The following is a 126,379-nucleotide window of genomic DNA, read 5'->3' on the forward strand; positions in this document are numbered from 1 at the left end:
GCACCGTACCTTCAGGCTGAAGGACACTGTTATCAGGCTCTTGAGCAGATGTCAGGGAATAATGTACTTGTACCTCAAGGTCTCTCTGTTCAGGTAACACCCTCTAAGGTCCTGTCGTGATCCATTTGAGTAAGATGCATCAAACGAGTTAACCCAATTAAATTCCTTCTACCATTCCTTGGCCACTTTTCCAGTTCACTTAGATTCTGTCGTAATCTTTCTTCATTGCCCAATTTTGCTGTCATCCACAAAGTTAACATCAGCATATAGTGATTTGGATGACTTTACATGGCTGGGATGGTGTGATGATTGCAGTTGTGGATTGAAGTCAAGGACACATACATCAAAGCCAAAATCTTGGTTGAAGAGATTTTTGAAGTGCTTTCTCTTGTGGCATTGACTGTCATCCTGTCTTTGATAAGCTCTCCACCGTTCTCTGTTCCCAGAAGGATGTGTCCTTGGTTACCTGGGTTGTAGGTGATCTTCTCAGAACTGAAGAATTTACTCACGCCATAGTTGTGGCAGCACGGTAGCCTAACACCATTGCAGCGCCAGTGACCCTGGTCTGTGAGGAGTTTGTACATTCTCTCCATGAGCGCGTCGGCTTCCTCTTCGGTCACAGATATTTTGTTGGGCCTTGACTTTCAGATGTTTGTGAATCTGTTGGTTTCCCTTTGGGTATGAGTTTCTGAAATCCCAGAGCTGTGCCGTCTAGAGCTTTACCACCTGGAGCTTAGCTCCTGGTAGGGTCACCCTTGGTGAGAAGGTCAATGAGGAGTTTCCAGACTAAAAGCGATCCAACCAGCACCTCAACGGTGGAGATGACGGAAGATGCTGAACTTCACAGCGGCAGTGAAGATGGAGGGAGACTGCAACAATGAAGTCGTCTTGCATTCCACGTCACTGGAGCCTGACCCTGACCTGATGCCTCCCCACGTTAAACAAAGTCACACACTTGTATTCTCCATTAAGGGAATCCACCCAAAACGGGTTATGTGGATCTTGGATCAGCCTCTACAGCCACCTGAGGGCTCAACAATAGACAGCCTTAGGAGAACATCGTACTCAACTCAAATGATCACCCAATTACTACCTTTATATATACAGTATCTTTAGTTTGTCTGTTTGTCTATCTTTATGTATAGATTTTCATAAATCCTTCTGCATTTCTTTATTTTCCTCTAAATCCCCACAAAAAGTAAATCTCAAGGTAGTGTTTAGTGACCTTGATAATGAATTTACTTTGACTTATATAGTCACTTAGTGTGATGCAGCCCTAAACCCATCAGGTCTGCATCCACCGATGGAAAATCCTTTAAAAAGTAATGGATGCAGCCCAGTCCTTCATGGGTAAAGCCCTCCCCACCTTTGAGTATATCCACATGGAGCACTATCGCAGGAAAGCAGCATCCATCATTATGGACCCCCACCACCCAGGCCTTGCTGCTGCCATCAGGAAGAAGGTACACGAGCCTCAGGACTCATACCACCAGGTTCAGGAACCGTTATTACCTCCCCAACATCAGGCTCTTGAACCAAAGGGGATAATTTCACTCGATTTCACTCACTCCAACACTGAACTGTTCCCACAACCCATGGTCTCACTTCCAGGGACTCTCCTCATCTTCTCAATATGTATTGCTTATTTATTATTATTATTTCTTTTCTTTCGTATTTGCAGTTTGTTGCCTTTTTCACATTGGTTGTTTGTCCATCCTATTGGATGCGGTCTTCCACTGATTCTATTGTGTTTCTTGGATTTCCTAAGTATGCCTGCAAATAAATGAATCTCAGGGCTGTATAGGGTGGCATACACGTACTTTGATAATAAATTACTTTGAACTTTAAAGCATTAGTCATACATTTATACGAATCCTGTACTAATCTGATCTTAATGTGCAAGTATTCCCAATAATTCCCACTAGGTTCTAACCCACACCCACACATTAGAAGCCGTTGATAGTGGCAGATTTATCTACCAACCCCCTGCACATCTTTAGACACGGGAGTAACCCTCTCTGTGTAAGAGTTACCATACAGATTCGTAGAGTCCTACACCATGGAAACAGACACTTCGGACCAACTTGCCCACACCAAACAATATGCTCATCCAAGCTAGTAACTTTCTAAACATTTCCTATTGGCCAGTAACCTTATAAACATTTCCTACAAAATGCTAGAGCTCAGCAGGTCAGGCAGCATCTGTGGGGAAGAATAAACAGTGTTTCGGGTCAAGACCCTGCTGAGTTCCTCCAGCATTTTGTGTGTGTTGCTCTGGATTTCCAGCATCTGCAGAATCTCTTGTGTTTATACACTTCCTATCCATGTTCTTGTCCAAGTGTCTTTTAAAAGCTGTTAATGTTCCTGACTCACCCACTTCCTCTGGCAGTTCAATCTACATATACCCAGTGGCCACTTTATTCAGTGTACCTATACATCCACCTACACATTAATGCTAATGTTGAATCAGCGAATCAGGTTGGAGCAACTCAATGCACAAAAGCACGCAGACATGGTCAAGAGGTTTAGTTGTTGTTCAGACCAAACATCAGAATGGAGGACACGAGGAATTCTGCAGATGTTGGAAATTCAAGCAACACACATCAAAGTTGCTGGTGAACACAGGAGGCCAGGCTGCATCTCTAGGAAGAGGTACAGTGAAATGTGATCTAAGTGACTTTGACTGTGGAATGATTGTTGTTGCCAGACGGGGCGATTTGAGTATCTCCTGGGATTTTCATGCACAACAGACTCTAGAGTTTACAGAGGATGGTGCAAAAAACAAAAAAAAACCTAGTGAAAGGCATTTCTGTGGGCAAAAACGCCTTGTTAATGAGAGAGGTCAGGGGAGAGTGGCCAGACTGGTTCAAGCTGACAGGAAGGCAACAGTATCTCAAATAGCCATGTGTTACAACAGTAGTTTACAGTAGTTTCTCTGAATGCACAAGACTTTGAACCTTGAAGTGGATGGCCCGCAGCAGCAGAAGATCATGAACATTCACTCAGTGGCCACTTCATTAGGTCCAGGAAGTAAATGACAACGTGCCCACTGAGTGTAGTTCATGTTACGATGGAGAGCAGTGCAGTGTTACAACCACAGAGCCTTTGGCTTGTAGCTCCAGGCGCCAGGTTCAATCCCGACCTCTAGTGCTGACTATGTGGAGTTTGCACATACTCCCTATGGCCATGTGGGGTTGGTGGATTGATTTCAGCGTGTGGGTGGCTGGTAGGATCTGTTAGGGGCAGGAGAGGTGTAAAAAGAGGCCAGCTGGCAGAGAGGCAAGCAGGCCAGTCGTTTTCATCAAAGAGAGGGCCATGCCAGTCGTATCAAAGAGGCCTAAATCCACTCTCCTGCAAACTGCCCAATCACGGGAGATGAGGGTTGGTGTGGAGAGGAAGCTGTAGTTTCCAGAGGTGGTGCAAACCACACTCGGACCAGACGCTGTACTGTGCTCCACCGAAGACAGCGCTCACCAGAGGAAGGCCCTGAAGTGCCAGTCCTTAGTCCGGGAGTGCAGGGGCAAAGGACGGCAGACGTGACTGCTCCCCGTGGAGATCGACTTTTGTGGGTTCCCGGCAAGGTCGGTATGGAGGTTGCTGTCTGCGCTGGGCCTTGATAAAAAGAGCAAGAGCCAAACAGCTCGCAGGATGGGGGAGGGAGCAGAAAGAGCCTCTTGCTGGGTATGGAGCAGGTGAGAGGAGCTGAGCTGGAGGTCAGGAGCGGACGGGCCGCAACTTGGCCACCAGGTGGAGAATGTAGAGGTTAAAGGTCAAAACACTCCATGAAGGTTGGGCACTACCTGACAGCATCTGCCCCTGGCCAAAGGATACAGTTACCTCGTCAGATAACCGTAGAATGCACCCCAGTGTATGATGCAAGCAAATAGTGGAGGGGCGGAGTTGATAAGGATGCGGAAGAGTAAAGTGGGATTTATGTCAGATCAATTTAATTGGTTCATTGATGATTACTGGTGACCTGTTTTACTGCTGTGTGACTATCCCTCTGGAGAGAGGAGGGTGAGGGAACATTCGAGCATTTATACAGCATTGCACAAATGATCTTTGGCTACAGAATTTATGAATGTATCTCTGAATCAGGTGGACAGTGTAACAAATATTACGGGAAACAAAGTTTATTTACTCATTTCTCCCAGTGAAAGAGTGTAAGACAGGACAGCTGAATTAGGCCATTCAGCCCATCGAATCTCCACCAGTCATTCATGGGTGATTTATTATCCCCCTCAGTGCCATTCTCCTGCTTGCTCCCCGTAACCTTTGACGCTTTGACTAAACAAGAACATTGGAACATACAGTAGGATGTGTCGCCTGCATTAAAAATCCAATGTACCCAAAGGTGGGTTGGGGGCCTCCAGAGAACTCATGGCTTCACAGACAATGGGGCCTGGCTTCCCCAGCAGACCCGCAGAGATTCACAGACTCACTTGTCCCTGACTTCCCCCAGCAGACCCGCAGAGATTCACAGACACTAGGACCTGATTTCCCCAGCAGACCCGCAGAGATTCACAGACACTAGGACCTGATTTCCCCAGCAGACCCGCAGAGATTCACAGACACTAGGACCTGACTTCCCCAACTGACCCACCGAGATTCACAGACTCACTGGCCCCCGACTTCTCTAACAGACCTGCAGAGATTCACAGAGTTGGGTCTGCGGCCATCAGGTCCTGATGTCTGATCAATCTTCGGGCAAGCACAAGCCGAAGTAGAAAGGCACCTTGGTGGTGCCCAAATCGACTGTTGGAGGCTCTGAGAGTCTGGATTACAGTAAGCACACCGCACAGAAGCAGGAACTGCACCAACATTCCCATGGCACGCTTTGACTCCATATGAGCCTTCATTTTAGTGTGTCTCTGAATTCCCCAGTGCAGTAAACATTCTCAAACACACATTGAAAGTCCTTGCAACAGTGCCAATAATTATATAACGTGAATGTAATCAATGCATCACTGAGTTTATACCCTTACTGCCCACATTCTTAACCCTGGGGTAGCTGAAGTGACGGCTTTGTGTCGCTGCACCTATTACATTCACATCGCCCCATGAGACCATGAAGTGCTGCAAAATGCAAAACATATACAGCAGCTTTCCAATTAAAGCTCTCACACTGCGAGATATTTTCCCAGACTGTTTGTCAGAATGATAAATAGGGCAATTTAAAAATGAGCGCACAATTGTCACCATGTCGTACTGAGTTACTGAAAGCAAAGAGTACTGCAGATAATGTGATCCATCCTTCAAGAAGATCACAACCTTCTCACAGGGTTTGGAGGCTTGTGTGCCTCAATGACCAGGAGAGCTACGTTGACTGGAGTCAGGGCTTTATGCTTTGGCTCTTGGCAATGAAGTATCTTTCTACATCTGGGTGCAACGGTATTCCTGAGCCTCCACCCTGGACTTGCATGACTGACAGTTTTGAAAACCGAGAGGAAGCTAATGACATGGCGAAGGAAGCCAAGAACACTGCTACAGAGGAACCCATAGCCCCCTCAACACGCATATCCTGAGAGTGTATAAGCCTCCAAGTGGACCACAACCTTGTCATTGGGTTTGGAAGGTTGCATGCTTCAATGACCCGGAGAGCGATGTTGGCTGAAGCCAGGCTTTATGCTTTGGCTCTTGGTAGGGTCTCCCATGCCAAACAGGTCAAAGGGTAGAGGCCAGATTAGGAGTGGTCCACCAATCCTCCGGGTTTGGGGGTTCAGCTCAGGGCTAACAACCCTGACTGGTCAAACAAAACTGTTACAGAAACAGCAACGAAGAATTCTTCTACATCTTAGTGGGATGGGATTTCTGAGGACCCGGAACCACAGCTGGGGCAGACAGAGATAGAGGACCTTCATTGCTGCCCTAAACAACAGTGGCACAACGGGCAGTTAGGAAAAAACGATGGCCCCTGAAACAGAAAATGGTGGAAATTTGGACCAAGGTTAACCCTGCATGTGTGAAAACCTTTAATACTTCTCATTGCCGTCTCATGAGCCGTCTCTATTTCCTGAGGAGACTGAGGTCCTTTAACATCTGCCGGACGATGCTGAGGATGTTCTACGAGTCCGTGGTGGCCAGTGTTATCATGTTTGCTGTTGTGTGCTGGGGCAGCAGGCTGAGGGTAGCAGACACCAACAGAATCAACAAACTCATTCGTAAGGCCAGTGATGTTGTGGGGATGGAACTGGACTCTCTGACGGTGGTGTCTGAAAAGAGGATGCTGTCCAAGTTGCATGCCATCTTGGACAATGTCTCCCATCCACTACATAATGTTCCTGACAAAGGGTCTCGGCCTGAAACGTCGACTGTACCTCTTCCTAGAGATGCTGCCTGGCCTGCTGCGTTCACCAGCAACTTTGATGTGTGTCACTACATAATGTACTGGTTGGGCACAGGAGTACATTCAGCCAGAGATTCATTCCGTCGAGATGCAGCACAGAGCATCATAGGAAGTCATTCCTGCCTGTGGCCATCAAACTTCACAGCTCCTCCCTTGGAGGGTCAGACACCCTGAGCCGATAGGCTGGTCCTGGACTTATTTCATAATTTCCTGGCATAAATTACATATTACTATTTAACTATTTATGGTTTTATTACTATTTAATTATTTATGGTGCAACTGTAACGAAAACCAGTTTCCCCCGGGATCAATAAAGTATGACTATGACTATGGGTAGTGGAAGGTTCAGATATCTGCATTATTGTTTAAATCGCCCGTTATCATGGGGGTGGGGGCACCTGGTCCCAGAACTAGCGACAACCACAATGATTGGAATTGCACACGGTTGCCAGCGAGCTGAGTTCCTGCACTGAAGAAGCGGTGATGTTTTTGTTTGCATAGGAGGGGAAATCATTTTCAGCTCGGGCTGTCTTGCACCCGCCCTGTAAAGCAGCAGATTGAATAAACGAGGCAGATTCGAGCGGCTCCTTTGTCTGGGTGGACGCGGACTCTAGGGTAGGGTAGGGTAGGGTGGGGTGGGGTCGATCCGGTGTGAGGGTGGGGTCTGAATCCAGAGAGCAGTGTCAGTCAAAGGCTGCCACTGAATTGACTGCATTGAGTCTGGCTCCGGATTAGGAATTGTGGGAGTTACTCTGCAGCCTCTCGCTCGCCGAGGCTTCTTCACACTGATTCATCCGGAGACACAATAAAAGGCAGAGGCGGTGAACAGAGTTCGGATTTACGCTTCTTCATCCAGGCACCGAGAGGAATTCACGGTCAGTCATGATGTTTCAAATGCCTGTTACTTTACTATATGTCCGTAATAATGTCCGTAATACTTAAGGGAGTGCAAATTTTGCCTGGACTGGCAGAAATGCAAACAACGCGAATGTTGTTTTTCAGAGAAGAACAAATAATATTGATAAGCACGGTTCAGTGACAGGCGCCGCCGTCTCGGGGATGCTTTGTATACGGAGAGGGGGATTCTGTTGCACGGTGGTGGGGAAGGCGTTGACACTGACTTGGTGGCGGGATGATGTGGGGTGCCCCGGGAGAGTTGGGATGCCACACACCCAACGCCATCTGGAGCGGGGTTTGCACTCACCGAGCGCCCGTGTCCTCCCCGAGGTTCCGAGCACCCGGTGTCCGGTCGTTGAAAGGCCGGCTCGGAAAGTTCGGTGCGCGGCTCGCCCGATATTGGTTTGCGCTGTAGATTGTGAATTACGGCGAAATTGCAACGGTTGCGTTAAAAATACTAAATGGTCACAAGCTCACAACTTCAGCGGCGTGTCCGGGTTCACAGCGGAGACCCTGGCTGCGGTTACCACGAAACACTCGGAAATTTCAAAGAGCATTCTAACTGGTTGCATCACCGTCTCGTATGGGGGGGGCGGGGGGTGACTTCTGCACAAAATGGAGAAAGTTCCAAACTCAGCCAGTTCCATCATGGGCACCAGCCTCCCCAGAATCGTGGACATCTTCGAAAGGTGAAGCCTCAGGAAGACGGCATCCGTCATTAAGGAGCCCCACCACCCAGGACATGCCCTCTTCTCATCGCTACCATCCGGGAGGAGGTACAGGGGCCTGAAGACTCGCTCAATGATTCAGGAACAGCTTCTTCCCCTCTGCCGTCAGATTTCTGAATGGACATTGAACCCGTGAACACCACCTCACTACTTCCCCCTGTCCTTATTTATATTGTAGTTTGTATTATGATGTATTGCATTGTACTCCTCCCGCATACAAATTTCACGACATATGCCGGTGATATTAAACCAGACTCTGATTAATTCTGGGGTGCCGGGTCTGGTAATTACTCAATTGACGCGATTGAGCTGGTCCGTCTGCCGCTGTTGAGTTGTGAGGCGGTGACGGACCCTCCCTCACTCACGAGCGACCCCGAGGTCTGGTTCTCACCGGGATTACAGTGGGATCGGGTTTTAAAATCTTGTTTAGCGCTTGGAGTGAAAATCGGGCGGGGGTGCCCGGGTGTGTCCAGGGGAAAGGGCGAGGAACCCACCCGGGACATCCGCTTGGAGGTCAGTGGCAGGGGAGCTTCTCCATAATCCTCCCGGTCGGTGTCTACACCGCGTCACAGCGGGTCTCGCCGTGGGCGGCACAGTGACTCAACAGGTAGAGCAATTGCTTCCCACCTGGAGGTACGAGTTCGATGCTCACCTCCGGCGCTAACTGTAACCGTGTGTTCCTCCCACAACGAGTGGGCCGGTGAGTTCCTGCGGTGTGGGTGAGCGCTACAACCTAGATCAGTGCTTAAGAAGGAGTGAAAATGACATACCGTTAATGTAAATGAGTTACCATTTGCCTCCGGGTCGATGTGGTCTTGTTAGACGGTATTGAATCACTCTCTATCATATGTAAAAAAAGACACTGTACTACCTAATCTCCGCCTCCCCCACCAATTTCTTCTCCCGTTCTTTCCAGTCCCGCTCTCCCCTCAGCCTCCCTTCCTTTACAGACCCAAACTCAGACTGCACGTTCTCACTGTAGTCCACACCCCCATTCCTGTTTCCACCCACATCCTAAAGATGGCCTAATCGGTGGGTTAATTGCACCTAGTTGTCTCAGTGAATGGTAGACTCTGGTGTTGGGGGTGGAATTGATAGGAATGTGGGAAGAATTGAAGTATAGGATGAATATAGGGTTTGTGTAAAAGGGTTAGCATAGACTCGTTGGGCCAAACGGCCAGTTTCTGTGCTCCTAGGCCTGGGTGACTCCAGGCTTGGTTTGATATCAGATTAGTATATATTTCGAGATGTAACGTGGTATTGGATCCAAGGAGCCCTCACTGCCCAAATACAACCACACGAGGAGTAAGTGTAACTTATCAACCTGTGGGTCTTTGGAATGTGGGAGGAAACTCACATGGTCAAGGGCAGAACATACAAACACCTGGCAGACAACTGTAGAATTGACCCCGGGTCTCAGGCTTTGTATTAGTGTTAGGCAAGCTGCTATGTTACTGTGCACTCTTGGTTTGAATGCACTGATCGATCTATATAGAGCGTTATTGAGCCTTTTGGGCAGGTGTGGGGCTCTTCACGTGGGCCTTGGATGGCAGCCCGCCTAGGAGAAGGAAAACTGATTTTACAGCTCCGCTGCTTTGCGGCCATACCCACCCGTGGGAAAGACCTCGGGAGTAAACCCCGAGGAAGAAATCTGGAGTTGGGGTCCCCAATGCAGTTTGGCAACCTCTGCCACAACACTGGTGCCGAGCTGTATTGGTGCTTGCCCTTCCCTTGGACTACATTAGTGACATGGAGAGGGGGAACATGCAGCATGGGCCACAGCACATGACCGTACACTTCCTGACACTATTCCATCTGCAATTTCTTTGCTCATATTCCTCATCTGTCTTTCTGTAGCCTCACTACTTTCTCAAAACTACCTTGCTGTCCACTGATCTTTGTATAGTCTGCAAACTTTACAACAAAGCCATTGATTCCAGCATCCAAATCATTGACATATAATGTAGAAAGAAGTGGTCCCAATACAAACCCCTCTGGAACACCACTAGTCACCGGCAGCCAACCAGAAAAGGCTCCCTTTATTCCCACTCTTTGCCTCCTGGCAAAGAGCCACTGCTTGTTCCATGCTAAAACCTTTCCTGTAATAATGTAGTAATTTTTTGTATTAGAGGACTGTGTCTGTGTGTGTGAGTGTGCGTGTGTCTGTGTGTGTTTGTTTGAGAGAGGGAGGAGCAGAGTTTTGTTGTTTACTGTGTTCACTGTTGTTCTGCTGAACATTGTCGGGGGGTGTATTCTACGTTGGTGCTGGAATGTGTGGTGACACAGCGATCTGCCTTCGGCACACTCAGTTGTATTAACACAAAGGATAAATTTCACTGCATGTTTCAATGTACATGTGATAAGTAAAACTTGACTCTTGCATCTCAAAACTGATTCCACTCTGCACCTGAGAGGGATAGTAAATCAGCCATGATTGAATGGCGGAGAACCTCGATGGGCTGAATGGCCTGATTCTGCTCCTATATTTAACCATGTTGCCGCAGGTTTTATTGTGTCCTTCGTTTGATGACATGATGCTGCATGCTTCACTACACAGCTATGTGTTTCGGTGCTACTGGCTACATGATTAATCCCACACGACAACAGTTCTTGCCCTTCAAAACCAAATGATTGGAGGCTAAGTGCTTTGGAAGCATCTTGGGCTGTGAAGATCCTACTTAGAGGTGCTACTTCTAAACACTAAATGAAATACAGCTACTTAAAGCTGAAATCACTCGAGCTCTGTGCTGGCTAATCAAAGGTTGATTGACTCAGGAAAACATATTGTAATGCCAGATTGCTAAAAACAAATTCCATTGTAAGACACAGGAGCAGAATTAGGCCAGTCTTCTCCACCATTTACTATCCCCTCAACACGATTCTCCTGCCTTCTCCCTGTGACCTTTGACACCCTGACTAATCAGAGTGAGTCAACATTGTGGGCCAAAGAGCCTGTAATGTGCTGTAGATTACGCAAACACGAGGAATTCTGCAGATGCTGGAAATTCAAGCAACACACATCAAAGTTGCTGGTGAACGCAGCAGACCAGGCAGCATCTCTAGGAAGAGGTACAGTCGACGTTTCAGGGTGAGACCCTTCGTCAGGACTAACTGAAGGAAGAGTTGGTAAGAGATATGAAAGAGATGTGCTGTAGATTTCTGTGTTCTAATCAGGAACCTATCAACCTCCACTTTAAGTATACCCAACGACTTGGCCCCCCATAGCTGTCTGTGACAATGAATCCCACCAGATTCACCACCCACTGGCAAAGAAATTCCTCCTCTTCTCTGTTCTAAAGGGACACTCTTCTATTCTGAGGCTGTGTCCTCTGGTTTTAAACTCCCCCACAACAGGAAACTTTGTCTCTGCTTCCACTCTATCGAGCCCTTTCAATATTCGATAGGTTCCAATGAGATGCCCCCTCATTCTTCTGAACTCCAGTGAGTTCAGGTCTGGAACCATCAAACACTTCATACATTAACCCTTTCCTTTCCAGAATAATTCTCGAGAACCGCCTCTGGACTCTCGCCAATGCCAGCACATCCTTCATAGGTAGGCGCCCAAAACTGCTCACAATATTCCAAGTGCGGTCAGACCAATGCCTTATAAAGACTCATCAATATATCCTTGCTTCTATATTCCAGTCCTCTCGAAATGAGTCTAACATTGCATTTGCCATCCTTACCCCTGACTCCCTCTTGACATGGCTACCGCTCAGCTAATAGTTTTCTTTTCTGACAATATTGCCAGTGAGTGATATTTTGACGCATTTCTGCAGAGATGGTTGCTAGACATGCTAGGAAGGTGGCAATGAAGGTAAAGAAGCTCAGTAGTGAGTCACTCGATGCCATTTGGCCCATTGACTCTATGCCAGGCCTTTGTAGGGCAGATAAATCAGCTCGTTAACCCCACAGATTGTTTTTCTTGAATGTGGTCAGGCCGGATGTATGAACACAGGATTAGAAGCTTGGGGCTGGCACTGAATAATGAGTAGGGCTGAGATTGGGATGCCAGGGATAAAGATGAAAGACTTTTTTTGTCACATGACAATCGAAACATTCGGTGAAATGCATCATTTGCGTCAATAACCAACACGGTCTGAGGTAGCACTAGGGAGAGCGTGCAAGTATCACCACGCTTCTGGCACCAGCATAACATGCCCACTGCTTACTAACCGGACATCTTTGGAATGTAAGAGGGAACTGGAGCGTCTGGAGGAAACTGACATGGTCATGGGGGTCGTGGGGATGGGAGGTGGAAGAGATTGGCATTTGAATCTGAAGGATATTCTTGGGCAACGGGGAGGTTACTGAGTTAGGAGAGAACTGGTGGTGAAATCAGGAGCTGTATTGGTGGTAAGGGCAGGGTTAATAAATCAAGAGGAAGTCAATAGCTGGGAGCAGTGACTGCCTCTGTCTGTAGATATTGGTCACAACAGTTAGTGCCACCACCCCATGGCTTCAGTGACCTGATTCCATCCTGATCTCCGTGCTGTCCGTGTGGAGTTTGCAAGTTCTCCCAGTGACTGTGTGGGTTTCTCTGAGTGCTCCTGTTTCCTCCCACATCTGAAAGATGTGCAGGCTGGTGGGTTAATTCATCATTATGTGCCATGTTGTATGACATCATCATTATGTGCCATATCATATGACGTGGGCGATCACGATCTTTCCATGACCATGATTGTTCTTGGCAAATTTTTCTACAGAAGTGGTTTGCGATTGCCTTCTTCTGGCAGTGTCTTTGCAAGACGGGTGACTCATCTGTCCGAGATTGTCTGCCTGGTTGTCAGTGATCACATAACCAGGACTTGTGATATGCACCAGCTGCTCGTACGACCATCCACCACCTGCTCCCATAGCTTCACGTGACCTTCATCGGGGGGGCTCAGCAGGTGCTACACCTTGCCCAAGGGTGACCTGCAGGCTAGTGGAGGGAAGGAGTACTTTACACCTCCTGTGGTAGAGACATATCCCCACCCTGCCACCCAGGGTAGGTTAACTGGCCGCTGTAAATTGCCCCAAGCGTGTTGGTGTGGGGATGGGGTGAGAATAAAATGTGAGCGTGGAATTGATGGGCCAAAGGGCCTGTTTCCCCTGCTGTATGACTATTTGACTGTGTCGTTAGATTTCTGAACGGACAATGAATCCACGAATGATACCTCACTTTATTGCCCTCTCTTTTGCACTACTTATTGAAATTTCTATATATACCTATTATAATTTATAGTGTATGATTATGTATTACACTGTACTGCCGAAAGACAACAAATTTCAGGACATGCACCAGTGATACTAAACCTGATTCTGACTCTTGTCTGTCCAGGGAAATCTTACACCAGCACCTATTAAGAATTGGCTCACTTCCGTTTTGAGAATATTCGAAGATTCTGCTTTGACTACCCTTTGAGGTAGAGACTTCTAAAGACTGGTGTACATCCAAGAGAAAATAAAAAATCTTCTTCATTTGTATCATATGTGGGCTTCCCTGGGTTGTTAAACAATGACCCATTCCGTCTTGCATTCTGTGTTCTGTTCTGCAGCAAGAATATAGAGTCTTCACCTGGAGACGGTCTTCTTCAGAATCAGAGTCAGGTTTAATATAGAAACATAGAAACATAGAAAATAGGTGCAGGAGTAGGCCATTCGGCCCTTCGAGCCTGCACCGCCATTTATTATGATCATGGCTGATCATCCAACTCAGAACCCCGCCCCAGTCTTCCCTCCATACCCCCTGATCCCCGTAGCCACAAGGGGCCATATCTAACTCCCTCTTAAATATAGCCAATGTACTGGCCTCAACTGCTTCCTGTGGCAGAGAATTCCACAGATTCACCACTCTCTGAGTGAAGAAGTTTTTCCTAATCTCGGTCCTAAAAGGCTTCCCCTTTATCCTCAAACTGTGATCCCTTGTTCTGGACTTCCCCAACGTCGGGAACAATCTTCCTGCATCTAGCCTGTCCAATCCCTTTAGGATTTTATACGTTTCAATCAGATCCCCCCTCAATCTTCTAAATTCCAACGAGTACAAGCCCAGTTCATCCAGTCTTTCTTCATATGAAAGTCCTGCCATCCAGGAATCAATCTGGTGAACCTTCTTTGTACTCCCTCTATGGCAAGGATGTCTTTCCTCAGATTAGGGGACCAAAACTGCACACAATATTCCAGGTGTGGTCTCACCAAGGCCTTGTACGACTGCAGTAGTACCTCCCTGCTCCTGTACTCAAATCCTCTCGCTATAAATGCCAGCATACCATTCGCCTTTTTCACCGCCTGCTGTACCTGCATGCCCACTTTCAATGACTGGTGTATAATGACACCCAGGTCTCGTTGCACCTCCCCTTTTCCTAATCGGCCACCATTCAGATAATAATCTGTTTTCTATTTTTGCTACCAAAGTGGATAACTTCACATTTATCCACATTAAATTGCATCTGCCATGAATTTGCCCACTCACCAACCTATCCAAGTCACTCTGCATCCTCCTCACAGCTAACACTGCCACCCAGCTTCGTGTCATCCGCAAACTTGGAGATGCTGCATTTAATTCCCTCATCCAAGTCATTAATATATATTGTAAACAACTGGGGTCCCAGCACTGAGCCTTGCGGTACCCCATTGGCATTATCATTGGCATATGTGGTGAAATTTGTTGGTTTTGCAGCTGCAGTACAATGCTAATAGAGAGAAAAAACTGAATTACAGTAAGTATATACAGTATATGTTTAATAGTTAAACAAGCAGTGCAAAAAAAAGTAGTGAGGTATTGTTCATGGATTCATTGTTCATTCAGAAATCGATAGCAGAGGGGAAGAAGCTGTCCTTGAATTGCTGAGTGTGAGTCTTCAGGCTCCTGTGCCTCCTTCCTGATTGTAACAATGAGAAGAGGGCATGTTCTGGGTGATGATGGTTCTTACTGATGGACGCTGCCTTTTTGAGGCATCGCTTCCTGTAGTTGTCCTGGATACTACGGAGGCTGGTGCCCATGATGGAGCTGCCTGAGTTTACAACTCTCTGCAAGTTAACACCACCCTGTGCAGTAACTCCCCCCCCACACCTCCTCCTCAATACCAGACGGTGATGCAGCCAGTTAGAATGTTCTCCACGGTATCCATGGAGAAGTTTACAAGTGCCTTTGACATACCAAATCTCCTCAAACTCCTAATTAACGGTATTGATATGTTGGGTCCAGGACAGATCCTCAGAGATATTGACATCCAGGAATTTGAAATTGCTCACTGTCTCTCCACCAGATCCCTCAATGAGAACTGGTGTGTGTTCCCTCGTCATACCCTTTCTGAAGTCCACAATCAGTTCTTTGGTCTTGCTGACATTGTTGTAGCGACACCACTCAACTAGCTGATATATCTCACTCCTGTATGCCCTCTCATCACCATCTGACATCCTGGCAACAATAGTTGTTTTGTCGCCAGCGGTTCATCATCTGCATATATATATATATATTATATATATATATATATATATATATCTCTCTCTCTCTCTCTCTCTCTCTCTCTCTCTCTCTCTCTCTCTCTCTCTCTCTCTCTCTCTCTCTCTCTCTCTCTCTCTCTCTCTCTCTCTCTCTCTCTCTCTCTCTCTCTCTCTCCTCTCTCTCTCTCTCTCTCTCTCTCTCTCTCTCTCTCTCTCTCTCTCTCTCTCTCTCCTCTCTCTCTCTCTCTCTCTCTCTCTCTCTCTCTCTCTCTCTCTCTCTCTCTCTCTCTCTCTCTCTCTCTTCATAACTTGATTTCTGTTTGCCTCTTCTTGAACCCATGAACGCCATCTTGTTTTTGCACTCTTTTGTAATTTATAGTAATTATATGCCTTCAAACTATTCTGCTGCAGGAGGACAACAAATTTCGCATCCTACGTTCGTGATAATAAACCTGGATCTGATTTTCCTTCACTCACCTCATCCCAGGGGCCAAGGTCCAAGAAAAACTTCCAATAACAGTAAAGCCAATAGTCTATTTTCTGAAAGTTCCTTTGCCTTTACAGTCCTGATGAAAGGTTTTGGTCCAAAATGTCAACTGTTTTAACTCATTTACATAGACACTACCTGACTTGCTGAGTTTCTCTTGCATTTTGTGTGTGTTGCTCTTGATTTCCAGCATCTGCAGAATCTCTTGTGTTTATAGTTTGGCACTTGGCTCAACGGGTGAGATTTCAAAGATTCAAAGTACATTTATTATCAAAGTATTTAATGTAGTATACAAGCCTGAGATTCGTCTTCTCACAGACAGCCACGAAACAAAGGAAAACCACAGAACCCGTTTGAAGAAAACATCAGACACCGAACACACACAATAAAGAATAAATCATGCAAATAGCAAAAAAAAAAAGACCATAAAACATCTAGTCATTGAAACAAATGTTCAGTTTAGATCAGTTCAGATCAATTTAGCGCTGCCTCTTTCGTTGACTGCGGAGCGGTCTGCCCCGATCAAAATCGCAAAAAATAGCAATAAAGAAAAGAGAAACCAGAAACCAGGGGTGCAGTGCTGCCGGAGCTCACCAGAGCACCGCTCCGGTACCTCTGTTTAAAAAAAAAAACAAGCTGGGAATTTAACAGCGGCTGCATATTAAATAGAGGGAATTTTACGGAAGTGGAGGTTGGGGAGACTGGGTGGTGGCTGGTGGGGAAAATACCACTAATAACATTAGGATATTTGATCAAATTTTTGGTGAAATCCTGGAGCTGTGATTGTTTTTTATTTAGGTATTTGTGAAATTCCTCCTCACTCGACCCGTTGTCCCAGAATACCCTGCTGTAGCCTCCCGCCATTTCACAGATCCTCAGTGTCACTCCAGCACTCGTTGTTTGAGCATTGTTCCTGAAACAATACAGTATAACTACTATTTACACAGTACTTACATTGTATTAGGTATTATAAGTAATCGTGAGATGACTGAAAGTATACGGGAGGATGTGCGTAGGTTATATGCAAATACTATGCCATTTTATCTATAAGAGACCTGAGCATCCGCGGATTTTGGTATCCACGAGAGGTCCTGGAACCAATCCCCTGCAGATACTGAGGGACGACTGTACGCAACTGTCAGCAATTTTCCGCTCTTTCCAATGGGTGTCATTGGATTCCAGGTAGGAGTTACATTAAGCAAGGAATGAACGTCGAAACCTAAGGTTAAGAGTCAAAACTAATGAAAGAAAAATTCACTGCTCGCTTATCTTCGGCCTGATTTTGATGAAATATTCAAGGTAATCATCCTTTGTCATATTATCAAATTAAGTATTATATGTTTTATTGTACCAGTTATATACTGAAATGTAGTGATAGGCTATAATCTTATTAATGTCTTAACTATCACTATATTTCTGTGGAGCTCTGGAATTCGTACATTTCTTTCATCTTGGTTTAGTGCTTGACATTATAAGAAGCCCTATTCACACACATATATATGTCACACCCAATTTGTGTACCTGCTGATTATATGAATGGGGCAAGGAAGTTGCCCAGTACATGAAATGAGCAGGTACACAAATTGGGTGTGACATATATATAGAGAAGATATAGGAAATGGCAGGCATTTCCATGTGCAGCTCCAGCACATTAAAAAAATTAGCACTGCACCCCTGCCAGAAACACGTATAACATGAACTGCAGAGTTCAATCCACAGACTGCATTCATTAACCCTTGCCCAAAACCCATGGCCCCCACACCCTCCTCCAGCAGCACTGAGCGAGGGAGACAGAGAAGGGTCAAATGCAGACACCTTCCTATGGTAAACAGCAGGCTCCCATTCCCCCCTTAAAGCAGGTTCACTAGGAAACTTGTTATACTACTGCGTAATGTCCACAAGAAATTAAATTAAATGTATTGAGGTATTAAGAGAGATGATATTCAATAGTCCGGAAAATTGGCCAGTCCAACATCAGCAGGATCCCAGATGTGCCAGATTGTAGGAGGTTTACAGATGCTGCATAATCTCGAGGCATTTTATGGGCAATTAAGGATGTTTAAAGTGCAGTCACCATTGCAAATTGCTTTGTGGAATATCTGCACCAGTGTCCTGTTGTGTCGGGAAAGGCAGCAGCTAAAGTCGTGCCAGCAGTAAAAACCATTGAGGAAGAGAGTGAAGCACTCCCACTACTCTCTACAGACAGTGCTCTGTACTGACTAGAAAGGAGGGTTTTGGTTGTGTGTAACGGGCATTAATAAAGGTATGTTCAATAAATGACAGGAGAAATGCGAATTGGAACAAGGACAAGATATCAATGCAAAACAACCCTACGTCCCAGTTAATCTTGCCCTGACTCACATCCACCTTCTAAGCCGCCATACCTGGTGTCTTTTTACACTCTTTGTCGTGGCAAGCCTAAAAATTCAATAATGTGGTGAGTGTCTCCCTGAGAACAGACGGGAAGGTATTTGGCATTCTAGCTCCTGTTTGGCACAGGGAATTACTCTACTCAACTGCGTCCAATTCAATTATTGAAACAAAGTCTATTCACCGGTTTTTCGCAAAGTTTCTTCTTCCCCTCCAAAAGGAGGGGTCTCTCTGGAGGCTGGGGAAAGTGGTTGCTGGCTTCGGGGCTACAGTGCCTCACTATCGAGCTTTACGTGGTCATACTTCATCTGTGAGCTTCCTCAGTGAGAAGCAGGAGTTGTGTGTAACAGGGGCATTAATAAACGCACATGACCGTGCAGAAATGTGAATCGGAACGTGAACAAGGTATCTACGGAAGGCAATCTCCTAGATCCCAATTAATCTTCCCGTCTCAGGCGATGGCACATCCAATCATTTCTCAGCCTTCTAAGCAGCCATTCCTTATTATTCTCTTTGCCGCGGTGTGCAAAAAAAAAAGAACAAATCATGCAAACAGCAAAAAAACCTTTGTCTCCCCCTCACTCGATGGTGCCAGAGTCGTGGTTCTTGGGCAAGGTTTAATCGATGCGGTTTGTAAATTGGACTCTGTAGTTCACGTTATGATGTGTTTCTGGCTTCAGGTTGTATCTTTTTTTTTGTTGCTATTTGGTATGATTTTGAACTGAACTGAATATGCCCTGCAACACACATCAAAGTTGCTGAACGAAGGGTCTCGGCCCGAAACGTCAACTGTACCTCTTCCTAGAGATGCTGCCTGGCCTGCTGCGTTCACCAGCAACTTTGATATGTGTTGCTTGAATTTCCAGCGTCTGTAGAATTCCTTGTGTTTACATGAATATGTCCTGACTCTTTTTCAATGCCTTTGTGAATTGGTGTTTTGTATTCTGTGTTTTTCTCTCTTTTTTTGCACATTGGAGGTTTGACATTTTTCTTCAAACGGGCTGCATGATGTTTCTTTGTTTCACGGCTAACTGAGAAGATGAATCTCAGGGTTGTATACTTTGATAATAAATGTACTTTGAATCTTTGAAGACCATGAAAACATACAGTGAAATGCTCTGTTTGTGTCAGTACGAGGATCGTGCAGGGGGCATCCCACGTGCTTCTGGCATCGACATAGTCTGCCCACAGCTCATCTACCTTAACCCGTATGTCTGGAACGTGGGTGGAAATTGGAGCAGCCGGAGAAAATCCATGTGGTCATTGGGAGAACGTACAAACTACTTATTGACTGCAGTGGGAATGGACCCTGGATCGCCAACACTGTAAAGTGTGCTGAATTCCACGCGATCAGGCCATCCCACCGCACCACCATACTGGACAGGGAAAGTCACTGTCAGGATCCTGAACAAATACCTTCACACCATGGTCCCAAATCAACTCCTCAAATCACAATACGAATTCTGCCAATGGACTTGATCTTCACTGTGTGACAGCTCCAGAGAACAGCACCAATCGCCATCCATGGTCTCCCGTGAGCCTTTGGTTCATTCCAATTAAGAGGAACTGTATTACATCTTTCTCTCTAAGGAATGTCTCTGTTGTACATCTGTGTGTGAGTAATGTTCTTTACAAAGTTCACAGCAGATCTGTTATTAAAGCAGTGCGGTGTCAAGCAAAACTGGGCCACTGTTCTTGATGAAGGGTCTAGGCCCGAAATGTCAACTCTTTATTCCTCTCCATAGATGCTGCCCGACCTGCTGAGTGTGCGTTGCTCTGGATTTCCAGCGTCTGTAGAATCTCCTGTGTTTATATTCAACATTCTATTATCATTTTCCCTTGTACTACCTCAGTGCCGAGGTGTGAGTGAAATAATTCTTAAGGATGGCGTGTAAAACAGTTTTTACTGTACATTGTCACATCTGACAATAATAGTGATTTCCCCGGCTCTGCTTCAGTAGCAGCAGATCACTGGGACTGACATCTGCTTTGTGTGACTGACATGGAAAGATTAAAGATTTTTATTTTAAAGATTAGCTTAATTTGTCACACATACATGGAAACATAGACTGAATTGCATTGTTTGCATCAAAGACCTGAGTCTGAGATGTGCTGGAGGCAGCCGGCACCAGCATTGAACGCCCACAACTTAATAACCCTAACCCATACGTCTTTGGACTGTGGGAGGACATCCATGTGCTCACAGGGAGAACATGCAAACTCCTGACAGTCAGTGATGGGAATCAAAACCTGATCTTACAGCTGGCGCTACAAAGTGTTACTCTAATTGCTATGTTATCGTGCTCCTAGTCAAATCAAGAAGCAAAAGATTATTTCCCTATAATTTCACTTTTGGCTTATCCCACTTCTTCCAAACTCAGTGTAACCATGGGCACCTGCGTGGGCCCCTGTTATGCCTGCCTTTTCTGTTAAAAGGCCTCAATAGAGTGGACATGGAGAGGATGTTTCCTGTGGTGGGGTAGTCGAGGAACAGAGGGCACAGCCTCAGAATAGAGGGACGTCCATTTAGAATGGAGATGAGGGGGAATTTCTTTAGCCAGAGGGTGGGGAATCTGTGGAATTTGTTGCCACAGGTGGCAGTGGAGGCCAATTCATTTGGGTATATTTAAGACAGAGATTAATAGGTGGTTAATTAGTCAGGATGTAAAGGCTTATGGGGAGAAGGCAGGAGATTGGGGTTGAGAGGGAAAATGGATCGGCCATGATGATATGGCAGAGTAGACTCGATGGGCCGAATGGTTTAATTCTGCTTGTATACCTAACACTATCCACTGCTATCTCAACTGTACCGCTTCCCACCCTGTCTCCTGTAAAAATGCTATTCCCTTTTCATACGACATGGCAGACAACGAACAAATGTTTACAAGGCATCTGGTTGAATTCCTAAGGTGAAGCAGACTAGGTTAACCTCCCACAAAATGCTGGTGGAACGCAGCAGGCCAGACAGCATCCACAGGAAAAAGCACAGTCGGCGTTTCGGGCTGAGACCCTTCATCAGGATGGGTCTCCGAAGGGTGTCGGCCGGAAACGTCGACTGTGCTTCTTCCTAGAGATGCTGCCTGGCCTGCTGCGTTCCACCAGCATTTTGTGTGTGTTGCTTGAATTTCCACCATCTGCAGATTTCCTCGTGTTTAGGTTAACCTTACCCTTTGAATTTAAAGAGAGTTGATTAAATGTGCGGAAAAGAGCTGTCCATGAGGCTATGAGAATAGAATAGGGGAGTGGGAGTGCTTCGATGTTTCTGTTGAAATCCTAGCGTGGGGACATGGGCCGAATGGTCTTCTGTGACCCATAATGTTATCATTGAAGGCATGAAATAATGCTCAGGCTTGCTCACCCACTAAGTTTTTTTTTAGTTTACGAAGTTCAGGAAGAGCTATTTTCAGAGAGGTGGTTGGAACTGGAACGCTGAGATTCATTAGTATCAGCAGCGTGGGATTTCTGTAAATTGAGAGGAAGAGGGATTTAAACCTTATCGTTAGGTGTGAACTGGGACATTGCTTGGCCTCGTTAAGATTAAATTCTCATCTCTGGCTGCCTGAAGTGAGAATGGTGTGAGGGAAACGTGACGCATCTTGACGCCATCTCCTGGTGGAGCTGTGACTCAGGCTGTTGCTGGCTGCCTTGAAATGGATTGTTGCAATTCTCCAGGGGGACCTGAAGAGGCAGTGGTTTCTGGCCAGAGTAACAGGGGCAACACTTATCAATGAAGTTACTTCCCCGCAGTATTTGGGGGTTCAGAGTTCAAAGTAAATTTATTATCAATGTGCATGTGTGTCACCATATACAGTACTGTGCAAAAGTATTAAAGCACACATTAAAGCCTAAGACTTTTGCACAGTACTGTAATAATTTTATGTATTGCACTGTATTGCTGCCACAAAAACAAATTTCATGACATTTATGTGAGTGATGATAAACCTGATTCTGATCTGGGTCTCTATTGTGGACTGAGAGTGGGAAGGGAGCAGGGAGAGGGGAATCATGGTTGGGAAAAGGAGAAGGGAGGGAGCGGGAAGCACCAGAGAGAAATTCTGTAATGATCAATAAACCAATTGTTAGGGATCGAATGACCTTGCCTGGTGTCTCAGGGCTGGCACTCTTTCTCTGCCACCTGTCTCACACTCTTCCTGCAGCTCTCCACCCTCGCCATTCCCGACATCCTTTGCTCCCGTCAGATTTACAGACACGCTGTCTGCTCCACGTTGACAAATACAATACCCTGCAAAAGTCTTGGGCACCCTCGCGAGATAGATACTCATTGGGTTGATGGAGCTCGTCAGCCTGGGAAGGCAGTCCATCTGAGAGAGGGAAAACCCTGATTTCAAACCTCAGCTGCCTTGCGGCCATACCCACTGATGGGAAAGGCTTCGGGAGTAAACCCTGAGGACAAATCCAGAGCTGGAATCCCTAAGGCAATCCGACACTGCCTTCAACCTCGTTCTGGCAACTCCTGCGATGACACTGGTGCCAAGCTGTATCGGCCCTTGCCCCTCCCTTGGACAACATCAGTGGAGAGGGGAGACTTGCAGCATGGGCAACTGCTGGTCTTCCATACAACCTTGCCCAGGCTTGTGCCTTGGAGAGACTGAAGCAAGACATTCCAGGCGCAGATCCATGGTCTTGCGGGACTAACGGATGCCATCCATGTACAACTATATATGTACAGTACTGAACAACCCTGAGAAACATCATCAGAATCAGGTTTATTATCACTGCCATGTGCCTTGAAATTTGTTAACTTAACAGCATCAGTTAAATACAATACAAAATAGAGAAGAAAGAATAAATAATAAGTAAATCAATTATAGTATATGAATATTGAATAGATTAAAATCATGCAAGAACAGAAATAATATATATTTAAAAAGTGAGATAGTGTTCATGGGTTCAATGTCCATTTAGGAATCGGATGGCAGAGGGGAAGAAGCTGTTCCTGAATCACTGAGTGTGAGCCTTCAGGCTTCTGTACCTCCTCCTTGATGGTAACAGTGAGAAAAGGGCATGTCCTGGATGATGGAGGTCTTTAATAATGGACGCTGTCTTTCTGAGACACCGCTTCTTGAAGATGTTCTGGGTACTTTGTAGGCTAGTGCCCAAGATGGAGCCGACTGATTTATGATTATGAAGACACGCAGTCCTCTTTTATTATCATTTAGTAATGCATGCATTAAGAAATGATACATTATTTCCTCCGGTGTGATATCACAAAACACAGGACAAACCTGAAAAAACTGACAAAACCACATAATTATACATATAGTTACAACAGTGCACAATACCATAACTTGATGAAGAAAGCCCGTGAGCACAGTAAAGTTCAGTTTCTCAAAAGTCCCACATCTCATGCAGACGGGAGAAGGAAGAAAAACTCTCCCTGCCATGCCGACCACAATCTGACTCTGAGTCATCTGAAAACTTCGAGCTCTGATCAGCTCTCTGGCACCGAGTACTGGGCGCCATCTCTGTCCGAACAATTCGACGACCTTCTCGGTTGCCAAAAGCAGGCAAGGCTGGGGATTTTGGGGCCTACCCTCTGAAAGATTCACGACCGCACAGTAATGACAGCAGCGAACGGGCATTTCAGAAATTTCTTCAGATGTTCCTCTGTGCTTTCACATCCATTCTCCATCAAAATCAGAATTGTCCTCGGCCCCTATTTAACGGATACGATATCATTTTTTACCGAAGAGCTGCGCATGCGTGGCGTGCTGCCATCTTCTCCTCCCGCCTTTGTTTTTGACCCTTTGCAGCTTCTTCCAGTCCTGTGCAGTAGCCCTCCATGCCAGACAGTGATGCAGCCTGTCAGAATGCTCTCCACGGTACAACTATAGAAGTTTTTGAGTGTTTTTGTTGACATGCCAAATCTCTTCAAACTCCTAATGTGTAGTTGCTGTCTCGCCGCCTTATCTTGCATGCTCAATAAATGTAATTCCGATGATGGAATCAGTGAAAGACTGTACCAAAAAGGCGGTCAGCCAGTGTGGAAAGACAACAAACTCTGCAAGTACAAAAAGAAGGTAATAATAAACAATAGACATCAAGAACGAGATGATGAGTCCTTGAAAGTGAGTCCTTTTGTTGCAAGTGAAGTTGATTGAAGTTGACCCCTCTAGTTCAAGAGCCTGATGGTTGAGGGATAATAACTGTTTCTGACCCTGGTGGTGTGAGTCCTGAGGCTCCTGCACCTTCCTGATGGCAGCAATGGGAAGAGACCATGCCCTGGGTGGTGGGTGTCCCTGGTGATGGATGCTGCTTTCCTGCAGCATGTTTCATATAGGTGTGCGCAGTGCTGGGGAGTGCTTTACCCGTGATGGGCTGTAGCTACTACCTTTTTGTAGGATCATCCTTTCAAGGGTATTGGTGTTTCCATAACTAGGCTATGATGCAGCCAGTCAATCACACATCTACAGAAGTTTGTCAAAGGTTTAGATGTTATTTAAATGTTGCTTCAACAACTTCCTCTAGCAGTTCATTCTATATACTGATCACCCTCTGGGTGGTAAAATTGCCCCTCAGTTTCCTAGTAATTCTGTCCCCTCTGGTAGTTCTTAATTCTCCAACCCCAGGATAAAGACTATTCACTCTATCAATGTGCCTTCTGATTTTATACACCCCTGTAAAATCATTCCTCATTCTCTGACACTCCTGTGAAAACATTCCCAACCTGCTCAACCTATCCCCATAACTCAGTCCCTCAAGTACAAATAACATCCCTGTAAATCTCACCTGCACACGTTGCAGCCTAATGGCATCTTTCCAATAGCAGGGTGACTGAAACTGAACGAACGCACACAGGCACACACGCAGACACACAGACACACACACGCACACCTGGAGGAACTCAGCAGGTCAGGCAGCATCCAGATGGATCTCAGCCCGAAATGTCGACTGTTTCTCCATAGATGCTGCCTGAGCTGCTGAGTTCCCCCAGCATTTTGTGTGTGTTACTCTGGACTTCCAGCATCTGCAGAATCTCTTGTGTTTACAACACTCCAAATGTGATCTACCCCAGGCCTCTGCACCTCTGCTATGCCAGATCCCCTTTGCCCTCAGTCCAAGAAAAAGAAAACCCCTCTGACAAAAAGCTATCCCCTCAGTGGGACCTTAGACTCGGCCTTTTCTTCCTGGCTACGTGGCTCTGGAGATTATACTTTTCTAGAGTCTCACAAAACAACCTTACAACAGATTTGACAGCTTGGAGTATCTAGAATGATATTCCTTGACTGAGCAGGTAGTTGGTTGGGCTGGGTAACGCGTACTACACTAAGGTTGGCAGAGCCTGAGGTAGGCCAAGGCTAATTAGGCACACCAGGAACTTTGTGGGCATGGTGAATGAGGTCAGATGCACAGAGGCTCCAGTCTTTTTTAAACTGCATGAATTGCCCTCTGACAAGACAATCAAACTTCTGGTCAAACGGTTCAGATCAGGGAATTTTCTCTGCCCCTCCCCCTCACCCGACTCGTCACTCACCTATTTCACCCCCCCCCCTACAAAATTGTACTAGGTCTGAAAAAAGGCCTACAGGAAGTAGAGGATGCAATCCAGTCCATCACAGGAAAAACCCTCCCCACTATTGAACACATCAACAGGAGCACTGGCTCAGGTATCCAGTATAAAGGACCCCCACCATCCAGGCCTCATACTCTCCTCGCTGTTGCCACCGGGAAGGTGGTACCACCACCAGCTTCAGGAACCTGGTAACCGAGGTAATAACTATTATCCTTCAACCATCAAGCTCTTGAACTGGAATGGACAACTTCACTTACCACAGCACTGAACTGATTCCACAACCTATGGACTCATTTTCAAGGACTCTACATCTCATGTTCTCAGTCTAAAAAGAAATCTATCTGTTGTTCTATCTATCTATTTCTGTCTGTCTATTTATTTTATATGCAGTTTGTCTTTTGCACATTGGTTGTTTGTCAGTCTTTGTGTGTAGTTTTTCATCGGTTCTATTGTCTTTCATTGTTCTACTGAGAATGCCTGTAAGGAAATGAATCTCGGGGTAGTATATGGTGACATATACGTAGTTTGAGAATAAATGTAGTTTGAACTTTGGATTACAGGCAGCTGCCCCGCTTACACAGGGGTTCTGTTCCTGACAGTGGTTCAAACGTAGGAGTTGAACGACAGAGTGAGGACGAGGCGGGTCATAGAAGCAAGGTTGATGAGAGAGTGAACAGGCGCAGGGAGAGCGGCCGCCAGCCATCCGCACTGACTCAGTGAGTGAGACTAGTCAGGGCTGCCCGCTCTGCGGAGCTCCCCGTAATCCCCGAGTGTTGCAGCTCGGGGAGGAAGGACGGTGGGGGAAGATGGCCTTGGAAATGCCCCGTTCCCATCCGGCAGAAGACGGCTGCAGCACTGCAGCGGCTGGTAAATGGCTCCACATCCATCCCACTGGTCTCCGAAACGCTCGCTTGTATGTACGGAGTATTCATGGAAAGATTAGTTGTATTTGTCACATGTGCAGCGAAATATACTATGAAATATGTTGCTTTCCGTTAATGAGCGACGCAGTCTGAAATGTGCTGGGTAGCCCCCAAGTGTCGCCATGCTTCCTGCATCAACACAACACGCTCACAACTTACCGACCCTAACCGTACGTGTCTGGAATTTGGGAGGAATCCAGGGCACGCAGTGGTTACCCACTTGTCACAGGGAGAACGTACAAACTCCTTTCAGACAGCGGCAGGAACTGAACTGTGATCTTACAGCTGGAGTTGTAAAGGGTCATGCTAAATGTTACACTACAGTGCAGGCATTTGTAACTCGTGGGGCCTGAAGAAGTTTAAATTTTCCCTTCGATGGGAGTTTAGTGAAACCATCTCTCACTGCCACCTTCCAACCCTTCTCACCTCGTGGTTCTTCCTCTCCTCCAAGCTTTCTTACTGTGACTTCTCATCTTTTTTTTCCAGTCCTGATGAAGGGTCTTGGTCCAAAATGTTGACTATACTCTTTCCCATAGATGCTGCCTAACCTGCTGAGTTCCTCCAGTATTCTGTGTGTGTTGCCTGGATTTCCAACACCTGCAGATTTTCTTTTGTTTGTGAGCACTTGTGTTGTCTGTTTCTTGTGCCTCCTCAAGAGGGAGATAATAAGTCCAAAAGATATAGGGCAGAATTAGACCATTCAGCCCATCAAATCTGCTCCTTCATCCCATCATGGTGGATTTATTTTTCTCTCTCAACCATATTCTTATGCCTTCTGCACATACCTTTGTTGCCTTATTAATCAAGAACCTATCAACCTTTAAATACCCAATGACGGCCTCCACAGCTGTCTGTAGCAATCAGTTCTACAGATTTGTCACCCATTGGCTAAAGAAATTCCTCCTTTTCTCTGTTCTAAAGGGACACCTTTATACTCTGAGGCTATGCCCTCTGGTCCTAGACTCTTCCAATACAGGAAACATCAACTCCATTTCCATCCTATCCAGGTCTTTCAATATTTGATAGGTTTCAATGAGATTCCACACCCCCCCACCCCATTCTTCTAAACTCCAGTGAGTTCAGGCATTTTCCTCAGTATTTCGTGTGTTGCTCGAGATTTCTAGCATCTGCAGAACCTCTTGTGTCTATGTGCAAGGTGGAAAAGAGTTGCATTTTGGAAAGCCAATCAGGCTAGAACTTTCTCTGAGACCAGAATGGTAGTCATGCGTTACAGGCGGGTGCAGTGCATGCTTACGCTAACATGCAGGTAGCTGGAATGTGTTGGACAGGCCGTGAAGGTGCATCATAGAACTGTTACTGAATGAAGTAAGGCCATCGTCCCTGTGCCATGACTGGTAGATCTTCTGCCTCACAACTCCAATGACCTGGGTTCAGTTTTGACCTTTGGTGCTGTCTGTGTGGAGTTTGCAGGTTCTCCTTGTGACCGGGTGGGTTTTTCCAGGTGCTCTGGTTCCCTCCCACACCCCAAAGATGTGCAATGGATAGCCTAAGTGGTCACTAGTGTGCAGATGAGTGTAGAGGACATTGGGAGTGTGGGGAGTATTGAACTAGATTAATTACAGAGTCCAGAGGAGGTTTATAGGAAACATCCTGGGAATGAAAGTGTTAAAGCATGAGAAGAATGGGGTGGAGTGGGGGTGAAATAGGAAAGATGTCAATAAAATTGAGAGAGTACAGAGGAGATTTACTAAAATGTTACCTGGGTTTCATCTCCTAAGTTACAGAGAAAGGTTGAACAAGTTGGGTCTTTATTCTTTGGAGTGTAGAAGGTTGAGGGGGGACTTGATAGAGGTATTTAAAATTATGAGGGGGATAGATAGAGTTGACATGGATAGGCTTTTTCCATTGAGAGTGGGGGAGATTCAAACAAGAGGACATGAGTTGAGAGTTAAAGGGCAAAAGTTTAGGGGTAACATGAGGGGGAACTTCTTTACTCAGAGTGGTAGCTGTGTGGAACGAGCTTCCAGCAGAAGTGGTTGAGGCAGGTTCGATGTTGTCATTTAAAGTTAAATTGGATAGATATATGGACAGGAAAGGAATGGAGGGTTATGGGCTTAGTGCAGGTCGGTGGGACTAGGTGAGAGTAAGAGTTCGGCATGGACTAGAAGGGCTGAGATAGCCTGTTTCCGTCCTGTAATTATTATATGGTTATATGGAAATCTCATTGAAACCTACTGATTATTGAAAGGCCGAGAAAGAATGAACATTGGGAAGAATAGTGGGGGGGACTCTAGTACCAGAATCAGAACTGAGGTAAGGAGGAATTTCTTTAGCCAGAGGAATTTACAGTGAATCTGTGGCAAGTCAAAGTTCAAAGTACATTTATTATCAAAGTATGTATTCATTATACAAGCTTGAGATTTGTCTGCTTACAGGCAGCCACAAAACAAGAAACCTGAAAGAGCCCAATTAAAAACAAAATGAACACCCAATGCGCAGAGAGAGGGGAAAATACACAAGTCATTTAAACAATAAAAGCAAGCAGCAGCGTTCGGAACCAGATTGAGTCCATAGCCCTGAAGCCTGGAGCAGCCGGGGCAGAACATAGCAGGATAAGTCATTGGGTACATTTAAAATGGAGGTTGATAGGTTCTTGATTAAGTGTGTCAAAGGTTATGGGGAGAATGTGGTTGAGAGGCAAAATAAATTGGCCATGATCAAATGGCAGAGCAGTCTCGATGGGCCAAATGGCCTAATTCTGCTCTTATTTCTTCTGGTCTTGCGAGTATCAACGTGCTTGATGGTCAGCATGAATGATGGGCTGAAGGACCTCCTCCTGTGCCGTATAACTTTGTCTCTTAAGTCTATTGGGTCTTTTGGACATGGAGAGGATGTTTCCATTAGTAGAAGAGTCCAGGATCCAGGGGCTCAGCCTCAGAATAAAGCGATGTCCCTTAAAAGTGACTTGAGGAATTTCTCTGGTCAACAGGGTGGTGAGTCTGTGGAATTTGTTGCCACAGAGGACAATGGAGCCCAGGTTTCTGGGTGTGTTTAAGGCAGGGATTGATTGGTTCTGAATTGGTAAGGGGTTAAGGAGGGAGAAAGTGTGAGAGTGGAATTGATTTGAATAATCAGCCATGACTGAATGGTAGAGCAGACTCGATGGGTTGAATAGCCCAAATCTGCTCCAGTATCAAATGATCTTACTAACACTTCTGCCAATTCACCTCCTCCCTCACCATCATTTAGGACCCCAAACAGCCCTTCCTGGTGAGGCAACACTTCACCTGCAAGTCTTTTGGGGTCACTTACTGTATCTGGTGTTCCCGGTGTGGCCTCATCTACACTGGTGAGATCCGGCGTCGATTGGAGAACCACATTGTCGAACACCTCCACTCCTCCCGCAAGGGGAGGATTTCCCCGCGGCCACCCATTTTAATTCTACGCCCCACTCACATTCTGCATGCTGGTGTACGGCCTCCTCCGCTGCCTCAATGAGGCCACTCTCAGGTTGGAGGAGCAACACCTCATATTGGGTAGCCTCCAATCATCTTCTCCCTCCCCTTCCCTCTTTATGTTATTCTGGCTGTCACCTTACCCCTTGTATTCATCTCACCTGTCTGTTGCCCCCCCCCCACCCCCTGGTGCCCCTCTACCTTCCCTGTCTCCCATGGTCCATTTTCCTCTCCTGTCAGATTCCTCCTTCTCTACCAATCACCTCCCTTCTTCTTACTTCATTTCCCCTCCCCCCACCCACCTATCTTCCCCCTCACCTATCCCTTTCCTGCTGATACTCCTTCCCCTCCCTCTTTATTCTGGCTTCTTCCACCCCCCACCTTCCTTTTCAGTCCTGACAAAGGGTCTCGGCCCGAAACATCGACTATTTAATCCTTTCCACAGATGCTGCCTGACCTGTTGAGTTCCTCCAGCATTTTGAGTGTGTTACTCTGGATTTCCAGCATCTGCTGAGTCTCTTGTCTTTGTGAACATTGTGGGCATGCTATGTTTGTGGTGTCACTGTTTGTTTCAATGTACATGTGATTAACAAGTAAATCAGTCCAAATCTAGAAATGTTATCATTTTGTTAGCTTTTCTAACCATTTGCAGTGCCTGTGAATAATTCCCAGCTCCCTCTTCACCTTGGAGCTGTCTGACTTCTCACCATTTAGATACCGTGCCACTTAAAAAAAAATTGCTGCCAAAACAAACAATTCCACATTTTCCCATATTATTCTTCACTTACAACATTTTTGCTCAGAAACTATCTTTATCCCTAGTGCATTCTCGTTGTGGTCACTTGTATTGTGACCTGTCTTTGAAATGGACACAACCATAACGAGACCTTTGTGCTTTCTGAGTCATTTACGGGGTTGTTGAAGGCTGGCACTGGGCAGACCCCCCCCCCAGTAAACCTGCTGGGGAGATTGAAGAGCAGGCCAGTGTGAGGGCTATGCATGGTCAGAGGATGAAACCTACAGGAACATCTCCATCTAGAGTTTTGTCAGACCAGGAGAGGTACTGTGAAGTTTATGCCCATGAAATCCAGACCAACACCACCACCACGGTCATACAGGCCCTTCAGTTAACTTATCCATGCTGACCCAGTTGCCTACGTCAGCTAATTTTTTTCTGTGCACTTCGCTCATATCCGTCTAAATCGGGTTCCCAACCTGGGGTCTGCGAACCCCTCGGTGAATGGTAAGGCTCCGGGGCATAACAAAGGTTGCAAGCCCCTGCTCTAAATCCTTCCAATCCACATAACTGTCAAAGTGCTTTCTGAAGGCACGATGGGGCCGTATTTCATTAGGAGTTTGGGGAGATTTGGTATGCCACCAAAGACGCTTATAAATTTCTACAGATGTACCATGGAGAGCATTCTAACTGGCTGCGTCACCGTCTGGTAGGGTAGTGGTGTGGTGGGATGTGTCACTACGCAGGATCGAAATAAGCTACAGAGGGTTCTAAACTCAGTCAGCTCCATCATGGGCACTGGCCTCCCCAGCATCCAGGACATCTTCAAGAAGAGATGGCTCAGAAAGGTAGCATCCATCATCCCCATCACCCAGGTCATGCCCTCTTCTTGTTGCTACCATCAGGGAGGAGGTACAGAAGCCTGAAGACACACACTCAACAATTCAGGAACAGCTTCTTCACCTCTGCCAGCCGATTTCTGAATGGACATTGAACACTTCCACACAATTCCTCCTTTTGTACTATTTGTTTATTTATTGTAACTTATAGAAATCCATTTTTATGTCTTGCACTGTGCTACCACAAAACAATAAATCTCTCAGCATATGTATGTCAACAGCATGGTGGTGTAATGCTATAACAGTACCAGCATCCTGGGTTCAATTCCTGCTGCTCCCTTTTAAGGAAATGTTACATTCTCCCTGGTTGCCTCTGGGTGCTCCAGTTTCCTCCCACATTCCAAAAATATGTGGATTAGTAGGTTAATTGGTCATGTGGCTGGAACTGGGCAGCGTGGGCTCATTGGACCACAAGGGCCTGTTAGCATGCTCTATCTCTAAATTAAAAAAACAATAATCATGAGTTAGCATTGATCCTCTGCGGGATGTACAGCCAGTGAATCCATCCCCAAATCTGGGAATGGGGCGACAGGGTCGTCTATGGACAGCAATTGTTCTTTAAATGCTTCCACCCCTCTGACTAGCTATTAGCCACTCTTAGAGGTCACCCTTAGGCAAGGTGTAGCCCCTGCTTACCCCTCACCCCATCCCAACCCCTGTTCGGGATCATGTGAAGTCATGGGAGCAGGTGGTGGATGGTCGTACGAGCAGCTGGTGCATGTCGCAAGTCCTGGTTATGCGACCACTGACGCCAGGCAGACCATCTCTGAAGAGTATTGGTAATGGCTGGGGTCACCCGTCTTGTAAGACACTGCCCAGAAGAAGTCAATGGCAAACCACTTCTGTAGAAAAATTTGCCAAGAACAAACATGGTCATGGAAAGACCATGATCGCTCATGTCATACAACATGGCATGTAATGAAAGAAGGAATCAAGGTTTTAATCAGGGTGCTGGCTGGCAGTATAGGCCGTGAGGAGGACTCGGAAGGGCTTGTGGGGGACAGGGACAAGCTGAATGATTGGTAAGAACATGGCAGGAGAAAAACAATGTCAGATGGTGATGAGAGGGCGTACAGGAGCAAGATATAAAGCCAATAAAGTGGTGTTGTAGCAACAATCTTGCACTTAATGTCAGTTAAGACCAAAGAGCTGATTGTGGACGTTGGAAAGGGAGAACACACAGCAGTCACCTTAGAGGCATCAAAAGCAGAGAGTGAGCAACTTCAAGTTTCTAGGTGTCAAATCTCCGAGGGCTGTACCGGGACCCAAAATGTTGATGCAGCTATAAAGAAGGCAAGACAGTGTCTTTGTTTCATTACAAGTTTGAGAAGGTTTGGTACGTCATCAAAAGCAGCCGCAAATTTCTGCCGATGTGCCGACTATTCTTCGTTTGGAGTTTGAAGAGATTTGGTATGTCAACAAATACACTCAAACCTTCTACAGATGTACCGTTGAGAGCATTCTGACAGGCTGCATCACTGTCTGGTATGGTGGTGGGGGGGCTACCGCACGGGACCAAAAGAAGCTGCAGAGGGTTGTAGATTTAGTCGGCTCCATCTTGGGTACTAGCCTACAAAGTGAGTGTGGGTCAGAAAGGCAGCGTCCATTATTAAGGACCCCCAGCACCCAGGGCATGCCCTTTTCTCACTGTTACCATCAGGTAGGAGGTACAGGAGCCTGAAGGCACACACTCAGCGATTCAGGAACAGCTTCTTCCCCTCTGCCATCCGATTCCTGAACAGAGATTGAACCCATGAACATTACCTCACTACTTATTTAAATATATATATAAAAAACGAGCCACAGTTTTTTCCTATTATTATGTATTGTGTTGTACTACTGCTGCAAAGTTAACAAATTTCTTTTTTTTAATATATTTTTAAAAATTTTTTATTTTTATTTGGATAAGGAATTCACAAGTAGCATGAACTTTTTTCACAAGTATAACCTTTTCCATTTTTTTAATATATGTATAAAACTATAATTATTTATACATTCCTAAGTACACATTAAGATGAAATAAAAAGGAATTAGGCACTTAAATAGATAATTATGTGCAGTTGAAATTCTACTCTATTAGGCTAAGTAATGATATTAGTTGTTAAGAAAAATAATAATAATAGTGGATTAATAATGATTTCCATATATCTCTTCTGGACCATTTCTTTCTGGTCCAAAATGTTGTTTGTAAGCCTATGTAACTACCATTGTAGGTGCTTATACCCTAACTTGTTCATGTTTGCTCCTGTCCCCAAACATAATTATCCAATCCCTTTGTACTTATTTACGTAATTTTATCATTTTTTATCCCTTTCCCAAATCTTTTCCTTTACTTGTGTTAATTCTCCATTTTCCAAAAAAAAACAAAAACAGTAAACATTTAGACCAGGGGTGCTTACGTTAGCAATATTACTGTGTTGATGAGAAGAGCAATATAAATCATTAGTAGAGTCATCTAAAGTCTGCTCGCTTTGGGGTTATACATTCAATCCATTTATTCCAAATTTGATAAAATTTTTCTTTTTGAATTCTCAGGGAGTAAGTCATCTTTTCCATTTTAAATATTTCCAAGATAATTTTGTGCCAATCTTCTAATGTAGGTGATATTGGATTTAGCCACTTTCTGGTGATTGATTTCTTACTTGCCGCTAAAAGGGCCTGCCCCAACTTTATATCTTTCTTCTGTTCAAGAAACAATACATGCCCCAAATACAGCGTCTCAAAGTTCAGAGGTATCTGGGTCTTAAGTACCTTAACTAATGTTCTATAAATACCTTTCCAATATAAACTTAATTTAGGGCAATCCCAGAAAATATGGAAATGATTTGCCTCCTTGGAGCCGCATCTTCTCCAACATGTCACGTTTGTGTCTCTATATTTTTCCTGATATGGGGTCTTGAAGTATCTTATAATATTTTTCCAACAATGTTCTCTCCAAGTCAAAGAATTGGTCGGAGACCACTGAAAGCTGCATATTTTCCCCCAAGCCTCCTCTGAAAGTACCAACCCCGCTTCTTTCTCCCACTTCTCTTTAATATACAGTGTATTTACATTTTTAGCATGGGAGAGTGCATTATATAATCGAGAAACTGATTTACTAGGTATTGAACTACAAGCCGAATTCAGGATCTTGAAAAATTCTAATTCTACTGTTGATAAGTCTGTATATCTACAACTCTGGTTAACATAGTGTCGTACTTGAAGGTACCTAAAAAAAAAGTCATTGTGTTCTAGGCCATGTTTGTCCTGCACGATTTGGAAACTTTGTAATACTCTTTTATCTATAAATGAGAGGTAGGTTGTAAGACCTTTCTTTATCCATAGTTCAAATCTTTTATCTCCTCTGTTGGGAAGGAATTCGGTATCATATGCACACCATCTGAAAAGTTTTAACATGTTATTGATTCCACATGAATTAACCACCTTCTGCCATACTTTTAATGTAAGATTTATCCAGCTGCTTTTAAACTTTTCCAATTGGGCCATCAATCCTTTGTCAGCTATTGAGGCCTGTAGAGGAAAACTGTCAACCAATCCAAATTCAATTTCCTTCCATCTAGCCTTATATTCCCTGTTGCACCAATATAACAGAGGGGTTATCTGTGAAGCATAAAAATAATTTCTCAGACAAGGAAGTACCATACCTCCTCCTTCCTTTCCTAACTGTAAGGTGTTATTTCGAATTCTAGGTTTCTTTCCTTGCCGGATAAAGCGGGAAATCCATTTGTCCCATTCCCTGAATTGATTATCATCCACCTCCACAGGTAAAGTTCGGAAAAGATAGAGTAACCGAGGGAGAATATTCATTTTTATGGTATTTATCCTTGAATTTAAACTTAAAAAGGGGATAAGATTCCATCTATGCATATCTGCTTTTATCTCTGAAATTAATGGCCCATAATTTACCTGTGACAGTGATGAAAGATCCTTCAGCAGGGTTATTCCTAAATATTTTAATGATTTAGCTTCCCACTTAAGATCATATTTATCCTGCAGTTTTTTGGATGGTGTATAATTTAGGGACATAACCTGCATTTTCTTTACATTTATTTTATAACCTGATATTTTCCCAAAGTCATCCAACAGTGTAAACAATCCTATAAATGATTTTTCTGGTTCACTTAGACAGACTAAAACATCATCTGCGATAACGCCACTTTCTGTTCAGTCCCTGCCACCTTGATACCTTTTACGATTTTGCTCTGTCTTATTAGTTGGGCAAGCGGTTCAATATATAGCGCAAAAAGGAGAGGAGAAATTGGGCATCCCTGTCTAGTGCCTCTCTCTAAGATGAAGGAGTCTTAATTCGGGCTGTAGGGCTGTAGAGTCTGAATTACTTTAATAAACTTTTCTTGAAAGCCGTATCTTCCTAACACTCTGTATAGGAATGCCAAACTAACTGAATCAAAAGCTTTCTCAGCGTCTAATCCCACTACCATTGTCTCTGTCCCATTCTTAATAACCTGTTCTAGTATGTGTAGAGTTCTCCTTATGTTGTCCTGTGTTTGTCTTTGTTGAATAAATCCAGTCTGGTCTAAATGGATTAGGCCAGGTAAAAGCTTTTCCAATCTGCGCGCTAATATAGATGTAAATAATTTGTAATCTAAATTAAGAACGCTAATTGGTCGATAATTACCATGTTCTAGTTTATCTTTACCCTTTTAGGAATAACTGAAATAATCGCTTCTCTCCAGGAGGGTGGAGTTTCTCCTCTCTGCAAGATCCAATTAAAGGTGTTAAGTAGTAATGGGGCTAACTGTGTCTTCTGGGACTTGTACCACTCTGAGGTAAACCCATCAGAACCTGGAGACTTTCCAGCCTTTAATCTAGAGATGGCCACATTCAGTTCTTTGACAGTTACTGGCTCTAATAGGCATTAATTTTGTAAATCTGTAAGCTTGGGTAGATCTAAAGAATTCAATAAAGTGTCTATATAGGGCTCATTGGAGGCCCAGGGTTGGGAGTACAGCTCTCGATAATATGTTTCAAAACTCTCCTGAATTTTCCCTATTGTACTCTCCACAAGCTTTGTCTTTGGATTCTTTATTTTATGTATTGTATTGTCTGCTTGTTGTTTTCGTAATTTATATGCTAATAATCTAGCTGATTTACCTCCTACTTCATAATTCTTTTGTCTCAGGTAAAGAAAATTTGTTTGGGTTTCCAATGTATAAATATCATCAATTTCACCTTGCAATTTCCTAATTTCCTGTTTTAAATTAGAATTACTTTTGTTGCTATCTACAACTTGAAGTTGTTTTAATTTTCCTTGAAGGTCTGCTAATTTTTGTGCATTGATTTTTTTCAGGTGAGTGGTAATGGAAATAATTTTTCCTCTCAGTACAGCTTTCAATGTATCCCATAAGATCACTGGTGATGTTTCTCCCGTGTCATTAAGGTCTAGGTATTCTTTGATTTCTCCCCTTAATCTCTCCATTACTTTCAGGTTATTGAGTATATGTGAGTTTAGCCTCCATAGTATTTTCCTCATTTTCCTTTCCAGGATTAGAGACATAGAGACTGGGCTATGATCCGACAGATCAATTGTTGCAATATTAGTTTTTTATCCTGAGTCTATCTGTATTAAAGATAAAGAAATAGTCTATCCTTGAATAGGCTGAATGAGGGAAAGAATAATGTGTATAATCTTTACTAGTGGGGTGTAATTCCCTCCACACATCTATAATTCCCAACTCCTCCATCAATAAATTCATTTTCCGAGTTAGAGGTTTATTCTGAGTAACTATTCTTGAAGAATCTAATGCAGGATTTAACCTAATATTAAAATCCCCTCCACAGATTACTACCCCTTGAGAACTGACCATTAGGTCAAAAATGTGTCTATAGAATGACCATTCACAACCTGGAGGAGCATAAACATTCAGCAATGTTATTTCTGTACCTTCCATTCTTCCTGTAATTTTTACAAATCCTCCATCTTTGTCTTTAGTCTCTGAAATATGTTCATAATTAGGAGCACTTGATATTAAAGTAGCTACCCCTCTTTTGTGGCTCAATTTATATGATGAATAAAATACATGCTTAAAGCCCATTCTTTTTAATTTTCCATGTTCAGATTGGCTTATATGTGTTTCCTGGAGGAAAGCTATTTGTGCCCTCTCTTTTTTCAATTTAGACATAATCTTATTTCTTTTAATTGGATTCAAAACCCCATTAACATTATAGGAAATTATTTTTACCAATTCAGTTTGCATTTTTCTCTAGTAGAAAAAAACACTCTCCTTTTCTAACCAAACAGTAAGCAATCCCTTCTCAACAGTAAACCAAAACATATAACCACACCCTAGACATTTTTGAAAGTATAACATTTGAAAATTTTCCCTGACTTCCAACAGTGAGGCCTGAGCACCGACCCGCCTCAGTTCAGAGGGATAACCTCTATCTTCACCCTGTGTTAGAGGGCCCTCAGCAGTTTGAATAATCATAGAGAATTTTCTCCTATTTATGTCTCCACCATATTGCTATCATTCAAGTTATTCCGTCTAGTTTATTTTCAATTACCAGCTTTCATTTAAGTCCGATTTACTCTTTTCAGTCATTTCTCTTAATTAATCTGTATTCTCTGTACATTTGCATCTGAATATTTGCAGCTTTTCCTTGTAGTTTGACACTCTGGTTCGTGTGGAGCGTCCTCGCCCCACTGACTGCCACAACTTCTGCTGAATCCTCTCCAGTAGTGACTCCAGTTGGGTGATAACTTTAATAGGTAGACCCCGGTCCGCCAGGTCCAACTTTGCCTCCTCCACCGTAGCGTAAGTTTTTGTCCCTTCGTCGTAAAAGACTCTCAGCCGAGCTGGATACAGGGTCTGGAATCTGATGTTGTTTTCCTTCAGGACCCTCCATGCCTCCGCGTATTGCTTCTGTCTGGCAAGGATCCCCGGTGCGTAATCGTGGTCTAAACTGATTTTATAGTTGCTCCACATGAAACCTTTCTTTTGCCATGCCCTTTTAAGCACCTCTTCCTTCGTCCTGTAACTGAGAAATCTGACCAGAATCGATCTGGGCTGGGCACCTGCCGGGGGCTGTGGTGCCAACGTGCGGTGAGCCCTTTCTATCTGTAGGTCTTTTGCGGCCGGTATATCAAGGTTCTCTCTCAGCAGCTTCTCCACGAAGGGAATCATCAATCCGGGTTTACCTTCAGTTCCTTAGGGAACTCCGTAAATCCTCACATTTTCCCTTCTTGAGCGGCCTTCTTGGTCTCTTAGCTTCCACTGGAGCTGCTCTTGTAGCTTCAGCATTTCTGCTATCGCTTCCTCTACGTTTTGTAGCTTCTCTTCAATTCCAACAATCCTCGCTTCGGCTTCATCTATCCTTGAGTTGGTTTTTACTATTTCTCCTTTAATATCTTCCAGCTGTTTGTTGTTATCTTGTCGGAACTCGCGAATCTTTCTGAGAATCAAAGACAGATTCACCGATTCCTCCTCATTATCTCCATCCTGGCTTGCCGTGGGGGAGCTAGGCCCGTCGCCTTGCTGCATCTCTTTGTGTTTATCAGCCTTCTGAGTGGACTTTTTAATCTTGTTCTTAGACATCATCCTTGCCCCTTTTATTAATATAGTTATACAATATTAAGCATTTGTCTAATTTCGATTTTGGGGCAGTTTACCTTCTTTTTTGTTGAGAGACCTTTTCCTTACGCCGCCATTCCCTAAAGTTAACAAATTTGACGACATATGCCGGTATTATTAAACCTGATTTTTTATTCTGATTGTGAACTCATCCACTTCAATAGCGAAAATAAGAAAGGCAGAGTCACTTTTCTCCAAAGCTGAGAGATTGAAAGGTTTTGGTATTAATAAGGTTGTGGGTCCTTTGTGCTGAAATCACTGACAGTTACCATGCAAGCTCAGATGAACAGGCAAACGGTGTGTGGCTTTTATTCCAAGAGGATTTGTGTACAAGATTAGACATACTGTGTCTCGCTCCAATTATGTGGGGACCTGGAGAGACGGCATCTGGGGTGTTGTCTGATTTTCTGCAAGTCTTGGATGTTACTCCTGTCGATGCAGAAACACACTTTTAATACAGATTTTTAGATATTGTTGAGACTTCCATTGGTCTGGGTCACATCCTAGCTGCCATATGTAGGCCTGGGCAGTACGATGTGGAGAGCAAGCTGTTGCCCATGTAACAGGCTCCCCCCACTAAGTAGCTGAAGTAGCAAAGGAATGGCAGAGACCGATACAGTTTGTTGCCAGTCAGCGTTGAACCCAATGTAGGACTGCCTTAGGGACTCCAGCTCTGGGTTTTTACCTCGAGGTTTACTCTCGAAGCCATCTCCACAAGTGGGTATAGCCCCAAGGCAGCAGAGTTCGAGTTCAGAGTTTCCCTCTAGATGAGCTGTCAACCAGGGCTGACGAGCCCCGTCTGCCCGAAATGTCTGGCTTTATGGCTCCAGTTACCTGCCTTTGTCCCTTCTGCCAGTGGAATCATTTTGGCCATGCTTAGTAGCTGACCACATGTGATCACCAAGAGCTAGACTTGAATGTCTGAGGCTACATGCCAATGGGAGCATTTAATAGCAGGCTGGAGATATTCCCCACTAACACCCCCAGCTATAAAAACCTTAAGGAACCAGATATTATATGGTGATATAATGCATTTTCTAGTGAGCCTGAGTTTGAAGATATGAGACTGCAGATGCTGGAGTCTGGAGTGGAATACAACCTGCTGGAGGATCTCAGCCGGTCGGGCAGTGTCTGGGGAGGTGAATGGATAATGGGTGTTTTGGGTGGAATCGTTTAGTTTGGATTGAGAATAGAGGGAAAGGGATGCCAGTGATTTTTAAAGTGAGTATGTGTTGAGTTCACAGTCTGGGGTCCAAGCACCCCTTGGTTAATGGTAGGAGTCCATGGCATAAAGAAAGGTTTGGGAACCCCTGGTTTAAGGGACCTGGTGAGCCACATGCCAAACCATCAGGATTCCGCCCCCCCAAAAAAAAATCAGGAAGTGGATGATTGAGTTTTGCTTTATTTTTGTCACATGTACTTTGAAAAGTCAAAAATACAGTGAAATGCGTTGTTTGCATCAACAACCAATACCATCTGAGGAGGTGCTGGGAGATGCCAACTAACGTCACCATGGTTCCAGCGCCCACAACATCTCTAATATTTAACAAGTTTGGCTGGGGAAATAGATGACAAGGATTTGTAGAGTTATCAAATTCCTTTCTCTCCAGCCTTTCCCACCCACCTGACTTCATCTATCACCTTCTATCTAACTTCCTTCCCTCCCCCCCCCCACCATCTTATATGGTGCCTTCCTCCTTCCTTTCCAGTCCTGATGAAGGGCCTTGGCCTGAAAAGTTGCCTATTTATTCATCTCCATAGATCTGCCTGACCTGCTGATTTCCTCCAGTATTTTGTGTGTGTGTGTTGTTATGGAGAGCTATGGTACAGGTGCAGTTAGATGGGACCAGGAGGCTATGGAGTAGATGGGCTGAATGGCCTGTTTCTGTGTTGTAGTGCTCTATGACTCTACAGTACATAACACTATCACCTCGGGCAGACCCTCAAACGACCACTGCCTGGACCTGTGGAAGACCACCTTACCAACTCTGGTCGTGGGAATTAATGTGTTAGACTTTTGAATTTGATGACATTATGGGAGCTCACGTATTTGTGGGGATGTCCGGGAAGTCAGCTGTTCATAATCCGAGGTATGTTGTACAGTCATCATTGTCATCATCTTGTACAGTACCTGCGCTGAATCCTGCCATCCTCTGCTTTACAGCCCCCGTGTGGCCACAAGTCCTTCAACGTGACGCGCTGCGCCATCGCAGTCAACCGCCAGGAGGACCATGGATGGAAACGTGGACATGAGATCAGAGCTGGAGGAGATGCAGCGATGCGCTGATCAAATCACTGATGAGGTGAGTATGAATGGAGGGCAGGAGAACGCTTCTTTGTAATTACCCTCTAGCCAGATGGAGCAAGTGGTGAAATCGAGAGCAGCAGGGTCGGTATCAACAGCTGCTGTCTGGAAAAAATAAATTGTAATGTTTATAATCTGAAACTGAGGAACTTGGCATTATCTCGGAGAGTTGTACAGTGCCTATCCAAAGAAAATGGGTTTCAAAAAATGTCAAATGTAAATGTATTATCACAGTACTTACAGTATATGTCACCATATACAACCTTGAGATTTATTTTCTTGTTGGTATCTCAATAATTCTATAAAATGGTAACTATAACAGAATCAATGAAAGTCCGCCCCACTAGGGCTTCATTCAAAAGAGCGAATGACTGAGGAAATGGGGGATTACTCAGAGAGTGGTAGCTGTGTGGAACGAGCTTCCAGCAGAAGTGGTTGAGGCAGGTTCGATGTTGTCATTTAAAGTTAAATTGCATAGATATATGGACAGGAAAGGAATGGAGGGTTATGGGCTGAGTGCAGGTCGGTGGGACTAGGTGAGAGTAAGAGTTTGGCAGGGACTAGAAGGGCCGAGTTGGCCTGTTTCCATGCTGTAAGTGATATATGGTTATATGGGAATGATGGGATTTGGGAATGGCCACTAGTTTGGGATCATGCCTGCCAAATGAATGGAGAATTTTGTGCTTGGTATTCCCAAGATGTAGAAATGAAGGATGGTGCTAGCTTGGTGCCCTGGAGGAGAGGCTGGATCATTAGGGTATTTAGAGGAGGTAGATGCATTTCTAAAAGAGAATTGTGGGCTTGGAGATTTGGCATGAAATATGAGATAGTGAATGGGTCAGATCACGTCAGAGTCAGCTCTATGTTGTGAAATTTGTTGCTTTGTGGCAGCAGCCTTATATAATGTGCGAAAGGTTCAAAGAATCTGTGCGGTGGATACTGGTTAATTGGGGTATCGGTTAATCGGGGCAGCCGCTTCTCATTTGTGTTACGTAAACGGCAACAATGAATATCAATCGAGACAGGTTATATAAAAACAACCAAACATTTATTAAACATGGATAAACGATAAGGTAAAAAAAAACAAACGAAAACTTTAACCGGAAGTTAACCGATAATGCAGCCGTTCAACAAATCAACACTCGGCACTGGTTCTTAAAGCGTTAAATGCTAAAACATTTCTTAAAGAGATAAAGTCAGATATAGTTCTTAAAGCGATAAATTTGAAAATCCAACAGATCTATACGTTCAATTGGGAGAGACTTCTCTTGAGAAGGATTTCTTCACAGACGCGACTTTCCTGCTGGTTCTGTCCACAGAATCCACGTGGAGGTAAATAAACAGTTTAAAACAACTGACCTTAAATTCTTTTAGAGAGAGAGCGCAAACCGTTGCATGAACTCCTTTTTCTTTTTGGCAAGAGTTATCCTCAATGCAGGTTGCTACTCCGCCAATGAAGACTCAATAAGGTCGATCCTTGTTAAACTGCCAGACGATGCTGACTCCTCTCGATCCTTTGGTCCTGTACTTTGATAAATTCTTCACTCTCCCTTCTACTGTTGGAATTGGGTAAATCAACACATCCAGCAAAAATTTCCAGTCCAATAATATGGTATCTTGCAATAGAACGCAAAACCGTTTTAAAAATGAAACTGCGTCACAAAAACAAACACGCAACAGAAACGGAGATACAATACGTTCTACCTGGAAATCTACAAACTAAAAACCTACTGCGTCATCTGGGTCGACCCTTATATACCCATGGTGCACATGTCATCATGTGACCTCACCGGCGGGAAAATCACATCAGGTGACCTCCAAAAGACCATTACATCATTCTCACAAAAAAACCCAGATCTCCTTGAGCATGTAACATTTGTGACAACTCTTAAAGAACAAAAACTAATCGAGAAAGTAACCGGGAGTCCCTTTGTTTATTTGGGACACTATGCTGCTTAACTGGGACAGGAAACTGTTGCCAAACAGCATCTAACTAGCGTCAGTCGCGTACACTTGTGTGGTCGTTAGACACTACACCATGCTTAGAGTGAACAGTTTTTAAATAAATCTGTGCATGTGTTTGTGTTCAAAAGCAGTGACTTTTGTCACTAATAGATGGTGAGAAATGAGCAGTAAGGCAATTTGGAACCGTTCTGTTGACTGTGGTTTCAAGCATTTGGACTTGGAGGTGCCAGAAACGGTGAAAATGAAACGATTTCACTACTTCAACAAGTTAGGAACTACAAAAAATCTGAAGGTATTGACAAACATCTTGAATGTTACAATGAAAATGAAGATTTGAAGGATGAAATCATCAAAAGCATTTTATGAAGGCAGTCCATTATCTGCTCTAGGTGTCTGTGCTGAAATTGTTCATTTACAGTCAATCAAAAGAACGTGGCAGCGTACAGATACACAGAATGAATTCCCCTGGAGTAGTGTTCTACTTTGTTCTGTGTTTCATCTGAATACATCATTTGTTACTCAAATGGTAGTTTGTCTTCTTTTTATTTCCATGAAACTTTGGCTATTTGGGACAGTCGGTTAATTGGGCCAAAATGTACTGGTCCCAATGCGTCTCAATTAACTGGAATCCATAGTATTAAAAAAAAACAGATTGAATGGTAGGGGAATTCTGAGGGGCCTATTCCTGTTTTTTTTCTGCCCTTGGGTTTAACCAGTAAGCTTGAGAGATTGAATTTGCAGTCACTATATGGATGATGGATGAGTTAGAGTAGGGGTACCTCTATATTGGATGGGAGTGAACTTGCTTTGTATGTCCAGACAAAAGGGTCAGAACAGTGACAACTTGAGTGCCCATGGATGATGCTAACGCATCAGGAACCTTTCGGAGGTGGAAGTAGGCGATACTGGTCGTTACAGCAACAGTCGAGGCACTCGAGTCATAGATGAGGTGGAATTTACCTCCCTACTTACTGACTGTTACAACACTGGCGCTCAAGGCAGCAGTGAAGATCCTTCATCTCTGGCAGTGTTCATTGTGCCGGTAGCCTCCTCTCAGTTTTCTCTACTGTCAGCCATGCAAGTCCCGGGTGGAGACTCAGGAATACCGTCACACTCAGGTGTGGAAGGGTTCTTCATTGCTGCTTCCATAACTGTTTTATTTTACTAGTGAAGATTGTTAGCCCTGAGCTGAACCCCTGAACCTGGAGAACCGGTGGACCACTCTTACCCTTTGACCTATGTGGCATGGGTGACCCTACCAAGAGCCAAAATATAAAGCCTTGACTCCAGCCAACATAGCTCCCCAGGACAATGAGGCACGCTAGCCTCCAAACCCATGACAAGCTTGTGGTCCTCTTGGAGGATGAGGTAAACAGTCGGAATCTTTTTCCCAGAGTTGAAACATTAAACATTATCTCGCGTGAATTTAGGGTGAGAGGCGATGTGCTGCGCAAGTTTTTTTTTAAACACACAGAATGGTAGATTCCTCTAACGGGATGCCAGGGGTAGTGGTGGAATTAGATATGTTATCTCCCCCCAGGTTGGATGAGACTAGAAACAGGTCATGGGTTAAGGGTGAAAGGTAAAATATTTAAGGGGAATCTGAGGGGGATTATCTTCACTCAGACGGTGATGTGAGTGTGGAACGAGCTGCCAGCAGAAGTGGAAGATGCAGGTTCAATAGTAACGTATAAGGGAAGTTCTAATAGGTGACACTGTAATTTCCTTTGGGATCAATAAAGTATCTGTCTATCTGTCTAAATGGATGGGGTGTGGAGGGCTATATGTGGGTGTAGGTAGATGGGACTGGGTAGAAAGCCAGGCCAGCATGGAACAGATGGGCTGAATGGCCTTTTTGTGTTGTATTATTATGACTCTGTGATAGTAGCATTAAGGAGGCTGTTAGATAGGGATGTGGGTAGCAGGGTGGAAATACATCTCTATCAAGGAAGATGTAAGGTGCTCCTTTCCCCTGCCAGACTACACCCAGACCTTAGCGCACCTCCCCCCCCCCCCCCGATCAGGGTCACGTGAAACCATGGGAGCATGAGGGCAAGTGGTGGATGGTCGTATGAGCAGCCGGTGCAGACCACAAGTCCTGGTTAGGCGACCACTGATGCCAGGAAGGCAGTCCCTGAAGAGTATTGATAATGGCTGGGGACTCCTGTCTTGTAAAGACACTGCCCAGAAGAAGGCAATGGCAAACCACTTCTGTAGAAAAAATTGCCAGGAACAATCATGGTGATGGAAAGACCATGATCACCCATGACCATGATCACGATGATGATGATAGGTAGGGACGTAACTTGGGATCACGTGCAGGCGGAACGGATATAATTTAACTTTGCATCGTGTTCAGCACGGACAAGGTGGTTGGAAGGAGTGTTCCTGTTCTTTATTGTTCTAGCTGTATCAGATCTACTTTGAGGGGTTTGTGAGAGGCGTATTCAGGTCGAACAGAGGCGACTGGAATGGCCATGTATTTTCATGGGCAGGCTGTTTCCCGTGGCACTGTAGGCACTGTACGGCTGTAAGGGAGTGAAGAATGACCACACTGGCAGCAATGCCCAGTGAGCTCAATAGGCCGCGGAGATGTGAGACGGGTAGTGGTGGATACGGGCAGGTTCGACCTTGAGAAAGGAGAAGCCGTGGAGGCGGGAGCCGGCACAGAGGTGTAGCGTTGAATAATTAACGGTGGCAGCTGGTGGTTGTGAGGGTGTGAGGCCGCATAAAGCAGAGGTGACCTTCAGAATGAGCGGCCTTGACAAATGAGATACCGGTGGGGTGCAGGGTGGATTAAATCGAACCACAGTTTAAAGCTTGGCAGCAGTTTTCTGGTGAACTGAATGCTGCAGTTAATTTCCAGGCAATAAAACTGGGTAATGGCGCAGAAGAAGGGACGTTCTAAGGGAGACTTTGTATGAGTGTTACCCCATGTGTTAGCCAACCTGCACTTACACTCATTAGCCAAGTTATTAGATTACTAAATAACCTAATCAAATTATCCCTGCTGCTGCAGCCCATCACCTCAAGGTTCAATATGTTGTGTATTCAGAGATGTTCTTCAGCACACCACTGTTATAACACGTGGTTATATGAGTTACTGTCACCTTCCTGTTGGCTTGAACCAGTCTGGCCATTCTCCTCTGACCTCTCTCATTAACAAGTCGTTTTCATCCACTGAACTGCCACTCACTGGAGATTTTTTATTCCTTGCCACATTCTCTGTAAACTCTAGGAACTGTTGTGTGTAGAAAACCCCAGGAGATCACTAATTTCTGAGTTACTCAAACCACCCTATCTGGCACCAGCAATCATTCCACGGTTAAAGGCACTTACTGCAAGTCACATTTCTTCCCCATTCTGGTCTGAACACCAACTGAACCTCTTGACCAGGTCTGCATGCTTTTATACATTGAGTTGCTGCCATATGATATTTGCATTAATGAGCGGGTGTACAAGTGTACCTAATAACGGGGCCAAGAATGTACATCAATTTAAGTTTCTGGACACTTCCACAGGTGTGTTCTGTGCTATACCAGAATATCATAACATATAGGAGCAGAATTAGGCTATCTGGCCCATCAATTCTGCTGATCCATTTTCCTCTCAACCCCAGTCTCCTGCCTTCTCCCTGTATCCCTTCATGCCCTGACTAATCAAGAACCCATCCACTTTAAATGTACCCAATGACTTGGCTTTCACAGCTGTCTGTGGCAATGAATTCCACAGATTCACCACCCTCTGGCTAAAGAAGTTCCTCAGGGTGTCAAAGGCTACAGGGAGATGGCAGGGGAATGGGACTGAGGGAAAAGAAATCAGCCATGACAGAATGTCAGAGCAGAATTGATGGGCTGAATGGCCTAGTTCTGTTCCCGTGTTTTGTGGTCTTATTGTTAAGATGCAAACATATTGGAATGATATTTGGTCCATGTAAACTTTCCCTCTATAAACTATAGAGTGGACTTGTATAATGCATGAAATCTTCTGCAGGCTGGAATGAAACTGTACAATAGCCCAGCGTCGGAGATATGAGGGAAATTCACAATAGCTAAAGAGGCTGGTGCAGGAGAAATCCCAGGTCCAGCAGAGCAGGAGGAGGAACTTTGTCCCAGTATTCTTGAATACACAGAATGCTGTGCAATAAAATCTATTTGCATTAGCTATTACAACATAGGAGATTAAAACAGACGGTTGCAATACTGATAGTACTAATTTCCCTAAGCCATGTTTACACTCTCTGTGCAATGTTCCATACATTAACCCCTGAGTGTGACCCACACCCCTCACCATCTGGGAGGTGGTTGTGTATGTTGTGCATCCGGCTGGGAGCACGTCCATCAGCAATGGTAAAATCCAGTTCTGACGAGGAGTCAGCATTGAAGCCTCGGCTCGGTTTCTGTCTCCTCGGACGCTGCCTGACCTGCTGATTGTTTCCAGTATTTTCACCTTTATTTCAGATAGGTCGTTGTACTTGCCTTGCTTAATTCATTCTGCTGACAGTCACAATGTTTGCATTTATTTTCATGCAGTCGGGTTTTGTAACACTCCTTGTATATGAAATAAAATTGAACAAGTGTATAATTATTCTATGAATATATAATTATGCAGTTAAAATTATGTAATTAATACACAAATCAAAGCATGCACTCTGAAAATAAATATGCATGTAAGATTACATTTAATGTAGATCTCTGAATGCACACTCAGTGGCCACTTTATTAGGTACAACTGTACATGTGCTCGTTGATGCAAATACCAGTCAGCCAATCATACGGCAGCAACTCAATGCATAAAAAGCATTCAGACAGTGGACAAGAGTTTCAGTTGTTCAAACCAAACATCAGAATGGGGAAGAAATGTCAAGTCAAGTTTATTGTCATTTAACTATGTACATGTATATGGTTAAATGAGACAGATGTTTGTCTGGACCAGGGTTATGTAACGCACAGCAGTACACATAACACACAATAACTTGGGAAAGTGAGGATAAAATCTACAAATGAGTTACACATAAATAAACAAAGTGCATAAATTTTGTCAGGTACAGAACAGATTATCCGGTGACACTTTGAACACCATATGACAGGGAATTCAGAAGCTCAGTGGCCTGAGGGAAGAAACTGTTTCCCATTCTGACCGTTCTTGTCTTTGTGCATCGGGGTCTCCTGCCTGATGGTAGAAAGTCAAAGAGGATACTGTTTGGATGGGTGGGATCCTTGATAATACTAAGGGCCCTGCGTACACAGCGCTCCTGATAAATGTCCCCAATAGGTTGTAGGGAGACCCCTATGATCCTCTCAGTCTATCTTACAGCCCTTTGTAGGGACTTCAGTCCCATGCTCGACTGCTTCCATACCAAATGGAGATGCAACTTCTCCGGATGCTCTCAACAGTGCTGCTGTAAAATTTAGTTATAATGGGAGTGGGGGAGCCTTGCTTGCTTCAATCTCCTTGGGAAAATGAGGGAAAGCTGTGCCTCCTTGTTCAGGGAGGTGATATTAAGAGACCAGATGAAATCATTCATGATATGAACACCAAGAACTTGGTGCACCTAACTATCTCTACGAAGGAGCCATGTATTCGCAGAATTGGGAAGAAATGCAATCTAAGTGACTTTGACCATGGAATGATTTTTGATGCCATATGGGGTGATTTGAGTATCTCAGGAACTGCTGATCTCCTGAGATTTTTTTCAGTCACAACAGTGTCTAAAGTTTACAGAGCATTGTGCGATAAACAAGAAAACATCCAGTGAGTGGCAGTTTTGTGGGCGAAAACACCTTGTTAATGAGAGAGGTCAGAGGAGAATGGCCAGACTGGTTCAAGCTGACTGGAAGGTGACAGTAACTCAGATAGCCACACATTACAACAGTGGTGTGCAGAAGAGCATCTCTGAATGCACAACACATCGAACCTGGAAGTGGATGGGTTACAGCAGCAGAAGGCCATGAACACACACTCAGTGGCCACCTTATTAGCTACAGGAGGTAGGTAATGAAGTGGCCGCTGAGCATATGCACAATGTGCAAAGTGACTTGATTACAATGATGAACTGCTTGAGAATTCTTTAAATCTGATGTTAAAATGTATAGATTCTTGTTATCTGCAAGTATGCAGTGACAAGGTTTACCTGACCATAGGGAAGGAACAGAGTTTCATAATTCACAGGTAAACAACTTCTATTAATTGTTCTTGGGCCTTGTTAACGTTCATAACAAAACTGTGTTGACCAAGGAACCGAAGTTGCTTGAACTGGAACAAATGAGATCAGATGGGACAATTGGTACCAAGGGATGATGTATTCCCACCCAGTCGTTATTGCAGTCTCAGATACCTTAGCAGTAACTTTTGAACTGATAATCTTATACTCTTGCATAGTATTGATGGATCCAAATTCTTGGGTAGCTTACTTGAAACTCTAGTTCAGATTTATATGTGATGCCAAACCAGGTGGTGACAGAGTTTAAACATTCTAAAAGAAACGGCCTCGTCAATGTCTGTTACACCCTGAACAGAGATGTATTATACAAGTTGTCCAGAACGTTTAAAGAAAGATCTTTATTCATGGCCCGTGCTGGGTTTATTCTGATGCTAAAGTTCCTCTTTCATGCACAACTAGTAGTTCAAATGTTGTTGAGTGGTATTAGGAAAAATGTAAAATCAAGGAAGTCTGCAGATGCTGGAAAGCCAAAGCAACTCTCACAAAATGGTGGAGGAACTCAGTAGGTCAGGCCTGTACCTAATAAAGTGGCCACTGAGTATATGTTCATGGTCTATTCAGCCATGCATTTATCTGCCAAATTATCCTGTTTCTATCCTCACCATTACGTGGCACAGGCAGCAGTCTGAAATTATTACCCTGGAGGTCCTGTTTCTCAGTTTTCTGCCTAGCTCTCTAAATTCTCTCCGGGACCTCTTTGCTTTTCCTTCCTCTGTCATTAGTACCAAGACATCTGGCTGCTCTCCCTTCCCCTCCAAAATGTTGTGGACGTGATACAAAATATCCCTGTCCTTGGCACTTGGGAGCCAACACCATCCGGGTGTCCTGTTCACGTCCACAGAATCTTCTGTCTGTTCCTCTGACGATCGAGTCCCCTGTCACTACCACTCCTCTCTGCTCCCTCTTTCCTTCTGAGCCACAGACCCATGCTCAGTGTCATGACTATTACCTTCCTGTCAGCTTGAACCAGTCTGGCCATTCTCATCTGACCTCTCTCATTAACCAGGCACTTTCACCCACAACTGCCGTCACTGGATGTTTTTTTTTTGCACGATTCTCTGTAAACTAGAAACTGTTGTGTGTGAAAACCCCAGGAGGTCAGCAGTTTTTGAAATACTCAAACCACCCCATCTGGCACCATTCCATAGTCAAAGTCGCTTCGATCACATTTCTTCCCCATTCTGATGTTTGGTTTCAACAGCGAATGTTCCTCCAGTATTTTGTGTGTGTTGCTCGGATTTCCAGCATCTGCAGATTTTCTCTTGTTTTTAACAACTGAACCTCTTGACCATGTCTGCATGCTTTTATGCATTGACTTGCTGCCACATGATAGGCTGATTAGATATTTGCATTAATGAGCATGTATCCAGGTGTATCTCGTAAAGTGGCTACTGAGTGTAGGTTGATTTGTTACTGAGCTATATGTGTGGGACACACAGCCATTCTATTTTCATCATTTATGCTGAGGTTCCGGTGTTTTACCTGCACAGCCTCTCTGTTCCACTGACCCAGGTTTGATACCAACCCTGGCTGATGGGCATGTGGGGAGGATAGAATGGGCTGGGGTAGCATGAGTGCAGAGGTTGCCAACCTGGGCTCCACAGAACCCTTGCTTAATGGTGCTGGTCCAAGGCATCAAAGAAATTTGGGAACCCCTGGATTAGTGGGCGTTTGATGATCAGCAATTACTTAATAGGCTGAAGGGCCCGTTTTCTTCTTGTTTTCTCTCTTGCACTCTCTCTCTCTCTCATTGTATGACATTGATTGAGACCATGTTTTACATAGAGCTTTCATTTCATATCACATTATTTTCAGGAAAATGGGAAAATTTCAAGTGATCATTCTTGTGTTCTGATTAAAGCAGCAGTGTCTGTGAGGTTCAAGTGACCAGTCTTGTGTCCTGCTGGTGAAAGCAGTGGCTGTAAAGCACATTTTTGGTTTGTCCTCCGTGATCTACTGTGGTTCTCCCTCTGATCAAAGTACCTAGGACATCTTCAGGGAGTGGTGTCTCAGAAAGGCAGCGTCCATTATTAAGGACCTCCAGCACCCAGGGCATGCCCTTTTCTCACTGTTACCATCAGGCAGGAGATACAGAAGCCTGAAGGCACACACTCAGTGACTCAGGAACAGCTTCTTCCCCTCTGCCATCTGATTCCTAAATAGACATTGATCCCGTGAACACTACCTCACTTTTTTTTTAATATACAGTATTTTTGCTTTTTGCATGTGTTTTTAATCTATTCAATATATGTATACTGTAATTGATTTACTTGCTTACCTATTATTTTTTATTATTTTTTTCTGCTAGATTATGTATTGCATTGAACTGCTACTAATTTAACAAATTTCACATCACATGCTGGTGATAATAATTCTGGTTCTGATCTCGGTGATCAGTCGGTCAGGTGATCAGTCACGTGTGCTTCTGCGTAAGTTAGAAGCTGTGGTAAAATGAAGTATTGGTTTGTTCTCAGTGATCTAACCCTGCCTCTCTCTCTCTCTTCTGCCCACAGTCCCTGGAAAGCACTCGCCGTATGCTTCAGCTGGTGGAGGAGGTATAGTTTCTTCATAAGCATCCTTTGTTCATCAACTTTTAATCAAATGTTCTGGGATGGTTTGGCTCCGGTTTGGAATAAACGCATTCCTGTATTCCAGGCAGATGAGGTGGTACTTTTCAAACTGATGTTTGGTCTTGTTGTAACATTGCAGTAAATTACAGAGAGATAAGGGGTGGGGGTTTGGGGAGAATGGTTGGGTCCGTATGACGCACACTCACTGGATAGATGGGCTGGGGTGGTGGCTGGGGAGGTTAGCTGGGTCCTTGCGTCCCAAACTCACTGTTTCTGGGTTCTTCAAGTACTGGGGCAAATTCATCTTCTTGCACATCATTCACATGGGACAACAACAACTGTGGCCATTTTAACTCCACTTCCCATTTCCATAGCAACATGTCTGTCTTCCACAGGGCCGAGGCTTAACTTGAATTAGAGGAACAGCGCCTTGTATTCCGCTGGGCAAGTCTCCAACCCCGTGATATGAATGTTGAATTGTCAAACTTCAGGTGACCACGTCCCCCTCTGTCCCATGGAGAGATTTAGGAAGGGAATTGCAAAGTTTGGGATGTGTATTGAGAGATACAAGAAACATAGAAACATGGAAAATAGGTGCAGGAGTAGGCCATTCGGCCCTTCGAGCCTGCACCGCCATTCAGTATGATCATGGCTGATCATCCAACTCAGAACCCTGCACCAGCCTTCCCTCCATACCCCCTGATCCCTTTAGCCACAAGGGCCATATCTAACTCCCTCTTAAATATAGCCAATGAACTGGCCCCAACTGTTTCCTGTGGCAGAGAATTCCACAGATTCACCACTCTCTGTGTGAAGAAGTTTTTCCTAATCTCGGTCCTAAAAGGCTTCCCCTTTATCCTCAAACTGTGACCCCTCGTTCTTGACTTCCCCAACATCGGGAACAATCTTCCTGCATCTAGCCTGTCCAATCACTTTAGGATTTTATACGTTTCAATCAGATCCCCCCTCAATCTTCCAAATTCCAACGAGTATAAGCCTAGTTCATCCAGTCTTTCATCATATGAAAGTCCTGCCATCCCAGGAATCAATCTGGTGAACCTTCTTTGTACTCCTCTATGGCAAGGATGTCTTTCCTCAGATTAGGGGACCAAAACTGCACACAATACTCGAGGTGTGGTCTCATCAAGGCTTAGTACAACTGCAGTAGTACCTCCCTGCTCCTGTACTCGAATCCTCTCGCTATAAATGCCAGCATACCATTCGCCTTTTTCACCGCCTGTTGTACCTGCATGCCCACTTTCAATGACTGGTGTATAATGACACCCAGGTCTTGTTGCACCTCCCCTTTTCCTAATCGGCCACCATTCAGATAATAATCTGTTTTCCTGTTTTTGCCACCAAAGTGGATAACTTCACATTTACCCACATTAAATTTCATCTGCCATGAATTTGCCCACTCACCTAACCTATCCAAGTCACCCTGCATCCTCTTAGCATCCTCCTCACAGCTAACACTGCCGCCCAGCTTCGTGTCATCCGCAAACTTGGAGATGCTGCATTTAATTCCCTCATCCAAGTCATTAATATATATTGTAAACAACTGGGGTCCCAGCACTGAGCCTTGCAGTACCCCACTAGTCACTGCCTGCCATTCTGAAAAGGTCCCGTTTATTCCCACTCTTTGCTTCCTGTCTGCCAACCAATTCTCTATCCACATCAATACCTTATCCCCAATACCGTGTGCTTTAAGTTTGCACACTAATCTCCTGTGTGGGACCTTGTCAAAAGAATTTTGAAAATCCAAATATACCACATCCACTGGTTCTCCCCTATCCACTCTACTAGTTACATCCTCAAAAAATTCTATGAGATTCGTCAGACATGATTTTCCTTTCACAAATCCATGCTGACTTTTTCCGATGATTTCACCGCTTTCCAAATGTGCTGTTATCACATCCTTGATAACTGACTCTAGCAGTTTCCCCACCACCAATGTTAGGCTAACCGGTCTATAATTCCCTGGTTTCTCTCTCCCTCCTTTTTTAAAAAGTGGGGTTACATTAGCCACCCTCCAATCCTCAGGAACTAGTCCGGAATCTAAAGAGTTTTGAAAAATTATCACTAATGCATCCGCTATTTCTTGGGCTACTTCCTTAAGCACTCTGGGATGCAGACCATCTGGCCCTGGGGATTTATCTGCCTTTAATCCTTTCAATTTACCTAACACCACTTCCCTACTAACATGTATTTCGCTCAATTCCTCCATCTCACTGGACCCTCTGTCCCCTACTATTTCCGGAAGATTATTTATGTCCTCCTTAGTGAAGACAGAACCAAAGTAATTATTCAATTGGTCTGCCATGTCCTTGCTCCCCATAATCAATTCACCTGTTTCTGTCTGTAGGGGACCTACATTTGTCTTAACCAATCTTTTTCTTTTCACATATCTGTAAAAGCTTTTACAAGGTTGCGGTAGCAGTGCAGGATGTGGGGAGGGGGATGAAAGGCAGGAATTCTGCACTCTCGGCAGGAAAGTACTAACAGTTGTGGGGTATGCGCTCCTTATTGGAGTTAACTACAGCCAAAAATATAAACACAGGAGATTCTGCAGATGCTGGAAATCCAGAGCAACACACAAAAAGTGCTGGAGGAACTCAGCAGGTCAGGCAGCGTCTATGGAAATGAATAAACAGTCGACATTTCTGGCTGACGCAAATATCACCTTTCCCTGCAAAATGTCTCGAAATGTACTTTTCTGATTCTGTCTTGCCCGGATCCATGGTTCTCTGAGCTGAATTTCGTCAGCAATTTGCAAAGCATGTCACGATTATGCACCCAAAAAGGGATCAATACAAAATCCACCAAGCCTAATACTACAGTGAGAAATGGCTTTGCACAGCAACAAGGTATATGCTTGCCCCGTAGTTCCTTAATTCAATGAAAACAAAACGTTTAATTGAAGCAATAACAGTGCATTTGACAGCCACTTGCCAGGAGGGGTTAGGAATTGAGGAGAAGGAACATTGAATTTATAACTTCCTTTGTGCTGAATTAATTTCCTTAACAATCTCAGCCTTGCTATTGGCACCCTGCGTGGTTACAAGCAAATGTGGGATTGAGTCCTGCTGAGAAGCAGTCATTTAAAAATGTCAGTGATATTAGTGGCTGCATCTTGTAGTGTTACAGAGAATGTAGCTCCGTTCCGATCATTGGAGTGAGACTACAGTGCTCGTGCGTTGCCTTGGAGCCCTGTCACTGCCGAACAGAGCCAAGATGATGACGGAGCCTCGCATGCGTTACCACATTCCAGAGTTGTGCGAGTTGAGTGTGTCCCTTCAGGCTCCTGTGCCTCCTCCCCGACGGTAGTAATGGGAGGGGCTCGGGGTTGTTAGTGATGCCGCGTTCTGGAGACTCCACCTCTTGAGGATGTTCTCTACGGTGGGGAGGGTTGTGCCTGTGATGAGACCGGCTGAGGCTACAGCCGTCTGCAGCCCCTTGTCACCCTGTGAGTTGGAGCCTCCACACCAGTCAGGAAGCTCTATACCATAATCCATAGCATATACCATAAAGCTTGCAAGAGTCTTTGCTGACATGACCAATCTCCTCAAACTCCCACTGAAGTACAGGTACTGCCATGCCTTCTTAATGATTGTATCAATGTGTTGAGCTCAAGACAGACCATGAGATATAGGAGCAGAATTATGCCGTTTGGCTCATCGATCTGCTTTGCCATTTCATCATGGCTGATCCATTTCCCTCTGACCCTATCTCCCCGTATCCCTTCACACCCTGACTAAGTAAGAATCTATCAACCTCTGCCTTAAATATACCCAAAGCCTTGGCCTCTGACTCCATCATTTCTTAGCACTTGGTCTGGATGCTTTAATGCCTTCATAATCCAAATGCTCACCTAGATAAGTGTAGCGAGTTTCCGCTTCCGCCAGCCACTCACACGGCTGGTTACAGATTCTAACCGCAGGAGGCACGACGCTGGAGGAACTCAGTGGGTCAGGCAGCATTTATGGATGCAAAAGTTGGATATGTTTCGGAACTGAGTGTGGCCAGGGGAAAAGAGGAGATCGCCAGTACAAACAAGTGAGGGGGAGGGCCAAGCTGGAGCTGGCAGCCAATTGTGTTAGACACGTGGGTTATGACCAAAGAAAAAAAAAATGGCTGGAGTCGCTTAGTGCAAAGGTGTTTGCTAGGTGCGTCAAAAATCAAACTGCCAGCCACAGCTGACAAGCCCCATGTGCCTGAAGTGACTGGTTTTAAGGTGCTGGTAACCTGCCTTTGCTCCTTTTCCTGTTGGTAGAAACGGTTCCACTGGGCGTAGTAGCGAAGCCACACGTGAAGGCCAGGAGCTGGACTTGGTTGTCAGAGGCTATTTGAGATGCACACCATTGGGAACATTTAATTCGTGGTGGGAACTTATCTCCACTACCACCCCCAGCTAAAACAACCTTAAGGAAATGCTGTTTTATATAATTTATGAATAATTTATGTTTTGTGTTGTCTGTACCTACGTACCTGTGTTGCTGCAGCAATAAAGGTTTCATTGTAGCTGTACCTCACCCAACGTGTGCACACAACAATTAACTCGACTTCACTTGTACAGACTTGCAGATTGTACAGACAGAGGGCAGAGCAGAGTAGGGGCTCTCTGTGTGTATACTGTAGATGCAACCATTTTTGAAAATGAGTATGCCCTCCACTGGTACAGATTGCAGGCTGTCTAACCCTGCCAACTTAGGTGATTGTAGTTGGGTCTGCAACGATAAAAAACCTGCCTTGTTGTTAATACGCTTAAACTCCTTGCACTAAGGCTGGGGCACAAAGTTAGGTAAGTGATTACTTCTCTGTGCAGAGCCTAAGCCACATGTCAGGGAAAATAAGTCCACCTCTGTCAACATCTTGATAGCTTTGAATTGGAGAGTCACCAAGTGATGATATGCACATGTGTCTCAAACAAGACAAAACGGAGAGAGCCGGCCTATTGTGGAGACTAAGCTGGTAATTTGGGTGGCAGGGTGGAGATGTATCTCTACCAAATGAGGTGTAAGGCACTCCTTCCCTTCGCTAGCCTTTAGGTCACCCTTGGGCAAGGTGTAGCATCTGATCTGCTTAGTCCCCGATCAGGGTCATGTGAAGCCATGGGAGCAGATGGTGGATGTTCGTATGGCAGCCGGTGCAGATCACAAGTCCTGGTTATGTGACCACTGACACCAGGCAGACAATCATGGTAATGGCTGGGCTCACCCGTCTTGTAAAAAGATGCTGCCCAGGTGAAGGCAATGGCAAACCACTTCTGTAGAACAGAACATTCATAGTCCTGGGACCACGTTCACCCACGTCATACGACCCAGCACATAACGAACAAACTTGTTAATATAAGCTCTGTGATGAAAATACAGATTGAATGTTTGTGAAGTAAACTTAATTGAACTTCATTCTTGAAACATGGGGGCATTATTTGTGTGGCTAGTGGCCACTGCGTATTATCCTTGCATGAGCCACTTGTATATTTCTCAGGAGTTTTCTGAACATGGATATAGAAAGGGTTGGATTATGAATTTGCAGTTGAGATCTGGCAATGTACCTGTTTGGTTCCCAGTCACCATAATTCTTTTTTCCTTCTCACCTCGAACAGAGCAAAGATGCGGGGATCAGGACCTTGGTCATGCTGGACGAGCAAGGAGGTGAGTGAATTTTCGGGAGCACTCGGGGTTGGAGAGGAGTTGGTGCAACCACATCGGGAATGCTTCTTCTCTCAGAGCCTAGAGTGAAACCGCGGAGCCGTTAAGTGGGTAACTGTAAGTGGGTGTGTGTAGTGATCTGAAATGAGGGAATCGCGACCCACTTCAAAAGACCAAAGGTGATGTGGACCAGAGTTGCGGAGACATACAGTACAGGGACAAGCCACTTGGCCCAACTTGCCCATGATGGTTGTCTTGCCCAGCAAGCTAGTCCCATCTCCCTGCATTTGGTCCTGGTCCTCTAAACCCCTCCTAGCCATTATTTACCTGTCCTTGGCTTTAAAATGTTGCAAGCATGCCTGCCTCAGTTATTAGTTCTGGCAGTTCATTTCAAATATCCTTTACAAGAAGAAGCTGCCCCTGGTGTCCTTTTTAAATCTCTCCCCTCTGATTTTGTCAATGCCCTCTTGTTGATAGCACCCCCTCCCTGGGGAAAAAGGCTGTGTGCTTTCACCCTGTCCATGCCTCTCATGATCATATACATATACCTCTCAACGGTTCATTTATTATTAAAGTATGTATCTGTATACAACTCTGAGAATTGTCTTCTCCAGATAGCCACGAAACAAAGCAAAAACATGAAAGTCACTTCTCAACCTCCTACGTTCCTTAGAATAAAGTTCTAGTCTGCCCAACCTCTCCCCATAACTCAGGCCCTCAAGATCCTGGTAAATCTTTTCTGCACACTTTCTAGTTTAATAATGTCTTTCCTATAACAGGATGACCAACAGGCTAGATACAGTAAGGGCTTTGCCCAAAGGACATAAGTAAGCAAAATGGATTCTAGACCATAAGACATAGGAGCAGAATTAGATAATTCGGCCCATCAAGTGTGTTCTGCCACTCCATTATTCACTTTCAACCCATTCTCCTGCCTTCTGCCCATAACCTTTGCCACACTGACCAATCAAGAACCTATCAACCTCTGCCATATACCCTTATACCCAATGACTTGGACTGCACAGTCATCTGTGGCAATGAATGGCACAGAATCTCCTACTACTTGCTAAAGAAACTTTCTTTTATCTCTGTTCTAAATGGATATCCCTCTATTCTGAGGCTGTGTCCCCTGGTCCTAGATTCCTCCAATATAGGAAGCATCCTCTCCACATCCACTCTATCAGGGCCTTTCAATATTTGATAGGTTTCAATGAGATGCCCCCTCATTCTTCTAAACTCCAGCGAGTACAGGTCCAGAGCCATCAAACACTTTGTACACATTAACCCTTGCGTTCCCAGGATCATTCTCATGAACCTTGTCTGGACTCTCTGCAATGCCAGCATATCCTTTCATAGATAAGGGGCCCAAAACTCCAAGTGAGGTCTGGCTGGTGCTCGTGAAAATCTGACTGATTCATGATCACTTTTGCTGATGTCAGCTTTATGTTGCATTGCAGACTGGTGAAGGCAATAAACCTAATCCCCTAAAGTTAAGCAGAGGCCTTTGTTTTAATTCCATAGTTTTATGGCCACCTTTTATGAATGTTGTCTTGTTTTTAATTCCAGTATTAGTTCAGTTTAAGTTGCCACTGTGGGATTTGAACCCATGTCTCAGAATTATTCATTCCTTGAAATCCTGGTCCAGTAAGCTCTGTGCATATCCAACCTTCTTCACACGAGCTACAGAGTGTCAAAATGGGATCCCCAGCTAATCCTTCCACCCTCTACCACTTGTGCTGGCGGCATGTTCCACAATCTCACCACCCTCTGAGTGAAGAAGTTTCCCCTCATGTTCCCCTGGAGCTTTTCACCTTTCACCTTTAACCGATGACCTGTAGTTGCAGTCCCACCTAACCTCAGTAGAAACGGCTTGCTTGCATTTAGCCTATCTGTACCCCTCATAATTTTGTATACCTGTATCAAATCTTCCCTCAATCTTCTATGTTCGAGGGGGCAAGGTCCTAACCTGTTCAGTCTTTCCTTATAACTCAGGTCCTCCAGTTCCAGCAACATTCTTGTAAATTTTCTCTGTACTCTTTTAATCTTACTTACATCTTCATTAGGTCTTCATTCACTTTGATAGAGACCAAAAATATGAATAGAATGTGGTGGACATGTTCAGCAGGTCAGGCAGCACCTGTGGATAGAGAAGACGAGTTAACATTTCAGGTCAAAGATGCCTCATCAGAAGTGAATCATCATATGCCTGGTGACTGATAGGAGTAGCACCCAGCGATTTGGAAAAATCTGCCAATCCCAAGGGTGCTTATTGGAATTTAAACTCTAGTCTAGAGCAGGGATGGTGAACTTTTTTGAGAATGTGTGCTCAAATTAATCATCTTCTAAAAAAATTTCTCCTGTGTCATAGTAACTTTGAGCAGAGATTATTATTGATGAATGAATTAGTAAGAATAACTATGGACTTCTTTAAGGAAAAGGCTGAGTTTTGTATGCAAACAAGGAAATCTGCAGATGCTGGAAGTTCAAGCAACACACACAAAATGCTGGTAGAACACAGCAGGCCAGGCAGCATCTATAGGAAGAAGCACAGTTGATTTTTCAGGTCGCAGCCTGAAACATCGACCGTGCTTCTTCCTATGAGTTTTGTATTTTTGCATTAATCGTTGTTTTACTATTAATAAAAATATAACAGACAGATTAAAATGAAGGATTTCAAAATTATCGTCCAATGCCACCGTGTAAATGAAAATATAAATAAACAGCAATAAATAACAAGAGCACGAAATACAAGATAAAGAGTCCTTAAAGTACGATCATTTGTTGTGGGAACTTCTCAATAGATGAGTGTAGTTATTCTTTTTGTTCAAGAGCCTGATGGTTGTGGGGTAGTAACTGTTCCTGAACTTGGTGGTGCGAGTCCTGAGGCTCTTGTACGTTTTACCTGATTGGAAGCCGCGAGAAAAAAGCATGGCCTAGGTGGTGAAGATCTTTGATGATAGGTGCTGCTTTCCTATGACAGTGTTTCATGTAGATGTGCTCAATGGTTGGGAGGGCTTTACCTGTGATCTACTGGGCTGAATCCACTCCTTTTTGTAGAATTAGTCCTAATGAAGGGTCTTGGCTTGAAACATCACCTCTTTACTCCTCTCCATAGATGCTGCCTGACCTGCTGTGTTCCTCCAGCATTTTGTGTGTGTTACTCGGAATTTCCAGCATCTGCAGAATCTCTTGGGTTAAAGGGTAACTCTCTCCCCATGGACAGTATTCAATATCACCCGTGACGGCTCAGTTCAGGTTGTGAGTTTAACCTGAACAATGCAAAGCCAGTTGTCCAGCACTCTGTATTTTAAACAGAAAGATGAAAGATTAACTTTATCCATCACACGTACATCAGAACATGTGTGAAATATGTTGTTTACATCAATGACCAACACAGTCTGGGGGCAGCCCACAAGTGTCACCATAGCATGCACACAGTTTACTGATGCTAACCCACATGTCTTGGTCTGTGGGGAAACCAGAACACCTCGAGGAAACCCACTCGGTCACAGGGGGAATGTACAGACTCCTTACAGGCAGTGGTGGGACCTGATCCCCGGTCACAATTGCTGGCACGGTATGATGTGTTGTACCCAACGTTGTGCTGTCTTGTCACCTATATGGTGACTGTTTGTCCCATTGAATCGATGCCAACCCACAGTCATTCCGTCACCTGCTTTTCTCCATTTCATCCTCCTGTAGCAGATCCTCTCTCACACACTCATCAGCTCTGCACTGACTCTCCTGTCACCGCCAGCCAGCTTCCCGACCCCATGTCGGTGGGGTGCAGGAGGAAACTGGAGCACTTGGGACTAAAGCAGCATAGAAACAGGCCTTTCAGCCCTTCCCCCTTCCCCCTCCACTCTTCATCTATTCCCCACCCTGGCCTCTTACTCTCCTCCCCTTCCCCTCCCCTTCCACTGGGTCCCTTTCTCCTTTGGTCCACGCTCCTCTCCTGTCAGATTCCTTCCTCTCCAGTCCTTTGACCTTTTCAACCCAAGTAAGTGGCTTCACCTATCACCTTCTAACTACCCTCCTTCCCCTCCCCCCACCTTTTTTATTCTGGCACCATCCCCTGCCTTTCCAGTCCAGTTGAAGGGTCTCGGCCCAAAGCACTGACTGTTGAATCATTTCCATAGATGCTGCCTGACCTGCTGAGTTCCTCCAGCATTTTGTGTGTGCTCCACATCCTCACCAACCCCTCCCAGATTCAACCACCCGCCTACTAAGAGCAAATTGCATTAAGCTATTGAACTGTGTGCCTTTGAGATGTGGGAGGAACTCTGAAACTCAGAGGGCGAACGTGCAAACTCTGCACAGACAAAATCGGAGGTTAGGATCAGACTCCGGTCACTGGAGCTGTGTGTGTTTGTAATTAGATTGTAGATCCTCTGAGTGTCTGTCACTAGCTGAAATGGATGGCGGAGGCTGAGGCCAATCACAGGGGCCTGCACTGACCACCCAGTCCTGACCAGCTGTAGGTGACTTTCATGCAAAGACCCTCCATGAAGAAGGAGATGAAAGCAGCATACTGCAGGTGTTGGAAGTCTTAAATAAAGGAGGATATGCTGGAGATACTTAGTAGTCGAGGCAGTAGAGAAAGGATTGCAGGCAGTCCCCAGATGAAACGGTGTTCCCTTCCTGAGAATTTCTCATCAATTACAAAGCCTGTACAAGCAGCGTGTGGAAGATGATTACAGAGACAGCGGTGTTGGGAGAACGAGCAGGCACGGAGAGAGCAGCCTCTGGCTGGTGTCACTGACTCCGTGAATGGGTCCACTCAGAGCTCCCGGCTCTGCCGGACTCAACACCACCCCAACTGTAGCTCAGGGCGGGGGAGCGAATGGGGAATAGGCTCGCAGAAATGCCTCTTTCTTACCAGACAGAAGCTCCACAGAAGCCGAGAAGTCCATCAGTATCCATCCCACTGGTATCCCAAACTTGTCTGTAGGTATGTGTGGGTGGGTCAGGCGTTTAAACCTGCGGTAGGATGTTGCCAGTTCCTGACCCCCACCAGGGGCTGCCCGACCCGCTGAGCTCCTCCTGGAGATCGCTCCTGGGGTCTGTAATGTTTCACTGAAACTAGAGTGAAAACTGACGGTAGTTTGAGGCTGAGAGAATGAATGGGTGAAGGTGGACAACAAGGCTGAACAAATGACATAAAAAAATCAAGTGTGGTGACTAGAGTAATGAAAATTGAATCTGGGAGAGTCAGGTAAAATACTGACACGAGGCACGTTCTGGAGTCTGGCCAGATTGTGTGTATCTGAAATGGAGAACAGGACAGACCCAGGTGAAATTCTAATCACAGGAGATTCAGCAGATCAACACTCACAAAGTGCTGGAGGAACTCAGCAGGTCAAGCACCATCTATAGAGGGGAATGAACAGTTGATGTTCTGGGCGGTTAAACCCTTCATCAGGACTGGAAAGGAAGGGGGCAGAAGCCAGAATAAGAAGGTGGGGGTGAGATCAGGTCAGGGGGAAGGTGGGTGGGTGGGCAAAGAGAGAATGAAATAAGAAGCTGGGAGGGGGTAGTTGCAAGAGATAAAGGGCTGAAGAAGGAGGAATCTGATTGGAGAGGAACGAGGACCATGGAAGAAGGGCAAAGAGGTGCAGCAGAGGGAGGTGATGGGCAGATTGATTAGTCATCAATAGACAATAGGTGCAGGAGTAGGCCATTCGGCCCTTCGAGCCAGCATCACCATTCACTGTGATCATGGCTGATCATCCACAATCAATATCCAGTTCCTGCCTTCTCCTCATAACCGTTGATTCCACTATCTTCCATCTCTTTCTTGAAAGCAGACACTAATACACTGTTACAATATAAATCTGCAAGAGATATTAATACACAAAAAAAAGTTAGTACAAACAGTGCAGTTTAGATATAAAATAACAGGGTAATATAATAGTATACTAATTTTCCATACATATGAATAAAGAGAAGAAAAAACCCCAAAAAAACCCACTGTGCAACTAATCTAAAAAGCAAAGCAAAGCAATGGGCTAACTAGGTATCAAGTAGACTTAAACAAAGTAAAACAATCACGTCCTCAAACCCGACCTCCATTAAAAACAGTTAAAAAAGCAAGAAGGGAATGTAAATATGGGCAAAGAGAAAAAAAAATACATTCAATGAAAATGTTGAATAAAAGATCTCCAGGTCTGTTCAAATTCTGATTTTCTCCAAATTTAAACATAGTATCATCTGAGAAAACCAAAAGAACATAGTTGGGGCATTAATCTCCTTCCAATGTTGTAAAATACATCTTTTCGCCATTAAAGTAAGAAATGCAATCATTCTACGGGCTGAAGGGGAAAGATTACTGGAAATTTTAGGTAATCCAAAGATAGCAGTAATAGGATGGGGAGAAATATCTATATTCAATACCTTTGAAATAATATTAAAAATGTCTTTCCAAAAAGTTTCCAAAGTAGGACAGGACCAAAACATATGAGTTAAGGAGGCTATCTCCCCATGACAATGAGGGTTAATATGAGAATAAAAACGAGCTAATTTATCTTTAGACATATGTGCTCTATGAACAACTTTAAATAGAATTAGGGAATGTTTGGAACAGATAGAGGAAGTATTGACTAGTTGTAAAATATGCGCCCAGTCATCCGCCGAGATAATAAAGCCCAATTCCTTTTCCCAATCTGACCTAATCTTATCGAATGGAGCTTTCCTAAGTTTCATAATAGTATTATAAATAATAGCCGTTACACGTTTCTGACATGGATTAAGGTTAATTATAGTATCTAAAATATATGTAGGAGGTAACGTCGGAAAAGAAGAGAGTATAGTACTTAGGAAATTTCTAACTTGGAGATATCTAAAAAAATGTATTCTTGGTAAGTTATATTTGTTAGATAATTGCTCAAAAGACATAAGGGAACCATCTAAAAATAAGTCCAAAAACCGTGATATACCATTAGTCTTCCAAATTTGAAAGGCACGGTCCGTGGAAGAGGGAGAAAAGAATACGTTGCCTAAAATAGGAATCGCAAGCCCAAATTGATTAAGATCGAAAAATTTTCGGAATTGAAACCAAATACGTAAGGTATATTTAACTATCGGGTTACAAACCAGTTTCCGGCGTTTCAAATCAAAAGGAAGAGAAGAACCTAAAATGGAGCCAAGTGCATAACCTTGAGCAGATTGTAATTCCAATACTACCCATTGAGGAATGGATAGTGTATCTTGATCAAGTAACCAAAATTTCATATGTCGAATATTAATTGCCCAATAATAGAATCTAAAGTTAGGTAATGCGAAACCTCCATCTCTCTTAACTTTCTGTAGATGTATTTTACCCAATCTCGGGTTTTTATTTTGCCAAATAAATGAAGAAATTTTAGAGTCAACTTTATCAAAAAAGGATTTGGGAACAAAAATCGGTAGTGCCTGAAATACATATAAAAATTTTGGCAGAATAAACATCTTAACAGCATTAATACGACCAATCAAAGTTAAATAAAGTGCAAACCATTTAAATGAAAGTTGAGTAATGTGATCAATTAAGGGTAGGAAATTAGTCTTAAATAAATCCTTATGTTTACAGGTAATTTTAATCCCAAGATATGAAAAATGGTTATTAACCAATTTAAACAGGAGGTTCTGATATAAGGGAACTTGCTTATTAATCGGGAAAAGTTCACTCTTACTGAGATTTAACTTATAACCTGAAAAAAGACTAAATTGTGCTAATAAATCTAAAGCAGAAAAAGTTTTTCCTCAACACCGTTCTAAATGGCCTACCCCTTATTCTTAAACTGTGGCCTTTGGTTCTGGACTCACCCATCAGCGGGAACATGCTTCCTGCCTCCAGTGTGTCCAATCCCTTAATAATCTTATATCTTTCAATAAGATCCCCTCTCAGCCTTCTAAATTCCAGAGTATACAAGCCCAGACGCTCCAATCTTTCGATATATATGACAGTCCCGCCATCCCGGGAATTAACCTTGTGAACCTACGCTGCACTCCCTCAATAGCAAGAGTGTCCTTCCTCAAATTTGGAGACCAAAACTGCACACAGTACTCCAGGTGTGGTCCCACCAGGGCCCTGTACAGCTGCAGAAGGACCTCTTTGCTCTTATACTCAATTCCCCTTGTTATGAAGGCCAGCATGCCAATAGCTTTCAGTATTTGCTATCTATAGTTTCTCATAAATTCTGTTGTATTTCTTTATTTTCCTGTAAAAACCTGCAAGAAATCAAATCTCAATGTAGTATATAGTGACATATACATACTCTGATGATAAATTTATATTGAACTTTGATGAGGGATAAGTGAGTGGGTAACCAGAGAGGGGAATAGAGAGAGAGAGAGGAGGGAATACCAGAAGTTGGAGTAATTGATGTTCATACCAGGTTGGAGGCTACCCAGATGGAATACGAGGTGTTGCTCCTCCAAGCTGAGTTTGACTTCATTGTGGTGGAGGAGGCAGTGGATGGACGTATCGGAATGGGAATGGATGGACGTGTCGGAATGGGAATGGATGGGCGTGTCGGAATGGGAATGGATGGGCGTGTCGGAATGGGAATGGATGGACGTGTCGGAATGGGAATGGATGGGCGTGTCCGAATGGGAATGGATGGACGTGTCGGAATGGGAATAGATGGGCGTGTCGGAATGGGAATGGATGGCTGAATGGCCGTCAGGAGCTCTGCCTTTTGCGGGCAGACTCAGCGAAGGGACTTGATGAAGCAGCTCCCTGATCTGCGTCAGCTATTTATTCCCATCCGCAGATGCTGCCTGAGTTGCTGGGTTCCTGCAGTGTGCTGCTCCAGGTGAAATGATGTTGCTTTTGTCCCTATATGGATGAGCTGCACATTAATCATCTCTCCAAGACACTCAGGTTTAAAGGATAACAAGTAGTTCTTCACCAGCCTCAGCAAACTCCCTGCATCTGTCTCAGTGAATTTGCAAAACCTCTCCGACCACGTTTATGATGATTCTCTCTCCTGAACTCAAATCCTTTGCTTCTGTTCTAACCAGAACAACTTGACCGTGTTGAGGAAGGCATGGACCAGATCAACCAAGACATGAAGGAGGCAGAGAAAAATTTATCAGACATGGCAAAATGCTGTGGCCTTTGCGTTTGCCCCTGCGCCAAGTAGGTACTGGCAGAGTAAAGGCATTTCTGGGCTGGCACTGGGGAGCATTGAGTTCAGGGTTATTGTGACAAATTCCTGTGTCAATGTCTCGCTGGGTTTTTCGTGTGTCTGGTTCTCCTTTGGCTTCACTGTTTCTTTAGAGCAGGGGTTCCCAAACTTTTTCATGCCATGGATCAATACCATGAGCAAGGGGGCTGCTGGGAATCCCTGCTTTAGAGGGTTGAGGGTGTCCCATGCTGATTGGGAGCGGTCTAAAGTGCTATAAATCTCTAATGGCCCAAAACCCACCTGTAGCCACGTTGCGAGAGCCGGTTCAATCCCAATCAGTCTGGGGCTCCAGCAACCCCTTGCTTGCATGTTGTCATTGTCTGTGGAAACTAACTATCTTCCTCATTCAGAGCAATTGGAGAGGATTGAAGAGGGAATGGATCAGATCAATAAGGACATGAAAGAAGCAGAAAAAAATCTGTCGGATCTGGGCAAATGCTGTGGTCTTTGTTCCTGCCCCTGCAATAAGTAGGTGCCAACTGTCGGTCCCAGAGGCCGCCTGCCTGCCTGCATGCTGCTTGCTGAGAGAGCACGGTTCCATCTACACCAGGGGTTCCCAGCCTGCAGTCCATAGAGCCCTTGCTTAATGGTATTGGTCCAAGGCATGAAAAAAAAAGGTTGGGAACCCCTGATATAAACTCATAGAACACCCACCCAATGTAGGAACGAACATCAATACCACCAAGGCTGGTGGCTCCCTTGTTCCCCAAGACACTCATCCAAGGTTCCCTAAAGATTAGGTGGACTGTCACTCTCTATAGGAGAATGAGGAGGTTTGGATAGAAGTATTTAAAATGATAAACTGGATTATAGAAGGCTATTTTGTGTTGGAAGAGAGGTTGAGGACAAGAGGTCACTGGACTAAATTTATTTACAGTACTGTGCAGAAGTAAAAATGTTAAAAATATTTGTAAGGTGAAAGATGCTTTCAAAAATAATGAAATGAAACATTTCTAAATATCACAAAAAATCAGTATAAAGAGCAGTAAACAGTAAAAAAAAACTAAATCAAATCAACATTTGGTCTGAACACCTTTAAAACTGTATCAGTTCTCTTCGGTACACTGTGGTGCAGTTTTATTAGAAAATTTGCTGGTGGGTTGTTCCAAGCAACTTGGAGAACTTTCCACGGTTCTTCTGCAGATTTTGGCCGTCTCTCCAGGTAATCCCAGGCAGCCTTGATGATGTTGAGATCAGGGCTCTGTGGAGGCCATACCATTTGAAACCATATCAAAAAAACTAGTGTGCCCAAGACTTTTTCACTGTACTGTATTGATTTACTCAGAGATACATCATGGTAACAGGCCCTTTTGACTCAATGAGCTGCTCTTCCCCACCCCCATTATACCCATGTGACCAGTTAACCAACTAACCCGTACATCTTTAGACTGTGAGAAGAAACCAGAACACCTGGAGGAAACCTCACATATCCACATAATCCACATGTACAAACTCCTTACAGCCTGTACTATCCTTTACAGTTCTAAATTCATCTGAATTTAGTTAGCTTTTGGAGCTGACTTTCTGATTCAAACCGTTAAAGGAGCGAATCATTGAGTTTAGAAATGTTGAGTTGTGTTGACTGTCCCACTGTTGTGGATATGAAACTATTCCTGTCTGTTGGCATCCCAGCGATGGTTACTCCTGGGCTAGATAATGGCACTGGAAACTCAGTTGGCCTGAATTGTGTTTACGTTAGGTGTGTTTTCCAGGTGGGACCTGGGGTTGACAATGACCATGACTGTGCTTTTTTTTTTAACAAGAGTTGCTGGGGAAAGTTGTTCGGGGTATTGAGATGCCCCTGTTGTTAGGCACCTTCAGAAGACAACACTTTAATAATGGCACAATTTAAAGGGGGCTTTATGAAGCAGCACCTGGAGGAAAAGAGGGAGGTGAGCCCAATTCAGGCAAATGGGAATTGCAGAGATACGCAGCTTTGTTGCCATGCACAAGGTAAGCCACAGAACCCATGACTGGGTTCTGCAGATCGAAGCCTTCTTGGAGCCCCAGGTCACATTTCCCCCTCCCTTGGGCAGCATCGTGATGCACAGCTCCAGAGACATGCATTCAATCCTGACCTCGGGCCCTGTTTGCGTAGAAATTGCACATTGTGTGGGACCCCACCCCCCACCCCCCACCCCCAGGTTCTGGAGACACACAAAACATTCAGGCGTTTGCCCTTACTGATTTATTATAGGAATGAAAGCGAGAGAGAGAGGTGGGCTTTGTATTCAGTCATCAATAATCTTGCGAGACCATGGATCTGTGCCTGGAAAATCTTCACTCTCCAGGGCGCAGGCCTGGGCAAGGTTGTATGGAAGATCAGCAGTTGCCCATGCTGCAAGTCTCCCCTCTCCATGACACCAATGTTGTCCAAGGGAAGGGCATTAGGATCCATACAGCTTGGCACCAGTGTCGTCACAGAGCAATGTGTGATTAAGTGCCTTGCTCAAGGACACAACACGTTGCCTCGGCTGGGGCTCAAACTCACGACCTTCAGATCGCGAGTTGAATGCCTTAACCACTTGTCCACGTGCCCATAATCATTGGCAGGATAGTCTGTTATAGCCCCACTCAGTGAGAACCACCTAGGAATATGTTAGTACCAGAAGATGTGACCTTCAACAGAGAGGCTACAAACTGAAGGTACCTTCAGATTTTTCTTTGTCCTGTCAACTCTGGAGAGTCACACTGAGACAACTGAGGGAGCCTGTTTTTGAAGTTAAATTAATTTCCAAATTCCACTCCACCAGTCAAAGCTTGAACATTGAGTAATATTTAATGCCAAAATGATATCACGATTCTTCACAGGCAAAGAGATCCAGTGGTAAAATATAGTAACATGAATTATTTCATTGTCCCGGCGGGGTATACACAATTTACCAGCTGGCATGGGATATGGAGAGTCACCATGGTCTCAATTTTGTGGATTACAGAGCAGAGACTCTTTCAAGGCGCAATCCAGAGTACTACATGTTAGTTTATCATTCTTGCAAGGGTGCCTAGGAGATACTTCCAAGTCTTGAATTCTGAAAGAGTCAGAATGAAAGCAAAGAAGTATTACTGAGGCTTTATAAGGTGTTTGTCAGGCCTCACTTGGAGCATTGAAAGCTGTTTTAGCTCCCCCACCCCCTCCCCATCTAGGGAAAGATGTGCTGGCCTCGGAGAGGGTCCAGTGGAGGTTTACAAGAATGATCTCAGGAATGAATGGTTTAATCTTTGGAAAGTGTTAGATGTTTCTGGGCCTGTACTTGCTGGAGTTTAGAAGAATGAAAAGGGGATCTCACTGGATGCTGAAAGGACTGGTTACAGTGGGTGTGGAGAGGACAGTTTCCATTAGCACAGAAGTGTAGGATCTGAGGGCACAGACTTTGAATCAAGGGATGTCCCTTTAGAACTGAGTTGATGAATCTGTGGAATTCATTGATACAGACAGCTATGGATGCCAAGTCATTTGGTTTATTTAAGGTAGAGATTGATAGGTTAATGATTGTTAAGGGAGAAAGTGGGATTCGAAAATAAAAAGAGCCATGATTGTTGGTGCATTCTCAGTAGGCTACTTGGCTGAATTCTGCTCCTTTCTCTATGGTCTAATCCTAATTTTACAGGTTCTTTTGCACCCTCCACTCTTTGCTTATTTACAATCCAGTTCTTTCACATTTCACTTCTCAGTTGCTGTCTTCAAACGGTACTGTGCTCATTGCTGCAGAAGAGCAGTGTCTGGGCCTGTTCATATAACATCCTCAGGTGCATGAAGCATCTCATTCATGAAGAATGGACAGGCAATTGGCTCAAGTTTTGATCCAAATCACTTAACCATATCTGGTTAAGAATTATTTTTGTTTACATATGTATGTGTTATCCAAAATAATGAAGCATATTGGAAATATAGTGGTTAAATTGGTGGGAAAGTATGTGAGAAGATTGCTGGAGGACATGGGCAGTGAGGTAGACAGCCAGGGAGATGGGGGTTAATGGCTTGGGAAAGGTAGCAGGGAGAAGATAGAGGGAAGCCAAGGAGAAAAGAGAGGGGAAAGGGGTGAGTTATTAGATTGGGATTGAGCCAGGAGTGAACTGATTGGCAGCATTGCCTGGGATTAACCTTGGAGATCTCCACACAAGAACCTCAAGCTTGAGTTCCCTCTTCACAAGGCTACCTTAGCCCTATCCATAATTGATTTCCCTTCCAGTATGTGAATAGTCCCGGCAGAAACAATCTTGGCCATCACCCAAGTCAGCCCCTGCCCCAATCTGGTATCATTTTAGATCAATGAAATGGAAATGCTTAGAGATGTGAAAAATACACATCCCTCAGTTGTCCTCCCAGAAGCAACTCAACAGAGGAATCATTAAACCCGAGAGATTCCAGGGTGATCTACAGGGTTGGTAACTCTTCTAGACCCATGGAGTAGAAGGGTAATCAACTCTCTGTATCATCCTTTCTAGTGCCAAAACATTTCATGCATCCTCCCCACTCTGGTGTTGAAGTCCTGTAATTGGCCCCTATGATGAACTCGGTGAGTTATTTCTATGTGTACCTGAAGTCTGTCTCCTCAGCTCCTCCCGGCTGAAGGTTCCAGGTAATGCAGATGGTTTCTCTGCGTGGTTGGTGCTTTGGCCTGCGTGATGATTGAGTTGGCCATCTGCCTGCTGCAGTCTGGAAGGCAGTGTAGTGACTTGTGCATTGTGAAGAGCCCTTGGAACATGAAGGGTGGGCAGGTCCTAGTCATACAGCCAGCTTCTAGCATCTATCACAGTAACCCTACTCCAATTCCACTTCATTCTCCCGACATCCCCACAGATCCTAGGACTCCCCCACACACATTAGGAGCAATTTACAACAGCCAGTTAACCTGCTGATCCATGTGCCTTTGGAATGTGCGGATTAATGGGAGCTCCTGGTGAAAACACATGCGGTCACGGGAAGAGCAGAGCAGGCAAGTTCATCACAGCAAGAAGCAGAGGTCAAGGTTGGCCGGGGGAGGGGATTTACAATGTGGTGAGGAAGGAGCTCTATGTGCTACAGAGGGTACAGCTACTACAGAGTTGGCCTCATACATCCTGCTGTTAATGTTCTGTAAAGATACAGCCTATCTTGCAGGAGGTACAGCTGAAAAGATACAGCCTGTCTTAGAAGGTCTTACAGAAGATGTATCTCAACCCATTGGTTCACCCAGGACCATCCAAGTAACAGCTGGATGCCTGGAGTTAGCTGGACTGTGGATGTGGAAACTGGGTTATCTCTGTCTGATCTGATTTTGTGTATGATTGGGGTTCAGGCAAGGGCTGGATATTTCTGGGCAATGCTACAACTACAGGAGTGAGGGAGCTGATACAGCTCTGACTTCAGAAGCAGATAAACATCACTGCCGATTGCCAATGCTGCTAGCCTCCTGCTAACGTGACACAGCATCACAGGCAACACACATCAGAGAGGCAGTATTCGCAAATAAAAACATTCATTATGTGCAGTTTTTACAAGCAAGGACACAATTAGAACATTTTAGTGCAAAGTGGTCAAAGTGTTGCTGAACTGCAGTGACGTCTCTGACTGGTTTTTGCAGCAATGCTGGTTCCTGTTGAGGGCAGGCAGCCATTGACTGCTCCTGGAGGGAGATCCCAGTCCTTTCCCTCAGCCAGGAGAGCTTCTTGTGCAGCTTGTGGGTTATGTGAAAGATTTCCTCATGGTGGGTCCCACGTTTCAGAGGTATACTCAATCCCAGCCCCTGTGGACAAGAGAATTCTGCTGTGTTATCTTTCAGAGATGCCAGCTCTTGTAGATTGTAGGCGTCATCACCTCGTCAGCACAATGTCCTTTTAAATAATGAGATTTTTCTTAATATAGAACCCAGAACAGTACACGCCCTTCGGCCCACAATATTGTGCTGACCTATCTAAACCTACTCCAGGGAACAAGGTCAGCTGGTGCTCCCTCTGTTATCCACGCTGACCCTGTGTGGGACACTCTTCAGTAAACTGGAGAGCAGAGCAGCGGGATAACTGCAGGAAATGCAAGTAACAGCACCCTATACTACTAATCAAATCCATGTTCGCTCAAGGGCCAACACATGAGACCGCAGTGTTCAGAATTTACAGCAAAACACAAAACTGGAAGAACTCAGCAAGTCGGGCAGCATCTATGGAGGGATGTGGACTGTTGATCATTTGGGCCAGGATTCTTTGCCTGGACTGAGTCCGATGGGTCAGACCAGATGAAGAGTTTTGATCTGAACTGTTAACTGTCCGTTTACCTCCATAGAAGTATCCATCATTTTGTGTGTTGCTTCACTCCATAACATTAGTGTTCTCAGGAATTGCACTTAACAAGGACGGGTGGGAGGCCCTAACTCACGGAGTAAGGACCTTCTCCACTCTGCTTGAAAGGGGCAAACCGAGGTATTCTCCTCCCCCTTCCACCGTTTCTCCCCTGATGTTTGTCCGTGTTGGCTAAGGTTTATAGGTTCCCTGCACCTTCTGTAACGTGATCGTGTGTGAGCACTTGCACAGACTGTCCTGACTTCCCAACACTCCCCTCTTTCTAGTCGGAATGGTGATTAGTCCTCCAATCTCTAGCCTGTTGACTGTAGTCCCTGTTACACCGGCAATGTAGCCAATGAATACCACCCACCAATAAACCCGAGACCTACTGCCTTGTACCAATTTAAACCACTGTAAAGCTGGGATATATGCCCAGTGGCATTTATTAGGTATAGAAGCTACCTAATAAATGGCCAGTGTGTGTACATTCATGGTCTTCTGCTGCTGTAGCACATCCACTTCAAGGTCTGACATGTTGTGCATTTAGAGATGCTCTTCTGCACACCACTGTTGTAATGTGTGGTTGGTTGAGTTACAATTACCTTCCTGTCAGCTTGAACCAGTCTGGCTATTCTCCCCTGACCTCTCTCATTAACAAGGCATTTTCCTCCACAGAACTCCCACTCACTGGATTTTTTTTTTTGTTTTTCGCACGATTCTCTTTAAATTCTAGAGACTGTTGTGTGTTTAAAATCCCAGGAGATCAGCAGTTTCTGAGATTCTCAAACCACCCTATCTGGTACCAACAATCATTCCACGGTCATCTCACTGAGATCACATTTCTTCCCCATTCTGATGTTTGGTCTGAAAAACAACTGAACCTCTTGACCATGTCCACGTGCTTTTTTGCATTGAGTTGCTGCCATATTTTCAGAAGCCCTTTGACAAGGTGCCACACATGAGGCTGCTTAACATGCTTGGGCTCATGGTATTACAGGAAAGGTTCTGGCATGGATAAAGCAGTGGCTGATTGGCAGGAGGCAAAGAGTGGGAATAAAGGCAGCTTTTTCTGACTAGCTGCCGATGACTAATGGTGTTCCGCAAGGGTCTTTGTTGGGACCGATTCTTTTTATGTTATATGTCGACGATTTGGATAATGGAATTGATGGCTTTGTTGCAAAGTTTGCAGAAGATATGAAGGTAACTGTAGAGGTAGGTAGTTTTGAGGAAGTAGAGGGGAAAGACTTAGAAAGATTAGGAGAATGGGTAAAGAAATGGCAGATCAAATGCAGAGTTGGGAAGTGTATGGTCATGCACTTTGGTAGAAGAAATGAAAGGGTTGACTATTTTCTAAATGGAGAGAAAATATTAAAAAAACTGAAATGCAAAGGGATTTGGGAGTCCTTGTGCAGGATTCCCAAAAGGTTAATTTGCAGGTTTAGTCTGTGGTGAGAAAGACAAATGCGATGTTAGCATTCATTTCAAGAGGTCTAGAATACAATACAAAGCATATAATGTTGAGACTCTCTATAAAGCACTGATGAAGCCTCACTTGGAGTATTGTGAGCAGATTTGGGCTTTTAATCTTAGAAAGGATGTACTGAAACTGGAGAGGGTTCAAAGAAGGTTTATGAAAATGATTCCAGGATTGAATGGCTTGTATTCTTGAGGAGTGTTTGATGGCTCTGGGCCTGTACTCACTGGAATTCAGAAGAATGAGGGATGACCTCATTGAAACCTATCCAGTGGTGAAAGGCCTTGATAGAGTGGATGTGGAGAGGATGTTCCCTAAGGTGGGAGAGTCTAAAACCAGAGGACACAATCTCAGAATAGAGGGGTGTCCTTTAAGAACAGAGATGAAGAGGAATTTCTTTAGTCAGGGAGTGGTGAATCTGTGGAATTAATTGTCACAGGCAGCTGTGGAAGTCAAGTCTTTATGTATATTTAAAGCAGAAGTTGACAGATTCTTGATTGTTCAGGGCATGTAGGGATACAGGGAGCAGACAGAAGATTGGGGCTGAAAGGATGATTGGATCAGCCATGATGAAATGGCAGAGCAGACTCGATGGGCCAAATGGCCTAATTCTCCTCCTATATCTTGTGGTCTTATAGTCTTATATGATTGGCTGATTAGATACTTGCATGAACAAGAACATATTTTAAAATTAATTTTTGTTATTTAGAGATGCAGCACATTCATAAGCCCTTCTGGCCCACTGAGCCTGCACCGACCCAAATACACGCAAATCAACATTTAATCAGCCAACCCGTATGACCTTGGAATGTGGGAAGAAACCAGGGCAACTGGGGGAAACCTACGCGGTCACGACGAGAATGTACAAACTCCTTACTGGCAGCAGTGGGAATTGAACCTGGGTCACTGGCACTGTAAAGCACTACGCTATCTACTGGGCTACCGTGCCGATCGAAAACATTGATTTTACTTACTCCGATAAGCAGAAATTGAAACGACCTCGATCGACGAGGGTTGGATTTGAGTCCATGTGTGCTGAGCACAGTGTATTAACAGCCCATCGCCTTAACCAGATGGCCATCTCATCGCATGCAAGTAATAATTTATTAATTAAACAACCATATGGGCTGAACAAACTGCTTCATCATCGCAACACCATCAGGCGTAACGTATGAAAGAGGAAGATGTCTTGGATGTGTTTGTGGAAAGGTGTTGCACAGAGAGCAGCTCGATATTGTGTCTGTATCTGATGTCTTGTGTAACCAGCTCCTGTGTGTCTAGATTAGATGTGCCATGCACTGGCTTCAAACAGTTCTGGCTCATGACAAACAGCTCTTTGAATTTCCCTTTCCTCCTTCAAGGTTGAAGAACTTTGAGGCTGGAGGAGCCTACAAGAAGGTGTGGGGGAATAACCAGGACGGTGTGGTGGCCAGCCAGCCAGCTCGAGTGATGGACGACCGGGAGCAGATGGCAATGAGTGGTGGATACATCCGCAGGTAAGGTGGTTCGGAAACAGGGCCGAGACTGGATGTTACTGGCAGAGAAGTTGGCTTTACTCGCCTCAGCTCTGAACTGATTCTAAAAATCTTCAGGCTCACTTTCAAGGAATTTACAGCTTGCGTTCTTGGCATTATTTATTTATTTGTCTATTCATTCATTCAGTTATTGCACAATTTGTCTTTGTTTTGGTATGTTTTTTTCATAAATTCTAATGCAATTCTTTATTTTCCTGTAAACGCCTGTAGGAAAACAAATCTCAGGGTTGTATATGGTGATACACGTGTACATTGATAATAAATTTATGTTGAACTTTGAATTAAATTAAGTGGGTGATAAGAACACATCAGGCAATGATGTTGCCTGACAATTATAATTATTGATTAGTCGCCATTGATTCAAGTAACTCAAAGGTGCTCCAGAGTCTGAATCATTAACTCTTTATTTTCACAACTCTTATTTACTTTGACAACTGTTTAGTTTATTCAAATTTATTTATTTATTGAAATACAGCACGGAGCAGCCTCTGCCAGCAACCCCTGAGTAAACCCTAGCCAAGTCACAGGATAATTTACAATGTCTAGTCAGTCTACCAACAGTAAGCCTTTGGACTGTGGAAGAAAGCTGGAGAACTCAGAGGAAACCCATGTGGTCACGGGGAGAACGTACAAACTCCTTACAGACAGTGGCGGGAAATGAACCCGGGTCACGGGTACTGTAAAGCGTCGTGCTGACCGCTGACTTCAGAACGCTGAATTGTGTCAATGAGATGCAACCAATTAGAGGTCTCCAGGCACAGCCTCTGGAAGCTCCTCCCTGAACTAAACCTCACTCCTATCGTCTCAATGTACAACTGTCCCAGCTTCAGTTACTTCTCTGAAATCCCGTAAGAAATCGCTATCATAAACACAAGGGGTTCTGTAGATGCAGTAAATCCAAAGTACGTACTTACTGCCAATGACGCCGCTGGTCATTGATTGATTGATTCCTGGGATGGATGGCAGGACTTTCATATGAAGAAAGACTGGATGAACTGGGCTTGTACTCGTTGGAATTTAGAAGATTGAGGGGGGATCTGATTGAAACGTATAAAATCCTAAAGGGATTGGACAGGCTAGATGCAGGAAGATTGTTCCCAATGTTGGGGAAGTCCAGAACGAGGGGTCACAGTTTGAGGATAAGGGGGAAGCCTTTTAGGACCGAGATTAGGAAAAACTTCTTCACACAGAGAGTGGTGAATCTGTGGAATTCCCTGCCACAGGAAACAGTTGAGGCCAGTTCATTGGCTATATTTAAGAGGGAGTTAGATATGGCCCTTGTGGCTAAGGGGATCGGGGGTATGGAGGGAAGGCTGGTACAGGGTTCTGAGTTGGATGATCAGCCATGATCGTACTGAATGGCGGTGCAAGTTCGAAGAGCCGAATGGCCTACTCCTGCACCTATTTTCTATGTTTTATGGTGTTTAGGTCATCAATGAAGGTCCTCCATCTCTGTCTGTCTTTGGCCATCTTCTCTATTGTGCACCAGGTGTGGTTCAGGGTCCTTTCTGCCTCTATGGTATGGCACCAAGTTCTCTTCTCTGCCCTCCAGGGGTCCACTGAAGTGTAATCTTGTTGATGGGGTTAGGCTCCCTTCTCATCACGTGCCTAATCCATCCCCAGTATCTTCTCCTGATGATCGAGGCCATGTCCTCTTGGTGACACTGAAGGAGTAGGGCATGGCTGGAGAACCTTCTTGGCCAGAGTAATATACACAAAATGCTGGAGGAGCTCAGGAGGTCAGGCAGCATTAGTGGGCTGGAAAGGAAAGGGCAAGGTGCCAGAATAAGGTGGTGAGGGGAGCGGAAGGAGTACAAGCTGGCAGGTGACAGGTGAGGAGGGGAAAAGTAGGTGGGTGCGGAAGGGGGCTGAGGTGAGCAGCAGGGAGGTGATAGGCGGAAAAGGTAAAGGGCTGGAGAAGAAGATATCTGATAGGAAAGGAGAGTGGATCATGAGTGGAAGGGAAGGAGGAGGGGACCCAGGAGAGGTGATAGACAACTGAGAAGAAGAGAGAGCATTCTTCCCTCTTCCTTTCCAGTCCTTTTGATGGGTCTCAGTGGCCACTTTATTTGATGTCTCCTGTACCTAATAAAGTGGCCACTGGGTGTATGTTCATGGTCTGAAGTAGCCCATCACTTCAAAGTTCGACGTGTTGTGTGTTCAGAAATGCTGTTCTACACACTACCCCATCTGGCATCAACAATCATTCCCTGGTCAAAACCATCTAGATCACTTTTCTTCCCCATTCTGATGTTTGGTCTGAACAACAACTGAACCTCTTGACCATGTATGTATGCTTTTATGCATCGAGCTGCTGCCACATGATTGGCATTAACGAGCATGTTTACAGTTCAAAGTACATATATGTCATCATGTACAACCCTGAGATTAATTTTCTTGCTGGCATACACAACAAATCCAAGGAGCACAATAGAATCAATGAAAAATCGCACCCAACAAGACGGACAACAATCAGTGTGCAAAAGTCATAGTCATAGTCATACTTTATTGATCCTGGGGGAATTGGTTAAAAAGGCAACGAACTGTGCAAATACAAAAAGAAAGAGGGGAAAAAAGAAGTAATAATAATAATAATAATAAGTAAGCCATAAATATTGAGAACATGAGATGAAAGATCCTTGAAAGTGAGTCCATAGGTTGTGGGAACAGTTTGGTGTTGGGGTGAGTGAAGTTGAGTGAAGTTATCCCTGCTGGTTCAGGAGCCGGATGGTTGAGGGGTAGTAACTGTTCCTGAACCTGGTGGTGTGGATCCTGAGGCTTCTATACCTTCTTCCTGATGCCATCAGTGAGAAGAGAGCATGGCCTGGGTGGTGGGGGAGAGGGGGTCCCTGCTCGTGGATGATGCTCCTTTCCTCTGACAACGCTTCATGTAGATGTGCTCATGGTGGGGAAGGCGTATTAGGTACAGTTGTACCTAATAAGCTGAGTGTATAAGAAATGAGTATCTTGAATTTGATGAATGCAATGAAAATGTTGGTTATCCGGTTTCTAGTTACTAAAGGAGTTTTCTTATTGAATAAAGTAATGATTAATAAAAATCTGAGAGCAGTTAGTCTCCTGAACTCTTAGCCCAGTTTACCACTGTTGGGATTTCCATTCTTCCCTTGAGTTGCCTGTAATTTGGGTGAAGTCACTTGTTGGTAAAGACCCATTTTCAGTTTACTTACTTGGGCCCTTAGCTCCCAAGTAGAGCATAGTCATCGATGACCTCCCGTCGCCTATGTCCTCTGAAGTGGGTGGTATGGTTGGAACTGATCAATGCTTTTGCAATCCATTGCATCTACTGTATAGGAGATGGACCCATACAGCTCTGTTGGCTGGCCGTGCCCATTTCCACCTCTCACAACGGGGACGTAGGGTTAGAATTTGAAAGGCATTTTCAGTTTACCTTATGCAATTTTTCTGACCTCAGAGTCACAGATGACGCTCGGGAGAATGAGATGGAGGAGAACCTGGATCAGGTGGGCAGCATCATTGGTAACCTACGACACATGGCACTTGACATGGGCAACGAGATCAGCTCCCAGAATGCTCAGATTGACAGGATTGTCACCAAGGTAAGTGTAGACGCTTCTCTTCCGGCCGAGCGTCCTGCGTTCAGTGTACAGGACATGCCCTCCACCACACCGTAGAAACCTAACATAGGCTGGAAGATCTCAAACGGCTGTCTTTTTAGAGGTGGAATCAGTGGACTGCTTGAGAACTTCAGAAGGACTACAAGAATATCATACGGTTGGCCCGGCAGTAACTATAACTGAGGTCGATTGGAACTGGTTTGTTGTTGTCCCGTGTACTGAGACACAGTGAAAAGCTTGTCTTGGTGAACTACACAGACAGACCATTCCATGCATAAGTACACTGAGGCAGTAAACAGAAAGCGGAATGCAGAATATCGTCACAGATATAGAGAAAGTGCAGTGCAGGTAGTCAGATAAAGCACAGGAGTCATGATAAGGTAGGTTATCAGGTCAAGAGTTCATCCTGTAGTGGATGAGAGGTGCATTCGTGTGTTCAAATAAAACTAATTAACCCATGTACATCATCTGCAAAATACTTCAAACTTTTTAGGAACTTTTATTTCTAGATTAATAATTAATAAGTATCAAGAACATGAGTTGTAGAGCCTTGGAAAGCGAGTCCAAAGGTTGTAGAATCAATTCAGTGTTCTCCATGTTGGTTCCTGAGCCTGATGATTGAAGAGTAATAACTGCTCCTGAATCTGGTAGTGTGGGACCAGAGGCTCCTGTACCTCCTTCTTCTCAGCAGTGAGAAGAGAGCATGGTCTGGGTGGTGGGCATCCCTGATGATGGATGCTGCTTTCCTGTGACAACGCTCCCTGTAGATGTGCTCAGTGGTGAGGAGAGCTTTTCCTGAGATGGACTGGTATCTCAGTGCATGTGATGGTAATAAACCCTTAGCCACAGGAATACTGATGCAGCTGCATCCCAGGCACATAGCAACAGATAAGCAGCATTCACAAGAGAAACGTCAATTAAACACAAATACAACTAATACCCACTGCCTGAGAGAAGTTTATAAAATAGCAAGAGGTAGAGAGAGTAGACAGTCAGAATCTTTGTAGCTCATCCCCTCTAAATCTAGGCAGCATCCCCTTGATGGGATGAATGGCCTTATTCTATAGAACCTTTTTTTTTATATACCATTAAGCAAGGGGCCAGTTGACCCCAGGTTGGTAACCCCAGGCATAGAATAATCAGGGGCCAGAAAACTGTCCCATCATGTGACATATCCTTGCCCTACAAGGATAACCACAGGCTACATAGAAAGGCCTTTATGACTGATTTAATATGGTAAAACTCTCCAAACTGGCCCATAGGAAGGTGGAGGAGAGTGAACTTTGGCCAGAACTTAAGCAGTTGACCACTTTTGAGGGAATTTCGGAGGCGGGCCAAGAGATGGAGGAGATAATTGAGGAGAGGAGAGATTGTGTGAGTACACACGATGTGCGCTAAACTCTCTGTGTTGCTGTTCTCAGGGTGACATGAACAAAGCTCGTATTGATGAGGCCAACAAACATGCCAACAAGATGTTGGAGAGTGGCTGAAGGGAAAAGGAAACTTCGGCCACCCTGTCACACCGCCAAATTCACCCATCATCCATTGCAGCATCTATGAGGCCCGGGAGGGCAACTCCCTGTGCAGTGAGAGGTTCAACATCTCTGTACATTATGATTTATTTTGTAATTTCTCAGTGTAGCAAGATGTTCCAGTTGTGGAAGTGTATTTTTTTAAGTGTGGATTTGTATTATTGCCTGTTGAAAGAGTAAATTGTGTATTTAGTTTTTTAATCCTTGTACTTGTCTGCAGTTTTCCTGTTTGAGTCTTTCTACGTAATATTATAATATAAAGTGTTGATAGTCAAATGAAACGTGAGCTCTCTGTGTGTACGGTTGAATCTCAATAAACACAATCAGGTCCAGCGTCCCTCTCTAACCAGAGGGCTTCAATCTCAGACTTTCAGATCTGAGACCAGTCTCAGGTTGGAGGAGCAACACCTCATATTCCGTCTGGGTAGCCTCCAGCCTGATGACATGAACATTGATTTCTCTAACTTCTGGTAATTTCTCAACCCCTTCTCTTTTTTTCCATTCCCCATTCTGGCTCCCCTCTTACCCCTTCTCCTCACCTGCCCACCACCTCCGTTTGTTGCCTCTCCTTATTCCCTCTCTCCCATCATCCTCTGTTTTCAACTAGATTCCTTTCTCGGCAGAGCAGCTTCGATGGGCCACATGGCCAAATTCTGCTCCTATATCTTACGGTCTTTTTCAGCCCTTCACCTTGGTACCTGTCACATCCCAGCTTCTCACTTCATCCCCACACACCTCTCAGCTTCTGCTCCTTCCCCCTCCTCCCACCATGTTCTTCTCTCTCCTTCCCCCTTCCTTTGCAGTCCTGAGGAAGGGTCTTGGCCTGAAACGTTGACTGCTTATTTTTCTCCACAGAAACTGCCAGTCCTGCTGAATTCCTTCAGCATTCTGTGTGTGTTGAATGTCAGATTTTGCCACTTATGATCTATTAACCAAATAAGCCATGGACCTGTACTCGTGCTGGTTGAGAATGAGATGTAGCTTTCCTACCGTCACAACTCTGCAAAACTGTCTTGGTAACTGGGGTACCTCCAGCTCAATTTGCTGGTATTTATCCAATTAAAACGATCACAGGGAATGGTAAAATACTTTCAATGCAGGATAAGGCCATTTGGCTTATTGAGTGTCCATGCCTTCTCCTTGATGTCAACTGACCAGTCATCCCAATTCCACTTCCCGTTCCCTCACCGACATATCTGTCCATGGCCGCCTCCATTGTCAGATCAGGGCCAAACAAAAGTAGAGCAGTGCTCCCCAACCGTGTGCACCAATACCATCAAACAAGGTTGGGAAGCCCTGAGTTAGTGGGACTGCATAGGCATTCTTCAGCCTGGGTGCATGGACGTGGAATTCTTAAATTTCTAGTAAGCGCTCACTCTATTTTCTTTTCTTCTCTCGCCCCTTGATCCACCAGTCCTCCCCCTCCCACCCCAACCATTACCTTATCGCCTTCCCCTCCTCCACCCTCTCCAATTGCCCATCTCCCATACACTGTTCCCACCGGTTCCCCTCCCCAACTCCTTCCTGTTATTCCATTTTCCTCCTCCTATCAGATTCCATCAGCTTCAACCCTTTGTTATCTCCATGTGTCACCTCCCAGTGTCTGAGATCATTTACCCATCACCTCCCAGGGTCCGACATCATTCACACCCTCACCTGGATCCACCCGTCACCTCCCAGTGTCTGAAATCAATCACACCCTCACCTGGATCCACCTGTCACCTCCCAGTGTCTGAGATCAATCACACCCTCACCTGGATCCACCCGTCACCTCCCAGTGTCTGACATCATTCACACCCTCACCTGCATCCACCCGTCACCTCCCAGTGTCTGAGATCAATCACACCCTCACCTGGATCCACCTGTCACCTCCCAGTGTCTGATATCATTCACACCCTCACCTGGATCCACCCGTCACCTCCCAGTGTCTGAAATCAATCACACCCTCACCTGGATCCACCTGTCACCTCCCAGTGTCTGAAATCAATCACACCCTCACCTGGATCCACCCGTCACCTCCCAGTGTCTGAAATCAATCACACCCTCACCTGGATCCACCCATCACCTCCCAGTGTCTGAGATCATTCACACCCTCACCTGGATCCACCCGTCACCTCCCAGTGTCTGACATCATTCACACCCTCACCTGCATCCACCCGTCACCTCCCAGTGTCTGACATCATTCACACCCTCACCTGGATCCACCCGTCACCTCCCAGTGTCTGAGATCAATCACACCCTCACCTGGATCCACCTGTCACCTGCTAGTTCATGCTCCACCCCTTCTTTCCACCTTTTTAATTCTGCCAGTCTCCCCCTTCCTTCCAGCCAGGTGAAGAGTCACAGCCTGAAGCATCAACTCCATAGATACCAGCTGAAGCACTGAGCTACAGTGCTTTGTTCCTCCGGGATGTCTGCCTTTGGCAGGTGCCCAAGATTTCTACTCTGCCATTCCAGAACTGTTTGCCTTGTGTACTCTCCCTGTTAAACCTTAGTGACTTATGCCATAAATACTGTGTTGTATTGAACAATTCTTTGTTTGATGCCAGAAGATTAGTTTTTTTGGAAGATTCCAAAATCTGGATCTGGGTTAAGGTTTATCAGGATTCAACTTCAGAGTTTGATGTGAAAGGGAGAGCCTTTTCCCTCACTGTCCGCCCTTTGATGAGGGATGGGGGTTTTCTGAATCCTTGTGTGCTTTCCAGTAAATAAGCGACGAAATCCAAGGCTTTTTTCTTTTGTGCTTTATATCCTGTAAGTCACAGAAACGCAACTCAAGACATTCCATCCAAATTTTCTGCGTACCTGGGGGTGAGAGGGTAATTGGAGATTTCGGACAGATGTGATGACTTCCACTTGCTTGACTCAGCACACCCTCTCCTCTCAAAAGACACATTCCTTCATTATCTGGCCTCTCCCCCACTGACACTCTGTCCTAGTGCCCCCTACCTCTAGGTAAACATCTCACTGGGAATAATGTGTTTTGTGCTAATCCCAAAGATTTAGGAGCCAATCTTGGATGCCTCCCTTAAGGAAAATCCTCTTCCCTATGTCTCCCTCTCACTAGTATTGTTTCTGCTCTGGGTAGTGGGGAGCCGCATGTCAGTGGGGGAGGAACACGTCCAGAGGAAATCAATTGACGCTGCCCCTTTAAGAAACGTTTCCGATATTAGAGAACGGCAAACCAATTCTGAGAGATAAACGGAGCACAAAAGGCCTTCTATACCAATTAACCCCTTCAGTCCCAGCCTCACCTGCATACAGTGGAGCAGGGCTTTGGGGAAGTGAAGGTGAATCTTGTGTGATAAGACGGGGAGAGAGGCATTGTCTCTTTAAGTGCTTAGTGAGTTGTGGGCTCAGTCTTACTGTGACCTGATAGTTTCTGCAGTCACGGAATCTTACCTGCGAACTCATCGGACTCTGAGCCCCGAACTCCAGCCCACTCACACAGCTCGCTGGCCTGGCCCGGCCCAACGTCTGCATGCGATGGGTGTGAAAGTGTAAAAGGCTTTTCTTGTTCTGCACCACCTCACCCACCCACCATCTACCCACAGTATTGCTGCCAGTCACGTAGTGGTGAGCAGGCTGCTTGTTGCTGCTCCCCACACCTCACCCACCACACCCCCCCAGCTCCTCTTCCACCAACCAAGACCGTGTGTTTGTAGATGGTGCATGTCAGTGTCTGTGTCTGTCGCACCCCTCTGCTGCACGCAAGCCCAGAGCCACACCACCCCTGTCTTCACTCAGCCGTGACCTGTAATTATACCCTTAAAACTAAACTTAGAGGGAGTTTGCCTCTAATTCTACCTTAGAATCAGGTTTATTATCACTGACCAATGTCGTGTAATTGGTTGTTCTGTGCTAGCAGACGTAAGAAATGATTTTATAATAAAAAATACTTCAAAGGAGGAATGGTGAGGTAGCGTTCATGGGTTCACAGACTCTACAGGAACCTGAAGACAAAGGAGAAGAAGCTGTTCCTAAAATACTGAGTGTGTGGCTTCAGGCTCCTGTACCTCCTCGGGATGGTAGCACTGAGAGGAGAGCATGTCTGGATGCTGAGGGCCGTTAATGAGGACTCTTTCTCCATTTTATTGTTGGTTACTGGTTATCTCTGCCTTGTCTGTTGCTTTGACCGCTGGCTCACAATCTCCTGTTAAGTTGTGCTGCGAACCCAAGGGTTAACAGTGCGATTTTTTTTGGACTCTAGTTATAATCCCATATGGCAGATAGAGGGTTAATCCTCAGATGGATATTGGTGTCCACACCAGCATCCCAAGGTACACCAAAATGCACCTCTTCAAGTCACCGGGGAATAGGCTGAGATTTAGCTCCTTGTCTCCACAACACCAGAGAGAAAAAAAACATTACGTCCATGAAAGCTTTCATTCCGTAAGACCACAAGATATAGGAGCAGAATTAGGCCATTCGGCCCATCAAGTCTGTTCTGTCATTTCATCATGGCTAATCCGTTTTCCCCTCTGCCACACTGATGTGCCTCCCAAGTACCCTGAAGTGAGATCTGCATGTTGAATTGCTTATTGCAATGAGAAAGATTCACTCAGTTTAGCTTTGAGTGGCTCAGGGGAGTAAGACGCAGCATTATTTGACCCGTATCAAAGGAAGAATATGCTGGCCCTAGAGAGGGTCCAGAGGAGTTATAAAGTCACAGAGTGATAGTAAAATACAGCACGGAAACAGGCCCCTCAGCCCATCTAGTCCGTGCTGAAGTATTTAAACTGCCTACTCCCACTGAGGTTCACAAAAGAGATCCCAGGAATGAAAGGCTTAACCTATAACGCAAGGGCTCTCCACACCTGCGATCATCGGACCTCTTGCTTACTGGCATAAAAACAGATGGGAACCCCTGCTACAGAGAGTATTTGACGTCTCTGTGCCTGTACTCAATCGAGTTCAGAACAATGAGGGTGGATTTCATTGAAACCCACCAAATACTGAAAGGCCTGGATAGAGTGGGAGTAGAGAGGATGTCTCCATTAGTATGAGAGTCCAGGATCCAAGGGCACAGCTTCAGAATACAGAGACACCCCTTAAAAACTGTGATGAAGAGGAATATCTGTCAATTTGAGGAATTTGTCATAGAGCATAGCCGAGACCAAAACATTGGATGTATTTAAGGCAGAGATTGATAGAGCCTCTACTGGTAAAGGTGGGGGGAGGGGTTAAGGATTATGAGGAAAAACAGGAAAATGGGGGTTGCAGAAGAAATCAGAATCAATAAATGACAGAGCAGATTCAATGGACCAAATGGCCTCACCCTGCACCTACATCTTATGGTCTTATTATTAAGAGCCTGCTACAAGTAGTAGTCACCGTGGGTGGGATTGAATATATAAAATCAAGAAGTTGTCTTTAATATTGCCAGCTCTCAGATGAGAAGGAACAGTTTAGAAAGTTGTGTATTGCTATCAATCAGGGCGTTTCAATGTGCTGTTTGTTGAATCTCCGATAACCACGGCTATTAGCAGGCAACTCGGTATCACCCCAACGATAAAACGTCATGGTTTAATCTTGTAATAATATCAGAAATATGAGAACAGGAAGAACGATGGACAAAGTACGTACATTGATATCTCTGGAAAATTCCAAGAACAGGAAAAACCATTGTCATAGTACATTGATAACGATGGCAAACTTCTTCATTAAGTTTAGTTCCCCAACATTTTGTAATAAAAATGTGTGAATTAATTGTCTTGATGATATGTAGGTTAAGTAACCAGCACTGTCATTTCAACAATTGCACAGGCACAGGTGAAATGTCAATCATGTCTTGTTTTTGCCTGACTTGAATGTTTCGTTATGAACTTGTTTTGAAGACGTTACGATGCCATTTATTAAATCTGGGGTGATGCATGCCTTACATTTTGTATCAGGAATATGCAGCAACTTTGATGAGCAATGAGAAAATTAAACCTAGTTTGTTGAAATCCTTTTTCTGTTATCTTACTTTTGGTGCCCTCTAACTACTGTGTAAGTTTCTGGAATTTATTTATTTATAGATACAGCATGGACCGGGCCTTTTCAGCCCAACGAGCTGCACTGTCCTGCAACCCACCCATTTAACCCTTGCCTAATCACAGGACAATTTACAGTGACTAATCAACCTACTAAATGGCCTGTCTTTGGACTGCAGGAGGAAACCCGGAGGAAACGTATGCGTCACAGGGAGAACGTGCAAACCCCTCACAAACAACACCAGAATTGAACTCCACACTCCAAATGCCCTGAGCTGTAATTGTGTTGCTCTACCCACTACACCATGTGACACCCTGTTCCTTTGGCTCACTGTTTCTCAGTTCAAAGTAAATTTCTTATTAAAGTATGTACTATAGATGTCATCATATACAACCCGAGATTCATTTTCTTGCGGGCATTCACTGTATTTACAAAGAAACACTATAGAGTGAATGAAAATCTACACACGAAGATAGACAACCAAGCAAAATGCACTGTGCAAATACAAAAAAAAAATAATAATATTCATAAATAAAACATGCTAAGAACAAGAGTGTGGAGTCCTTGAAAGTGAGTCCACAGGTTGTTGAATCAGTTCAGAGTTGGGGTGAGTGAAGTTATCCACACTGGTTCAGGAGGTTCAGGAGTCTGATGTGTGGAATCAGTTCAGAGTTGGGGTGAGTGAAGTTATCCACACTGGTTCAGGAGTCTGATGTGTGGAATCAGTTCAGAGTTGGGGTGAGTGAAGTTATCCACACTGGTTCAGGAGCCTGATGTGTTGAATCAGTTCAGAGTTGGGGTGAGTGAAGTTATCCACACTGGTTCAGGAGCCTGATGCGTTGAGGGGTAATAACTTCCTGAACCTGGTGGTGCAACACTTAAGTCTCCTATACCTTCTTCTTGGTGGCAGCAGCCAGAAGAGGGCAAAAGCCTGGATGGTGGAGGTCCTTGAATCTTCACACAGTCGTCGTTTCCCTCAGTCATATAATTAATTTTAAAATAGTTGATTTCATCCAAGCTCTGGGACCCAGTGAGAAGGTGACAGGTTTGATGTCTGGTTCACAGCTTCTGCTCACTATTGAAAATGCTTTCCACAGATGGGCCAATCCTCTGCATCAGCTGGTGAAAAGACAAAAGGAAAAGGGGATTTGCAATGTTATGCTCTTTTCTAACTCTCCCCATGCATTGCGCCACTCATCCACACACGAGCGGTCGTTTACAACGGCGGTTTAACCTGCCTTGAGATATGAGAGGAATTGCAGAGACGCTTACGGTGCCACCATAGCATGTCAACAACTTACCCGTACGTCTGTGGAATGTGGGAGGAAACCAGAGCACCAGGGGAAACCAACACTGTCACAAGTAGAATGTATGAACTCCCGATGGACAGTGGCAGGAATTAAACCCAAATCACTGATCACTGGGCTGTAATAGCATGAAGCTATCTGCGACGCTGCCATGAAGCTCCTTAGTTAATAACACTAAGGTCAGGGTGTTGGGGCCTGAGGCTCTGTGTTGATCGAAGGCTCTGTGGACGGACTCTCTTTGTGGACTTCAGCTCAGAATGACACTTGCAGGGTCTGTTGTTTACATGATTTGTTTTATTTTCTCTGCACGTTGGGTGTTTAATGCTCTTCTCTTTGTTATGGGTTCTTCTGGGTTTCTTTGTTTTGTGGTTGCCTGTAAGGAGACAAACTTCAAGGCTGTAACTTCTATACACACTTTGATAATAAATGTATACTTTGCACACAAAATGCCAGCTGGCATGGGGTCTGGTACACACTGTAACGATTATGTGACTGCATCAGTCAACCAGTAATCTGGCTTCTTGAGAAGTTGTATTTATGCCTTAACAGAAAGAAATGTTTAGGAAATGTATTCACCATGACTACTGACTGCTTGCTCCTGCCCCCTATGGAGGAACACAGCCATCCATTTGCAATATGGCCAGACCCACAGAAACTTTATGGTGAAGTTGACACAGGCTGAGAAAACGAGTTGGCATAATGCTCATCCCAAGTGCCTGGGTGTCAAGAAAAACTGGTTAAATTAGCTGATATATGTTCCATGATAGATCTTGAGCTGAGAAGATACGGTTCTTTTAAACCATCTATTCAACAGCATTAAAATAACTTCACTGTATTTCTCCTCATTTTGGACCCACCCTTCTCTCTTCCATGGCTTATGTCATTCGGATTCAGATTCACTTGGTTATCACATGTACACCAGAAGAAAAGAATTTTCCAATGGTGGGGAGTCTAGGACAAAAGGGCACAGCCTCAGGATGGAGGGGCATCCATTTAAAACAGAGATACGGAGAAATTTCTTCAGCCAGAGGGTGGTGAATTTGTGGAATTTACTACCACTGGCAGATATGGGGGTCAGGTTGTTGGGTGTATTTAAGGCAGAGATTGATAGGTTCTTGATTGAACACGACATCAAAGGTTGCGGGGAGAAGGCTGGGGAGTGAGACTGAGGAGGGGTAAAAAAGGATCAGCCATGATTAAATGGCGGAGCAGACATGAAGAATCAAAGTGTCCTAATTCTACTCCTGTGTCTTATGGTGTTGGTCTTACAGTAAAATGTGTCGTTTGTGTCAACAACCAACAGAACCTAAGGATGTGCTGGGGGCAGCCTGAAAGTGGTGACACACATGTTCGGGTGCCAACATAGCATGCCTACGATGTTCAGCAGAACAATCCAAGTAACAAGAACAACAGTGAACCAGCCCCCTTTCCTCCTTTCCACCCACTCACACACACAGACAGGCAGGCCGCCTTCGGGCCTGCGGCCTACAGCACCCAGCTGGGCTAGCAGACTTGCAGATCTCGGGCCTCTGACCTCCGGACACGCTATCGGGCTCCCGTCTCGCAGATATAGAGTCAAACCCATGTTTGATGATTGCATCTCCAAATCACTTCAGGCTCAAATTGTCTCTGAGGTCAGTCCTTCCAGAGTCAATCCTTCAGAACTGTGACTGTGTTCCTGACCCAGATCTGTGATAAGACTGCTGAACGGATCCTGACCCAGATCTGGGCCGTACCCTTCAAATTTCAGACCTGCCTCTTGGTTTTTCTGCACTACCTTACTTTCCCTTTTCTATTTTCTATTTATGATTTATAATTTAAATTTTTACTCCTTACTATCGATTTGTACTCCAGGGAGCAGGAAGCACAGAATCAAATATCGCTGTGATGATTGTACGCTCTAGTATCAATTGTTTGGCAACAATAAAGTATAAAGTGAAGTAACTGGGAACAGCTGGGTAAAGACTTTTGGTAATGTTCTAGGGAAGTCAAACGAGGAGATATTATGTCCATAGAATTTGATTTGAAATTATACACACAATAAATACAGACATACCCCACGTTGCATTCCTAGAAAACCGTCAATAACACAACTTTCTGTACAGCACAACCACATAAACACATGCATCAAGAAATACAATTTAAAAATCAACGTATAAATTCCATGTGAATGAATTTTTATTCTGTATCTCGGATATTTTGGAGGGGATCTGTGAATTCCTTAAGGACACATTTCTGTCACCCAAACTGCTGTAACACAGGTTTTGCTTGTACACATATTTCCCAGTCCACTGACATTCAACTGATGTGTGGTGGAGAGTTGCATTGAGTAAGGTAACACCAATGCCCTTGAATGGAAAATAGTAGATACGGCCCAATACATCGGGGGTAAAGCCCTCCCTACCAGTGAGAACATCGACACGAAACACTGTCAGGCAGCATGAATGGAGATGAATAAACAGTTCTGAGCCACGCTCTGGTTTTCCAGCATCTGCTGTATCTCATCTGTTTGTGGTTTCTTGATCCACTGTGAAGTCTCTTTAAAGGAAGCCTACCCTGGAGAAGATTAAATCTTCTCTTCAATGGGAGTTCAGTTTGTCCCTCTCTCACTTCTCCCCTTCTATGATCTCTGCTGCCCTCTAAATTGAATTAAACTGAATTGAATTGACTTTATTTCTTACATCCTTCACATACATGAGTAAAAATCTTTACATTACATCTCCATCTAAATGTGCAATGTGCAATTTATAGTAATTTGTAATAAATAGTATGTACAACAGGACAGTCTATATAACAGAAATATAATTGTATCAGTGTGAATTAATCAGTCTGATGGCCTGGTGGAAGAAGCTGTCTTGGAGCCTGTTGGTCCTGGCTTTTATGCTGCGGTACCATTTCCTGGATGGTAGCAGATGGAATACTTTGTGGTTGGGGTGACTCAGGTCCCCAGTGATCCTTCAGGCCCTTTTTAAGCACCTATCTTTGTAAATGTCCTGAATAGTGGGAAGTTCACATACAGATGCTCTGGGCTGTTCGCACCACTCTCTGTCATAGACTGGTCCGTGAAATCCGTGTTTTGATTCACAGTCCGGTTCATGGACTCCGGACTCTGGGTCTTCCGGCTGTCCCTTGTTTCATTTGGGCTTAATCATAGGCACTTGACGCTCATCTTGGGGTGGGAATATAAGCGGCTCTGGGTTCGAGTGTGGTGGTTTGTCAGTATCCCATCCTTGCCTCTTTGGGAGAAGTCAGGCTGTCTTTGCCGTTACCCTGCAGTTGGATCTGTCCCCTCCTGTCCTTGCCTCTGTTGAGTAAGCCAGGCCATCTTTGCTGTTACCCTGAGGCTGAACTGTTCCCTTCCCTTCCCTTCACCTTCCTCCTGAAGCCTTTGCTGGAAACCTTTGCCTCAAGCCTTTGTCTGCCTCCTCACTTGTGTCCTCGCCTGTATTGCCGTCTCTGTGTCCACGCCTTCACTAGGTAGATCTGGCCGCTTGCTGCTACCTTGTGTTGGGAACAGTGTCTATGTCCACGACTTCGCTAGGTAGGTCCAGCTATTTGCTGCTACCTTGTGTTGGGAACTGTCTCTCTGTGTTCTGTGTATGAGTCCCAGCCCTACGTCCTATTCCCAAGGAGGGGTCCTGGCTCTGTGTTCCATGTCCCTGTGTTCCTCTCTCTCAAGTCCAAGGCTCTGTGTTCCTGTCCTCCCCAAGACCAAAGTTCTGTGTTCTGCATTCCTGTCGTCCCAAGTCCAAGGCCGGGATGGTCCTGAGTACCAAGTCAAGGCTTTGTGTTCTCATTCTGTCCATGTGCCTCGTCCTGTCCACTTGCTTCGCCCTGTACTGGAGTTGCCTCATACTGTACTGGAGTTCCCTCGTCTTGCCCAGGAGTCTCTCATTCTGTCCTGTAGCCTTGCCTAGTCCTGTCTCCCAAGACCACATCATGCCTTCACCTAGTTCCGGAGTCCGAGCCCGAGTCAAGACCCAGGTTCTGGGTCCTTGTCCAGTCTCTGGCTCAGAGTTCGAACCCAAGCCTCATCATGCCCTCGCCTCGAAGAACCCAAGCCTCGTCATGCACTCGCCTCAAAGAACCCAAGACTCGTCATGCCCTCGCATCGAAGAACCCAAGCCATGTCCAGTCCTGTAGCCACATCATTTCCTTGCCTAGTTTTGGGGTCCGAGCCTGAGTCAAGACCCAGGTTCTGGGTCCTTGTCCAGTCTCTGGCTCGGAGTCCAAGCCCAAGCTCTTAGTTCCCAGTTCTCAGTCCTGGTCCTGCTTGCCTAGGCAATGTCCTAGCCCAAGTCTGTGTTCTTGTCTCAGCTCCTAGTCTGCATCCAGTCACGTCCCTAACTCTAGTCTCTAGTCCTGTCCTGTTCCTAGTACTTCAGTGTTTGTGTCTTGCATTTGGGTCTGCTCCCAGTGCCCCCCCCCCCACCTTATGACACTCTCTGCAGAGTCCTGCGTTTGAGTGAAGTACTGTTCCCATACTAGGCAGAGATGCAGCCAGTCAAGATGCTCTCAATTGTGCCCCTGTAGAAAGTTCTTAGGATTTGGGGGCGCATACCAAACTTCCTCAACCGTCCGAGGTGAAAGAGGCACCGTTGTGCTTCAACCTTCTACCTTGTTCTTCTTCCCCTCACCTACATCTTCATTCTGGCATCTTCCCAAGTTCCCCCAACAAACCTCATCGGTTTCTCCTTGCGGTATTTTTTTTCCCTTTTCCCTCCTCCTTCACTCTTCTTTTACCCCCACTCTGGCCTCATACCTCTTCTCCTCACCTGCCTGACACTTCCCCCTGGGTCCCCTCCTCCTCCCCTCTCTCCTCTGGTCCACTCTCCTCTCCTGTCCGATTCATTCTTCTCCAGCCCTTCATCTTTTCCACCCACCTGGCTTCACCCACCACCTTCTAGCTGTCATCCTTCCCCTCTCCCCAACCTGTTCTATTCTGGCGTCTTTCCCCTTCCTCTCCAGTCCAGACTAGGGCTCTCAGCCCGAAACGTCGACTGTCTGTTTATTTCCACAGACCTGCTGAGCTCCTCCGGCATTTTGTGTGTGTTGCTCTCGATTTCCAGCAGAATCTCAAACAGAGAAAGTCTGCAGATGTTTGAAGTCAAGGCAACACCCACAAAACGCTCGAGAAACTCAGGAGGCCAGGCAGCATCTATGGAAAAAAGTAAACAGTTGACGTTTCGGGCCGAGACCCTTCATCGTGACAAGTGCAGACTTCCTCGTGTTTCTGATCAGCTCCCCCAGCAATCTGCTTTCATTGTTCTGGGGGCTGATGGCCTCACCCTGCGCCCATTTCTCATCCTCATTCCTGTTTCTGGGATCTTGCCGCGCACGATTTGCTTGGACCTGCCCCAGCCGCTGCAACGCTTCCAGGTCTGGCCAAGTTCAGGGACACCAGTGCCATTGGAGGAGAGAGGGGCGGTCTGCGCAGCTGCCCGCGGCCGTGTGATTTGGCACGGAGCTGATACGGGATTCCCTGAATCACGGTCTCAGTGTCCTTGTCAGCAGTCAAACCCGTGCAAGAGAAAGCAACAGGCCAGAACCACGCAACATGAAGCACCTTCTGGTAAAACTTCAGACTCACCGTTCCCTAACCCACGTCCTTTGAATCAAATTAGGAAACTAACTTTTGTAAAAGTTTGCTAAACTTTTCCTAATATTAAATCCACCTTTGTGTGCAGATGTTTAGAAAAGCCTGCTTCTTGCATGACCTGACCTTTACCTCAAAGACTCTTGTTGATTTGAGCTTTTTAACCTCAAGTGTAATTCTTTAAAAACTCAAATATTTTAACACAAACGTTCAGATATTTAAACACTTTCTCCGCCGGCGGTGAGTCCGCCCTCCGGCTGCATTGATTGGTCAATGTTCGGAGCTCCGCTGCTTGAGTGGCCACTGCTCGCGTCAATCATAGGTCCGTTGACCTTGAGTGGGAGAATTGGCAAGAGTCGGGCACGGTGTTACGGACGGAGAGAACTAACATTGAAATACGAGTGAGAGAGGCCTCAGTAAAGATCGGAACTGTAGAACTGAAATGAGGGCAAGATCAAGAGAACACAAGAACATGGCAGCAGCCGCAGGCCTCCTGACCCTGTCATTCAGTACGATCTTGCCGATCTATCCAAGGCCTTACCCCCTCCGTGGCGCAGGTTCCCTAAAACCCTCCTTTCCCCAATCTTTCGAAAATCTATCCCCTTCAGCCTTAAATTCTCCCCGTGATCGGGATACGGATTTCTAGAGATTCATTCTGAACTGGCTGTTCAACCTTGAACGCCGCCCTTTTTGCACCAGATATTCATTTTAATTTTTATTCTGACTTTACAGTATTTCTTGTCTTGCAAAGTACCGCTGCCACAAAACAAACTTCACAACACAAATCAATGGTAATGAAGCCGATTCTCATTCTCGGCAAGGAGACATTTCTGGGTACTTGAAGTTAAGACTGATTCTTTATCTTAAAAACTACATCTCCTTGCTTGCGATTCTCCTTCTGGCGAAAACATGGGCATCGATTTGTGGAAGTTGTCTGGGTTTCCATGAAATCTTAACATACAGGAGCAGAATTGTTCCATCTTCGCTCCATCTGCCGCAAGCGGAACTTCCCAGTGGCCAAGCATTTTAATTTGATTCCTATCCCGTTCCGATGTGTCGGTCCATGGCCTCCTGTGCTAAAATGAGGCCATCCTCAGGGTGAAGGAGCAACACTTTATATTCCTCTGAGTAGCCTTCAACCTGATGGCATGAACATTGATTTCTCCTTCCAGTAAAAAAATCCGTCCCCCGGGTCCCCTCCTCGTTCCCTTTCTCCTATGGTCCACTCTCCTCTCTTATCAAATTCCTTGCTCTTCGGCCCTTTACCTTTCCTACCCACCTGGCTTCACCGCCAGCCATCCTCCTTTCCCTTTCCCCACCTTCTTATTTTGGCATCTTCCCAATTTTTCAGTCCCGAAGGGGGGTCTCAGCCCAAAACTTTGACTGTTTATTCATTTCCACAGACGCTGCGTGGGCTGCTGAGTTCCTCCAGAACTTTGTGTGTGTGTTTTTTTTTCTGGATTTCAAGCATCTGCAGAATCTGTGTCTAAAAATTATTCAATTTGGCCAGAGTCCTCTACAAAATCATGAATTTTTTCGACTCTGCTCTCCTGCCTTCTTGCTGTGACCCGTAACTTCCTTACCAGTGAAAAATCTATCATGCTCTGCCTTGAATACATTGAGTAACTTGGCATCTATAGCCCTCTGTGGCAACAAATTCCACAGATTTCAGTACCCCCGGCTGAAGAAATATCTCCTTTCCTCAGTTTTAAAGGGATGTTCCTTCTGAGCTGCACCTTCAGATCCAGGACTAATAACGGAAACATCCTCTCCACATCCACTCGGTTTCTGTTCTGAATGTGCCTGGCAGGAATGTTTATCTGACTTTAAATAAGTTTCAACTTATCCGAACACAAAGAGGCTGATCAGAAATCACAGGATTATTTTGGAAACTGAGCAATTGAAAACTACAGCGTATTTGGGGCTCAGAACTAAAGTCAGAATCGGAATGAGAATCCAGTCTATTATATTATCTATTACATATGTCCTGAAATGTGTTGTTCTGCAGCAGCAGTGCGGTGCAATGCGTAAAATATCCTCAGTTACAAAAATAAATCAATAATGCGAAAGACAAAGCCTGACATACAGATCATGGGTTCATGGTCCGTTCAGAAATTTGATGGGAAGAAACTGTTCTTGAAATATCGAGTGTGTGTGTTCAGGCTCCTGAACTTCCTACTCCCTATTGCACTCCTGGCCTCTTACTGCTTTTCCTCACCCGTCTATCAACTCTCCCGGGTCCCCTCCTTCTTCCCTTTCTCCTATGGTCCACTCTCCTCTCCTATCAGATTCCTTCCTCTCCCTCTCCAGCCCTTGACCTTCCCCACCCACCTGGCTTCACCTGTCACCTTCCAGCTACCCTCCTTTGCTTCCCCCTCCTTTTCATTCGGCCATCTTTCCCCTGCTGAAGAAGGGTCTCGACCCCAAGGCTCAACTGTGCTCGAACATTAATTTCTCTAGCTTCTGGTAATTTCTTCCCCCTCCCTCTTCTCAATTTTTCCATTCCCCATTCGACTGCCCTCTCGCCCTGTCCTTCTCCTCGCATGCCCATCACTTCTCTCTGGTGTCCCTCCTCCTTCCCTTCCTCCCATGGTCCACTCTCCTGTCAAATTCCTTCTTCTCCACCCTTTGCCTTTTCCACCCATCACCTCTCATCCTCCCTCCCCCCCCCCCCCGATCTGGCTTCACCTATCACCCCACCTTCCTCTCTCCCCAGCTTCTTATTTTGAGATCTTCCCCCTTCTTCTCCAGCCCTTTGCCTTTTCATCACCTCTCATCCTCCCCCCCCCCTCAATCTGGCTTCACCTATCACCCCACCTTCCTCTCTCCCCAGCTTCTTATTCTGATATCTTCCCCCTTCTTCTCCAGCTCTGATGAGGAGTCTCAGCCCAAAACATCATCCGTAGACGCTGCCTGACTTGCTGAGTTCATGCAGCATTTTGTGTGTGCTGCTTTGCATTTCCAGCCTCTGCAGAATCTCTTGTGCTTATATATTTTGATGCTTCCTTTTCTTGAAGATGTCCTCAGTGACAGACGGTTGTGCCTGTGATGGAGCTAGCGGAGGCTACGACCCTTTCCTGTGCTTTCTTTTCTGTTTTGTATTTGCGGTGCGTTGCCTTTTGCACACCGGTTGGTTGCCCATCTTCGTTGAGTGTAGTTTCAGTGGTTCAATTTAATGTCGGAGAAATGTATACAATATACATCCTGAAAATGCTTTTCCTTCGCAAAACATTCACGAAAACAGAGGAGTGCCCCAAAGAATGAATGACACTTAAAATGTGAGCACCCCAAAGCCCCCCCCCCCGGCTCCCCCCTCCCACGTGTAAGCGGTGGCGAGCAACAATCCCCTCTCCCCCCACCGGCAAGAATAAAAAGCGTACCCGCTACCGTTCACAAGCGTGAGCCAAGCGATAGCAAAGACACAGACCTGGCAGTTACCCCAAAGACTATCGCAATTCATCCGGCATTCGGCAACCCACAGGTTCTCCCTCTGCCTGGCGAGGGAGGGGAAGGTGTCCCCCATTTTCACAACGAGCGGGGCGATGTTAGAATGTCCATTTCATTGCTTTTCACGACGGAGCTACTGTGTTCCTTTGCATTTACTGTGTATGTCTGCAAGAGAATGAATCTCGGGGTGGTATATGGTGGCATATGTGGACTTTGATAATAATTTGACTTTGAACTTTGAACTATACTACTGCACATTGGCAGTTGAGCAAAACGGACAAAAATAATAAAGGTTAAAATAAGAAATCAGGAGAAAAGTAAAATAATAAATCTACAGAGCAACAGTTTAACTGTACTGGACGTTATTTCCCAGGGAGAAGGGCGACCTTGCTCACCACTCATGTGGTGCTGGCAGGCTTGGTCTGTGCTCATTGATACTTTTACATTAGCTTTCTTTTGCCAGGTCACACACTGTCCTGACTTTCGAGCCCCCTGCTCTCTGTGTGGAGTGGTGGGACGGAGATACGTCCCTACCACAGGAAGTGGCTGATGCTCCTTCCTTCCACTAGCCTGCAAGTCACCCTTCAGCAAGGCGGAGCCCCACCCCAACCATCAGGGTCATGTGAACCCATGGGGGCAGGTGGTGGATGGTCGTATGAGCAGCCAGTGCAGATCACAAGTCCTGGTTATGTGACCACTGACACCAGGCAGACAGTCTCTGAAGAGTATTGATAATGGCTGGGGTCACCCGTCTTGTAAAGACACTGCCCAGAAGGTGGCAATGGCAAACCACTTCTGTAGAAACATTTGTTAAGAACAATCATGGCCATGGACAGACTATGATTGCCCACATCATACGGAATATCATAATGCTGATGATGACTCTCTGAATTACACAGAATTGGTTGACATTCCCAACAAAGAAGGCATTTACAGCAAAGTTGAATACTTTTGCAATTTAGGTGTTAAATTGCAGAGAATTTGGCTGCAGGGGGAGCAATATCACTTCTGAGAGTTCCCAGAATTTCCATTTTTTATTTCATATTTCCAGCATCGGAAGTTGTATGCTTTGATAAGTGCAATCAGAATTTAATCTGGAAATATTTGGAATATAATCAGGGAATACTGGGAATTTAATCTATCCACATGGGTAGATATTACCCTTGCACCAACCATGGCTTTTGAGTTCCTGTGTCACTGACACTGTGCTGTTTAACGTCAAAGTTCTCTGATTACAATTATAAATGGACAGAGCTGACCTTTGTTCTGCAGTTTGTTGTTTGAGTAAGCAGGAAGTAAGGAAAGGAAAAACAAATTAAAACTGGGCTAAGAAGCAGGGACTGGCAGGAAGGCTAACGGTCACTTGATGCAGGGTATGACTAGGACGGTGCAAGGCTCTGAGGCCAATCTGGGCCAGTTCGCGATAGGAGGGCACAGAGATTCTGCTACTTGGGTTTGATTCTGACCACCGTGTCAACAGAGTGGAGTTTCCACATTCTCCCTGTGACCGCATTTCTCCCAAATGAATTCACTTGTGTACTGGTGGGAAACTGTGTGACCTCGGCTGTAATGAGGACCTGGCCTCAACCTGTTTGCAGCTGTCCAGGAGAGAGGTGACGGAGGTGGTGTGGCGTGGTGTCCAGGCTTGTGTCGATGCTGCCCTCTAGTATTTGCTCAGCGGAAGACAAGCTGTGTTGTGTTCAACTGCAGACTGCTGCAATATTCATGAAGTCAGGGACTTGGACAATATATTTTTTAGTGTGACTGTATTTAACTGATATCTTATGAGGGGTAAGATCATAAGTTGGTGGCCTAAGGTAAAAGGAGTCAATTTTAGAAAACCTAGCACATTTATTTTTCAACATAGTCCCCTCCTATAGTTACACACTTAGTCCAGCGGTCGTGGAGCATACGGGTCTTGGACTTCCATAAAGTGTCCACAGCATGGGCGATTGATAAGTTTGTGGCCTATATACATATGGTATATGTGCCTTGTAGTGTACGATATTTTGGCACCTTGGCCCTGAAGTAACACTGTTTGGCTGTATTCATGGGTATTCATGTATGCTTGAATGACAATTAAACTTGAACTTAACTTGAATTTAACTTGAATGCTCCCATCAGCCAAAGATGCATTACTAATCACGTCGAATTAGTGTCACATGCGCTGCAGTGAGGTAGAGGTGCAATGAAAAACTTACTTGGTGCAGCGTCAGGGAGACGAAGGTTCAGACACCACAGAGAATATAACTTATACTAGATGGTGAAGAGAAAAAAGATGATGTAAATCAAGACAATTGTGCAAAAAAAGCACAATCAGTTACAAGCTCATGGTAGTGCAATCAGTGGTCCATAGTGTTCTGTTGCTAAGGTAGGGTTGTGGTTGTGCAGGTCAGTTCATTTTGGGAGGTCAAATTTGAAGTCAGAATATAGTATTAAAGGTAAGACTCTTGGCAGTGTGGAAGATCTGAGAGATCTTGAGGTCCATGTCCATATGTTCAGAAGGCATAAGGTGTGTTGGCATTCATCAACTGTGGGATTGAGTTTAAGAGCTGAGAGGTAATGTTTCAGCTATATGAGATCCTGGTCAGACCTCACTTGGAGTACTGTGTTCAGTTCTGCCCACCTCACTACAGGAAGGATGTGGATACTATAGAGAGAGTGCAGAGGAGATATACAAAAATGTTGCCTTATGAAAATAGGTTGAGTGAACTTGGCCTTTTCTCCTCGGAGTGACGGAGGATGAGAGGTGACCTTATAGAGCTGTTAAGATGATGAGAGGTATTGATTGTGTGGATAGTCAGAGGCTTTTTCCCAGGGCTGAAATGGCTAACACAAAGGAGCGTAGTTTTAAGGTGCTTGGAAGTAGGTACAGAGGGGATGCCAGGAGTAAGTTTTTCACACAGAGGGTGGTAGGTGTGTGGAATACACTGCCAACAAGGTGGTAGAGGTGGATACAATAGGGTCCTTAGATAGCTAAATGGAGCTTAGAAAAATAGAGGGCTATGTGGTAGGGAAATTCTAGACAGTTTCTAGAGTAGGTTACATGGTTAGCTCAAAATTGTGGGCTGAAGGGCCTGTAATGTGCTGTAGATTTCTCTGTTCATTTGAAGAACCTGACAGTTTTAGGGAAGTAATTGTACCTGAAGTTGGTGTGGGACTTCAGACTCCTGGACCTCCTGTCTGATAGTAGCATTGAGAAGAGGGTATGACCCAGACGGTGGGGATCCTTAGTGATAGATTCCACCTTCATTAAGCAGCGCCTCCTGTAGATGCTGTCATTTGTGGGGAGGCCTGTGCCCGTGGTGGACCTTGAGTTACGTACCGCAGGTTAGTTGGCTACCGTTACTTACCCCTAGTGGAGATGGACATTTGGAGAATTTTGGATGTATGAGAGGGAATAGTTGCAGGGAATAAGAGGAGAAATAGATTGATGGGATTGCTCCGAGAGACGGCATAGAATTGATAGACAGAATGGCATCCTATGCAGGACAGGAATGTGAGAAGAGTTTGAAGTGTGACAGTTCAGTGTATCATTGGGTGTGGACTTATCTTGAGGATTGGGCAGGAGAATGGTGACAGGTTGGTCCTGGGCAAGGCCTGGCAGTTCAGATCGGGGTCAGGAATGGCGGAGAACTGGCTAAGACAGGAAAGCTGTGTCAGGCCTAGACTCGAGATACCAACAGTGACATTGAAGGAGTAGATTCTGAGCTGTTGAAGAGTCTAGGTGCTGCCTGTAGACCTCCCTTATTTACCCCAGTGACACTGCCCAACTCAACTATGGCCCAGTTTCACTGATCTCCAGAGATGGCTGTTCCATCATTTCACAACCCACCACCTTCCACATCCTCTCACCCTCCACACTCCTGAACTCAGCCTAATCTGCAGCATATCCTGTTCACCCATAACCCTTTAAGGGATAGAGCTTAGAGGACTGAACGCAGGAAAGTGCAGCTAGCTGGTTGAGAACTGTGGTCGATATGGACTTAAAGAACATAGAACACTGCAGCACAATACAGGCCCTTCAGCCCACAATGTTGTGCCAACATTTTAATCTCTCTAAGATGAATTTAACCCTTCCCTCCTACAGAGCCCTCCATTTTTCTATCATCCATGTGTCTAAGTCTCTTAAGTGTTCCTAAAGCATCTGCCTCCAGCACCACCCCGGCAGTGAGTTCCATGCACCTTCCACTTTCTGTGTAAAAAGCCTACCGCTGACTACCCCCTGTACTTTCCTCCAATCACCTTAAGGTTATGCCCCCTCGTGTGAGCCATTCTCTCCCTGAGGAAGGGTCGCTGGCCGTCTACTGGACGTTGGGCAAAAGGGCTCGTATCTCTGCATTTTGCTCTGCGGCTCTAGGAATCCCATGCTTTCTTTGAGATGAGTAGTTTTAATATTCTCATCCTGTTTTTTGAAGACCCCTCCATGACCTCATAAATTCCACCCCCTCGCCTCCATCTCAGGAGCTTGCTCCACCCCTGTACTTCTCCCACGTACCGGCACCTCTCCAATTCTGGGCTTTTGCACCTTCTCATTTGGATTGTATAGTGATAATCCCTTCAGGTTCCCTTCACAATCATGCCCCTCTCTCTCCCTCTCCCATTCTGTTCATACAGATCACATCATTGCACAGCACAATGAGGTCACAACCACAGGGAAAGTGCCATGCAGGTAATCAACAATCTTTACGAGGCAGATTGTGACGTCACGAGTCCATCTCATGCAAGAGCTCTGTTAACAGTGGGATAAATGTACTTTCTGCCTGATGGGAGAGTGGAGGAGAGAGAATGCCTAGGTTGAGCAGTGTCTCTGAGTATATAGAACATAGAACATTACACACAGTACAAGCCCTTCGGCCCACGATGTTGTGCTGACCCTTTAAACCATTCCTAGACCAATCCAACCCATCTCTCCTACATAGCCTCCAAATTTCTATCAAGTTTCTCAAACGTCCCTTACGTTATGCTGATATGAGGAGAAAGTTAGGGCAAGCTGCTGAATTGGATGATCAGCTGTGATCAGGTAGAATGGCAGACCAGAGTTGAGGGTCTGAAATGGTCCACTCCTGTTTATAATACCTCATTGTTAACTCAGTGGGGTGGGGATTAGGATTACAGATTGGCTCTTTTCTCTCTCTCTCTCTGTCCTTATATAATTTGCATTTATTACTCAGAGATACACTGCGGAACAGCCCCTTTCGGCGCTTCAAGGCACGTCAACCAGCAACCCTCGATTTAACCCTAACCTAATCACGGGACAATTTACAATGACCAATCCACCTCATAACGGGTATGTCTTTGGAGTGGGGAGGGAAACCAGAATACCCAGAGGAAACCCACGCACCTTTCACAGGGAGAACGTACAAACTCCTTACAGATGATGCTGGAATTGAACTCTGAACTCTGAACTCTGATACCCTGAGCTGTAATAGTGCTACACTCACCACCTCGCTGCTGTGTGCTCTCTTTCCCTATGTGTCCACATGCAAGTTTATCATTATACCTACAGCTCACCCTGGCCGCATTGTGCTCAGTATAAGCTCAACTGCAGAGACTACTAGGACCCAGGTTCCCCCGGTGTCCGTGTCTCTTACAGCTCGTGCCTCTGTTCTCCCCACAGACACTGCACCGCCTGGCATCTCGGTCCTTCTCTACCTCAGTCCGAGACCAGCTGAGGAACAAAGTCTTGGAGAATCAGAAAATCTTTCAGGTATCAGCCACGTGATTCAACATTTTCTCTCACATGAACTGCGGGGCCCGAGTTATTAATCACTGTGAACAAAAGGGAAGCGTGGATTGTTTTAATCATTTCTGGTGATTTTTTTTCTTTTGTTGGCAGTGTTGTTCTTGGGTTCTTGTTGCTCTTGGAATGCACTAGCTTCAGGTCGAAGGATGCCTCAACCGATTCCTGGACCCAACTCGCAAGCCCCCTCTGTCTGGTGATCCTTTAGCATTCTGTAGGTGCATTAGGGGTTTAAAGTACCCCTTCCAAAAACGGGCAGGAGGAAATGAGTGTGCAGACCCGGGCTTGCCTAGCGTCACCTCAGCTGGTTGTGTTTGCAGGGTGCTGAAGGGAAGATCCACTGTTACCCGAGGAAGCAGGAGGGACAGAGTATGGGAATGCCCTCCAAGCTGTCCAATAGAGCCATAGGGTTACATAGGGAAGTACAGCACAGAAACTGGCCCTTTGGGCCATCTAGTCCATGCTGAACAATTTAAAGTAGGATAACTGCACCCCTTGGTTTGATTGAGAATGCCCTGAGGTCCAGTGTATTATTGAGGACTGGGTGGGCAGGGCGGTAGCCAGTAATGCAGTGGCTTCTGAGACCTTCCACTGGTGGATGCCCACTGTGACCTCTGGACCAGAGTCCTTTGAGGAAGGTGGGAGCACAAAGTTGAGGTGCAGACCCCATAACAATTGGCCAGTGTTGTCTCCTCTACTGAGGCCCAGAAATTATTGGAACAGGAAAGATTTGCAAGACTGTTTGGTGCTGAATTAGCATATGATAGAGGCAATATGGTAACTGACCTTACCTGTCCTAGTGAGGTCATTAATTCCTTCTACAACATCACAGAGGAATACTTAATGGTAGGCACTTCCTTTCTGCACTCTATTTCCTTTGGTTCCATCTGGGATTGTGGCACTGCTTTCAATCAGTAGGTCATACAGCAGGTCACCAGTAGAGCAATAGGCACTGCTCTACACACCATTCTTACACATCTGGAGAAGAGGGATGCTTATGTGAGAATGCTGTTCTTGGACTACAGTTCAGCATTCAACACCATAGTTCCATCCAGGCTCGACAAGAAACTCAGAGCCCTCGGCCTTGACCCTGCCTTGTGCAGCTGGATCCTGGACTTCCTGTCAGATTACCAGCAGGTGGTAAGAGTGGGCTCCCTCACCTCTGCCCCTCTGATTTTCAACACAGGAGCCCCTCAGGGCTGTGTACTAAATCCCCTCCTTTATTCTCTGTATACCCACGACTGTGTCGCCACCCACAGCTCTAATCTGCTAATTAAATTTGCCAAAGACACTACATTGACTGGTCTTATCTGAAACAATAACAAGGTGGTTTATAGGGAAGAAGTCATCTCCCTGACACAGTGGTGTCAAGAAAACAACCTCTCCCTCAATGTTACAAAGACAAAGGAGCTGGTTGTGGATTACAGGAGAAATGGAAACGAACTAATCCCTATTGACTTCAATGGATCTGGGGTTGAGAGAGTAAACAGTTTTAAATTCCTCGGCATCCACATCACCGAGGACCTCACGTGGTCCATACACACCTGCTGTGTGGTGAAAAACACACAACAGTGCCTCTTTCACCTCAAACGGATGAGGAAGTTTGGTATGGGCCCCCAAATCCTAAGGGCTTTCTGCAGGTGCACAATTGAGAGCATCCTGACTGGCTGCATCACTGCCTGGTATGGGAACTGCAGAGAGTGGTGTGGACAGCCCAGCGCATCTGTAGTTGTGAACTTCCCATGATTCAGGACATTTACAAGGACAGATGTGTAAAAAGGGCCTGAAGGATCATTGGGGACCCAAGTCACCCCAACCACAAACTGTTCCAGCTGCTACCATCCGGGAAATGGTACTGCAGCAAAAAAAGCAAGGACCAAGAGGGTCCAGGACAGCTTCTTCCACCAGGCCTTCAGAGTGATGAACTCACACTGATTTGAGTGTATTTCTATGTTACATTGGCTGTTCTATTTATTATCAATTATTATAAATTACTATGATTGCATGTTGCACGTTTAGACAGAGACGTAACAATAAGATTTTTACTCCTCGTGTATGTGAAGGATGTAAGAAATAAAGTCAATTCAATTCAATGTTTGAAATCTTTTGCTGGAACTTTGTGCACATACAGTAATTTTAATTGTCACTTGAGTGAAGTCCAGCTTCATCAGAGGCACCACCTTTTTGATCCTATAGTAAGTCAAGACACCTGGGTTTGCAAAAAAGGGTCCATTGAAGAGAAGAGTTCTTCCCCGTGCAGTAAGCAATCTGCTGGAGGAACTCAGTGGGTTGAGCAGCAAAGGAATTGTCGATATTGCAGGTCAAAACCCTGCGTCAGAATTGAGAGGGGGATAGGAGTGGGCCAGACAGGGGGAGTCAGAGTGTGGACTGAGGAGGGGTGCAGGGTGAGGCACCAAGTGTAGAAGCGGAGGGGGGGATGGGGCTGGGAGACAGAGGCAGATGGGCGATAAATGGAGGCAGACAGAGAGAGAGAAAAACCAAGAGACCGCTGGAGCGAGGTATGGAGAAGGGAGGCTGAAGGTTGGAGATAGTTGCTGGAGGAGGAGAAGCAGGAACACAAAGGGCAAAGACTCTGATAGGAAAGGGAGCTGAGAATGGAATCACCAGAGCAAAGGTCAGTGGTAGATAGGAGGATGGGTCTGTTATTTTCTGCTCACTGATTGACACCTCACAGTCCTCCCGCTAAAGTTAGGTTATCAAGGTATCATCATCTTTTGTTGTTAATGCAAATGATGCATTTCTCTGTACAATCGGCAGTCCCTTACAGGAATGTACCTAATAAAGTGGCCACAGGAGTAGAAATTGGTGTGACCTTCTGCTGCGGTAGCCATCCTCTTCAAGGTTGGACGTGTTGTGTGTTCAGAGATGCTCTTCCACACACTACTGTTGTAGCACCTGGCTGTTTGGATTACTGTCGTCTCCCTGTCAGCTTGAACCAGTCTGGCCATTCTCCTCTGACCTCTCTCATCAACAAGGCATTTTCACCCACAGAACTGCCGCTCACTGGATGTGTTTTTTTTTGTTTTCTCACCATTCTCGGTAAACTGTAGAGACTGTTGTGCATGAAAATCCCAGGACATCAAACCACCCCATCTGGCACCAACAATTATTTCACAAGTCTTGTGAACAGTTCTGGTCACCGAATTATAGGAAAGATGTCAACAAAATAGAGTACAGAGAAGATTTACTAGAATGTTACCTGGCTTTCATCTCCTAAGTTACAGAGAAAGGTTGAGCAAGTTGGGTCTTTATTCTTTGGAACGTAGAAGGTTGAGGGGGGACTTGATAGAGGTATTTAAAATTATGAGGGGAATAGATAGAGTTGATGTGGATAGGCTTTTTCTATTGAGAGTGGGGGAGATTCAAACAAGAGGACATGAGTTGAGAGTTAAAGGGCAAAAGTTTAGGGGTAACATGAGGGGGAACTTCTTTACTCAGAGTGGTAGCTGTGTGGAACGAGCTTCCAGCAGAAGTGGTTGAGGCAGGTTTGATGTTGTCATTTAAAGTTAAATTGGATAGCTATATGGACAGGAAAGGAATGGAGGGTTATGGACTGAGTGCAGGTCGGTGGGACTAGGTGAGAGTAAGCGTTCAGCATGGACTAGAAGGGCCGAGATGGCCTGTTTCCATGCTGTAATTGTTATATGGTTATGTGGTTATAAGTCAAAGCCACTTAGATCACATTTCTTCCCCATTCTGATATTTGGTCTGAACAGCAAGTGAACCTCGTGACCATGTCTGCATGCTTCTATGCATTGAGTTGCTGCCTCATGATTGGCTGATTGGATACTTGCATTATTGAGCAGGTGTACCTAATGTAGTGGCCACTGAGTGTACGTTTTGATGTTAATGCAAATGACGTGCCTGTATCGATGCAGTGTCTGTATTTCACAGGCGCGCTGGTCTCATTGATGACCGTGGGTTGTTCTGAGGGCAGAGGAGGATCACAGAAAGAGGAATTCCACCTGTTGGAAGTGTACAGCAAGTAACCTTCAGGGAATTTCAGAGTTTGATGTTGTTACTTTGCTTTCAAACTGCAGGCAGACAACGACCTTCCTGTTCATCTGAAGGGCGGTACTGTGGATTTTGTGATGTATCGTTTCACCATGGCCCTCACGATTGGAGGTAGGACTAGTGAGCAGGCCCACCTCGCTCCCGCCTCTCCAACAGGGTCCCTGAATACTGACGCAGGAATTCAGCTCTTGAACCTGCTCTACCATTTACCCAGTCCATCACTGGTAAAGCCCTCCCCATCATTGAATATTGATGCAGGAAAGCAGCATCCATCATCAGGGATCCCTGCCAACCAGGACGTGGTCTCTTCTGAGATGAGAAATTCTGCAGATGCTGGAAACCCTAGCAACACGCACAAAACGCTAGAGGAACTCAGCAGGCCTGTAGGATCAAGGGAAAAGAGTAAACATTTGACATTTCCAGTCGAAGCGCTTCACCAGGACTGGAAAAAAGATGAGAATTTAGAGCAAGAAGGTGGGGGAAAAAGTACAAGGTGGTAGGTGATGGGTGGAATCGGGAGGGGAGAGGGGGGAGGTAAAGAGCTGGGAAGTTGATAGATGTGAAACAGCTTCAATAACTCCAAAAGACTGAAGTTGGGTAAGTACTGAAAGGCTTTTGTTTGCTGTACAATACCACCTCCATGGTGAGTGTCTGCCCTCGGACTGAGGAGGAGGGGCAAGGCAAAATCACCTTTATTCAGGGTTCTGTGGGAGGAGCCACAGGGGCAGTCAGCAGAGGGGCGTCCAGACAGTTAACCCAGTTACAACATATATATGGTTTACCACAAGATGAAAGAGATAAAGGGCTGGAGAAGGGAGAATCTGATAGGAGAGGGTAGAAGACCATGGAAGAAAGGGAAGAGGGAGGAGCACAAGGGGGAGGTGATGGGCAGGTGAAGAGAAAAGGTGAGGGAGGGAAATGGGAATGGAGGAATAGTGAAGGGGGCAGCAATTACTGGAGGTTTGAGAAACCGATATTCATGCCATCAAGTTAGAGGCTACCCAAATGGAATATAAGGTGTTGCTTCTCCAACCTGAATGTAGTTGCATCATTAGGAGTAGTGGAGGCCATGGACTGACATATCAGAATGGGAATGGAAAGTAGATATTGAAATGGGTGGCCTCTGGGAGATCCTGCTTTTTCTGGTGAGTGAAGTGGTCTCCCAATCTACACCAAATCCAGAGCTATATGCTGGATGCAGAGGCTCTTCCACTGTCAACACTACCTTCATCAGTACCTCTTCCTTTTCATGCATGTCTGCCCTCACCCCATCCACCTGCCACCACACCAGGGATAAAGTACCTCTTGTACTCTCCTATTATCCCACTAGCCTCTGCAGCCAGCACACAATTCTCCATAACTTCCATCATCTTCAAAAGGATCTCACCACCAAGCACATCTTTGCCTTCCCCTCAGTTTCTGCTTTCGGCAGGGATCCTTGTCCATTCATCGCTCCCCACTGATCTCCCTCCTGGTACTTATCCTTGCAAGTGGAACAAGTGCCAATGCTTGCCGCTACACCTCCTCCCTCACTACCAATCAGGGCTCCAAACAGTCCTTCCAGGTGAGGTGACACTTCACCTGTAAATCTGTTGGGGTCACCTATTGTATCCAGTGCTCCTGTGTGGCCTCCTGTATATCAGTGAGACCTGACTTAGACCGGGAGACCACTACGCTGGGCACCAGAAAAATCAGGATCTCCTGGTGGCCACCAATTTCGATTCTTCTTCCCGTTCCTATTCCGATATGTCATTCCATGGCCTCCTCTACTGTCATGATGAGGCCACACTCAGGTTGGAGAAGCAACATCTTATATTCCATCTGGGTGGCCTCCAACCTGATGGCATGAACATCGATTTCTTGAACTTCCAGTAATTGCCCCCCATCTTCACCATTTCCCCATTCCCGTTTCCCTCTCTCACCTTATCTCCTTACCCAACGCCACCTCCTTCCCCTTCTCTTACTTCCACGGTCTTCTATCCAGGCCTTTATCTCTTTCATCAATCAACTTCCCAGCAAGTTACCTCACCCCTCCCCCTCGCTTGGTTTCACCTATCACCTACCACCCTGTACTTCTTCCAACCCTCCCCTCACCTTCTTACTCTGACCTCTCCTCTCCTTTTCCAATCCCGATGAAGGGTCTCGGCCCTAAATGCCAACTGTTTACTAATTTCCATAGATGCTGCCTAGCCTGCTGAGTTCCCCCAGCATCTTGTGTGTGTCACATGCTCTCTTCTTGCTGCTGTCATCAGGAAGGATGTACAGGAGCCTCAGGACTCACACCACAACGTTCAGGAACAGTTATTACCCCTCAACCATCAGGCTCTTGAACCAGTGCGGATAACTTCACTCACCCCAACACTGAACTGTCCTGACAACCAATGGATTTACTTTCAAGGACTCTTTATCTCATGTCCTTGATAATTATTGTGTATTTGTTTATTATTATTATTTCTATCTTTGTTTTCTTTTTGTATTTGCATAGTTTGTTGTCTTTTGCTCATTGATTGTTTTTCTGCTGCGTTGGGTGTGGTCTTTCATTGATTCTATTGTGTTTCTTGTATTAACTGTGAATCCCTGCCAGAAAATGAATCTCAGGGTTGTATATGGTGACATATTTGTATTTTGATAATAAAATTTACTTGGAACTTTGAATTAGATAATGGCTGTTCCAAGTTCATTAATGTACCCTGGTTCCATACCCCCTCAATACCTATGGTAACAATAATTTCTCTGGGTGTCACAGTGGCACGGCTGGTAGAGCCATTGACTCATGGCTCCAGACACACGGGTTCGATCCGGAACTCAGCTGCTGTCTGGGTAGAATCCGTAGTTCTCCCGGTGAACGCACGAGCTCCTTTGGGGTGCTCCCATTTCCTCCCTCTCCTTAAAGTGTGCAGGTTGGCCATGGATTACCCCTTAGATTCATGCATCCATGGATGTGGACTGGGACTGTAGACTCTTTTTTTCAGACTTATAGTTTTCGTATTCTATGTTTTTTCAACCGTACTCATTTTATTTTTGTGCGGGAAGGGGGATTTGGGAGGTCGCTGTGCCCGATCCATTTTGTTCTTTTTTTTGTGCGGGACGAGGGATTTGGGAGTTGATGATCACGCTGTCGGTCTTTTCTTCCTTGTTTTTGTGGCTACCTGGAGAACGGATCCATTTCAGAGTTGTATACTTTGACAATAAATTAACCTTTAAACCCTTGAACTTTTGTTCGACTCTGGTGGGACTGGATGAGAATGAGTGGAGAATTAGCACGTAGGATGGATGTGGTTGATGTTTGCAGTGGACTTGGAGAGGGGAAGGTCCTGTTTCTATGCTGTATCTCTCTTAGGTAGTGGCTCTATCGGCTGGGCCACTGGGACACTCAGAGAATTTTTTGTTACCATAGGGTATTGAGAGGGGAACATTAATGGACTTGACACAGCTATAATCTAATTCAAAGTTCAAAGTAAATTTGCTGTCAAAGTAGGTACACGTCACCATGTACAGCTGCTGATGTTTTGGTTTGAGACTCTTCAGGTGGACTGGATGAAAGGCCCAGGTGAAGGGTTTCAAACTCAAACATCAACCACTCCCGCTTTACTCTCCCCATGTTCCCTTCAGCTCTTCCTTGATTCTACCAAATATCTACACACGAGGCACAACTTGCAGCGGCCATTTGACCGTCATCATCATCAATTGACCTGCCAGCGTACTCATCCTGGGGATGTGGGAGGAGACAGAGAACTCGAGGGAACCATAGAACGAACATTCTGTACACAGAGAACCCAATGTCAGGGTCAAAGCTGAGCAACCGGAGTTCTATCAGTTGAGCCAATCTAAATATAAATCTCCTTGGTCTTCTGCTGCCCTTCTCATTATTCACTGCCTTTTTCTTGTCCTCTGCAAGTTTGGACATCATGTGCCACCCAGTCAAGTGGCAGCAGTCTGCTGAACACCCCTCTCCCATCCAAAAAGGACCTCTTACCACTCCCTTCTGTCTGCTTCTCCTCTTTCCATCAATGTGTAACTCCTCTGGAAAAGAAAGAAATTCCTCCTCATCCCTCTCTTGACCTTACACAAAGTGAGAGCCTCTTAGCTTCAGATTCTTGAGGAAATAAGCTCACAGCGTCTATTGGGCAGAAGATACAATCAACTGAAAGGTCAAACGCCAGGCTCAAGCACAGCTTCTACCCACTGATATCAGACTAAATAGTTCCCTAGTACAATAAATTGGTTTCTTGCCCTCACAATCTACCTCCTTCTGATCTTGTACCTTGTTGTTTACCTGCACCGCACTTTCCCTGTAGCTGTTACACTTTATTCTGCATTGCTATTGTTTTCCCTTGTTCTACCTCAATACACAGTGTAGTGATCTGATCTGTATAAACAGCATCCAGGACTAGCTTTTCACTGTATAATAAACTGATTACAATTCTAATTCAAACTCCTGGGGATTTACATATTTCAATAAAATCTCCTTTAATTCTTCTGAAGTCTCAGAAACGCAGGTCCATCCCGATGGCCACAGCACCACGCCTGAAACCAGTCTAATGATTGTGGCCCTGCTTGCAAATAATGATCGTTCTTTCCTTCTGTATGTAATGTGCTCTCCTGTCATTGTCCCAGCGGTCGATCAACACCTTTCCTGTGATTCCCTCCTCATCATCTTCTCCTTCTTTTCCCAGGAACCATATTCTCCCTGTATAATTTATTCCGTGCTGCATTACCCAGACCAAAGGCGTGAGGGAGCCAGTTTTGGGCATTGCACTGTGACTCTACTGAAAATGGAGAAAACCAACAGTGTGTGTGAAAAATGATTGACTTTGAGAGGGACACCGTGCTGTCTCTTGTACTTTGTGTTTCCAGCTACTATTAAAATGTTTTCAGAAATAATGGGTTGAGGTCTTTTGTGTTTACTGGGTCATAGGTCACTACATCACAGAGGCAGGCCCTTTGACCCATCTAGTCCATGCTGGAATGCTATTCTACCTAGTCCTATTAACCTGCACCTGGGCCATAGCCCTACAAACCTCTCCCATCCACGTACCTATCCAAACTTCTCTTAAATGTTGCAACTGAATCTGCATCCACCACGTCCACTGGCTGCTCATTCCGCACGTCAACCACCTTCTGAGTGAAAAGTTCCCCCTTAAATATTTCACATTTCATCTTTAACCTGTCACCTCCAGTTCTAGGCCTCATAGGGTCAGTACATACCAGCTGGCATTGAGGTTAGATGAGCTGGTACTGCTGCACGTGTTTGTTTTCTGGTCCCTCACTGGACGTGGTTTAGGTTTGGAATGGACAATGCACACAGTTCTGGTCTCTCACTGGACAAGGCTGTGGGTTGGGATTGGACAATGCACACAGTTCTGGTCCCTCACTGGACGTGGTTTGGGTTGGGAATGGACAATGCACACAGTTCTGGTCCCTCACTGTACGTGGTTTGGGTTGGGAATGGACAATGCACACAGTTCTGGTCTCTCACTGGACAAGGCTGTGGGTTGGGAATGGACAATGCACACAGTTCTGATCTCTCACTGGACAAGGTTTGGGTTGGGATTGGACAATGCACACAGTTCTGGTCCCTCACTGGATGTGGTTTGGGTTGGGAATAGACAATGCACACAGTTCTGGTCCCTCACTGGACGAGGTTTGGGTTGGGAATAGACAATGCACACAGTTCTGGTCCCTCACTGGACGAGGTTGGGGTTGGGAATGGACAATGCACACAGTTCTGGTCCCTCACTGGACAAGGTTTGGGTTGGGATTGGACAATGCACACAGTTCTGGTCCCTCACTGGATGTGGTTTGGGTTGGGAATGGACCATGCACACAGTTCTGGTCCCTCACTGGACGAGGTTGGGGTTGGGAATGGACAATGCACACAGTTCTGGTCCCTCACTGGACAAGGTTTGGGTTGGGATTGGACAATGCACACAGTTCTGGTCCCTCACTGGATGTGGTTTGGGGTGGGAATGGACAATGCACACAGTTCTGGTCCCTCACTGGACGAGGTTGGGGTTGGGAATGGACAATGCACACAGTTCTGGACCCTCACTGGATGAGGTTGGGGTTGGGATTGGACAATGCACACAGTTCTGGTCCCTCAATGGACAAGGCTGTGGGTTGGGATTGGACAATGCACACAGTTCTGGTCTCTCACTGGACAAGGCTGTGCGTTGGGATTGGACAATGCACACAGTTCTGGTCCCTCACTGGACATGGTTTGGGTTGGGAATGGACAATGCACAGGGTTCTGGTCCCTCACAGGACGTGGTTTGGGTTGGGAATGGACAATGCACACAGTTCTGGTCCCTCACTGGACAAGGCCGTGGGTTGGGATTGGACAATGCACACAGTTCTGGTCCCTCACTGGACAAGGCCGTGGGTTGGGATTGGACAATGCACACCAATCAGCTGCTTCCTTCTCTGAGGGATTTCCTGAGTGCTATTTTACTGGAACTTCACATCTTCTCTTTTGCCTCTCTTAGCCCATCCCTCAGGATCACAGATGTCTTGCTTCCATTCTGGTTTTGTGGATTTGGGGGCCAATGTGGGAATTGCAGACCTGTCTGCAAGTAGGGCACGGGCTGTCTGATGGGGAGGATAGGAAGCTTCACGAGTATGGTGAGACTCTTTATGCTCCCAGTGCGTGGCCTCATAACCAACCCCTACCTTCCACGTCCCGTCACAGGATGGCCAACACCAGCCAATAAACTACTCCCAATACCTTTTGAATAATTCTTAAGTCGACGATCACAATAGGGTATTGGGAGCTTTTCAAACGTGTCCAAGTAAAAGGAACATATCGACTGTGTTGTGGCTTGCAAATGGCAAGCTTTGTGTCATCGCTGGTGGAGAACCCTTCTTCCCATAGTGAGGGATGCTGGGAACACCTTGCCAGGCATGGTGGGAGAGGCAGGTACAGGGACATTTAAGAGTCTTTTAGGCACTTGGATGATAGGAAAATGTAAGGTTATGTGGGAGGGAAGAGTTGGATTGATTTTAGACAGGTTAAAAGGTTGTTGCAATATCGAGGGCTGAAAGGCCTGTACTGTGTTGTAAAGTTCGATGTTAACTGGCTCTGTTGCTGCTAGCACTGGCACTTCTGCCTGGATACCAAGCATCGGCCTACCTCAGGCTCCGGTCATGGCCTCTGAGCTCCAGAGTCAGGCTGATTGGTCACGGGGAGCTGCCTGTGGAAAGCAAATTAACCTGGAGATGTGTACTGATTAAGCAAAGGCGTGTGCGCGCGCGTGCACACACACACACACACACACACACACACACACACACACACACACACACAGTCTCACACACATACACACTCACTCACACACAGACACAGTCACACACACACACACACACACACACACACAGACACACACTCACTCACACACAGACACAGTCACACACACACACACACACACAGTCTCACACACATACACACTCACACACAGACACAGTCACACACACACACACACACACACACACACACACACACACACACACACAGTCTCACACACATACACACTCACTCACTCACACACAGACACAGCCACTCTCACACACACATACGCGACAGCTAAACATGACGAGGCGCTATGACAGTGCAGTGGTTAGCGTGATGCTATTACAGCTTGCGGAGTCAGAGTTCAGATTTCAATTCCAGCATCCTCTGGAGGGAGTTTATACATCCTTCCCATGTGCATGTGGGTTTCCTCCGGGTGCTCCAGTTTCCTCCCACAGTCCAAAGACATACTGGTTAGCAGGTTAATTGGCCATTGTAAAGTGTCCCTTGACAAGGCTTGGGTTAAATCGGAAGGTTGCTGGGCTGTATGGCTTGAAGGGCAGGAAAGGCTGTCCTCAATAAATAAATAAATGAGGGAAGAATGGTCACACAAAAACAAGATACACAGACACCCATGGAGAGATCTGTGTAATATTGAAAGAGAGAGTGAGAGAGAGGTGTCCCAACACCAATGATGAAGTCAGTGACCTGCCGACAAATCTATAGAGAGTGCGAGACCTTCAGACGTGCAAGCAAAGACTTCAGGCTACTACGGAGTTAATAGATGTCGAGGGGGAAATACAGCAATAATTTTCAGAGAGGTTGTGGTTGCTGAAGAACAATTGTGCCAGCATTAGGTTCTCGCTGGAGATCCTCCAGTGCATTCCAGGCCCAGCTATCTTCAGCTGTTTTATTGATGACCGTTTGTTCTTCAGAAGGTCGGAACTGAAGATGTCCATTGATGGTTGCACGATGCTCAATTCAATTCAAAGCGGGACAATGCTATGATTTAATTGGTACCACATCCATCTTCCTGAACATTCACTCCCTCCACTACTGGCCTAGTGTCTGTAGCGCGAACCACCAACAAAATACCCTGCAGTTATCAGCCCTCGCTATTCCAATAACACCATCCAAATTCTGTAAGCTCCGCGTCCAAGGACAAGAGCAGCTGGTGCACGAGATCTCCACCACCAACAACACGTTCCCCCACATCCTGACCTGGACCTGGCCTATATCACTGCTCCTTCACTGGTGCTGAGCAAAGGCCCTGTGGAGATTCTCACTGGAGAGAGTGCGGTCGGTCTCGCTGGCATCTCCCTCTCCAACCATCTTCACAGGGGCATTGCGGGATGTTGGACTCCTCAGCGAAGGTTGGAGAGGGAGAAGGAAACCTACACAGAGTGTGTGAGAGAGAGAGAGAGTGACAGGCGTACAAAAAGCAAGTGCAAGACAGTCTCAGAGGGCGAGACAAGAGAGGGACATATTCAGAGAAAGAAAGGGGCAGGGAGAGACATACATACACACGGAAAAAGGCACAGAATGAGTGAGTGATTTGGGAGAGCTCAGAGAAATAGAGGGCTATGGGCTAGGGAAATCCTAGGCAGCTTCTTGAGCAGGTTACATGGTCAACACAACACTGTGGGCCGAAGGGCCTGTAATATGCCGTAGAAGTCTATGTTCACATGAGAGTCAGAGTCAGAGTCAGAAACAGGTTTAATAGCACCAGCATATGTTGTGAAATTTGTTGTTTTGTGGCAGTAGTACATTGCAATACATGATATTAAAAACTGTAAATTACAGTGAGTATATATTGTGTCTACAGTAAATTACGTGACAGTGCAAAAAAGAGGGAAAAGTACTGAGGTAGTGTTCATGGGTTCAATGTCCATTCAGAAATTGGAAGGGAGAAGGGAAGAAGCTGTTCCTGAATCATTGAGTGTGTGCCTTCAGGCTCCTGGTGGTAGCAATGAGAAGAGGGAATGTCCTGGATGGTGAGGGTCCTTAATGATGGATGGCACCCTTTCAAGGCATCACCTTTTGAATGTGTCCTCGATGCAGGGGAGGTTAGCACCCTTTTGGAACTGACTGTGTTTACAACTCTGTCGTCTGAGTAGCATATACAGCATCGGGACAAAGAGGGAGTTTGTGAAGTTGTGGGAGAGAAGGAGTATGGAGAGGGAACAAGAGTGTGTGATAGGAAGATATTGCATACGACAGATAGAGAGAGAGTATATGGCAGAGAGGGAGTAAATGGCATCAGGTGGGAGAGGCTGCTAGACAGAGCAAAGAAAATGGCGAGAGTTGAAAGATAGGTGGGCAAGGACAGAGGGTGAGATGTTAATGCACAGAATGGCTGGGTGATATCGATATTTGTAAGGAGGATGCTGTGCACAATTTGGATTTGATGGAGACAGCCGTGAGAAGCACAAAGGAACATCTGGAGAAACGTCTGAAATGCCTGCTTGGCTGCCGCTGCTACTGTGTGATCCGGAATCTCCAGAGGAGAAGGCCCCAAATTCTTAGCTTTGCCTGTTGCTGGCAGCCGGAGGTGGGGTTGAGTCGCTCAGCAGAGATGGTGCTCGGTGTCGGAGGTCTGGTCGGAGGCTCGAAGTTTTCGGACGGACTCAGAGTCGGACTGTGGTTGGGTGCTTCCAGGATGCTGCATCAGCAAGTTTGCGGCGCTGGAAGCTCATGGCAGGAAGAGTTTTTCTTCATCTGTGTGAGATGATGGGACTTTTGAGAGACTTTGAGACTTTTTTTTACAGTGCCCATGGTCTGTTCTTTGTCAAATTACGGTATTGCTTTGCACTGTTATAATTACGTGGTTTTTGTCAGTTTTTTGGTCTTGGTCTGTCCTGTGTTTCTGTGATATCACACTGGAGAAACATTGTATCATTTCTTAATGCATGCATTTCTAAATGACAATAAAAGAGGACTGCGTGTCCTCATAATCTAATCTAAAGATACAGAGATGCTGGTAGACAGGAGCCCACACTGTTCTGACTGGAGACGGAGAAATGGGAATAATACTGAATAACAGTGAACAAGGACAAAGAGGACTGGAGCAGGCAGGGATCTCACTCAGTGAAAGGCCTGATACGTTTAACAGTGAAAGCGGATTCTAAATTGGATCTGTGGTTACAATGGGTCAAGGACGAGAGCAAGCTGCCGACAGCCGTGGTGAGGAACAAGGGAGAGCTGAGGGGCAGGGAATCAGCACTGTTACTGCCGAGTAGCTGCTGATTACCACAGAGCAATCACTGTTTACACCTTCCACACACTCCACTCACAACACACAGACCACACACACACACACACACACACACACAGAACAAGGACACTCACACAGAATGCAGACACACACACACACACACACACACACACAGAAAACACATGCACACACACTCACACACCATACCCACAACGCAAACACACAGTCACACACAGAAGACACTTACACACATACCCACTCACACACAATACCCACAACACAGACACACAGACACACACACACACACACACACACACACACACACACCATACCCACAATACAAACGCACGCACATAGAACACAAACCCTCTCACACACACGAAGAGGAATAAACCATCAGCATTTTGGACTAAGACCCTTCATCAGGACTGGAAAGGAAGGGGGCAGATGCCAGAGTATAAAGTCGGGGAGGAGGAGGAGGAGGACGAGCTAGGAGCTGATAGGTGAAACAAGGCGGGTGGGGTAGGGGCTGGGGTTTGAAGTGAGAAACTGGGAGATGGTAAGTGGAAAAGGTATAAAGATGAAGATGAAGAATCTGATGGGAGAGGAGAGTGGACCATGGGAGAAAGGGAAGGTGGAGGGGCACCAGGGAGAGGAGATGGGCATTTGAGGAGAGGAGGAGAGGTACGAGAGGATACGTTACAGAGAAAATGGATTGCAGATGGACGAAAGAGGTGCAAGGGCCACAATGAGGTACTGCAGAATGGGAGACCTTGATCCTGTAAGGGTACTCGAGGACCTGAGTTACAGGGAAAGGCTGAATAGGTTAGGACTTTACTCTCTAAGACATAGAAGATTGAGGGGAGATTTGATAGAGGTGCACAAAATTTGGTGGTGGGGTGAAAATACATCTCTACCAAGGGAGGAGTGAGGTACTCCTTCTGTTCACTAACCCGCGGGTCACCCTTGGGCAAAGTGTAGTAGCTGCAAAACTGCTCACGATACTTACCAATGCTTTATAAAGCCTCAGCAAAGCATCCCTCTTTTTATATTCTAGTCGTCCTTTTGAAACGACAACTAACATTCTCTTCAACGTTTTCCCTGAATGCTCCAATTTCCTCCCACCTCTCAGAGGTGTGGGCCGCTGGGCTAATTTTCCGGAGTGTGTCGGCCGGTGGCAGAAACGAAGGGGAGATGACAGGGAGAACGAAGTGGGGTCGGTATAAATGGAGTAACAGGAGGTTCTGCCGAGGCTGGAAACACCCTCAAAATGACGGAGGAACCCAACAAGTCAGGCAGTGTCTCCAGAGGGCAACAAATCGTCTGCATTTTGAGCTGAGGCTGTCCAGCAGGAGTGTAAACTAATGAGTGGCTGAAGGGTCTACTGTACTGTATGACTCTACAGTAAACAGAACAGATAATAATTTCAATACTTACACGTGTACTGGTCCTGGCAGGTATCTCAATGTCCATCTCTGTGTCTGAATAACCATCCCTTCACTGCAGATGAATTGTCACGGTTTCTGTGTACATTGACAGGAAACTGACAAAGCCAACCTCTCTCCGGTGAATCTAATTAATTCAAGGTCACAGGAGAATGAGATTCCCATTTTCCTCTGTCAGCCCAGCTCTCTGAAACTGCTGTTGCTTCTGAAATCTGTTAATTCTGTTTTGTTGCAGCTTCATTAGCCCCTAGTTGTGCAAAAGGGCGGAACTGGGATTCTGCAGGTGCTGGAAATACAGAGCAACACACACAAAATGCTGGAGGAACTCAGCAGGTCAGGCAGCATCCATGGAAATGAGTAACTAGTCTACATTTCAAGCCGAGACCTTTCTTCTGGAACTGTAATCTCTCCTGATTCTAACAGTATCTGGGCTTCATGCATCTCTCAAACACCAAGACCAATGTGGTCAGATGTCAGATATTTTGCAGAGACGTGGATGCATGGGCAGCAACTGCATCTCTGCCATCATTTAAATCTACCTTGCAAGTTGCAGAAGCCAATTCTTTGTTGCCAAAGGAGTCACTGGCTGGGGTGCACATACATCTGAAACCAACAGTAAGAAAACAGGACTCCTACTAAAGCAGACGGGAGGGAGTACAGACTGTAACGTTGCAAAGATGGGAGAATTCCCAAATAGAAGGTGAATCCAAATAACCTCCTGCCCAGACAAATCCAAGGAGACCTTGGAGTGAGCAGGACGCTGGATTGGAACAGGTGAAGCATTACATTATGCTTGTGTTCCTAGTCTTTAGGGCAGGAGGAGGTAAAGCATCTCCGATGGCTGCATGAGCCTCTGCCCTGCTGTGCTTTTGTATGTTCTTCTGCCGGGACGGCACATTGACGCAGCTGGTAGAGCAGCATCTTCACAGCTCTGGTGATCCTGGTTTGATCCCGACCTCTGGTGCTATCCGTGTGGGGTTTGCACGTTCTTCCTGTGACTGCTCGTGTTTCCTCTGAGTTATTCCGGTTTCTCTGTGCGTAGGAGACAGAGGGTGGTGGCTGAAGGGGCTTATTTGAGCCGGAGGTCTGTAATTAGTGGAGTTCTGTAGGGATCTGTGCTGGGGCCTCTGCTGTTTGTAACGTACTGTATATAAATAACATGAATGAAAATGGAATGGGTGGGTTAGTAAATTTGCATTTAAAACCAAGATTGGTGGAGTAGTGGATGGTGTAGAAGACTGGCAAGGAATGCAGCACAGTATAGATCAGTTGCAGATATAGGCTGAGAAATGGCAGATGGCGCTTAACTCAGATAAATGTGAGTTTTTGCATTTCGGTAGGGCAAATGCAAGGAGATAGTAAGGGCAAGGTTGCTGAGCAGAGAGATCTTGAGATCCAGGTTCAAAGCTCCTTGAAAATGGCTACACAGGTCAATAGGGTGGTTAAGAAGGCTTGTTTTTATTAGTTGAGGCATTGAGTTTAAAAATTGAGAGGTCATGTTGCAACTTTATAAAATTCTAATTAGGCCACATCGGGAGTATTGCATGCAGAGCTGGTTGCCCCACTATAGCAAGGATGTGGAGGCTTTGGAGAGGGTACAGAGGAGGTTTACCGGGATGCTGCCAGGTTTAGAGGGCATGTGCTAACACAAGAGGCTGGATAAACTTGGGTTGTTTGCTCTGGAGCGCCGGAGGCTGAACGGAGATCTGAGAGAGGTTTACAGGATTATGAGAGGCATAGATAGAGTGGACAGAGAGTATCTGTGTCCCAGAGTTGAAATGTCCAATAATATAGGACATGCATTGACGATAAGAGGGGGTAGGTTCAGGAGGGATATGAGGGGTAAGTTTTTTATACAGGGAATTGTACTGCCTGGTATAGTGGGTGGAGACAAATCTGTTAGAGGATTTTAAAAGACATTTGGATAGGCATATGGAGGGATAGAGGGATATGGACATGATGTACGTAGGACGGATTAGTGTTTGGGTGACTTTGATTTGCTTTTTAGCTGGTTCAGCACAACACTGTGGGCCGAATGGTCTGTTCCTGTGCTGTACTTGTCTAATTCTAATTCTTCCACATCTCAGAGATACTTTATACTTTATACTTTATTGTCGCCAAACAATTGATACTAGAACGTACAACCATCACAGCGATATTTGATTCTGCGCTTCCCGCTCCCTGGAGTACAAATCGATTGTAAATATTAAAAATTTAAATTATAAATCATAAATAGAAAATAGAAAAACGGGAAGTAAGGTAGTGCAAAAAAAAAACCGAGAGGCAGGTCCGGATATTTGGAGGGTACGGCCCAGATCCAGGTCAGGATCCGTTCAGCAGTCTTATCACAGTTGGAAAGAAGCTGTTCCCAAATCTGGCTGTACGAGTCTTCAAGCTCCTGAGCCTTCTCCTGGAGGGAAGAGGGACGAAAAGTGTGTTGGCTGGGTGGGTCGAGTCCTTGATTATCCTGGCAGCACTGCTCCGACAGCGTGCGGTGTAAAGTGAGTCCAAGGATGGAAGATTGGTTTGTGTGATGTGCTGCGCCGTGTTCACGATCTTCTGCAGCTTCTTCTGCTCTTGGACAGGACAACTTCCATACCAGGTTGTGATGCACCCCAGAAGAATGCTTTCTACGGTGCATCTATAAAAATTAGTGAGGGTTTTAGGGGACAATTTCTTTAGTTTTCTCAGGAAGTAAAGGCGCTGGTGGGCCTTCTTGGCAGTGGACCCTGCTTGGTTGGTCCAAGTCAGGTCATCTGTGATATTCAGGTCATTCAGGTTGTCAAAATCAAAGCAGAGTTTGCCCCCATCTGCACAAGTATATGAACGAACAGATGCAAGGAAAAACGTACTCGTAGCAGCATCACTGACTCAGGGTATTAGTTACTCAGCGTTCACAAGAAAAACACAAACATCAATTTTTGCAAGAAAGAACACATTAGAACAAACAAGAATATTTTTATTGCAAAGTAATCAAAGTAGTGTCAGTGTTACTAAACTCTAGTGACCCGGGTTGTGCCAGCTGGTTATAGAACAGAATGGTTGAAAGGAAGAATCTGTTCTTGAACCTACTGGTGTGGAACTTCAGGCTTCCTTTTCTCCTGCCCAGTGGTAGCAGTGAGAAGATTTATTGCTGCAGGGAGTGGTGATCTTTAATGATCTTTCTTCAGGTAGTGCCTCTGGTTGAAAGATTAATTGGCCTCTGTAGTGTGTGGATTAGTATGACTGGGTGCTTTGGTCAGTGCAGTTTACCCCCATGTTCTGTGACTTCACCTCCACCAACCAGTTGCCTCTGTGCTATCTCAGCTCCCACTGGCACCACCTTGGTCTCCACCCTACCACAAACATTACCTCTGTACCCTTCAACGCCTCCTTCTTCTGTACAACTTCAAATATGTTTGGTTTCTCACGTTACCTGGGACTTATGCAACGACTTTAGCCTGAAATGATGTGCTGGGATCGGAGAGGGACCACAGGACGTTCACGAGAATGATCCAGGGAATGAAAGGGTTAGTGTAGGAGGAGGATTTGATTTCTCTGTGCCTGTACTCACTGGCAGTTTAGATAGACAGATACTTTATTGATCCCAAAGGAAGTTAGAGGTCACAGCAGCATTACAAGTGCACAGATATACAAATATTAGAAGAGAAGTAAGAAAGAGTAAAAAATAAATTACCTCAAACAGTCTGACAGGATGGGGTCATCATTTTCCCGGCTACACGTTGACTCATTACAGAGCCTAATGGCTGAGGGTAAGTATGACTTCATACAGCGCTCTTTGGAGCAGCACAGTTGGCTTTAGTCTATTACTAAAAGTGCTCCTCTGTTCAGCCAAGGTGGCATGCAGAGGGCGAGAAACATTGTCCAGAATTTCCAAGATTTTCCTTTGGGTCCTTTGTTCCACCACAGCCCCCAGTGTATCCCGTTTGAGTCCTAAAACAGAGCCAGCCTTTCTAATCAGTTTATTGAGCCTGCTGGCATCACCCGTGTTAATGCCATTGCCCCTATACACCACCACTTAGAACATTTACAACACCTAGAAGAATGAGGGGGGATCTCATCGAAACCTAGCAAATACTGAAATGCCCAGGTCAAGGGTTCCCAACCTGAACCCCTCAGTTAATGGTTGGGTCAATGCTGGGAATCCCTGGTCTAGATAGAGTGGACGTGGAGAGCATATTTCCTACAGTGGGAGAGTCTAAGGACCAGAGAGCACAGTCTCAGAATACAAGGATGTCCCTTTAGAATGGAGGTGAGGAGAAATTTCTTTAGCCCGATGGGTGGTGAATCTGTGGAATTCATTTCCACTGATGGCTGTGGAGTCCAAGGCATTGGGTATTTAAAGCAAAGGTTGATAGGTTCTTGATTAGACAGAGCATCAAAGATTACAAGGAGAAGGTAGGAGAATGGGCTTAGGTCATTCTCAGCCTGATGGAATGGTGTAGCAGACTCAATGGGCTGAATGGCCTAATTCTGTTCCTTTGTCTTATGGTTTTATGAAATGTTAATTCAGTTTATCTCTTGACAGCTACTGCCTAACCTTGTAAGAATTTCCACAAATTTCTCTTTTATTTCAACAAATCCAATGCTCAGTAACCACATCTAGTCTGGTTGAAGCCAATCAATAATCATTAAGAAACTCTGAACCAAATTGCTGGAAGTACTCAGCAGGTCAGGCAGCATCTATGGAGAGAGAAACAGAAGTTTCAGAGTTCTGAGAAGTTCTAACTGGCTTCTGATGAAATATTAACAACGGATCTTCTGTGGAAGGGTGATTATAAGATAGAATTTCATATTCAATCCGTGCGTGGCCAATAAGTCTAAAACTAAAATCTTAAAGACAGCATGAGGTAGGTTGGAAAATAATCAAGAACACATATGCAGTAAATGTGAAATAAAAACACAGAATTCTGGAAAGACTAGGTTGCAGCACCACTGGAGAGAAATAAGGGTAACATTTCAAGTCAGTGACCTTGCATCAAAGCTCAGAATAGTAAGAAAATATATTCTCATGTTCCTTTGTTAAAACAGGCATGAATATTTCAGTAGAAGAATTTCAAAACCAATACTTTACTTTGGTAACGTGTCATGTAATTGATACAATCAGATCATACCTAACTTGAACCTTCTAAAATCCCAAATGGATTTGCTGAACAAATATTTAATTGTTTTGTAGATCCCCGATCACTTTGGGGGACAGAATCTCAGGTTTTCTGTAGTCTCAGAATGGAAAATTGATTCCTGGTTCTAATACAGGGAATCCAAACACCATACAGGGCAGAAGCAGGCCTTTCAGCCCAAACATGCCCGTGCTATCCATCATGTACACATCTTACACATCCCATTTACCTGCACTGACCCAGAGCCTTCTATAGTTCAAAGTTCAAAGTACATTTATTATCAAAGTATATAAACAGAATACAGCTCTGAGGTCTGTCCTCCCACAGGCAGCCAGGAAACAAGGAAACACCGTGGAACCTATTCAGGAAAACATCAAGCACCCAACACACGGACGGAGATCAAATCACGCAAATGACAAAAAGTGAGGGGACAGCATCAAACATCAGGCCAGTAATATTCAGTTTAGTGGTCAGTTCAGCGTCACACCGCTATCCCACTGCAGGCCTGCGCCCAGTCTGCATCGATCGTCCCACTGCGCCATCTTGCAGATATCTTTGTAACTCAAGTGTTCGTTCAGATGCTGTTTAAATGTTCTGCCTCCACCACAGCTTCTGGCAGTGTGCTCCAGACTGTAGGCATCCTCTGGTTGATTTTTGCACCTCCCCCCCACATACACACAGATTCCTTTTAATCCTTTTATTCCTCACCTTTAATCTCGTGCTCGCTGGTTTCCCTCAAGGTGGACGGTTTCTGTATTCACTAGAATTCAGAAGAATGAGGGTGGCCTCGAAGAAATCTATCATAGTCATAGTCATACTTTATCGATCCGAGGGGGAAATTGGTTTTCGTTACAGTTCTATAAATAGTCATAGAACCATAAATAGTTAAATAGTAATATGTAAATTATGCCAGGAAATAAGTCCAGAACCAGCCTATTGGCTCAGGATGTCTGACCCTCCAAGGGAGGAGTTGTAAAGTTTGATGGCCACAGGCAGGAATGACTTCCTATGATGCTCTGTGCTGCATCTCGGTGGAATGAGTCTCTGGCTGAATGTACTCCTGTGCCCACCCAGTACATTATGTAGTGGATGGGAGACATTGTCCAAGGTGGCATGCAACTTGGACAGCATCCTCTTTTCAGATACCACCGTCAGAGAGTCCAGTTCCATCCCCACAACATCACTGGCCTTACGAATGAGCTTGTTGATTCTGTTGGTGTCTGCTACCCTCAGCCTGCTGCCCCAGCACACAACAGCAAACATGATCACACTGGGCACCACACCACAGACTCGTAGAACATCCTCAGCATTGTCCGGCACATGTTAAAGGACCTCAGTCTCCTCAGGAAGTAGAGACGGCTCTGACCCTTCTTGTAGGCAGCCTCAGTGTTCTTTGACCAGTGAATGGTGAAAGGCCTTGATAGAGTGGATGTGGAGAGAATGTTTCCTGTGGTGGGGGAGTCTAAGACCAGAGGACATAGATTCAGAATAGAAGAGTGTTCTTTTAGAACAGAGATGAGGAGGAATTTCTTTAGCCAGAGAGTGGTGAATCTGTGGAATTCTTTGCCAAAGGTAG

The 126,379-nt window shown here is 45.3% G+C and overlaps 2 protein-coding genes across 3 annotated transcripts; both read left to right on the forward strand.

Annotated features, from left to right (window-relative positions):
* The first annotated feature begins 7,139 nt into the window (after positions 1-7,139).
* Positions 7,140-87,629, forward strand: LOC140203756 (synaptosomal-associated protein 25-like). Of its 2 annotated transcripts, XM_072269805.1 has the most exons (8): positions 7,140-7,221; positions 41,518-41,656; positions 52,360-52,401; positions 58,025-58,073; positions 67,074-67,191; positions 76,334-76,468; positions 79,941-80,085; positions 81,525-87,629. In XM_072269805.1, the coding sequence occupies exons 2-8, from the start codon at positions 41,585-41,587 to the stop codon at positions 81,591-81,593; spliced, it is 630 nt and encodes a 209-aa protein (XP_072125906.1). In that variant the 5' UTR covers positions 7,140-7,221; positions 41,518-41,584; the 3' UTR covers positions 81,594-87,629. The 2 variants fall into 2 exon arrangements, with proteins under 2 accessions (XP_072125906.1, XP_072125905.1); XM_072269804.1 differs by lacking the exon at positions 81,525-87,629 and having other exon boundaries at positions 79,941-80,532.
* A 6,750-nt stretch (positions 87,630-94,379) lies between these two features.
* Positions 94,380-112,623, forward strand: cox7a1 (cytochrome c oxidase subunit 7A1). Its single transcript, XM_072271139.1, has 4 exons — positions 94,380-94,490; positions 103,582-103,671; positions 107,766-107,850; positions 112,416-112,623. Exons 1-4 carry the CDS (start codon positions 94,476-94,478, stop codon positions 112,472-112,474), a joined length of 249 nt encoding a protein of 82 aa, XP_072127240.1. The 5' UTR covers positions 94,380-94,475; the 3' UTR covers positions 112,475-112,623.
* The last annotated feature ends 13,756 nt before the right edge of the window (positions 112,624-126,379 follow it).

The sequence above is a fragment of the Mobula birostris genome, chromosome 10 (genome assembly GCF_030028105.1).
Source record: "Mobula birostris isolate sMobBir1 chromosome 10, sMobBir1.hap1, whole genome shotgun sequence".
NCBI classification, from domain to species: domain Eukaryota; kingdom Metazoa; phylum Chordata; class Chondrichthyes; order Myliobatiformes; family Myliobatidae; genus Mobula; species Mobula birostris.

Bases quoted from the DNA above. Each gene is read 5' to 3' on its own strand.
- LOC140203756 (XM_072269804.1), top strand. From the start codon at position 41,585: ATGGATGGAAACGTGGACATGAGATCAGAGCTGGAGGAGATGCAGCGA. The intron at 41,657-52,359 runs GTGAGTATGAAT...TTCTGCCCACAG, and splicing joins CTGATCAAATCACTGATGAG to TCCCTGGAAAGCACTCGCCG. The intron at 67,192-76,333 runs GTAGGTACTGGC...TCCTCCTTCAAG, and splicing joins TGCGTTTGCCCCTGCGCCAA to GTTGAAGAACTTTGAGGCTG.
- cox7a1 (XM_072271139.1), top strand. The intron at 103,672-107,765 runs GTATCAGCCACG...TTCAAACTGCAG, and splicing joins AGAATCAGAAAATCTTTCAG to GCAGACAACGACCTTCCTGT. The intron at 107,851-112,415 runs GTAGGACTAGTG...TTCTTTTCCCAG, and splicing joins CATGGCCCTCACGATTGGAG to GAACCATATTCTCCCTGTAT.